The sequence below is a fragment of the Aotus nancymaae genome, unplaced genomic scaffold (genome assembly GCF_030222135.1).
Source record: "Aotus nancymaae isolate 86718 unplaced genomic scaffold, 86718_ANA_hifiasm-v0.15.2.pri h1tg000051l, whole genome shotgun sequence".
In the NCBI taxonomy this organism is placed as follows: Eukaryota; Metazoa; Chordata; class Mammalia; order Primates; family Aotidae; genus Aotus; species Aotus nancymaae.
Window position 1 is genome coordinate 8,718,101 of NW_026988465.1, and position 121,896 is coordinate 8,839,996.

The 121,896-nt window shown below is 43.2% G+C and overlaps 1 protein-coding gene, 1 long non-coding RNA gene and 1 other non-coding gene across 4 annotated transcripts; 2 read left to right on the forward strand and 1 right to left on the reverse strand.

Moving 5' to 3' along the window:
* The first annotated feature begins 21,302 nt into the window (after nt 1-21,302).
* LOC135269344 (small nucleolar RNA SNORA67) lies at nt 21,303-21,444 on the forward strand. The gene has a single exon (XR_010337646.1). It is a non-coding gene; the product is annotated as a small nucleolar RNA SNORA67 (small nucleolar RNA).
* A 3,540-nt stretch (nt 21,445-24,984) lies between these two features.
* Nucleotides 24,985-84,559, reverse strand: ADTRP (androgen dependent TFPI regulating protein). Its single transcript, XM_012440360.2, has 6 exons — nt 84,010-84,559; nt 73,623-73,757; nt 71,609-71,710; nt 44,697-44,812; nt 34,786-34,937; nt 24,985-25,839 (listed from the first exon to the last, which is right to left on the reverse strand). The coding sequence occupies exons 1-6, from the start codon at nt 84,160-84,162 to the stop codon at nt 25,805-25,807; spliced, it is 693 nt and encodes a 230-aa protein (XP_012295783.1). The 5' UTR covers nt 84,163-84,559; the 3' UTR covers nt 24,985-25,804.
* LOC135269222 (uncharacterized) lies at nt 81,373-100,675 on the forward strand. Of its 2 annotated transcripts, none has more exons than XR_010337540.1 (2): nt 81,373-82,135; nt 100,421-100,675. It is a non-coding gene; the product is annotated as an uncharacterized LOC135269222 (long non-coding RNA). The 2 variants fall into 2 exon arrangements; XR_010337541.1 differs by lacking the exon at nt 81,373-82,135 and adding an exon at nt 93,990-94,189.
* The last annotated feature ends 21,221 nt before the right edge of the window (nt 100,676-121,896 follow it).

Sequence of the window (121,896 nt, forward strand, 5' to 3'; positions counted from 1 at the left end):
GCTGGGCTAGGATTGGAAAACAATGGTTTGCCAGTAACTTTACTGCTGCTTGTTACATGTGATATACATATAAATAGACGAGAGAAAATATATTATGTATGCATAATGTAATATGTAATATGTAAATAAATTCAGATATATTTGACTATGACTTTAAAAAAATCTGCTCTTTGACCCATTAAGCTTTAATTCATACATTCTTAGATAAAAAAAATTTGTTATTTGTCGAATATCAAACTATATCCTTGATAACTTCATTCCTTTTATCTTTCTGTATTCTGCCTTTCAAAAGCTTCTATGAGAACTTTTCAGGATAATGATGAAGGAAGTAATGAGGTTAGCTTGACACATGCTTTAGTTCTCTTTGGTAACCCTGTCTAAGGAAAGGTTCCTCGGGAGACAGAATGGTCTCTGAACTAGGAAGAGAAGAACAGGAAACAAAAGATACACAGACAGGGGGAGAGGTAACATGAGAAAACCGCAGGACCTGGGTGATGATCTCTAAGCTCCTGCTTGGTCTCTTTTGGAGACCTTTGCTACTTTGCATATTCACGTTTGAAACTTTCTCCGGGTTGCTTCATTTAAAAAGAGTCGTCTTTTTTTTAAAAGAAGACATACAGACCAACCACCAACAATCATATGAAGAAAAGCTCAAGATCACTGATAATTAGACAAATGCAAATCAAAAACCACAATGAGATATACCATCCCACATGAATCAGAATGGTCATGATGAAAAAGTAAAAAGATAATAATGCTGGCAAGGTTCTGGAGAAAAGAGAACGTTTATACACTGCTGGTGGGAGTATAATTGCTTCAACCATTGTGGAAGACAGTGTGGCGATTCCTCAAAGACCTAAAAATCAGAAATTCCACTGGACCCAGCAATCCCATTACTGGGTATATACCCAAAGAAATAGAAATCATTCTACTATAAAGACACATGCACATGTATGTTCACTGCACTGCTATTCACAATAGCAAAGACATGGAATTAGTCTAAGTGCTCATCAGTGATAGACTGGAAGGAAAACGAGGTACACATGCACCATGGAATACTATGCAGCCATAAACAAGAACAAGATAATGTCCTTTGTGGGACATGGATGGAGTTGGAAGCCATTATCCTCAGCAAACTAACTCAGGAATAGAAAATCAAATACTGCATCTTTTCACTTATCAGTGGGAACTAAATGATGAGAACACATGGATGCAAAATGGGGAACAGCAGACACTGAGGCCTATTGGAGGGTGGAGGGCGAGAGAAGGGAGAAGATCAAGAAAAATAACTAATGGGTATTAGGCTTAATACCTGGGTGATGAAAAAGTATGTACAACAAACCCCCATAACACAAGTTTACCTATGTAACCTGCACATGTACCCCCGAACTTAAAAGTTAAATAAATAAATAAATAAAAACAGCAATTGTGTTGTAGATGCAGGTAGCTCTCGCTGACCTCACACAGCTCCTGTGCTTTGTTGGTGTTGATTGTATTGATTTCCATAACCCAAGAACAGCCTTCAGTAGCCTGCATAGGCTCGTTAGCCATCATTTCCTATCCTGACTCTTCCTTTCTCGTTTTCCATCAGAATCGATGCCGTAAATTGTCAAGTCATTTACTTTAACGAATGTTTACGTATTTACCTTTGAAAAGAGCACTATCAAAAATCTTAATTTCAAGTTCCCACTCAGTCACTTAACTGTATGGCTACAAGCAAATCACCCAACTTCTCAGCGCCTACTTTTTTCTCTATAAAACTGGAAAATTTATACTGGATCTGCTACTCTGATGAGATAAAGGGGGAGGTGCTTGTTAGTTTTTGGTAAGTGTGGTAGGCAAAATTCAAAGATGGGCCCTGAGATTCCCAACCCCTGCTATAAGCCCTGTGTAATCTTTTCCCTTTGAGTTTGGGTGAGACCTTAAGTGAATATAATGGAATCTCACTCCTATGATTTGGTGAGTGATCAGTCAGCTGACTATGACTTAAGCAAGAGGGAGAAAATCCCAGGTGGGCCTGACCTAATGAAGGTAACACTTAGAAAGGAACTGGACCTTACTTGACAAGAGATGTGAAAAAAAGCAGGGACATACTCTTGTATCTCTGAAGAAGGAAACAGCCTTCTTGTGAATTACCTACAGAGGGGTGCACCTGTGAATGAGGGACGAGTTCAATTGTGGAGCTTAGAGTAGTCTCTAGCTGAGAGCTAGCAAGAAAGTGGGGACCTCAGATATGCAGCTGAGCATGAATAAATTCTACTACCACCTTATAGAGCTTGGAAATAGACTTCCCCAGATGAGAATATAGCTCCAGATGAGAATATAGCCCTGCCGAGGCTGTGCTGGAATTCTGACTCACAGGAATTGGGAGATAATAAATTTGTGTTGTTGTAAGCTGCTAAGTTTGTGGTAATTTATTATGCAGTGATATAAACCTATTATGCTGGGTGCAGTGGTGGGTGTCTATAGTCTCAGCTACTTAGGAGGCTGAAGCTGGTGGATCAGTTGAGGCCAGGAGTTGGAGGCCAGCCGGGGAGATATAGCAAGACCCCATGTCAGATAAATAAATTAATACAACTTGAAATATGCACAGTAACCTAAAAATAAACAAACAACTACTAGTTATCCAGTACTGCACACCAAGAGGTGAGGGGTAAAGAAAGTGTATATTCTCTCTTCCCACCTCCCAGTACCAAGAGGACAGAATTGTCCAATCAGAGGTGCCCACCTAGAACTATGAATCTGGAAGGAGGAACATCCAGACCCTGAGACCAGTGGCAGCGGCAGCAGTGGCCATGTTAGTGGTGAGATAGCTTTCAGGCCAGATGTGACTATGGCATAACTTTGTGCCACACAGGACCAGGTTTCCTTAGTTCCTGAGTGTTCTCTATGCTCTTGGGTTCACCTAAATTCTGTGATCTAGTCATCATTTTCCCAACACATTGATTTCTGCTGCAATTAATCAGACTTGGCTTCTCTTGTTTGACTCTAAGAACTTGAATTAGTGTGGACCATATATGTAGGAGGGCCTCGTAAACTGTGACAAATACTATACTATAATTGTAATGCATTATTTTAATTGTTTCTCTCATTTTCCTTTACGCTCTTATATATGACCTTAGGCCCTCTCTCTCTGAGCTGTTATAATGCTTGGTGTTATCCTGCATGCTGATATTTCTGTAAATAAATGTACCTTTACTCCAATATATACATAAAAATAACATGTGAATCTATGTAAAAATAAAAAGCTATTGACAGATCGGATAAATTAGAACATTTAAGGACTCAAAATAGAGACCATTTCCTGAAAGCCTTGTTTAGGTTTAACATGCTTGATTTCAGTTGAACTCAAAGGTCAAACAAAGCAACCCCCGTTTTTGTCTTAAACCATTAAGAAAGCAAATATCTGCTACTGTGAGTGTCTCCAGGAAAGAGGTATCCTTGACCATTCTTCAGAATGAACTGGGGGTCTCAGGAGCATATATTCTGATGGGTTCAGATTCACATCTTCACTTGCCAGGAACCAGAACAGAGGTCTGTATGTATCTTTCCAGACCTCTTACAAATCCTATTATGAAAGATGCAGAATAGCGAATAAATGCAATGAAAAGTATCATCTTTGAAGCTTAATTGCAAAGCACAGTTAAAAGCAAGACAAAACAAAAACCACTGTGTTCATCAGAGCCATCTCATGAGCCTTGCAGGTAGGGAGAGAAAGAAGGGGTGAAGCTTTGGCAAGTAACCACACTCAATCCTTGCAGCTATGCTCTTAGATTTGCATGTTGAGGTTTTGAGGCTCTAAAAACTTTGAGAGCATCTGCTAGCAGATCTATTTGTTTTGATTATCTAAAGCCAGAGCCATTGGGTAAATTTACATATGGCCACTGTGGCTCTCTGTCTTAAGGGAAAAGACTGTAATGATGACTTTCTCCAGTCACAACATTTGCATCTAGTCTCCAGCAAGGGGAAATAAGTTTTTTGCCTCTGATCCCTGGGAGGAGAGCTCCAGAGAAGCAGAAGGCTGAGGGCACTCAGAGAACATCCATTTTCTGAAGCACAGGGAAGGAGGTAGGAAAAAGAGGAATTAGAATGGTGTGTGGCGCTTTGCTGAATAGCTTCCCCAGGATAATAATATGAGGACTTCATTTAAGTTCCTAAATAGAGAAAATGCTGCCAACACCACCTCTGTAGAGAAAGCTGCAAAAGCAAATAAATACAGCAACCTCAGCTAGCAGTTTACTTGTAGTACTTGGAACAGAAACGATGAATGCACCAGAAAGTCAGCTGCCACGTGGCAGTGGGAGGTGCAGACTGCATTAGTAGTAAAAGCTGCTGTTGCAGAAGAGGCAGAGCAAGGCCAACTGACCTCACAGGTATCAGAGCCAGACTGGAGAGGACTCTCCTGGGAGCTGTCCCTGGCTTGCCTATGTCATGGAGGAATCTGCTGCTCTGAGGTTCCCTAAGCTGATTTAACTTTACTGGTATATCCTTTACCACAGAGGGCAGAGTGTGGCCAGGGGACTTGGTAGTGTTGGAGTCCTGTGTCATCTATGTTGTCTGATATGGTTTGCCTCTTTGTCCCACCCAAATCTCATGTCGAATGTAATCCACACGTGTTGGAGGAGTGGCCTCGTGGGAGGTGATTGAGTCAGGGGGCAGACTTCCCTCTTGCTGTTTTCTTGATAGAGTTCTCATGAGATCTGGTTGTTTGATAAGTGTCTGGCACTTCCCTCTTCTCTCTCTCTCTCTCTCTCTGTCTCTCCTGCCGCAATGTAAGACGTGCTTTCTCCCCTTTGCCTTCCACCATGATCATATGTTTCCTGAGGCTTCCTACCCATGCTTCCTGTTAAGCCTGTGGAACTGTGAGTCAATTAAGCCTCTTCTCTTTATAAATTACCCAGTCTCAGGTAGTTATAGCAGTGTGAAAAGGCATTTGAGCCTTTTATTTCAGAGGCACAGACTTGACTGGAAATAAGGATTGCGCACCAATCAATGCAGCAGAATCCACCTGGCAATCAGCTCCTTTTGGTTGATATGAGGCCAGAAAATCTGTGCCTGCATCCCTTCAGTTTGCGTTTATGAACCTGGGTTGTGATTTAGTGAGACCTTGTAACTTTTAAATTCCTTGTAGACATGGTGCCTCCGGTGAAGGACAGTATAATTTCAGGATTTCAAGGCTCAAAAGATAATAAAGCAAAGCTAAACAAAGCTTAAATTACATCTCCTGGTTCATATAAAAATGAATATGGCTATGAGTGAGGCACTCGATGTTTAGAAAAATTGATCACCAATTTATACACATTGTTCACTTTATTCACATTACTGGAAAATCAGAGCTGCAACTTTTAAACTAAAAGGCGTAAAGTTATATGAGGGAACAAGGGACATTGATATTTGGAATTTCTTTAACTTATGCTGCTGGAACCCAGTGTAATTGATGCCATGGACTTCTTTAATGGGCATTCTAATTGGTAGCTTTGGTCGAAGTTTTGGTGTGACTGAGAGAAGGAGAATGATGAAGCCTAGTTAGGCGCTCCCCTACCTACCAGGGAGTGACAACTTGTCCTGGAGTGAAAATATGAACAAGAACGATGATATAACAGACCAAGGTCAATAGCAGTGGCAGCTCTGTATTGAGGATTTATTCAAGGTCAACTACTTTGCTGGGTTGTTACCATTATCATTTTACAAATTAACAGTGACCTACCTAAGCCCATACAGTTAGTAAGTGGTCGAATGATGATGATGATGATGATGACAATCATCATGAGAATTGGCATTGTGCTTTTCTGTTTACAGAATGAATTTAAATATATAATTGCATTTGATCCTTACAGTATGTTGGTGATGTTGGCATTGCTATTATCATTTTCATTCTTTGTGTGGAAAAACTTGGACTGAAAATTGCTTTCAAAAATAACACATATTAAAATAATAAGTCAAAATTCTTTCTTTATATCCATTGCAAGAATACCAACTTTCAGCAGTGTGACATTAAGCAAGCTATTTAACTTATTTAAGCCTTGTTACCTTGGATTGACTTCTCAAGAGTACAAGGAATGAATGCAATGATTATCTTAAATTGTTTGCTCTTGTTGGGGTTCAAGAAATATTAGCCATTTTAATATTATTATTAGAGTTTCAGATTTTTCTTGAGAAATTTCCATGGGACTTATTTTACAAAACCATCAAAAGAACTTTTTAGTAAGGTGCTCATATCTTTGAAACAGTATTCTAGTGTAACCAAGGACAACTGGATTGAAGATGTACTGTTTACTTATGTCTTTTTCTTACAGAATATTTTCTCCTGAATATATTGACTCAAGAAATGCATAGTTAATGCCTCCTGTGTGCCCTTTATTGCACAAGACATTGAAGATAAGACAATAAACCAAACCTGGTCCCTGTTTTAAAAGAGCTTTCATTTCAACGAAGCAGCCATATTTCTGGCTAATACCAACACACCATGGTGAGTGCTTTGTGTTGCATGTGTTTCACTTCTAAATATTTCCTCAAGAGGAGAGAAAACATATATCCACTAAAGGCCTTGCATAGGGATATTCATAAAAGCTTTATTAATGACTCAAACTGAAATTGACCCAAATGTCTAAAAAGAAGAAAATGGATTAACAGATTGTGATATATTCATACATACTAAAAGCAATAAAAATGATGAAACATGGATGCAAAGATATGAATGAATCTTTAAAACATCATGCCTGTACCAAGGTAAAGAAGCCGGACAATGTTCATCCTATACAACTTATATGAAATTCTATAATGACATTAATGTACAGTGAAAGGAATCAGAACAGAAGTTGCCAGGAGTTAAAAGGTGAAACAGGGATTTACTGGAAAGGGGCTTGGGAGCTTTCTGGAGTGATGAAAGTGTTTTATATCTTGACGAGGAGAAAGGGACGTGGTACAGGATACGCATGTATATTCATTTATCAAAAATCATCAGACTGAGCACACGAGATCTGTGTATTTCATTGTATGCAAATGCTACCTTAATTAAAAAATTCCCAAGTATTTTGTGTTTTTATACTATTGTAAAGTATATTTTTGAACATTTTATTTTATCTTTACTACTAATATAAAGCATTGAAGCTGATTTTTGTATTGCATCTTCAGACACTGATAAATTCAGTAATTATTTCTAGTAATCAGTTTTTAAAAATATAACTTTCTTTGGACTCCACATGGTAGACCTTCTCCTTCAATCTTTCATTTCTCTTAGCTAGTCCCTTATGTTTCCCATCTTCTGTCTCTCTGTGCTATACTTTGTTGTTGTTGTTTTTCTCCTTTATTTAGCACTAAGACACTGCTATCTTAGGACTTTTCTTAGGAAGAGGAATGGGTACTTTTTAATTCCTGAAGGTTTTACCTTTGGGATTCTAGGTTAACGTACATGGGGGTCTAATATTAACATTCTAATTTGAGTGGGCTCTGGGCTTTTGACTTCTGCCCCTCTTTGTGAGGTCTTCAAAACTGGATCACAGTTCTCCATATGTTCTTAGGACAAAAGGCTTTGGTTGCTGATATTGTTTGGCTGTGTCCCTACCCAAATCTCATCTTGAATTCCCACGTGTTGTGGGAGGGACCCAGTGGGAAGTAACTGAATCATGGGGTCAGGTCTTTCCTGTGCTGTTCACGTGATAGTGAATAAGTCTCACAAGATGTGATGATTATATAAGAAGTTTCTCTGCATAAGCTCTCTTCTCTTGTCTGCCGCCACATGAGACATACTTTTCACCTTATACCATGATTGTGAGGCGTCCCCAGCCACATGTAACTGTAAGTCCATGAGAACTTTTATTCTTCCCAGTCTCAAGTATGTCTTTATCAGCAGTGTGAAAACAAACTAATACAGTTTCTCTTCTTCCTTCCTGGACTCTTACATCTTGGTCTGGCAATTCTTTATTATCTTGTCAGTTTCTTGATGCTTTAAAGGATACTAGAAAATAATCGTGGCCAGGTAGTGGCTCACACTTGTAATCTCAGCACTTTGGGAGGTGGAGGTGGGTGATCACCTGAGGTCAGGAGTTCAAGACCAGCCTGGCAAATATGCTTAAACGCCATCTCTACTAAAAATACAAAAGATTAGCCAGCATGGTGGCAGATACCTGTAATCCCAGCTACTCAGGAGACTGAGGCAGGAGAATCACTTGAACCCTGGAGGCAGAGGTTGCAGTGAGCTGAAATCAGGCCACTGTGCTCCAGTCTGAGCAACAAGGTGAGACTTCATCTCAAAAAAAAAAAAAAAGTATCGTATTCATTATTTTTAGTGGATTTTTAGCAGAAAGGTTGACCAAAGTGACCTAGCTCTTTATTATTAGAAATGGAGGAAAACAAAATTTGGATTTTTTTTATAATCTCTTTTTCGTCATTTGTAAGTATAACAGTAATCCCCTAAGTTGATAAGTTTCACTATGTAAGTTTTTAAAAAATCCGCATGGCAAAAAAGAAAATAAAGAAAAAAGAAAGAAAATAAATCACAGCAAGGACTAATAGACATTCAACAAGCAAGAAAAAGTTTTTAAAATTCTAGTCAAGAAACTCAAGCTCAAGAGAAGGAAACCAATTTTCTTTCTTTTGAAAAAATTTACCATTTTATTTATTTATTTATTTAATTTTTAGAGATGAAGTCTCACTATGTTGCCCAGGCTGGACTCAACCTCCTGGGCTCAAGTGATCCTTCTGCCTCAGCCTTCCAAGTAGATAGTACTACAGGCACACATCACTGCACTTGACCTGGTTTCCTTAATATACCAAAAGCTCTATATTATTATCAAACTCTATTATTTTCAACTCTATATTATTATCAATCTACACTGTCTTATCAAGTGTAAAATATTGCCTCATAACAGCATCTTAAGGCAGCAAACATTTATAATCTCAAAGTTCCCGTGGGTCAGGAATCTGGGAACAGATTAACTGGGTGGTTCCAGCTCAGGGTCTCTCAGGATGTGGCAGTAGAGACATCAGTCAGGGCTGTGGTCCTTCTAAGGCTTGTTCAAGGCTGAAGGACCCTGGCTAAGGTCATTCATGAGACTCTCAGAAGAGCCTCTGCTTCTCACCACGTGGTCTTCTTTATATGGGGCTGCTCAAGACCTGGCTACTGGTGTACCCCAGAGCAAGTGATCTTCAGAAAGTCACCAAGACAGAAGCTGAATATCTTTTATGAGCTAATCTTGGGAATGACTTACCATCTCTTCTGCCATATTTTATTGGTTACACAGAGAAACCATGGTGCAATGTGGGAGGGGGACTATAGCAGGGCGTGAATACCAGGAGGTGGAGTCATCTGGGGCCATCTTAGAAGCTGCCTGCCACAAGCTCCTACAGTTCAATAAGACAAAAAACAAAGCTCAAGCAGAAAAATGAGCAAGAACTATAGGGAGACACATATAAATAAATAAATGTATAGTAAAGATAAAGGTGTATCTTTATGTTAAAATACATCTTAAACATAAAAAGATGCTCCACCTCGCTCAAATTAAGAATAATGTAACTTAAAACTGTATTGGGACACCATTTCTACCCATAAGATTGGTAAAGATAAAACACAAAGTTCTAACTCACTGTATAGTTGAGAATTTTGGGGGAAACAGAATCTCATATTTTGTCAGCGAGCGTAGACTTTGGTAAAACCTCTATGAAGAGTAATTTGGCAATAACTCTCAAAAGTAAAAATATACATATCCTTTGATCCAATAATTTCCCTTCTAGGAATTTTTTCTAAGTATACTCTGGCACATGTGCAAAAATGATGTCTGTAGGAAGACATTTATTGCAGCATTGACTTGTAACAGCAAAAGATTGGAAACCATCTGAATTTCTATCAACAGATAACTGATTAAATAAATTATGGTAATACACATATAATAGAATTCTATGCATCTCTTGAAAAGAATGAAGCAGGCCTCTTTACACTGATTTAGAATTTTCTCCAACACATACTGAAGGATATAAAAGCAAGGCACTGAACTGCATGTCATCATTTGTGAGAAAAATACATATATGCTTGTACGTTAACAGAATATCTCTACAAGTATATCCAAAGGGTTGAGACTTGTAGCTGTTTTTGTAGAAGGGAACCAGGTGGTTAGGGTGTAAGAGTGTGAGGGAGACTTACCTGGTATACATTTGCTATTGTATATGTTGAAATCTATCCTATGCATATGTATTAACCACTCAAAAATAACTTAAAAATACATTTTTAAAAAGCACACTGTAAGCCTGGGAAGTATAGGGAGAACCCCCTCTACAATAAAAAATTAGCCAGGCATGGTGCATGTGCCTGTAGTCCCAGCTACTGAGGAGGCTGAGGTGGGAGGATTGTTTGAGCCTGGGAGGTCGAGGATGCAGTGAGCTGTGATTGTGCCACTACACTCCAGCCTGCGAGATAGAGAGAGACCCTGTCTCAAAACAAAAACAAAAGTACAAATAAAAACAAAAACAGAGGATATTGTAATTGTAAGGCCGGTCGCCTCACCGGGAGCTTGGACACACCCCCTCCCTCTCCGGGAGCTCAGACACGCCCACCCCCTCACACAGCCTAGCCCTTCCTTAAAGAACCCCGCCAAAATGCAGAAGAAGTCTTGTAAATCTACTCAATAGCATTCGAGTCTTAGCTACCCAATAGCACTCCAGTCTTGTAAATCTATCCCATAGCAGTCAAGTCTTGTAAATCTACCCCATAGCAGTCAAGTCTTGTAAATCTACCCAATGGCATTCAAACCCTGCCTACCTGCCAATAGCAAGCTTGCCTGCTCCCTATAAAACCCCACGTCTGAGAGGAGTCCGTGCGACTTCTCCAGCCCCTCCTGTCAGACCACAGAACCTTGCCCGGGAGCGGAATAAATTCACATTGGATCTTCTTGTGCTGGCCTCAGTTTCTTCATTTTAAACTCGGCAAGAACCCAAGAACCCTTACAGTAATGACCTGAAATTAAGGTGCCCTAATCTAAGTTGGCATCAATAGAAATAAAGAGAAGTAGTGTTGGCAGGACACGGTGAATCATTGGATTAGAGAGTGGGAGTTCAATTTGATGATCCGATTCCTGCTGCAGGCACCCGAGCAGATGGAAGATAGGGGGCCTAGGAGAATATCTCTGATAAGAACATTTATGCATTTGATAAAATGATAAAGTATATAGACAAAAACACATTTTTGAAAAATCAAGGCTATTCTTTTTTGTACTCTGCTATAAGCTTCTTGCAATTAGATATTATATTGTACATTTTCTTATAGGTCTTACAGTACCTAGAATGGTGTCTTACTTGTTATAGATGCCCAGTAAGTATTTTTTAGATGAGTATCTGAAAATCAAATTTCTAAAACACTGTTTTATCTTTTCAGAAGGTGGATTAAATATTTGCCTAAATGCAGAGTATGAGCATCAAAGAGGTTGAAAATAGAATATCTCATTATCTCTTTACTCAAGGATGACGGGGCACAATTGGAGAAAATATGAAATTTATGCAGCAAATTGCTTACTGGAACAAGGCATAGGATTTTCAAAACACATTTCACTATCTCTAAAAAAGAGTCTATTTAGCCACCAGAGGGCTCTCATCTTCCCATTTAATAGCAGGCCCAGACCCAGGCATGAGATAATGTAAAAATGCCGTTGAAGACCAGAATAGAATATATATATATTCAACTGCATTTTTTTCATTTTATATTTTGTATATATAAAATACATGCATATATATATATATATATGTATTTCCTTTTCTCCCCATGAAAAGTATACTGCAATTGTAAAATCATCCTGCCAACTCTTCTTATTACAATATAAGAAGATAGAAATTCATCAAATGTGTTTCAAATACTCTATCTCCAAATATCAAGGAGGGCCTCTTTGTCTTTTGTTAATTGCAAAATGAGGCCAGGCGCGGTGGCTCACACCTGTAATCCCAGCACTTTGGGAGGCCAAGGAGGGTGGATCACCTGAGGTCAGGAGTTCGAAACCAGCCTGGCCAACATGGCAAAACCCTGTTTCTACTAAAAACACAAAAATTAGCCAGGTGTGGTGGCATGTGCCTGTAATCCCAGCTACTTGGGAGGCTGAGGCATGAGAATTGCTTGAACCCAGGAGGTGGAAGTTGCAGTGAACTGAGATCACATCACTGCACTCCAGCCAGGGTGACAGAGCAATACTCCATCTCAATAAGTAAATAAATACATAAATAAATAATGTTAAAAAGCAAAATGAATTTGTCTCTAGGGCTCTGTAAGGCCAGAACTGCTTGGGAGGTGTTCCCATACACTGGTGGGAAGAAAGAGGGTGCTACAGTGGACTGCGTTCCCTTTACATAAGCCTCCCGAAACTGGGTTATGTGTTGAAATGTTAATGCTTTGCACAGGCTTAGAGGATTCTAAAATCTAGGATTTCTAGACTCTGGGACATTTACAGTATTTCATTGTCTTCCTTTATCTTTATTCTGTTTGAACTTCAAGTTGGGGAATGGGTGCTGGGACATACGATTTGGGATCCTCTTGCTGATTCTGTGAAGTCATGCAGACAGTAAAGGGATCTTCTCTTCCATGAACGCCTTCTGCATCCTCGTGCTGCTATCAGCTCCTCTATACTGTGATTTCACACTACATCTACCAGGCTTTCAAATTATAACCTTTAAGTAGCCGTCATTGGATTAGTAGAGGCTTTTGGTCAAGAGAACAGAGAAGGAAATGGGTGTTTATTGGATGCTGACTCTGGGCTAAATGTCCTCAGTCTATCATCATCATCTTCATCATCATCATCACCATCGTCCTTCTTCTCAGTAGCACTAACACAAAGCAAGCATTGTGTTCCTCCTCTATATATGAGAAAACCAGGCTCTGAAAGGTTGAATGAGTCACCCAAGATAGTAAATGCTGTATAAATGGGACTAACTGAATTTAGAGTACCTGTAAAGCTTGTGTTCTTTCACTCTGATGCTTTAGTATCCCCGTGATGTGAGTATACACTTTGGGCCCTGGGATACCACCCCGCCTATGGCATTCAGGGATCTCTGGGGTCGTAGCTTGTAGATGGAGCTTTGAGGCAGCATGTCCCATGGCTCTGCAATGTCCACTGAGAGTGTGGCTTCATGGTGGTTGCGGCAACACTACAGTGGCCCCCTACATGTGTGGTAGGATGGGAGGATGGTGCCTCCTCAACCCTTCATCCTTCACTGCGTGGGAGCAGTGATGAGGCCCTCACAGGTCTTTTTCAGTGACTGCCGTAGTTTGGTCATGGCCATGCTTCTCATTCCAGCTCCTAATGGCCTCTGCACCTGGAATGCCTGCAGGTGAACACAGGTGGGGTGTATAGGCCACAGGATCAGTGATCCTGCTCCTTGCTGTGGGCTTCAGGTATTGACCCTCATGTTGAGCTTGTGTAATAGCCGACTTTGCTCCCAGGAGGAAGACATGGTGGCCCCACAGCTGAAAGAACGCATGCCCAGGGATTTCCCTGACTGCTCCATGCCTTAAGCAAGGTCATATAAACAGGGTGGTGGCATAGGGTTGGTTGTGAAATCTGTAGCCATCAGGACGGTGGCCTTCAGTAGCTTGTTCAGGAAGCCATGCCCCAGACCACCATCTTGCAGGCATCACTAGCCCCATGAGACTATGCACCAAATGCAGACCTGTGCAGAGCAGACAGAGCCCCTGCAGCCTGGCCTCGGAGACAGAGCCTGTGGAACACCAAGTCCCCTTACTGTCATGCATGGAACAGTCTCCAACATGAATTTTCAAAGAAACACTCACACAGTGAGTTTTCTTTCTGAAATCTGCTCCACTGAATGGCTTCATCCTAGGGAGGAAAGACTGTTGCTTCCCTGATGGGATGATGTGGGATTTGGGGAGACTCTTGAATGAAGAGACGAGAGTTTGGCAAGCAGAAGCGGAAGGATTATTATAGGCCTATGAGTCATAGACACTGCAGGCAAACGATGCGGAGAGTGGAGGGTGGGTGAATCCAGAGAAAGGAGGTGAGGCCAGGGGAGCCAAGGAATAGGAGTGTAGCCGCCAGGGATCTCCAGAGAAGCTGCAGCAATGGGATGTGTACGTACCTAGAAAAAGATTTATTTTAAGGCCTTGGTTCACGTGATGATGGACGCTGGCAAGTCCCAAATTATCAGGGCAGGCCAGCAGGCTAGAGACCCAGGGGACAGTCCAGGCCACAGTTCAAGTCCAAAGGCCATTTGTTGGCAGAATTCCCACAAGATGCCCTCCTGGCTCCAGTAGTCTATGCTCTTGTGACCTACTGAGGTCACAGGGAGACAGGAGGCAGCCGCATCAGAAAGCTTTGCAGAGGCCTCTGAGCCATTTGAGAGCCTGGCCCCACACTCCACCTCAGTCACCTCTGCTGTTGCACCCAAAGGGACCAGGCACAAAATCTGCTGAGCACTTGCATGGCTGGGCAGTGGCTCTGGAAGGAAGCTAGAAACAAAGGCAGTGGCTTGCTCAGATGATGTTCAAAACAACCTGAAGACCTCAGCTGCTGCCATAGGCAGGGAAAATGGAAGGAGAATTCCCGTATGGCAGGAATCTAGGCAGCTTCCAACCTTGGCTGGCCGAGGCCAGCAGATCACGAGGTCAGGAGTTTGAGGCCACCCTGGCCAATATGGTGAAACGGTGTCTCCACCAAAAAATACAAAAATCAGCCAGGTGTGGTGGCACGTGCCTGTAGTCCCAGCTACTCAGGAGGCTGAGGCAGGAGAATCACTGGAACCCAGGAGGCAGAGGCTGCAGTAAGCCGAGATCACACCACTGCACTCTAGCCTGGGTGACAGAGTGAGACTCCATCTCAAAAAGAACAAAAAGTTCCCAGTGCCCAATCTGTAGCCCAGACCAATTCAGAATCTCTGGAGGAGAGATCTGGGCATTAGTACTTTTAGAAGATCCCCAGAAGGCGACTCCAAATATGCAGGCAAGGCTGCCTGGGCTCTGCCATATACTCTTAGCAGCAATTTGTATTTCCCCTTTCCCTTTGAAGCCCTCTTCTGTCCATTTACTCACTTGCCTGTCTGTCAAGTCTCAGGCTTAGGAAAGAGGGCGTTTCCACAATGACACCTGTGTCCTGAACCGGCACCCTTCCCACAGTGCCTCAGAAGATTTGAATGGAAATGTTTAATATTTTGATCTTGAGGAAACAGAAGGAAGGGCTGATGTTCCAGACATTGTGAAGCAAACAGAAGCAGGGTTTAGTAGAAGTTGCGTGGTTTAAAGGAAAAGGGGGTAGGTGTCAGAGCCAGCCAAAATGAGCTCTGTGCTGTTATTGGGTGATTCTTTGTTGGGAAAATCTGTCAACTTTGCTGAGCTTCGTTTCTTTATCCTTAATGTTGAGAGAATGATGCCTGTCTCTCTGAGCTTGGTCAGGCCTAGAGATAATGAATTACAAATGCCTGTCCTGTGATGGGCACTCAATAGATGGTATAAATTACTGGTAACTCCTTGAGCCAGGAAAGAGACGTGAGAAGAGTTAAAAGCTGAAATTTAGCATCTCAATCCCTTCATTTGTCAAATAGGGATAATGCATTGGGTTGAATATGGTCTCACTCCTTTCACCCCCAATATGTATGTCCACCTTAAAACCTCAGAATGTTACCTTATTTGGAAATAAGATCTTTGCAGACGTGATGAGTTTAGGATACTGAAATAAATTCTCCTAGACGTTCAGTAGACTCTAAATCCATGACTAGCGTCCTTACACCAGAAAGGACAGGGAGATCTGAACACAGATTCCAGATTCTCTGTAAGGTAAGAGGTGCAGAGACACAGAAGGAAGAATGCTGTGTGTGGAAAGAGGCAGATATTGGAGTAATGTGGCCACAAGCCAAGGATTAGTGGGCGCCACCAGCAAGAAAGAGTCTTCCTCAGAGGCTTCAAAGGAAGCAGAGTACTGCTGACGCCTTGATTTCAGACTGCCAGCCAGTAGAACTGTGAGAGAATACATTTCTATTATTTTTAAGTCACCTAGTTTGTGATACATGGCAATAGTAGCTCCAGGAAACTAAAACAGATTATAATAGTAACTATACTACTTTTAGGTTATTGTAACTAAAATAAATTTATATTGCAAATATAATTAAATTTAGTAATAATGAAGTTTTAGCTAAATGAGAATTGGGAATAACTTGATCAAGACAGTTGCAGGTGGGCAGTTAAAAAAAAAGAGAGAGAATTGGGATTATTTAGATGCTAGGTAAGCAGTCTAGTGTGATGATCTCTGTGCTAGGAGCAAAGGCCACTGGCCCTTGGAGGGTCTTTCAAGAGTGACTGTGTGAGGGATACAGTGAAATGACAGGGGTTGAGTTTAGGAAGGAACAAGGTGAGACGCAGTGAGTTAACACCAAAGAGTGCCCTCTTGGGTACCTCCGCTTACCAACCAGGGAAGAGTGGCTGTCTACCCTTTGATCTCTATCTCACAAGCACCTCGTGCACAAATAGCTTAGCATCTTCTTGGCTCTCATCTTGGGGATCCCCCTTGAAGGTACGCTTTCAATCCCATCCCCAATAAGCAACCACATAACCACGATTCATGCAGCTGTGGCATTTTCGTTAAGCCCACTAGAATGAACAGGTAAGTTTCCCTTTGTCATTGTGTATATAGTCATGCAAATAGTCCCTGTCCTCCATGCTTGGGGTCTAAAACGGTTCCCAAGTGGACTTAGAGATGTTTGTCTGTGAATTGGAAGGACATTTTGGAAAGGTTCTTTCCTTTCCCTTGATTTGAGGATCACAAAGAATCCACACTGCAGAGTGGGGAAACTATGAATTGGTGTCCAGCAGTTCTTCCGGCCTCTTCCTCTTAGTTTGGTGATATGTGAGGGTAATAAAACGTCGTGATTTTTTATCAGGATGAGTCTGGAAGGGAAAAAATACTGGCAGTGATGCTGCAATCTATTTTCCAAGATAGAGAATTTTATTTAACCAGATGATTTTAAAAAATTTGCAAAGTTGCCAGGCGCGGTAGCTCACGCCTGTAATCCCAACACTTTGGGAGGCTGAGGTGGGTGGATCATCTGAGATCAGTTCAAGACCAGCCTGATCAACATGATAAAACCCCATCTCTGCTAAAAATACAAAATTAGCTGGGCATGGTAGCACATGCCTGTAATCCCAGCTACTCAGAAGGCTGAGACAGGAGAATCACTTGAACCCGGGAGGCAGAGGTTGCAGTGAACTGAGATTGCGCCATTGCACTCCAGCCTGGGCATCAAGAGCAACACTCCGTCTCAAAAAAAAAAAAGTTGGCAAAGTTGAATTAATGCATACATATAAAATGACAACATGAGTGCATTTTAGAATGTAGTTAGAAAAATTTTCATAAGGAATAAAACATGTCTAGATTGGGAGTCTTCAGAATCATGTACCAGATTCCTGGCAAGGTATTGTAAAAGTCATACAGTACATATTTCCCTAACTCTACGTCATCTAACTTCATTACTAGAATCTTAATAAAATTTAGTGTTGAGTGAAAACAAATCCCTAAAGTGTAACCAAATATATTTGCTCAGGCCAGACTTAAGCCTCAGCGGAAGGTTTCTAAGCTCTTATGGTGGAAGGGATCTTGTTCTTCTTCCTGTTAGCATCTCAGAGGAGCTGAGTCTAGCAGAGCAGCTGCTAACAGAGGAAGCTGGGAAAGCCGGGCTTGGCTTTCCAAAGGTGTGGCAAGATGAAAGCAGGCAAGCCTCCAACACAAGCCTGCCAATGCCAGGGAGATGACCACCATTTCCCTACCCTCAGGCCACAGCATGTATATGGCCAGGGACATACACTTAGTAGGCACTTTATAATGATTTGTATCATGAATGAACAAATCCTACAGTGTGGTGGAGTGGAGTGATATCCAACTTACTGAACTAAGTTGAACCGTATTATTATTATTGAATTAAGAAATTCATTATTTTTAAAAACACTATTATTGGATAAAGAAATCAACTTCATGGTTATGACATATTTTAAATAATGGAATAGGAAAGATTATCATAGAAAATAAAGGAGCATGTCACTCATATTAAGAGCAAGTATGAGTTCATGAAACTTTTCACGGGAGTGTGTGTATTGTGTTTCTACTGGGTTATGATGTAAAATGTGTTTCTGAGGGTATCAGTCAAGAAAGTTTGAGTACTGTTGGTGGACTGGAAACTTTTCTGGGCATTTGGGTCAGATGGGTCTTTATTTGAATTCCTATGCCACTGTCATACACTGAGCATGTTACTTAAACCCATCTGAGCATCACATACGCATTTAAAGTCGACCATATAGTACGTACTGTGCTCGGCGTGGGGGATGCAGTGGTGAATAGGACATACTCTTGCCCTCAAAGAAACACAAAATATGCCCTTAATAAGTATCCACCTCTCTTCAACACTTCAGGATCTCTGTGACTGGTTGGAAAGACAGATGTCTGGATAAAAAGAGATCTTGGAGGAGCTCAACACTGCTTGAGGTTCTTCAGGAGCCAAAGGAATCCTCATTTTTTCTTTGTCTTCTTTCTTCTTAAGCATGGCAACAGCTCATAGGTAGTAAAAGCTGTGATACTCATGCATTTTGAAGGAAATTTGATAAATGCCACTACCCAAGGCTTCTCCCATGGAGCCATCCATGTTATACCATCCATGTTATCCGTCTGTTTCCAGAATCATTGTAGGACCCTGATGACAGTGGCACCAACTCTCAAATATAAATTCAAGAAAATTAAAAAGTGGCATTGAATATCTACATGGAATTTCAGAAACACACACACACACACACACACACACACACACACTCTCATGAGCAGTCACAGTAGTTTGAACAACAATAAAAAAACGATGATGCTGAAATTTGAAGGATGCAGAACCTAAGAGTCTAAGAAAGATTAATTTATGCTACCAACAAACACACATTTAAATTATAGGAAAAAAACATTGTGGCAACCCAACACCACTCTCTCAAGACAGAAAACAGGCCAGACGTGGTGGCTTATGCCTGTAATCCCACCACTTTGGCAGGCCGAGGTGGGCAGATTGCTTGAGGCCAGAAGTTCAAGACCAGTCTGGCCAACATGGTGAAACCCTGTCTCTACTAAAAATACAAAAATTATCTAGGCATGGTGGCACATGCCTGTAATTCCAGTCTCTTGGGAGGCTGAAGCATGAGAATTGCTTGAACCTGGGAGGCAGAGGTTGCAGTGAGCCAAGATCATACCACTGCACTCTAGCTTGGGTGACAGAGTGAGACTCTAGCTAAAAAAAAACAAAAACAAAAAAAGCTGGGCGCAGTGGCTCGTGCCTGTAATCCCAGCACTTTGGGAGGCCAAGGCAGGCAGATCTCGAGGTTAGAAGTTCAAGACCACCAGCCTGGCCAACATGGTGAAACTCTGTCTCTACTAAAGACACAAAAAATTAGCTAGTCGTGGTGTGCACTTGTAATCCCAGCTACTTGGGTGAGGCAGGAGAATCACCTGAACCTGGGAGATGGAGGTTGCAGTGAGCCGAGATCACATCATTGCACTCCAGCCTGGGTGACAGGATGAGACTCTGTCTCAAAAAAAAAAAAAAAAAAGGAAGTTTAAATTCCTGTAGTGCCAGCCAGATAATCAAGGCTGGAAAGAGAGTGGCACATCACAGCTATGTCCCCTCTGTCCACCCCTCCAAGGACATGCAGAATTTAGTTGTCCTATCAGCTGCCAAAATCATGAACCAGCTTCATTTGGGGGTGCTCTACCCATCAAGTAGCTCTCTCAGGGAGGGGTGCAGAACACTCATAACCTGCATCTCTTGGCAAATCACATGGTGAAAAATTATGAACTAGGCAAAGTTGGTCCTTGGAGTCTACAGTTGACCCTTCTGCACCTGTTTCTTTACTAACAATATCCTCATTTTCACTCTGCCAAGCACGTCCTCCCTCTATTAAGACATGCTTTCAAATCATCAAATATCCTTCACTGAGAATTAAACATGCATGAGTTTCATAGGTCACTGCTCTCAGAAGTATTTATATGTTAAATCTGGCTCTCCATATGAAAAGGGAGGCTTTATTAGTGAAAGGTTTTTTTTTTTTGTACATTAGCAAGATATTTAGGGTGGCAGTGAGAACAGAGGCCCTTTTCATGGCCCTGAAGAACTACACCATGCAAGAGGCTGATGACATCATGGTGATAATGATGTAATAGTTAGACTAGACCAGGTCTTCATGATAAGCACTTGCCATCTGTCAGGAAGGGGTGAGAAGCTCCTAACATACAATGAATTCTGATGTAAGCAAGGTTTGTCTTCAACATCCCCCACCTCCTGTTTAAGGATCAGTCTTCCTGACTCAGACCCTAGTAGCACATAGGCTCTCCTTCGAGTTATCAGGGCATCTAATCGTCCATTCTAGAGTTCCCCTGCATGCAAGCCATTTATCCTCCAAGCCATTCCTCATCTCCTTCTTCTTTTCATCAAATATATCTGCTATGTGTCCTATTCTATCAATATTCATTCCACTAGTAGGTCACATGAAACTATAATTTGCTCGTCACTGTAAATAGGATTGTGGTGTGTAAGACGGAGAGAGTATCTGAAATGAAACAATGACTCTAATGCTGAGGGAAGCCTAGGGTGGAAGATAACTGGTGATGATACCTGTAAGATTAAGAAGCTATAAGGAATTCTCAAGCCCTTCTGTATTTTGAGTACTTTCTAATGGTGCAGAGGCTTTGTTGGAGATATAAAGAAATGGGCATAGCCCCTAGTCCCAGGAGTTTGCAATCAAGCAGGTGGGATGGTGAATTAGGTCGTTCTTGCATTGCTATAAAGAAGTACCTGAAGCTGGGTAATTTATATATATATAGAGAGAGAGAGAGGTTTGATTGGCTTACAGTTCTGCAGGCTTTACAGGAAGAATGGTGCTGGCATCTCCTGGGCTTCTGGGGACGCTTCAGAAGCTTACAATCATGGGAGAAGGTGAAGGGGGAGCAGGCACGTTACATAGTGAGAACGGAATAAGAGAGATATGGGGAGGAGGTCCACACACTTTTAGACAACCAGATCTCGCCAGAACTCACTATGGCGAGGCCAGCCCCAAGAAGATGGCATAAAACCATTCATGAGAAATCCACTCCCATGACCCAAACACCTCCCATCAGGCCCCACCTCCAACACTGGGGATCATGATTCAACATGAGATTTCAAGGAGAAAACACCCAAACTATACCAGATGGAGATCTTGGGTGCCAGGCACTTGCCTCCACTACTTGCAATAATCTTAATTGTGGTGGTATCATCCTCTAACTTTTCAGACAAGGGACCAAGGCTCAGAGAAGTAAACTATTTTCGTCCAGGGTGAGTCCCTCTCCAAGGGGCTGACTAGTGCCCCTGTTAGGACAGTAGCAACTTGGAATAAAATCTGGCATGTCTAAGGTCTTAAAGGAACCAGGGATGCTTACTTCCTTTGTGTTCCTTTGGCGGGCTGCAGGGCATACTTAAGTTCCTGCTGGATAGATTGTGTCCTCTTACTCACATGCTGAAGTTGCTACACATTTTTAAACAAAGAAATGAATAATAATTTTCTCTAAAAAGTAACTGATTTTCTCTAGGTTCAATACAGATAGCCAGCCATGGAGTCAGAATCTGAACTCAGATCTAGTCGGGTTCTGAAGCCTCTGTTCTTTCCAGTTGTGAGACAAAGGAGCGAATGTGAGAAGCCCCTTTTGCTCACTTCTGCTTGCCAGCTGAATTTCACAAAAGTCCCCAACTGTGGATATGTGCAGCTCTTTGGAAAGATGCTTTGAAGACGAAACCTTGAACTGAAGGGTTAGTGTTTATGCCTCCATAATCTACAACCAGATGCATTCTTACACCCAAGGCTTGATGGGATTCTGCTGTGATGTAACTTCTGAGCAAGTTTGATGTGACTGTGCAGGTGCTGAACCTCCACTTCCTCTATATAAGCAGTGGGCTGAAGGCTTGGGCTGGAGCAGTCTCATAGGATCTCTCTGAAAGGCTGTTCCCGGCTGTAGGCCTTGGTGTGTAGTCCTCAGTAAGACTTTTGAATACAACTTTAATTATTTCCATACCATTCCAGAAACAGAAGCCAAGGGGGATAGGTGAAGGAGAGAGCGATGGCATCGTGTGCAGAGCTGATGTGAACTGCTGTTGCAGAGCTAAGAGTAGGCAGCAGGCCCAGTGCCCTGGACGGGCAAGGAAAAGCTTTTTCGGAGAGCTGGGAAGTGGCACTCCAGCGAGGTCTGAAGCCATGGAGGATGACTTATTTATTCCACAGTAGCTAGAAGAAGAGGGGTCTTTCCAGGGAGTGTGAACGGTTTAAGCAAAGGCTTGGGAGGAGGAATAAAAATGTGCTGGATGTGGGAAGGGGAGCTGGCTAAGGGACTGGAATTTATTCCTTGTGGACCATCTTCTCATCACGTGCTCCTTGACCTCATTGTAGTTCAAAGGAGGGAAACAGAGTCAAAAGCAGGAGGGAGGTTTCTCTCTAAGTGGACAGGGGCTCAGCAAACCCAGCCTTCCCCGCAGTCTTACCTGGAGCCACTGCTTGGGGAAGAGGGTGTTCAGGCCACAGTGTCCCAAGGCTGGGGCACCTTTTCTTAGAAGCCCCCTGCGGTCCTGCTGCTCGCGAGCCTCCTGGGAGGAAGGGCCAGGGAGCCAGGTGGTTCCTCCTTCCCCTTCTGGAATCCTGGCCAGTTTCCATGTACATAACCCAGCTTAATCCACAGAAACAGGAGCTGCGAGGCAGGTTCTTTCTCTTTTTTTCCTTTCCAAGACACGGAAACCTTTATTTTCTCCCTACACCACAAACCGGTACTGTTAAATAATATTGGATAATTGCACCTGTCGTATTCCCCATATTGTGCTGAGGAAAAATAATTGCTGGTTTTCTGCTTTGCCGTTTAGCTGTGACTCCGTCATTTGACTCGGAGCATGTCATTTTCTCCCATTTTAGACTGTGTACAGTCAAACCCTGTGAAAGGACTCACAGATAGCGGCCCTGCGTGTGTGAGTGGGCGCGGGCCTCATTCAGCAACGATTTCTAATTTATACAGCATTGAAAATCCACAGCTATAAATAAACAGTTCTGACTGGCTTTGCTGCCTACTCAAATGCTTTATTAAAAAAAAAAAAAAAAAGTCACCAGCAACTGCTTGAGAAAGGAAAATAAGAATGCCTGGATGTGGATTCTGGTTCCTGGATCCTGGGCTTGGGAGGGGGACGCCCCACCTTGGGACCGGCTCAGTGCTCAGCCCCTCCGGTTTCCGGAAGGCCTGGCCTCCTCGCTCCTCACTCAGCCCCTCACACTCCCCACGTGTGGGTGCAATGTGTTTGGGGATTACAGTATATGAAACTGGCTTCCTGTTATGACAAGTATTGCAAGTGAGTAGGTGCAGAGGAGCTGAAAATAGCTTAAGAAATGTAGAAGCCTTCTGGGGAGAGGATGGGGTTAAGGAATTGTTTAGGCAACAAGTCTTCTACCCAAATTCAAAATTGGTTTCAAATGTGAGACAGCAACACCGGAACAGAAGCTTGAGTATAGGCCAGTCTCTGGGGTAGTGGTGGAGGTGTCCTTCCTCCTCCTGCCATGGGGATAGTTTCCACCAATTTGGGGTCTCCTGACCACCTTCTTTTGTCCAGCTCTGCAAGATGTGGACACATTTTTTGTTTTGTTTTTTAAATAAAGGTTTTTGGATGACCCAGTACTGCTTTGCTCTATAAAAAAGAGGAAGGAAAGTGGGCTCAGGACTCAGCTATCTGTGTGACCTTGGACTTGGCATTTCCCCGCTCTGAACGCAGAGGTGTGCTGGAGCCAGTTTGCACAGGCTCTCGAGGACTTGACAAAGGCCAGGGGGAGAGTGTTTACACGGTGGACATGGGCACACATTATCAATCAGAGCTTCACATCTTTTCCCCCAGAGAGTGTTTGCTAAATATTTCCCAGCATGCCGCCATCAGAAACTCAGTTTGCTCATTTATAAAATGAGAACGTAACTCATCTCCTACTTACAAAGTTTCCGTGGGCCAAAATAAGTGAGAGTGATGATAAATTACTTGACACTATACAAATATTGCTGGTATCATCATGTGGTTTCTATAGTTGTCATTTTCTATTAAGGGCCTACCATAGCGCTATGTAATCTGCAAATACCATATACCTTTTAATAAATGTTTAATCAGTGTGTTAGTGTTTTGTTGCTCTAGTGTTGGGAGAGAGATTGCACGATGGCCAGGCATGCTGCAATCAGGGTTTAATTTGGTCTTAGGGCCAGTAAAGCCACAAATAGAAACCTGCAGGCTCATCCCCACCAAGAGCTTACTATGACTGGGAGTTATGCAGCCCGAGTCACCTTTGAGGGGTGGAAAATTTGGGTGATCCCCTGAGGGCTTCGCATTTGGGGAATTTCCACTGTGGCAACTGCTTCTGGCCTTCTGCTGAGACCAGGTGCTTGGAGCCGTGAAAAGGCAGCAGTAGGTGTGGGGAAAGAGGTGGTATTCCCAGCTCTATACGGAAAAGACTTGAGGCTTATATTAACAGAGCAGTAGAAAAAGGAGTGGAGATGAAGCAGGTTTCTTGGTACCTGTCCTGGTCTTCCCTTCGGCCGCCTTCCTCCCTGAGATATTCTTCCCTCTTCCGTAACCCTTCAAGACCGCTCTTGCTCCTTTTTGCCACGTTTCTCCTATAAAATGTTAGCTTAGGAAGTCCAAGTACAGTTTACTTTCGTGTCCACACCCCAACCCATATGAGCCTGGTGACATACTAGTAGACTCAAATATGTTTACCTACCAATAGACATTTGCCATTTGTGTTCTTTAAAAAATGTACCCACAAATAAAAGCCAGGAAAATACCACTAGGAGAATCACAGCAGGGATTATGAATCCTTGTTAAGCATCTGAAAATCAGCTTTGTCAAACCACACACTAATTCAGAAAAGTGCTTTGTAGCAAAGCAGTCTCAACAGCCCTCATAATTATATCACTTCCCATCCAGATTCTTCTGCAAGTAGAATGTATTAATACACAATTTATTTGATGAATTAATCAATGTTCAAATGGAAGAGGTTTTGTCAATGTCACTATGTTGGATGTTTATACCTGCCCTGAATGCTTGCTCAGAAGAGAAACACATTTCCCAGTATTTTTTATAACTCACTTTCTCATTGACTCCAATTAATTTGCTATTATCTCAAGTAGACAGACAGCTTCAGTACCAGCCACCTCCCTTCATTTTTAGATTATTGAAAAAAAATAGATGAGCAATCCATGAAAATAATCAGCTTACTGAAATGCCTATTTTTTAAAGAGAAGTTGGAATTATTAAAAAAAAAAAATGGCCCAGGACTGGTAGCTAGGAGGTCTGGGAGATAGAAGTCATTGTCCTGGTTCTGACGCTAAGTAACCCTTTTGCCTTGTACAGGTAACTTCTTATCTACATCCTCAGCATCCTCCTCTGTAAACTGAAGGGCTTAAATGACTCTAAGTTCTTCTTTCTCTCTCTCTAGACGTTCTCTAACACGAAGTTTATGTGGGTTTTTTTCGGCCTTTGCCCAGATTTTAACCAGAGACCATCCTCCATGAAAGCCAGACAAAGGTAATTAATTCTGAGACGGCAGGAGTTGTTTTTGGCATGTGTAGTCAACTTTTCATAAAACCAAGAGTTCTCAAGTTAAGCTACATTCACGACCCTCATATTAAATTTAATTATCACTCCCTGTCACTCCTACCTTCCTATGTTGCTCCACCACCTCTCCCCGCCAGAAAAAAAAAAAAAAGATGAGAAAGATCTCTTGTGTTTTCTTCCTTCTTGGTTCTTGGAAAATGGTGTGCAATCACTTCCTCTTCTTCCATGGCTGCATCATGTCACCTGTACAAACAAGAACAGAGAGAGGCCTCAGGCTTCAGCTTTCCCTAGTGGGTATTTTTGTTGTGGGTAGAGATTCACCCTGACTTGGGGCTGTGGAAAGTCGAACACGCTTTTCCCAAGGTGACAAGATACAGTTGAAGGAGTTGTGACAAACAGCTGCCACGACTACAAGGGCAGAGAACATCTCTGCCCTCCTCCCTCGGTGCTGGGCTCACAGTTAGCCAGGCACCCATGACGCCATTAGCCTTCAGGTGCTCTGCGTAGCTAAGAGGAGGCGTATCGCCATGGCTTTGAGTGAGTGTTTGCAGGCTACACACAATCCATCAGCAAACTTTGAGACTTTGCGGATGGAGATGAAGAGACCACATCAAATTAGACAAGAAATAGAAGGGTAGATGTTCACCTAATTTGGGTCGTTCTATGACCTCTTAGCAAATGAATTCATCAGTCTGGTGGAAAAGTACTGGCCTATGGATGAGGTTTTAGTAAGCTCATTAGAGGGGCATTATTCTACTGAAATTATAGCATTAGATTTGTAGGATGACTTCTATTCAGCCAACAAGTTGGTACTCCGTATTTAATGATCATAAATCTTTGTGTAAGCTCTGCAATTTATGAAATTTCATTAGCTCATTATCCTTTGTGCTTGTTGCCAAATACTACCAATCCTACTTTAAGAACTTTTCTCAATTCAGTGTCTTCTCCGTTCCAGAGCTTAGAGCCCCAGTAATTCTGATTTGGTATTCCTGTAGCAAATCCGTGCTCCTAATTCCATGGTTCACCCTTCAAACCCTGCCACCTTCGTCAATTCTATCCTTAACGGTAAACGTTAGATATTTATACTAATTCCATTCTGCTAGAACTCCACTTCTTAGAGGCTATCATGACTGGTGACTTGAAGTCCTGTTTGTGGCACCTTAATCACACTGATTTCCTAGGATGGCCACCTCTTGATCACGCAGTCCTCACAGCTGTCCTTGCATTCATCTCATGCAAAATGTTCAAGGTCAAAGTTCTCTCTTCTTCATCTACTCCTCGTCAGTCTAGACTACCCCAGTCACTTCAGCCAAGACTTACTGTTTATCAAGCTTTATGGGCTTCATGTTGTTTTCACTGGTATGTCTACTTCTTTCTCTTCTGTTTTGTTTTTGTTTTTTTCTGAGACAAGTTCTCATGCTGTTGCCCAGGCTGGTGTATGGTGGCACAATCACAGCTCACTGCGGCCTTGAACTCCTGGACTGGAGTAATTCTTCAACTTCAGTCTCCTGACTAGTTGGGACTATAGGTGTACACCACCATGCCCAGCTATTCCTTTTCTTTTTTTTTTTCCCACTTTTTTATTAGATACGGGGTCTCACTATGTTGCTCAGGATGATCTTGAACCCCTGGCCTCACCTTAAGAGATCCTCCCATCTCAGCCTCCCATAGTGCTAGGAGTACAGGCAAGAGCCACCACACTTAGCCTTATTTTCCATGTTTGATGTGAATTCTCTCCTCCCTAGTTAGGCAGTCTCTACATTAGGTCTATAAGTACGAGCACAGTGCCCTCCTGTTTCTGTAGAGTATCTGGGCCTTTAATGAATTCTTTTTCAATTAAATAACCAGCTCACATCCAAGAGGGACAATATAAACTTCTCAAATTTCTACCTCCTGCAGTCACGCTGAGGGTTCCTAAAGCTTTTATTTTTATTTTTATTATTGTTTCCTAAAACTTTCTTTCATACATGTTGTTTACCAATTTTCAGGCCCTCGAGCCTAACTGTCATCATAACCTCAGTCCTTCCACCCAGGTGTCAAGGACTGAAGACTCCTTTCTCCGTTGAAGGAACAGAACACAAAGGTTTGGAGAAAAACCACCCAGGAGCAGAAGTGGTGGTGTGAAGCTCTGCTAGGGGTGGAGAGCAGGTGGCTCCTTCCACTGGATTAGAGTCCTCTGTCCAAAACCAAGTAGCTAGGAGGAACACTAGGAAATGCCCATATACCCATCCATGTGCTAGAGAAGGCACCGTCCCCAGATGGGTCTCTGTGGTGCTCCCACATTCATTTTGTTCTGTAGGGACTCACATGGCGTGAACATCGCAAAAATCGTGTTTCCTTTTGCTTCTAGCAGGTGGGAATGCGAGTGGGGTCTTAGTCCTAAATTCTCACAGAGCTAAGCAGTTTCTAGGCTTCTTTCAGCCTTTGAAATTTATCTCTGGTCATGCTTTCTTTTTCTTTCTTTGAGACAGGGTCTTGCTCTGTTACCCAGGCTGGAATGCGGTGGTGTGATCTCAGCTCACTGCAACGTCCACCTCCCGGGTTCAAGAAATTCTTCCACCTCAGTCTCCTTAAGTATCTGGAACTATAGGTGTGCATCACCACACCCAGCTTTTTTTTTTTTTTTTTTTTTTTTTTGTATTTTTAGTAGAGATAGGGTTTCACCATGTTAGCCAGGCTGCTCTGGAACTCCTGAGCTCAAGTGATTCACCCACCTCGGCTTCCCAAAGTGCGGAGATTACAGATGTGAGCCACTGTGCCCAACCTGCTGATGACATTTCTATAGTGCATAGCTGGAAATAAGGAAACTGTTGACTTAATAATAGAGCATATATCCTACCCAAACCAAATTCGCAAAATGGATTTCAAGTTGTAACTGGAAAATTATGTTTATTATAAATCCCTTCTTGATTGAGAGGATTTTTCCCAGTTGAAAGTATCCTAGTTGGCAGCTAGGAAGTTAGATTCACCCCTGCCTTGTTTTATTCCTTTATCCTCTGTCAGATAGTACCAAGGGCTAGAAATATTTTTACAGCCCTGATATTTTTCCTGATATGCTTGGCTGGTGACTTCCAAGTGGGCCACTGGAAGCAGAGATTCCAGTTGTGTCTTAGGATTTCAGAAGCAGAGATTCCAAAGAATTCTAGCCTCCATCTTTGCAAGATCTGAACGTTTTCTGCCAGCATGGCAAAGAAATTACTGTTTCGATCAACACCACCATGGATACCATATATAATTATATACCTTATTATTCCAATAGTTAGAACTCAGGATAAATCAAAATATAGTCTTCCCACAGATTTACACCTATATACGACAACCAAAAAAAACGAATAGGAGGAATTGAAAATCTGAAGAACATTTGCCTGGTTTCAGTGGGCTGACTCAGAAAAGGGCAAGAAGGCAGATGACTGGGGATAGCGGGCATTAGGGAAATGAGGTCTGGCCGCTGATAATCCTACATCCACGCTGCAGAAGTCCAGGGAGGAGAAGGATGTGAGGGCTGGCTGGAGAAACTCCTGTGGGAAAGAGGCTGAGGAAGAGGGAGGAATGCTAACCCAGAGCGGGCCCGTTTTTGAGTTTAGGGAGATGACGTTAGGACCAGAAAGGCAAAATGGACACAAATTTCTGTTATTGACTAAACGCTACCCCAACGGGACCATGCTTTAGAAGTACCTGTGGAGTCTCGCATGATACAATTCTTTTGTTATGGAATAAGCAGAGTTAATAAGACAAACCTCATCTAATCCCTTCATGAATAAAACAAGGAGGTGAACTAGACGGTCTCTAGGCAGCTTTCATCAAGAAAATCTCCTTATAAAAAACCTGGTCTATGGCAAATAATATTAAAAGAAGACTTCAATGTCATTTTGTCCAAGACACAGTCTCAGTGCCGCTTGGCCAGACTGGAATCTTCAGCTTACGGTCTGTCCTTAGGATGAGAAGGACCTGTGGTCTTGGGGGCCCTGACAAAGGGCAGCCTGACACCTGGCATGTGTCCCTCAGGGGCATAGGGAGACGGATCACAGGTCCTGGGTAAGCTGAAGATTCATAGCAGAGGCCCTGCCATTTGGGCCTAGAGATGCTTATCCCCCTCCTGTGCCCCATATCTTTTGTGGGTTTTCTCTTCCTGAGGGGCTTGTGACCTGGTGTCAGCATCCTTGTGTCCTATCAGTCATTAAGAAACAAAAAAGAAAATTAAGCACTTAAGGGACAGAGAAGGGAGCCTTTAATGATGCCCTGATCACCTCTGGCCCCCAGTCAATGTGGAGGAGAACCTGCCTGGGCATGCTGGATGTTTGGTCATGGTCATGGTGAGCCAAGCCCTCAATGTCCTGCCAGAGACGGCATCCCTCGCCTGCTTCTACCATGGTTTGAAGTCAACGTTCCATCTAACTCCTCCAAAAAAGTAGAAATGGAATCTTTCAGGGTGGATGACTGGTCCCAGTAACTGTGTGCTTGCCCAACCCTCTGCCCCATGACACAGAAAGTCTAGCACAGGGCAGGGAGCGAAATGGTGACACGTCAGGCTGGGTGGCCCTGTGGCCTCATGAGAGTTTTCTGAGGCTCAGTGAGTTATTAAAGGACCTTTCTGTGGGCCATGACAGCACTTGCCTCTCTGATGCTCAAATCTAGTTCCCTGCAACTGCGTGCCCTGGGAGGACCTCATCATACACTTTCCAAGTTAACATGTGATTCCCGGTATCATTTCTTAGTGCGGTCCTTCTTGCTCTCCTGTCCAGATTCACCCACTGATGTGGCACAGGAGGAGGGAGAAAGTGAGGAGATGTTCAGCAACTTTGACCATCACCACCAACACCCTTCTCAGTCCAGCACCACACTCAGGAGAGCACCACACTGCACAACAATGCATGTAGACAGAATTATCCACACTAGGAGAAGTCCAGGGTCCTGAGATGTCCTCGTCCCAGAAGCATCAGTATGTCTGGAGTATGTGTTAGAAGAGCAGAATCTCAAACCACATCCCAGATCCACTGAACCAGAATCTACATTTTAACAAGGTCTCCAGGTTCCCCAAGATCATCTTTTTTTTTTTGAGATAGAGGTTTGCTCTTGTTTCCCAGGCTGGAGTGCAATGGTGCGATCGTGGCTCACTGCAACCTCCGCCTCTAGGTTCAAGCTATTCTCCTGCCTCAGCCTCCAGAGTAGCTGGGACTACAGGCGCATACCACCCATGCCCAGCTAATTTTTGTATTTTTAGTAGACAAGGGGTTTCACCATGTTGGCCAGGCTGGTCTCGATCTCTTGACCTTATGATCTGTCCACCTTGGCCTCCCAAAGTGCTGGGATTACAGGCGTAAGCCACCGCCTGTGGGCTGGCCTCGCCTAGTATTCTTGACCACTTGGTGCTTGACTGGTGACTTCTAATCGGGTCCCTGGAAGAAGAGATTCCTATTATGTCTCAGGATTTCAGAATCAGAGATTCCAACAAATTGTAGCCCCCATTAGCCTGATCTCCTTTTCACTGTAAGTTCCTGAGGATGTGCATCATCTCTGTCCATCTGCTGTCAGGTAGCTGTTACTTTTAATCACTTTCAGCTGGGAAATTGGTAATTTATGCATCAACTTGAAGGGGAGAATGAGGGGAATAAGGTGAACAGCAGTGGTGACTAACTCTGTATGCCAGGCTCTGCTGTAGGCTCTAGATGCTCAGCAAGTCATCTGAGGTTCTCCGTGAGCCCCGGAAGAGGCGACCAGCATTGTCTCCACTGGGACAAGAGAAAGCTGGGGCACAGAGACCTTCAGTGTCTTGCCCAGTCTCACAGGTACAAGTGGCAGGGCCAAGATGGAAACTGAGGCAGTTTGGCACCATACTTTTCCTCTAACCTCAGTCCCCGACTGCCTCCCTGAAGCGTTCATTTGAATTTCTGCTGTTACTGAAGGGGGCTTAGGCTGTGGAAGGAGAGAAAACGTAGGCTTAGTTCTGGCAGGACAGAATACGTGACTGTAAGTTTCCAGAACCGAAGATCTGGAGAGAGGCTCACAGGTAGGGGAACCAGACAACTGAGTGCTGAAGCCTAGACAATATTAAACCTGATGAACACTGGCACAGACAGCCATAGGCAGGGATCATCTCGGGCCACCTGGGCTTGGTGGTTACTCTATTTAGAGGCTGTCTGATCACTGAGGAATCGAAGCACATCGCCATAGGATACATAGTTGGTTTGTGGCCAGATGAGGGACGTACGCCGGGTTTCTTGATTCCTATTCCAGTGCTTTCCCCTGTTTAATACTTTCTGCCCTAACGTGCATGTCTTCAACAACTTTCCAACCGGTACACCCCGTCATCACCGTCCTATGCCCCTTAAACTCCCTGCTCAATATGCTACAGCCATCAGAGTCACTTTTTATCTGCTGTCTCCAGAACACCTTTGCAAAAAGTTCTACTTTACAACCAGGAAAAAAAGTCCTTGGCTACCCTATTGTCTACCCTGATTGATGCAATAAGAAAGCTAATGGAAATAGAGGATTTTAAGATGAACAACACAGACGCCTCATCCATAAAACACCGGAGGTCTAGTGGAAAAATAAATCCCTAAAGCAGTAGTGAAAGAGCAGGCATGATGAAATGGGAAGGCTGGTGATTGGGAGATAAAGGGGGAAGCACTGGGAAGGACACGAAGTCCAACCTGGGCTGACCAGGAAAGGTTTCCTGGAAGAGGCAAGTGTTGAAATGAATGAGTATGAACCAGGCAAAGACTGGAGGACAGGAGAGACAGAATCCCACGGAGGTAAAAATGACATCAATGTGGAGGGAAAACCAGCAGTTCGGTGCCACTGGGGCACAAATATAGAAGAGCAAAAGCCAAGGCAGGGACTGGGTCACAGAGGCCCTTGTGTGTCATTCCAAGGGTGTGGACATTGTTCTGTAAATTGGGGGAAGCCCTAAAGTGTTTTCAGTAGAATAGGACATGGGGAAATGTATACACATAGATTGTTTAGCTTTCAGCAACGTAAAAGTGTTCACTGCATTGCAACTTCAATTAATTGAATTTTTCGTTTAATTTTCATTAAACTATAATTAATAAAGATCTGTTCAAGATTGAATACATTTATGATCTTATTCTGATGTTAAATAGGACCTTTTTTTTTTTTTTTTTTTTTTTTTTGAGACGGAGTTTCGCTCTTGATACCCAGGCTGGAGCGCAATGGCGCGATCTCGGCTCACCGCAATCTCCGCCTCCTGGGTTCAGGCAATTCTCCTGCCTCAGCCTCCTGAGTAGCTGGGATTACAGGCACGCGCCACCGTGCCCAGCTAATTTTTTGTATTAGTAGAGACGGGGTTTCACCATGTTGACCAGGATGATCTCGATCTCTTGACCTCGTGATCCACCCGCCTCGGCCTCCCAAAGTGCTGGGATTACAGGCTTGAGCCACCGCGCCCGGCCTAAATAGGACCTTTTATCCATTCTCTTCTTTAAAAAGTTAATCTAGAGAGAACTTGAGAGATAAGCACAGTCATTTACAATAGTCTCTTGCACTCACATGAAAATTTGCATGTGCGTGAAGTAATTGAGGGTCCGTATGTTGATGCCGGCTTATCTGTTATTGGGACCTAATTATAGTTAAAAATTGGATGTAGTACTTAAACAATGAGACTTCTTAAGAACTTTGTGTTGAGAATAGCAATTTCAATAATAATAAATATGATGATAATTTTGTTTTTTAATTCAATGGATGTTTAAAATTCACCATAGAATAACAATTTAAAAATTACATTATTGAACTCAATACAATTGATTTTAAAAGTTATTGTTCTCTAATCTTTAAGTAATCAAGTTTTTCTCTGTACTTCTTATATCTTATAGCTTTAAATATATAGATAGATAGATATAGATATAGATAGATATAGATATAGATTTGGGGAAGGTATCAGAAATCTTTATCCAGAACTTCAAGGAGCCAAAACTAGTTAGAATTATATGTCAACGCATCTGAAATGTCAACACTTTTTTTTTTGCGATAATTTTCTGTGATTTGGAATCCTGATTGGGAAGTAATTTTTAGTATTCCATTTTTTCAAGTGTTTGCTTTCAAAGAGAATTTTGCCCTTGAGAGTTTCTTAAACCAGTCAAATTCTCCAAGAGTAGAAAACATGTGATACATCCAAGTTGCATGCTTATTTCTCCAGGGTCTCAGCTTCCTCTCAGAAACACACTCTGGTACTGAACCTTCCGAAACTGTCAGGTTTTTTGCATACTTGGGCTTATGTTTTCACACCAGTTCATAGATTGGGCGGAAGATGGCACTTCTGCCATCCTCTATTTTGATAGAACAGAATGGCATGTGGGCGAGTGATGTGGGGGATTGGGTGTGACTTTTTGCCTTCCTTATATACAGAATCAGGGTAGAGTTCCTGCGCTTCTCCTAGGGTAGGGAAAAAAGTCATGGGTGTTTTGCAGCCTGACTTTCTGGTAGTTACTTTTCCAACAACAAAAAAATATTCTGGGGTGGGATGGAGAGGAAAGAAGCAGGAAGGAGAAGGAAATCTTCCATTTTAAAAGTAACTAAGTTAAGATGATTTTTCTTTTCTTATGAAGAAGCGACAGGACTCTACCCACCTATAATGAGAAAGCTTAACTTACTGACATGTTCTCATTGCCAAAGACTCTGTTTGAATGAGAATTTCAATCTCAAGTCTAGGATGTGATTTTATCTGGTAAATGCCTTATGGAAGGCTGGGGAGCAGCCTAATGATGGGGGAATGCACTGCTGAGGTGGGAGGAGGTAGAAGGAGGTGGGAGGAGCTGAGAGGACCATCTGACTCACTTCCTTCAAAATGGAACCTTGGTATTTTCACAGATTGTGTCCCCGGAGCCCTCACTTGGGTTAGAGAGAGACCCCTGATTTTATTTATTCATGCTAGAGATGGTAATACCTTGTTCTCTGGGTCCTGGGCTTTTTAAACAAGATTATTTTTAGCTTTAAAGTTAAATGACACATTGTTTGGAGGAAGAGGGGAGACCCTTAAATGGGGTCCTTTAAAGGAGTGCCCCACCCCCAATGCTCTCCTCTTCTCTGCCTTGGCAGGACTGTCTGAGTCCTTTGAACAAAGACAGTAAGCATCACTGCTTCTGTTTGAGGCTAGTTTTTCTTTCTGTTTCCAGGTGAAGTGGAGAGGCAGGTACAGAAGAAGAGCATCTGTAGCTAAGAGAGAAATACACTGACCCCATTTCCAGTGGTTGAGCTTCTCTCCGAGTAGGTAGATGCTGGCGATGAAGATGTAGCTGAGAGAGAAGAAAGCTGCTAGCCCCACAGGGCTGAGTTTGGCAAGCAGAGGATACACCCAGGTACCCGTCTCAAAGTAGATCCATAGGATCCTGCAGGAAACAAGAAGTCATGGTGATTAGAGCAGGAGGAGAAAAACAAGCCATTTTCTCATCAGGATCAGTGAGGTACTGGAACCCAGGCAGGGGAAAAGAAGTCATCAGGGATGTTTGTCAACAGCCGTAGTATTCCTACAAACCTACAGAAGTGAGGCTTTTCTGGGTAAATCAACTTGATTCAATAAGACATGCTGTTTGATGAGCTGAGCTGTGCTGTTTTACCTAATCTGTTAAAATTCGACATTGGGGAAAGCATATAAGAGAACATAGGGCAGGGCACCATGGCTCAGGCCTATAATCCCAGCACTTTGGGAGTTTGAGGCAGGTGAATCACCTGAGGTCAGGAGTTCAAGACCAGCCTGGTCAACATGGCGAAACGTCATCTCTACTAAAAATACAAAAAGTTAGCTGGACATGGTGGCTCAGGCCTGTAATCCCAGATACTCAGGAGGCTGAGGCAGGAGAATCACTTGAACCTGGGAGGCAGAGGTTGCAGTGAGCCGAATCACTCCAGTCTGGGCAACAAGAGTGGAACTTTGTCTCACAAAAAAAAAAAAAAAAAAAAAAAAGAGAACGTAGAACACATCACTCCAGCTTGGGCAAAAAGAGTGAAACTTTGTCTCAAAAAAAAAAAAAATAAAAGGGAATATAGAACACATTATTAGCTAAAAGGAGTATGTGGGAACATAAATGATCCCTTTCCCTGAGATGTATGGTCTGCTGGGACATTGAACCTGCTAATATGGCTTTCATTTTGCTGGCTGTCAGCCAGAGAAGTGGGGTTTGCTTTTTTGGATCTAAGAATCAGGTGCAGCTTTTCATTAGCTCTCCAAGTTGGCTGGGATGAGGGAGCAGAGATAGAGCGTTATTGCTCTAATACAATATGCCTAGGATTTAACTGTCAGCCCTGATTTTCACTCATGCATACAGCCATAAATAGAGTGTAAAGCAGGAATGCATGGATTTGCAGGGTGGCTCAGATCTTGCTCATGTGAGGCTAGACTGTAAGTCATTTCTGGAAGCCAAGAGAAGGAAAAGAAATGCTAGGAGAAGAAGAGCCATGATGTCTAAGCCCAAAAATGCAGTTTGCTGGAAACCAACTGCACTGGAAGGTGCCAAAGTCTGAAATAACTTTTAAAAATTAAATGTGGAGAAGATGATGCCTCAGCTATAGTTCAGCATTGGTTAGGAGCGCAGAATCTGGAACCGCACTTCTATGATTCAAATCCTGGCTCTGTCACCTAGTAGCTGTGGTACCTCCAGCAAATTCATCAACCTTTCTGTCCCCATCGCCTTGCGTGTAAAGTGAAGATCCAAACAGCATACGCCTTCTAAGGCTGTCGTAAGGATTGCAGGAGGTAACACATGTAAAAGACACAGAATGGTGCCTGGCACACTGTAATATTTGACAAGAGTTCAAAAGCTTCCATCTCCACTGAGGGATGGCACAATGGGAGTGTTCTCAGAAAGTCTTCTTTGAAGCTGCTGATCTCTTGTAACAATTAGGATAGGCCAGGTTATGCTTCAAAAACAACATTTAAATTTGGATATCCCAGGTTGTCAAAGAAATTCAGATGGAAGAATGAAATTCTGTGCTTAATTAAACTTTCAGAAACCCAAGTGTGATCTCTATCATTTCAACACTTGAAGTTTGTTAAATGTTTTGTGGAAGAGACAAGGGCTATATTCTGGGCCAGTAGTAAAGTGAGGCAAAGGAGGCCCTAGGGTGTAAAACTTAAGGGACCATCTCTGTGCATCAAAGGACACAATGAACAGTGCGAAAAGGCAGTCCATGGAATGGGAAACAATTATTTCTAATCATATCCCTAATAAGGGGTTAATATCCAAAATATGTAAAACATTCCTGCAACTCAACAACAACTCAACCCGGTTAAAAATCAACAAAGGACTTGAATAGACATTTTACAGAGAAGATACATAAAAAGCCAACAAATGCATGAAAGAATGTTTGCCATCAGTAATAACTAGAAGAAATGCAAATCAAAATGACAGTGAGATATTGCCTTATACTCAGTAGGATGGATACTATTGTTTTTTAAAGAAACAGACAAGATAACAAGTGTTAGTAAGGACCTAGAGAAATTGGAACGCTTGTACATTGTTGGTAGGAATGGAAGGTGGTCTATCTGCCTTGGAAAACTATATGGTGGTTCTCCCCAAAAATTAAAATAGAATTCATCTGATCCAGCAATTCCACCTCTGGGTATATGCACAAAAGAACTGAAAACGGGCTGGGCGCAGTGGCTCGCTCCTGTAATCCCAGCACTTTGGGAGGCCGAGGCAGGTGGATCACGAGGTCAAGAGATAGAGACCATCCTGGCCAACATGGTGAAACCCCGTCTCCACTAAAAAAATACAAAACTTAGCTGGGCATGGGTGGTGTGCACCCATAGTCGCAGCTACTCGGGAGGCTGAGGCAGGAGAATTGCTCGAACCCAGGAGGCGGAGATTGCAGTGAGCTGAGATTGCGCTACTGCACTCCAGCCTGGCGCCTGGCGACAAAGCAAGACTCTGTCTCAAAAAAATAAAAAGAATTGGAAACAGAGAATTGAAGAGCTACTTGTTCGCCCATGTTTATAGCAGCATTCTTCACATTAGCCTGAAGGTGGAAGCTACCCGAGTGCCCACTGATAGATGAACAGACAAATAAAATGTAGCCTATACATAGGTATTAAAAAGGAAGAAAATTTTGACACATGCTACCACATGAATTAAATTTGAAGACATTATGCTAAGTGAAATAAACCAGTCATAAAAGGACAAATATAATCCCTTTTCTATGAGAAAGCTAGAATGTCAAATTCATAGAGGCAGAAAGAAGAATGGTGTTTGCCATGGGGTGGGGGAGGAGGCAGTGGGGAACGCGATGGTTGGATATGGTTGGTTTGTTCCCACCAGGCCTCATGTTGAAACGTGATCCTGTGTGTGTTGGTGTTGGGAGGGGGAGCCTAGTGGGAGGTGTTTGGGTCATGGGAGGGACTTCCTAAGAATGATTTGATGCTGTACTTGTGGTAGCAAGTTCCAGGAATGGATTTTTTCCATGAATGGGTTGTTACGACTCTAGGATGCCTCTCAGGTTTTGTCCTTTTCACACTTAACCATTTCCCCTTTGACCTTCTCTGCCACATTGTGCAGCAGCAGTAAAGCCCTTGCCAGGAGCCAGGGCCATGCCCTCGAACTTCTCAGCCTGTAGAATATGACCTAAATAGACCTCCTTTCTTTATAAATTACCCAATCTCTGATTTTTTTTATAGTGACACACCGTGGACTAAGCCAGGGAGTCATTGTTTAACAAGTAGACTTTCAGTTTGGGAAGATGTAAAAGTTCTGGAGATGGATGGTGGTGACAGATGCACAAAATGTGAATGTACTAAATGCTGCAGAACTTACAAATGATCACAATGGCAAATCACTTACAATGATTACAACTGTACATGTTGTGTACCTTTTACCACAAGTTAGAAGTCTCTAAGGAGGTGTCAATCTTAGAGTCATACAAGTGTAGGGTTGGCATTTAGTTCTTCGCCTGGGCCCTGCTAGTATCACTCTGCTCTCCCAAACTTGTCTAGATGTTCCTCGCAGATTGAGAATGAGGTGACTAGAACAAACAATAATTATCATCATTATTACTAATATTAGAATTCTTTAAGATGTGCATTCCACAGATGCACATCTTAAAGATATCCTGATTTAAGGACAGGATACCTATAGTGCTTCTCATATGCCTGGCTACTTCTCATGGCGGGACAAAGAATGTATGCAGCATAGAAAATAAATATTTTCAAGTAGATAGGAGTCCGTGAGGAGATCTGAATATACTCCAAACAAGTTGCATTACTTAATTCACTTTGTTTACTTTACATACTTGAAATTAGGGCTTCTAAATTCCCATGCACATTTATGTAAGATAGTCTACAAATAAGGACATCCCCCCAGAGGTTTGGAAAGCTTCTGTTTACTTTATGTTTGCTTCCTTCAGCATAAGGCTTGTAAAGGAAAGTGCCCAAGGTAAGCTAACGAATTGTGTACTTTCGTTAAAGAGAAAGTGCAAGGGAAGTTATAGGTGCAGTACCTGACAGTGGGGAAAGAAACAGAGATACAGAGTATGAGGCACGATGATGGTAATTTACCAAGGGTACTCAGCAGAGAGGCATCGGTGAGGACACAGTCACTGTAAGTTGACATCACTTCTTTATGGCTTGCTTGAAGATGAAAGAGAGAGAGGGGAAGGAAGAAGGAAGGAAAGGAAGGGAGGGAGGGAGGGAGGGAGGGAGATATGTTTGAGCTGGATGGTCCCAGTTGAAAGTCACATTTTAGGAAAAGGTAACAGTGGCTCTGGGAGAGAGTTCACATTGCGGGGAGAAAGAATTGTTGATGCTGGAAATGGCAAGGTGGCTGGTCCTGGAACTCAGCTTCATCCACCCCTTGGCAGCTTTTAATGTATTCTCAGGGTAAGATGTGTATGTGTATTTGTAAATGGGGCATGAATTTAAAGGATTGTTACTTCTGGGAACCTAAGAAACTTTGCTGAGGGATCTTACTCTAGTCAGCATAGTATAAAAGAAAGTAATTATCTCTCTTGCCTCATAGGAAGTACTTTGGGGAAGTGACTTTTACAAACATCTGCCCCAACGCTGGGTGATAGCTGTGTATCCGTGCAGTGCTTGTACTGGGCACACAATACCTTACACACTAGCAGACACCTGCAGCATCAGCAGGTTTCTGGTCTACCAAGAGCAGCGTGAGGATGTGCTCCAGGCCAGCTGGAGTGCCTGCTGTGGCTAGTAACATTGTTAATTCTACCAACACAGGGGGATGATGGAATTGACAGTGTGGGCATCAGCACTGGGCGTGGTGTGCTAACCCTTAACACAGTGCCACATGGGGATGCTGGGCTCAGTGGGGATTATGGTTTTGCCATCTGCGTGGAAGAACAGTGCTCAGAATACTGTTGGGTTGTGCAGTGCACAACAGTGGCATGTGTGAGCACTCAGCAGATTACTGGAACTCCTGAGGGATGGAGGTTTTGGAAGATTGGGCCAAAACCTCAAGGCAGAAGGGTGCTTGGGGATATCACTGGAACTGAAATAACCATTCATAAAAAATAAGACATTGTGATCAAACTGCATAGCTTAATATGCTGGCTAATTTTTATTTTTATATTGGTCTATATTTTATTTTGTTTCCCACCTCTTGTCACTCCAGCTCATTTGAGGCACTGTTGTCAAGATTGACATTCTGAAGCATAATTTGCTGGCCAAGTTACTAATACTACTCACCCTTTCTTCCACGCCATGCAAACAAACTAAAGCAACAACAAATGCTCGCATTGCATGTACTATGTCCAGCCTCCTCTAGTCTGCCATCTGCAAGCCTCCACAAGCGAGTCGTCCCAGGGATATTTCTCATTCGTCTCTTTCACAAACAGGTCCAGCAAAGAGAATTACTGACCGCTGCTCTCACGCGTTCCGCACTCTCCTGGCCTTGGGACTTTGCTCCTGCTCTTTACTTTCTCTCATTTTTTTTTGAAGCTTCAATCCTGCTGGTCCTTCAGGGCTCAGATCCAATGCATGCCTTTCACAGTGCCCTTCCCACACCACGCAGCTGGATGCAAACTCTTCATTTCTCTGTGGCTTCTTGTGTTTTTTTATGTTTTACCACTTTCCATCTTCTGTTCTTATAATTTGTATGCATGGGTCATCTCCACTTACTAAGGATAAACCCCCTGCAGGCTGAAGCCTGGCCTTATATAACATTGCTTTTCTAAGCAGACCCAACCATGTGTTAGGGAAAATATTTATTCAATAAAAGAATGAATAAAAACCAGCAGAAGAAACTTTTCTAATTTTTTTGCTCCTCACCACTGCCTCAGGAAGAACTAGGTGAGGTGTTTTGGGGTAAGAGAGAAGGGAGGAAGGAGTGAGCTACCGTATTTGAAGGTGACAAACGCTTTCCAAAGGAAATGAAAGATTTGCAGTCATTACTATTTTGCAAAGCTTTATTTTCCTACGAAGGGCCAGCCCTTCAATTTTGCAATCTGAAAAATAACTAAAAGCAACCACCACATGTAAGGCAGTCCCCACGGTCTCAGGGACTATTTTTAGGTCATTGTAACATGGTTTCGGTGGTGAAATACTTCTCCAGCTCGGCTTCACTGCCGTTTTTCTGACTCATGTTTGTTTCTCACGCTCCCTCTGGCCTGAGCCCATGCTCTTTACCTCATTCGTGCTATGCCATTTCCCCATTTGACCATCCAAACTGGCACATCTAACAGCGGACCCACAGCCACTTCCCTAAAACATCTCCATGGGTATCTGCAGTTGGTGGAATGTGATAGCCGTCTGTGGCTGTGAGGACCCAGGGCCCCAGGAAACTGCATAAAGATGGGAATGGCAGGCACCAAAGAGACTGAGCTCCTTTAACCGGTGTGTGGACAGAAACAGAGATGCTTCCATCCATAAGACAACATCAAACACCCTCCTGTAAGTGTGGATATTTAATTGGTTCTAGCAAAAATGGGGCTTCATGGACCAAATACCAACTTAGTATTTTTCATGAAGGATGAAATCCCAAACCACCTCAGTTCCCTTCTGGGCCCTGGGCCCACCCAGTCACATTCCTGCTGCTGATGGGTCTTCATCCATTCCCTCCACTCCCTTCATTACCAGCACTTCAATGTCTAATCCAGGCATAGAGCTGGGAACAACACGTGAAAGATTTCAGAGTGCTGAACTAGGTCAAGCTTTGTGCATGCCCCCACATCCAGCATTTAGCTGAATGGTTTTGCACACACTGGGAGTTGAACAAATACCTGGCCATATAAACACAGTGGAAAGAGAACTGGATTTGGAAACAGAAGACCTGTTTCAGTTGGCTCAAGTCCCAACTTTGCGTCTCTACCCCACCTCTGCCATATGACCATGGGCATGTCATCTGCCCTACGGGAGATTTAGTTTTCCAATGCTAAGTGATCTCTAAGTCACCTCCCATTGCTCACACTCTCTGATTTTATTTGTGAATTGATTGATGTTATCATCAGTAGGCTAACATCAGCTCACCTGAATTACCAGCAATGCCACCAACTGGTCTACCTGTCTGATGTCCACACTTCAGCCAGAATCATCTTTCTAATCAGCTTTCTTACATAAACCACATCATTTCATTTCTCTGATGATAATACTTTTCTACAGAAAAGCACTGGTTTAAAAGTCCAAACTCACTGATGGGGATTTACAACCTGGCTTTACCCAGTCCTCCAATTCAGCCATACCCTCAGCTCCTCCAGCCCTTTACAGATGCTGTTTTTTCTGCCTGAAGGTCTTTTCCACATCTCCTTTGACCTATTCTTACTCATTTCTTGGGCCTCAGCTTAGACAGCGCTTCCCTTTAAAAAGCCAGTCCTGCCCATCTCTCTGTGTGCCTACAGCATCCTGGGCTTATGCCTATTAGAGTCCTATCACCCTGTCTCCCACTGTCTGTTAATGCTCCTCTTTCCCCAGCAGCCTCTAAAGGCAGCAGCCTGAACATCACTGTATCCTCCATATTTTAGCACAGTACCTGGCGCTGATGAACCATTGAATGGATAAGGGATGTACTTGTGCCTGGCTCCCATCTTGTTGCATTTCTTTCTCCAATCTCCTGATTACCTACATCATGGGAGCACCTGCCCAGGTACTGACAAGCCAATCTCCTGGCTACTACTTCTCTCTCTCTCTCTCTTTTTTTTTTTTAGACAGACTCTCACTCTGTTGCCAGGCTTGAGTGCCGTGGTACAATCTCTGCTCACTGCAAGCTCTGCTTCCCCGGTTCAAGCAATTCTCCTGCCTCAGCCACCCGAGTAGCTGGGATGGTGCATGCCACCATGCCTGGCTAATTTTTGTATTTTTAGTAGAAATGGGGTTGCACCATGTTGGCCAGGATAGTTTCGATCTCTTGACCTCGTGATCCACCTGCCTTGCCCTCCTAAAGTGCTGGGATTACAGGCAGGAGCCACTGCACTTGGCCTTACTTCTTATTTTTATAGCCACTGTAACTTTCCCCAATAATAGCAGTGGCCTTAGGTGCCCTTTATCTTCTTGGTCCCCAAAAAGGAAAAGAACAACAAAGGTCAGATATGTGAACTGATAATCAACTTTCAAGTCCTTAGGTAGAAGACATTAGTAAGTCAAAGGTGATAACTTCTATATATGAACTACACAATTTACCCTTGGCAATGAAAGGGTAAGTTAATGTCCAGCAAAAAAAAAATACAGCATACAAATTCATGTGTACAATCGGCTAGCTTCTACTTTGCTTCTCTTCAACATGTGCAAGAACAACAACAAAAAACTTTATGTGTCTACACTTTTACCCCAGTCCAGGTCCCAGATACTCTGTCTTTAGGGATATATTCCTTTGTGTTAGGCCAGGGTATGGCAAGCACATAGCATACATCCTACCACTGCCCACCGTTATGCTCTTAAAAGTCAATGCCTAATAATCACGCAACTTTTTCTTGGTAGTGCCTCAGAATCCTTCTCAACAGAGTGCTCCAGACATCAACTGTCAGTAGGTCCCAAGCTGAAGCCCTGTTCTCTGAAAGTTCCTTTGTTAAAATGTGAAGGCTCCAGAGGCTGAAGAACAATGCAGAGCACTGGAGTCTTGGGGTAGATTTATTGAGCAAGTGCTTTCTTCATGATGGGAGAAGAAAGATTGGGGTACTCAGGGAAAGAGGGACATAGAAAGGTGGGAGGGGTAGGTACCACAAAAGGGAAGGAAGGGCTAGGGAGGAAACAGAAAACGAGGTCTGGGCACCAAGTTTATTTGCCCTAAGACAGAGGCTGGTCGAGTCCATAATACAGGCACTGCCAGAGCCCAGGTTCTTTGGAATACACACTCTCTCAGCTTCCATCCCTGACAGAGCACTGAACTGAACTGAACTAAACTTCCCCCATATAGGGATAGGAGGGTTGTCCAGATTGTCACACATGAATAGCTTATGTGTTCCTTCCTAGAGAAGGAACGCTGATGAGCTTCCAATCTGCAGGTCTTGTGTTCAGCACGCCTCTTTCTTTCAGTAGGAACAAAAGCATGGTGCTATATGAGAAGGTTATAGAATGGAAGAAAAGTTTCTCGGTCACTGGGTGAAAGGCCAAGCATGTTCCCTTAATTACAGACTATTGGGCAGCGTTTCTGAGAATGAGTGTTGCCAGGTGGTTGAATGACGGAATTTAGGCCAGCTATCGAAATCATCTCCCATGCAATTGCCCAAATGCCTTCTAGGAGCTCTGATGCCAGCTGCTGATGCAAATAAGCCCATCATGAAACAGGCAACAGAAGTGGATGAACCCAGCACGCTCCGCCTACTACATGCCTTTTTAGGTAGAATGTAGTTAGATGCCTCAGATTGCTCAGCCATTCAGACATGTTCATTGAAAATGGAACCAAAAAGCAACATTTTCTGGGAAAGTGAGGTGTGTGGCTTTGCAATGATTAATTCTTCCTGAGAGAGAGACGGGGGAAGTTGTGACTTGCTGCGCGTGGTGTGTGCACACCTGCATGTTTCTGTGCATGGAGGTTTCCATGGGCATTAAAATCAAACAATAAGAATCTTTCTTACCTGGAAATGTAAAGATGGTTAAATCCTTCTTAAGCCAAGATAAAGGGATTCTGACAGAACAGTATACACTTCTGGAACTTCCCTCAGGGCCTTGAATGACAAGCCTAAGTTGACCTTCTCCACGCGATTCTTACCTGCTAACATAAGCAATGCTGCCAGCAGCCAGCAAGGTGAGTCCTGTCTTCTTTGACGGATAGGAGTGCGGCCTGAGGATGACTTCAGTCAATGTGATGGGCAATATGAAAGTGTGCTGGAGGAGAGAAGATGGCAAATCAGAATGGCAGGGTGTCCTGGCTGCCTAGAGTGCCCATAATTCTCTGTTCCCCTTTCAGTCTACCTCTTACACACTGCTAGATGGACTTTTCCAGAACTTCGTTTAGGTCACGCTCCCTAGATACCCAAGGACCCACAGTGGCTCCTCCTGCCTACCAGATTAGTCCAAACTCCTCTGTCTGGCTACCAAAGCTCTTGCAATGTGCCTCACCCTCTCTCTGGTCCTGCTTATTGCCCTCTGCCCCTCTCTCCCCCTTTTTTTTGAGGTAAGGGGAATGCAGTCTTGCTCTGTCGCTCACCCATGCTGGAGTGCATTGGGGCAATCTCAGCTCACTGCAGCCTCTGCCTACCAGGTTCAAGCGAATTTCCTGCCTCAGCCTCCCAAGTAGCTGGGATTACAGTCAAGTGCCACCACACTCAGCTAATTTTTGTATTTTTAGCAGAGACGAGGTTTCAACATGTTGGCAGGGATGGTCTTGAACTCCTGACCTCAAGGGATCTGCCCGCCTTGGCCTCCCAAATTGCTGGGTTTATAGGCCACCATGCCTGGCCCTCCTACCCTCTCCTAAAACACACACACACACACCCTTACACGCATTCACATACAAACATGCACACACACTCATGCATACATACATTTGTGCACACTCATGTACATGCACGCACATATTCACACATTTGTGCATGCACATTCACACATACACACTTAGGCATATTCTCACACACATTTGTGCCCGCACATGCACATGTACACACTCATGCATACTCTTATACACATTCACATATTTGTGCACACATACACGCCCCCATGTGTGCACACAACCCTCCTCCATTGGACCGAGGCTGTCTCCTTCACCCTCCATTGCGCTCAGCATGCTCGCTCACACTTCCAGCCTCCTGTCCCTGCTTCCTCTCCCTGTGTGGACTGTGCCTTCTCTCCCTGGGATTCAAATCCTCTATGTTCTTTGCAGCCAATGCAATCTTCCATGATGCTGTCTCTGAATTTTCCTATTGCTAATTTCTCTCACTCAGCTCGACTGCATTTATATCCTGTGCCATGTAGTCTAGCACTTATGGTGTATACTCATAAGCTCTGGGGGGCTGGAGAACACATTCTACCGATCTCTGCATTTTCCTGGTGCATTTAGCAAGGTGTAACTGAGCTCAGTCCTGCCGAGGGTGGTAGGTGTGTGGGGTATGTGTGAGCCTACCTCTGAAACCCCTGTGTCCTCCCCATCCTTCCCTGCATCACCCTCTCCTTAAAACCATCTGCTTTCTTACACCCTCCAAACCCTTAAAAATAGTTTTTTTGTTTTTTTTTTTTGTTTCTGTTTTTTTAATGACATAAGGAAATAACTTTAGGAATGGTGGCGTTTTCAGATGCAAAGACTGCTGCAGCCTGCTCCCCTCTTGGCGTAGAAGCTGACCTGGAAAGGTCACTGGAGTATGTGTGCGGTGTCTTTTCATTTACTGGTAACATTTATGAAGCCCTTCTGCAATCCTCTGAGCTTATTGGGAACATGTAGTAGTGTTAGTATTTTATGTTTTTTTATAGTCCCAGCTATCGTTCCTCCTTCACTCCTGCTCGTCAATTTCCTCAGCTCATGGCTGCCTCTTTCACCCACAGTCTCCACCTTCAAGCTCCCACCCCACCCTCTTCCTCAGCCCCAAGGCAGCTGTGCCAGCCCCTCAGTTAGGTCAGTCTCTGGAGCTTGGGAATGTCACTGCATTCTCATGCCCGGCAGTGCAGCTGGAACTCTGGGGGTCAGCTCTGGGCAGTCTTTGCTGTCATTCATACAAGTCTTGTGCTCAGGAGGCATCCCCAGGCGGCAGTAGCTTCCTCCCACCCGAGCTGAGCTGGTGAGAGCAGGCAGAGATCACAATGACCTGCAGATGACCAGAAATGGGTCAAGTTTTGGTGGGGCAGGAGCAGGGAGAGAAGGACCAAGCTGTAAGTACAGGGCAGCACTGGGTGAAGAGGACCTCTCACAGTGCCCCGGTCAAGGCCACAGTGGGGTGGCCCAGAGCACCTGGGTGTCTCAAGGGCCCTGTGCACCCTGAATTTCAGCAACAACGCCTAGAGGAACAGCACTGCAGACAAACCATGGCTTTTACATAATTTGCTCCAGGTTGGTCCTGAACATACTGACTGGTTGGAGAGAGAAATGGAACGACACCCGCCCTGTCACACCTTGCATCTTTCTTCAGCCTGACTCTAGGCTGCAGCTTCTGTGTCTCTCCCTTTAATAAAGGAACATGGCTTCTAAGGGTCTCTAACCTAACCCTGGGCTGGTGACCAAATCTCTCTGAACTTCAGCTTCCCCAGTTATGAAATGGGGACGGTAAATAGTACATAACTCCAGGGGTGCTGCTATGGGGACTGGGGTGCGTGCATGTAATAAGCTTAGTCTTTGGCCTTACAGCACTTTGGTGAGCATCTGCTGGGGTTGTCACTATTATCAGTGTGACTGCTGTCTTTCATCTCATTGGTGGGCCCAGGGTGGGGTGCGGGCAAGGGTCTGGGATAGCCATGGCTTCAGGTGCTTAGATGGACTCTGGCCTGTGGTCTGCTAGAGACTGTGGCATGCCAGCTACTCGAGTATGGTTGACCCTGGGCTCCCTTCCCAGCCAAGGCCACCTCCGAGCCCTGTGGATGCTCAGTGACTAACAGGGATGCTCTCTTCAACCAGAGGCCACCTCAGCAGGCAGGAGATGGAGCTGTCTCCCGGCACAGCCACCTGCCTCTCTCTCCCAGCCTTCCAGCTACTGCAGCCAGGACGATCCAACCTCTATTAAAAACCATTAACAGGCCCATTATACTGGTCATTGATCTGACGAATTTTATTAACCCTGCCCACAGTCAGCAGCTCCTGTCCTCTACATTAACGATCATTCGGAACAGAATTCCCGTGGAATAATGCAGTGCGTTTGCCTTAGGAGTAAATGGGTTCGCGGTGATTAATGCTTTTACAGCAAACAACTCGGGAATGCATGACTGGTCACCTCTTCCAGGAGCCTGCCCTTTGCAAGTGACATTCAATTGGATTTCCAAATGAATTCTCCCTGATGGCTTCTGGGAAATTTACTTCAGTGATGTCATTAGTGATGGGCCATATACCTTGACTTCATCCTGACTAAAAGGTCTTTGCAAGAATTACATTTTCTGGTCGGGACTGTGAGTGGGAATGAGGAAAAGAACTTTCTGAATATTGAGCTGCTGTGAAAAGCCAAACATGATGCAATAAGCCTTCTGGTGTTTCAAACGAACGAGTATTTCACCTCACTTTGACATAAATCATATGACCTTTGTCAGACAGTACATATTTCCAAAAAGAGGAAGAACAAATTCAGTAAGAGAAAAATCAAATATGCTTTTTGCTTCCAAAAAATCTAATAATTAGGCTGGGATTGACAAAATTAGAATGCTGCCAAAAATTACTGGAAACACTGACTCATTCTGTATTTCAATTAACAGTTTCTCAGTTTCCCTTATAAACAGTGAAGCTGACAAAAATTAATTATCTCAGAGGGGGTAAAATATTTCCTTCCAAAGTAAACAAAACATCAGGGGCTGAAACAATAGCATGTGTAAACAGACGGGATGTAATGGAGCTATCTTCCCTTGTTGTAAAAGTCATCATTTCGGTAGATTTTCCTTTAAATGTCTCTTTCCAAATGGAACGGTTAAAGGACAGTGTTGTTCTTCTATTCAATTATACCTTCTCCCCCCATCCTCCATATAAAGCCGACTTTCATCTGAATATCTTGGAATGAGAAGTACCAGCATGAAGTATTGATTTAAGTATTAGTGTAATAACACACTAGGTTCTCTGCTTACAAAATAGCCTTGCAGATAAGTACTAAGATTTACCAACCCAAGACAATTTTTATGAGGTTGCGTGAGTGACGACATGGAAAATGATCATGATTTGAGCACTTCTTTGTACTTGTTTGTACTCACCTCATACAGGTAGATAAGCGGCTCCATTAAACAATTTCCCTGCATATGAGGCTAAACTTACAGTAGGAGGAAGTTTGCCTGACCCTCAAGAAAGAGGCAAGCCTTAATCATGAGATAACGTATGGAGCCGATAGGTCTTTATCACTGTCATAGTGGCACCAGAGACTGAATCTATAAGCCTAGGCTGATCACACTCTTATTCTAAGGCTCTTAAGGGATCAAGAGCACTTAATTTTCTCCAGTGAAAAAAATTCAGAGAGCCTACATATTGTAAAATCAGATGATAACATAAAAAAATCTAATCTCTGCGTCTTTCCTCTATTTTATTTCCCTTCTGGACTATCTCTTGTGTTGAGATTGAGTTGACCAAGATAAATAAACTGACTTCTACCCTCTCAGATGGGTCATTGAGAGGCTTTCTCCTTCAGATGCTGTTTCTATATCACCTGCTGCATATTTGCCTTAATACTCTCTTCCTGTCCTCTATTCAGGCCACACTCCGATCTGAGAATTTGTTCCTGATATTGGCTCTTCCCAAACTGAGGGCCTTTCCTCCAAGTCTCTGTAATCATACCTTTGTTTATGTTACTAACAGATAAATATTTTTAAGTGAAGTTTTAGTGCACGAACAAGATCTCATTTCTGGGTACATTAAGGAGGATTTCTTTTGTTTACAATATATTAAATATATCATTTTTAATTGAAAAAAATGGAAGCCTTCAAAAAATCTCTTTGGGGAAAACACATGACCAAAATATCAATTAAAACTTAAATGTAAATACAATAGACATAGAAATGGAGGCAAAACAAACCTTACTCCATCATATCCAGCTTATTATTACACTGCTGGATCGCATTTCTTAAGCTTAAAAATTGCATGCAAGAAAGGCATGCAGTAATAGTTGTTTTGTAAATTCCAGTAAGGCAATCTCTGGTTTTGATAATATCATCCATTTGCCAGCTAAAAACTTTTACCTTCCTCCTCACTAACTTCCTGTGCTACAATTTCTGCCTCTAACTCCCTGCAGGTAGAGACAATGATGATGATCTGTGACATTTTTAGGAATAGTTTGTATCTGAAAGCAGAGACCATCTGTATCCTCCATGTTCCTTACATCATTAAAGATACAGTTTTGCTCTAAGTAAATCTGATCTCTAGAAACCTGGAAATGTGCACATAGGCTATAGAGCTTATATCTCTATGGTACTTAAAAAAAAAAAAAAAAACCTTACAATTATGCTATCTGTCGCCCAGGCTAGAGTGCAATGGCGCGATCTCGGCTCACCGCAACCTCCACCTCCTGAGGTTCAAGCGATTCTCCTGCCTCAGCCTCCTGAGTAGCTGGGATGACAGGCAACTGCCACCCCGCCTGGCTAATTTTTTTTTTGTATTTTTAGTAGAGACAGGGTTTCACCATCTTAGCCAGGCTGGTCTGGAACTCCTGACCTCGTGATCCACCCACCTCGGCCTCCCAAAGTGCTGGGATTATAGGCGTGAGCCACCGCGCCCGGCAAGACTAAAGTTTTTAAAGAGAATTGGGTTTGTAAAAATTCCCTTTTCTACTTTCTAGGAACTCAAGTGCACAGGCTACACACCACTGTCATTAAAGAGTCAACATTAAAATGCATGGACAGGAAGGGACTGGGGAGATAAGTCACCCACAGAAAGAGCTATTGGCGTCTCTTTGATCTACACCGTCAACCTCAGTGGCCTAACACAGGTGCCCAGCCTGCAAAGGCAAGTTATATGGCAAAGAGCGGTCATGTTTGCAATTTACTCTGAAATGCACCAAAAACAAGATGAATAAATGGATGCATAGTGGAGAGATTCACGAGAAAGCCGAAACAGTAAACTATTAACAGTGGAATCTAAGTGGTGGGTGAGCCAGCTATTCCCTGTAAAATTCTTTCAACCTTGCTTTATGTTTGAAATTTGTCATAATAAGACATTGGGGAAAATATGAATAGTCTTCAGTGATCCGGAAAGAGAAATGAATGCCCCACTGGGCCAGGGAAGAAAAGCATACTGTTGTTTATGACCTCTTATGTGACTTGAACAGATGGTTGAATGACAACTTTATGAATCTTCTGAAGAGAAGTTTTTTTTTTTTTTTGAGACGGAGTTTTTTTTTTTGAGATACAGTCTCACTCTGTCGCCCAGGCTGGAGTGCAATGGCGCAATCTTGGCTCACCACAACCTCCACCTCCTGGGTTCAGGCAATTCTCCTGCCTCAGCCTCCTGAGTAGCTGGGATTACAGGCATGCGCCACCATGCCCAGCTAATTTTTTGTATTTTTAGTAGAGACGGGGTTTCACCATGTTGACCGGGACGGTCTCAATCTCTTGACCTCGTGATCCACCCACCTCAGCCTCCCAAAGTGCTGAGATTACAGGCGTGAGCCACTGCGCCCGGCCTGAAGAGAATTTTTAAGGGATCTTTTACTTACTACATTGTTGTCCTTTGGGTTAATATGTAATTTGGCCAATATCTCAAAGCATCATTCTGTTACAAAACTAGTTGGCTTTGAAGGAATCCAGCCTGGTGAAGAAGTGGCAATTTGGATTCTAACCAGTTAAGGAAAAAAAAGACATGGGCTCTTAGGACCCTACAATCAGTAATCAGGAATATATCTGCCTCTTCGTGTCACCTTCCCCTCCCTCTCCACCCCTCTAAATATCCATATCCCTTCCTCCCCTTGAGCTCTCTCTGGCAATCATAACACCCTACACACCTGCTACCATTGCTGACTCACTCCTTGACTCCTCACATTCAAACTTCACTCACTTTTCTACCAAAATGCTTCCCATAGCCACTTATTCTTTTATCTTCCCAGGCATCACTTCCTTAGCTTTTCCCTGTATTGGTACATACAATCAGGTGCATAAACTGCTACATTGCAATCAGGCAAACCTAAAAAACAAGTTTTAGTGTTGCTACACCCCAGCTCAAAAACCTTCTATGGCTCCCTATTGCCTCTATCTATACACTTTCCCTCATCTCATCTCATTTCTCAGAGCATTTCAGCAGGCTTCCTTCCTTCTACTCGGTCTCCTCAGTATCCTTTTGTTTTAACCCATTTTTCTTCTCTAGTATTCTTCCTTTTTTTTTCCATGTTTTTAACTCTTTAATTTTTTCTCTCCCAGCCAGCCCCATACGTCTGTGAGATACCTTACCAAAAAAGCCCATTCATTAACACAAGAAGACGTAAACAAATATCAGAACTCAAAAGAACGCTGAAACACAAATACATCACCAGAAGGCTTACTGGGCTTCTATTGTTGAGATTCAAGTTTAGTAAGATGTTTCCAGACAGGGAAAGTAAAAAGAGATGAAATGTACACACTTCCTATTTTTTTTTTTTTTTTTTGGAGAAAGTAAATTTTTCCCCCTACCCATTAGGCGTGAAAGAAATTACTACCATTGCATTTCATTTTAGCGGGACTAAACCTCACGGTGACCTCAACAGTGTCCCCGCAGCAAACAGTTCAGAGGTCTAGATTCCACAAACTGTAATCTGGAGGTGAAATAACAAAGCTCAATCAAGTGAAGGAGTTGCTGCCAGTGAGGAGGTAATATTTTATAACTGTGTAGCCTTCTGTGATCTGAGCAGTAGAGGAGCTCCAGACGTACCATTTTCCCCATGGCTGTTTGTTTGTTTTTGTTCCAATGGTAAATCGGACACCAGCCAGGATTTTATTCTCTGTTTAAAGCCTGGAGTGCAGGCATTACCACTGTTGATAACACAGAGATCTAAACACTTGGAGAAATTAAAAGAGTCAATGCTAATGTTGAACCCTTTTACCGCAAATGAGAAGCCTCACGAAGGAAACCACCCCAGCCCTTCTGCCTTCGGGAGGCTGCGGCCCACCTTGCCTTCGCGTGGATGCTCACTCTTGTCTGCTGCAGCTCCTTTGGTCTGCACTCGACACTTCAGTGCTTAACATTATTTCATTTTGTTTTTTTCACCATCAATTTCATGTGTTTTTTTCCCCTTCCTTTTCTCAGAGAGATGATAAATAAACTCCTTGAGGGCAAAGCACTCATCTATTTTTTCAGGACTCCTCTCCAGCCTCTCCTTAACAAGCATTTTGACTGTGTTTCTTGTACACCTGTCTGCTGTAGGATCGAGTCCTTAATGTGATCTGCAGAGGTCCCAGGGGTCTGTCTTTCCGTGCCCACGCTCTAATTACTCCACACTCCCACCTGAAGACCAGGTTGCCTCTCTCACTGCGGATACAGCACTCACCTGTTCCTCCCTCCCTCAGCCCCCTTGGCCTTCACATCACCTTACAGGGCTCACTGGCCCTTGGCTGAATCCTGAAACTCCAGCAAGTGCCCTTTCTTAGCAGAACTGACGGCTCCTCTGTGCTCATTCCCATCATGACATGACACCCGTACATTCGTCTAATACTGACCGAAGTCTTCCAGAGATGGAAGCAACTCAAGGCTTAGGGTCACCATTTTCTCTCTAGTGCCTAGCACAGTGCTTAACCTACTCTGGCCACTTAACATCAGTGACATTAATGAACGGGTCAATGAAACAAAGTGGGACAGAAGAGGAAGGGAGGTCTTCTGCGCAGCCTGGGAATCCAGCCCAGATTGCTTCACTGGACACCTGCAGCCACATAGCAGGCTGCATTGAGGATGGCAGGGTTGCAGAATCAATCCCACTTCCAGCTGGTGACCTTAAGGCTTTCTCACAGCTGTAAATGGCACCCCAAAGCATGGAAATGGGTGTTGGAAGTCAATATGCTTTGGATATTTGTCCCCTCCAAATCTCATGTTGAAATTTGATCTCCAGTGTCGAAGATGGGGCCTAGAGGGAGGTGAGTGGGTCATTGGGATGGATTCCCTGTGAACAGCTTGGTGTGTTTGAGTAATGAGCAAGTTCTCACTCTTAGTTCCCATGAGATCTGGTTCTTAAAAAAGAGCCTGGCACCTCCTCCCCTCTCTTGCCTCCCTTCCTCTCTTGCCATGTGACATGACGTCTCCTTGCCTTCTGCTGTGAGTAAAAGCTTCCTGAGGTCCTCACCAGAAGCCAGGCAGATGCTAGCAGCATGCTTCCTGTACAGCCTGCAGAACTGTGGGCCAAATAAACCTCTTTTCTTTGTAAATCTCAAGTATCTCAAGTATCTCTTTACAGCAATGCAAAATGGACTGGCATGGGGTTATAGGAAAGCCTGTGAGCAAGTATCGCTCTTGGAAACAACAACAGGTGCCCACGCTAGAGTCACTAAATTGTAGACTCAATAAAAAGGCACCATGGAGTAGGGGCTGGCAGCCCTGCAGTAAGTCAGAAGATACGGGGCCAGCAGAGATTGTCCTTTGTTCATCTTGAGACTCACTGGTCTGTGGTTCCCCATTCTGAGTTGGGGCCAGGTGGAAAGGCCCCCGGGTTTTGCTTGGTATCTTCTCTATAACCCTCCTCTTCATCAATCTGTAATTCTCTCTCCTCCATGCTTCTTTGCCTGGCTTCACATGGTGCACATGGAGACGTGTTTTAAAGACAGAAACAGATGGGCAGCTCTCTGGAAAGCTGCTCCAAGTTGGAGGAAGGAGATTGTTCTTTTAAAGAAAGAGGAAGTTTAGAAAGCATGGGGATCTACTCTCACCTTTGGGAAACTGTGTGTCAGGACACCATCCCTTCCTTTCTGATATCTCATCATGATGCCAAGTAAGGGCTCCAAGTGTGTAAGCAGCTGGTTTCCCTGGGAGATAATAGCGGTTCTGGAAAGCACCCTGTAAGCAGAAGCTCTGGGGCACAGTTCCAAACCTTCCGCATGACTGATCCCATGACGGACGTTTCCACACTTTCTCCTTCCCACCTCTGGCCTTCCCTCCTTGCTGACCCATCAGGCTTTTCTAAAGGGATGTGCAGGCTGTTTTGTGACAATGGCCGCTACTCACTGATGATTTTTCTAAATGCATGTAATCAGTTGATTCAGGGTTAGTCTGTCTCTCTCTCTCTCTTTCTCTCTCTCTCTCTGTGTGTGTGTGTGTGTGTGTGTGTGTGTGTGTGTTTGTGTACGTCTTGCCAGTGGAGAAGGGAATGGCTAAGAGTAGGGCCTCAAGGTAAAAGACAAAAAGAAGTTTTCCTAGCAAATACCTTCATTCAATACCCATCAAATATCCCTCGAGAATCAGTTTTGCTTCAGCATCCTCGGTAACTGAAAGGTATATAAGATATGGTCTTTGAACTCAAAAAATATTAATGAATTTCAACTTACATTTGTTGTAACCCTAGGGTGTCAGTCTAGGACGAGGCTAGTGCTAAGGCGTGATGTGGAGGGGGCTCTGAAAGCATCAGGCAACAGCAGGCAGCACCGCATCAAGCCTTTGGAGTCCACAGTTAAAGACCACAAGTCCTTGTTAACTCAAAGAATGAGTTCCCTTTTGCAAGGCTCATTATGGCAACGTCTTCCAATCCTAAAAGGCTCGAGGGTTTCCCTTCAACAGCTTTTGTGACATTCCCAAGCTGTAGCTAATGATCTCAGAACGTGCCACTAAATTGTGTTTTGTTATTTCAAGATAAAAGTTAATTTTAATTCCCTATTATTAAAAACAGATAACTACATGTGAGAGGTTACTTTTTCAATTGTGAACATTTTTCTCTTCCTTTTTTTTTTTTTTGAGACTAAGAGTCTCACTGTGTCACCCAGGCTGGAGTGCAGAGGCGCAATCTCAGCTCACTGCAAACTCTGCTGCCTGGGTTCAAGCATTTCTCCTGCCTCAGCTTCCCAAGTAGCTGGGATTACCAGTGCCTGCCGCTATGCCCAGCTAAATTTTGTATTTTCAGTAGAGACGGGGTTTCACCATGTTGGCCAGGCTAGTCTCCAACTCCTTATCTCAAGTGATCCGCCGGCCTTGGCCTCCCAAAGTTCTGGGATTATAAGCATGAGCCACTGCTCCCAGCCATGAACATTTTTTTTCCTTGCTGAAAACTCAAGAGCAAAACAAAACAAAATAAAAGCAGAAGGCCATCTACAGGATGTCAAGCTAAAGACGTCCAGTAGCAAGTAGCATAGTAGATCTACGAGTTTGGAACTCAGAAGAGAAATCCAGCAGGAGACAGAGGTTTGGGAGCCATCAGAGTACTGACCTCACTGTATTCAGTGGTAGTAGATGAGATAACCCGAAGGGTGTCTGAGCTGGAGGAAGAGTAAAGCATACAGGAGAAAGCTCTGTGGAGACAACCAGCTGGGTTAGGGTTTCTAAACCTCCGGCCCGTCAATGCTTTAGAATCCTAAGTGTTTGTGCTTGGGGGAGGCGCTCCTGTGCATTCATTACAGGATGTGAAGCAGCATCCTTGGCTTCTACCCAGCGGCAGGCCTTCCCCACCCCCCAAGTTGTGACAATTAAAACTGTCTCTAGACATTGGAAATATCCCCTGCAGGGCACAATCCATCCTGGTTGAGAATCCCCAGTTTAAGAGATAGGCAAAAAAAGAGCATTTTGCAATGCTAATCAACAGGAGTGGTCAGAAAGTCTGGAGGTAAGGAAAAGAGGGAAATCCCCAGTTTAAGAGAGAGGCAAAAAAAGAATATTTGCAATGCTAATCGACAGGAGGGGTCAGAAAGTCTGGAGGTAAGGAAAAGAGGGAAATCCCCAGTTTAAGAGATAGGCAAAAAAAGAACATTTGCAATGCTAATCGACAGGAGGGGTCAGAAAGTCTGGAGGTAAGGAAAAGAGGAAAAGAACTATTTCAGGAGCGCTGTGTCCAGTGTTTTGGGAGGGAGTCAGGCGTGAGCACCAAATCTACTGGGTTTCCAGACAAGAAGGCTGTAGGTAAGCATGCAGGCCAGGCACTTGCCCCTCGTGTTTCCAATGAGCCTGTCCTTCCTTCCAGGCTAAGTCCTCCATGTCTTGTTGAGTGTCTGGGACCATTAGGGTTCAACCTCCTGCTCAGAAGATTCTTGGATATGGCCAGCAGCCTGAACACTGAGGGAAGGTCAGCATAGAAATGTTCCCCAGAGGCCACTGCCATCAGTCCCACAACCCCGAGGGTGGCTGGGAATCTTAACAAGTTTGTGAGTGTAAAATTTGGGCACCTGCACGCAGGACCAGTTGGTGACAAGCCCATGTGCTTAGAAGCCTCTATGCTCCTGAGAACACAAGCCTGGGGCATGGAGACAAACTTCCCACGGCCAAGAAACGTGGCTCGCTTCCTTATCACCATCTTCTCGGGGAAAAACTGAAACAAAATTTCTCGAAAGGTCACAAAATTCCTTCCCACCACAGAATAATAAAATGTGGCGTTTAGGAGTTCCTAGTTGTGTTGAGAGATGCCGAAAACCACACGCTTTTATTCGTAACCACTTTGTACCACGCGAGCTTTCCAGAATACCCCTCTGAAATGACTGTGCACTTTTTGGTTTCCAAACTCGGAAGGAACGCAAAGCACAAGTTCGTTTGTTTGTGTAGTGCACTTTAGCTTCCAAGCCTGAGTTTTCACGGGTAAACTCCTTTCTATTAAAAGGAAGAGAAACGCTGAAATCTCCTCTGCCTTGATGAGGCTTCTCTTTTTATGCTGCCCTCAACGTAAGCAGAAACTTGATGACTATTGGACTGTTGAAACTTCAAGTTCCGTAGCAGCCACAAAATAACTTATTCTATTTCTATTTGTGGATTTCCATAGCCATGGATTTACTTTTCACAGGCACAATGAATGGACCTCATTCCTAGGTTCTTTGCCCATCGACAAGAACCCCTGGTTGGATAGTATCAAGTATGTTACTCGGGGCCAGCAGCAGCCCAGCAAGAGTGAGGAAGGGGGAAATTGACCTATCACCTTTGTTTTTAGGAGTTTATCCCTTTCAACTTTTTAGCCCAAGTAGACATTTTAAAAATGTGAAGGGGCATTTGTGAATAGGATTTGAGCTACCAGATGGTCCATTTTCTGATGACTTGTACCTGAAGATGATTAGATTATATGCATTGTGCTGTAAAAGTCATCATCTAAAAAAATAAAGAAGCCACTAAATCTAAGTGTTATTTTCATTGGACATGCAACTCAATCTTCCAGTTGTCAAATATTCAAAGATTTCTGAAGTACCTTTTTTTTTTACCAGACTTACAATTTCTGAGATCCTGATATTTTAAAGCTTCTGACTCTGACGTTAGGTTAGTGAAGTATTATTTAAAAATATGTCAGTAAGAGTATGCATATTAATTAAAATGTTCCCATATATAAGCCTTAAACTAAACTCCCTGTGTCAAATGGAGACAAAAGACCTTTATTAAATACTACCAGAGAGGTTAAGTATTTTACTATTTCTGCCAATCACTGCTACAAAATAATATTCATTGTCAAGTATGAAATGGGTAAAAATGGAAATCTCATCTTATTATCGTCTCTTAGAGTCGCATGTCCTAAGATGATTATCAAAATCAGCATTTGCAAGCAATGGCCACTTCCTACTGCTCCTGATGGGTAGACCTGTGATCATCAGGGTTGAATTCTGTTTCAATGTCATAATTACACTGCTGGTTCTCTAAGCAGATAGAGGGAGGATGCACCAACATACCTAGAGATTTTTGTGTCAGTTGAGGTGTTCTCAAATGGCATGTGGAACTGTTTTAGTTGTCAGCCACTGTTAAAAGTTGTCAAGTACACATTCTGCACTCAACATAGAATCCCTGACATCAGTGATGTGAGTGAGATTCAACAGAATCCCAAATTTGAGCAGACCTTTCTGAAAGATACTGGCGGGTCCCCCTGCCTCTCACATAGCTTAGCATGTACGAGCTTCCTAGAGACAGAGCTCTTCTTTCTTGTCCTCATTTCTGCACCACTCTTCAGCTTTACTCCAGTGTAAAGTTTTAGAGGAAATGATAAATCCAGCAGATGCATGAAAGTAAGAGAAAGGGGATGAAGCTGGAGTAAGTAAGGCTGATGGTAAGTTGAAAGAGTTGGTGAGACTGAGGAGGGAGATTGCAAAACAAGGACCTTCTATATAAACGGACTTGGATCTTGGATTGAGAGAAAGATAAAGGGCAGAGCTGAAAATTCAGAAACTCAACATGAGAAACATCTAACAGTTAAGAATCCATGTGATGGATGTGTAATACATGGGCAAGTGTAATTACACCATCAAGAGGACTACCAGGTAATGTCCTGCAGAATTATTCCACTGGCTGGTAATCCAAGGACCTGGAGGTGGGAGGAAGATAGAGGAATTGGACAAATTTAAATTTCCAATTAGGTGCAAGGGGCTTCTTAGTAGGCAGAGAAGATGATGAGACCAGGAACAAGGTGTGGAGGCTGGCTTCTCAGCCTGTCAGCAGCTCCCTATTCAAGGCAAGGATGGAACTCCACAGCCTACAGTGTGTCTGCCTCTGGGGTTATTAAGCAACCAGAAGCATGACAGGGCCTTTTCTGTGCTGGCTACCTAATCAGGAAGAGGAGTGTCAGTTCTAAGCTGGCAGAGAAGGCGCTCTCATCCACCCAACAGGCTGCTCTTGGGCATGTTTTACGTCTGTCTTGAGATCATGGGAGTTGGCTCTTTCTTTCCACTTAGATTTTTATTTTTTGCTCTTAGTGTCTCAGCGAGATTTAGGATCTTCTGTTACGAGTTTCTCCAGCCTGGTTATTCTCCAGCATCAAGTCATTCTTCCCGTTGGGGTGTTACACATGGTTGCCATGGAAGTGAGCACTGCTTGATTCACACAGGAGGAGGATCACTAGCAGGCCCTCAATGGCACTGAATAACTTTACTAAAATTCCTAGTAACTTCTCAGAAGACATCTATACTTTTTTGATCACTGAAAACCTTAGACCTTGATTGAGATATTAGAATTTTTTTTTATTGGTTGTCTTCTGTTTAAAAAGCAGCCTGTTGATAATAGGAAATCACTGAATAAGAATTTTTAAAATATGCTATTCTCGAGCATACATTGGAAGTTCTCGGAACTGGGATTAAAAGGTGGCGGGGGGAAGCATGTTTTCCTCATCCTGGTCCCTGCTCTCCAGAGAGGAAGAAAGCAGGCACAATGTGTGCCTGGTTCTAGCTATGGAAAACCTCCACAGTGGACTGGTTGTCCTCTGGAAGTGTTCACTCTTAGACTCTCCTCTGTTTAGCTTAAGGTTTCTTGAGAGGCAAGATGGCTTTATTGTGGTTGTTCGGGTAACTCTGCTTCCTAAGCCCAGTTTAGCTTCTGATTTCACTGTGGCATTTAAGGCATTCAATTTCTCAGTGTTTCCCAGGTGAATGCCAGAAAAGATTCTAACCTGCTCTGGGTTAGGAAGTGAATGGAATGAATTTTTTTAAAAAAAAGATGGCTAGAAAGTTGTTTCAAAATAAGGAACCACCCATCGATAACACTGTAGTGCTAAAACCTGAAATGATATCCAAGTAAATATCTGGGTGTGGTGAATGATTCCACTTCATTTCTGCTCGGGAGCTTTGGTACATGTTCAGCAATGCTAGGAACAAGGGCCTTTCCTTCAGGATGCCATGGAGACATTCGTACATTGGCTTAATTTATGTGTCTCTACTCTCCTTAGACTCACATGAGAAGTTATTTCCCAATACTAATTGCTGGTCATTGTTGCCAGTCATGTTTTCTCTTTCTCATGTAGACCTGGTCTAGAATATGGCCAGAGCTTCTTTTAGAATTGAATGATGTAAGGGGGCTGGACACAGTGTCTCCCGCCTACAATCCTAACACTTTGGGAGGCTGAGGTGGGTGGATCACTTGAGCTCAGGAGTTCAAGACCAGCCTAGCCAACATGGTGAAACCCTGTCTCTACTAAAAATACAAAAAATTAGCTAGGCGTGGTATGTGCCCATGTATAAGTCCAGCTATTCAGGAGGCTGAGGCTACAGTGAGCGGAGATCATGCCACTACACTCCAGCCTAGGTTACAAAGTGAGACTCTGTCTCAAAAATAGTCATAATAATTTAATGGTACAGGGATGAGGAAATCACAGTTGGGTGACTTGATGTGAAACTGTTGCTTTTGAGATTGTGATTTTAAAGACATCTCATATGCGCTACCTTGGAAAAGTGTCATTTAAAAAATGCATTGAGATGTTACCATTGGGGGAAACTGGGCAAAAAGTACACAGGACCTCTATGATTTCTTATACTTACATGTAAATCCACAAGGATCTCCAAAAAGCTTTAATTATCAGTGAGTTAAGGAATAAAGGAAAACTATGCAGATAGTAGACGCTGGATATGTGTTTATACAAAGATTACGGAGGAAGAAATTTCTTTTTTTCTGACTATGGGACTGGGCTTGCTTTGAGTGATGAATGTATTAAGTACATGAGTATTAGAGTAAACACAGGTTTATGAATTTGGATCATATTCTCGACCCAGCTCTATCACTAATCAGTTCTGTGGTCTTGGGAAAGTTGAATAAACTACTCAAACCTCAGTTTCCTCTTCTGCAAGGTAAGTGGTTTGTAGAGACTGAGGCATTTCAGCTCTATGATTCTGGGTCAACATTTATGTCTCCAGGAAGCGACACAAGGGAAGATGAATTAGGACTCACTATTTGATAGCAACTAACACTAATTCAGATCATTACCAACACAGATTATAAGCAGTTTACGAAGACAATGAATGTTGTATTAAGCAACAGAACCAAAATGGGCATTTTAAGTATGTATCAGAAATATATTTTACTCTCTTCTTCTTTTGCCTGGAAAATGGAAGTTAATAAAGAAAAAATAACATACTGTATATTTCCAGTATTTCCCTACAAAAGAAATGTAGAGTCTGAAATTCAGGAAGAGCTTCTGATGTTTTTAGCAAGTCATAGAAGTGATTCTAATGCTAACCTACCCTATATAATGGCAACATCCCTTTAATCCCACTGTCTTTTACTCTCTAGTCTAATTATGGGGACTTAAAGGTAGAGGCTATTCCAGGTTCAAAAACTTTCTCCTTTGCCTTTGCCTACAGAATAGAAACAAAATCCTTAGCATTCATGCCCTTTAACATCTGACCCCATGTCTTTTTCCACACCTATCTCCTGCTTTTCCCCTCTTTGATACCTTTGTTCTTGCTAAACTAACTGTACTAGGTTAAATAGTATCCTCCTCAAAATTAATGTCTTTCCTGGAATCTCAGAATGTTACCTTATTTGGAAACAGATGCAAATGTAATTAATTAAGATGAGGTCATACTGGACTAGGAGGCCTTAAACCAATCTGGCTGGTATCCTTATAAAAGAGAAGAGGCACAGAGGCACTTATCTGCAAGGAGGAAGCGGTAAAGACAGACACACGAACAGGGGAAACATCATGTGATGACAGGGCAGGAACAGTAGTGATGTGTCCACAAGCCAAGGACTGCCGGCAATACCAGAAGCTGAGAAAGGCATGGAGCAGATTCTCCTCTGGAGCCTTCTGAGAGAGTATGGCTCTGCCAGCACCTTGGTTTCAGACATCTAGCCTCCAGAACTGTGTGAGAATACATTTCTGTTCATTTAAGCCACCCTGCTAGTGGCGCTTTGTTATGGCAGCCTAGGAAATGAATACGCTGATCTACTTACTCATGGTGCTCTGAGCCTGCCTTGGGCTCAGACATTTCCCTCCTTTGGCTTATTATTCCTCATAATTGGACATCAATTGCTGTCTTTTCTCTCTATCTTTTTTTTTTTTTTTTTTGAGACGGAGTTTCGCTCTTGATACCCAGGCTGGAGCGCAATGGCGCGATCTCGGCTCACCGCAATCTCCGCTTCCTGGGTTCAGGCAATTCTCCTGCCTCAGCCTCCTGAGTAGCTGGGATTACAGGCACGCACCACTGTGCCCAGCTAATTTTTTGTATTAGTAGAGACGGGGTTTCACCATGTTGACCAGTATGGTCTCGATCTCTTGACCTCGTGATCCACCCGCCTCGGCCTCCCAAAGTGCTGGGATTACAGGCTTGAGCCACCGCGCCCGGCCCCTTTTCTCTCTATCTTTTGCACGCCAGCTTAAATCTCCATCTCATTCATCACCTGTTCTAATCTGTGCAGTGGGAAGTTGGCTTTCCCTCTAAAAGTATGCCCATGGCATTCATTGGACCTTATCCTGCACTCTCTGATGGCACCTTGTGGCTTCTTGACTTTTTTACTATTGTCATGATGGGAATATTGTCTTTTATCCCCCGTTAGCCCAAATGGTGCCCATTCTGTGCCCAGCACATGATGATATTTTAATGAATACTGGTTGTTGGGTTAATGCTTTGGTAGTGGAAATGCAGCATCACTCTTCAAAAGGGGAATCCCATATGTGTAGCTACCTGAAACACACAGCCTCCAGGTTTCTCTGTGGTCTCTAAATCAAGTAGCTCTTTTTTTTTTTTTTTTTGAGACAGAGTCTCACTCCGTCACCAGGCGCCAGGCTGGACTGCAGTGGCACAATCTCGGCTCACTGCAACCGCTGCCTCCTGGGTTCAAGCAATTCTCCTGCCTCAGCCTCCTGAGTAGCTGGGACTACAGGCGCATGCCACCATGCCCCAGCTAATTTTTGTATTTTTTTAGTAGAGACGGGGTTTCACCATGTTGGCCAGGATGGTCTCGATCTCTTGACTTTGTGATCTGCCCGCCTCAGTCTCCCAAAGTGCTGGGATTATAGGCGTGAGCCACCGCTCCTGGTCGTAAAGTAGGTTTTTAATACCCTACATGAAGCACTTGGGGGTGGTGGTAGTATGCTGAGGAAGTGCAGCGAGGTGGGGTGTCGATTCTGGCTGCAAAGAGTAACATCTGGTCACAATCCATTAGTCTGCTCTATGATAGTTCAGAAAGCATGCACTCTACATCTTCGGGTAAATAAAGCCTTTACTCTCTTGCTTCACTTCTTCTGATCAACTTGCCGTGCTCTTGTTCCAGGCCAGTGTTGCAGAGAATGCAATTGAGACCAATATTCCTTTAGACAGTATGGAAGAAGGGCAGTCGGGCTCACCCAGCAAGGAGTGAGATGGGGCTGTGTAGTAACTCATGTTAAGTGACATTTGCAAAGGGAGGCCTACTGTTCACTAGCGAGATGCCAAGCAGAATCTCTTTGTTGGGAGTGACACTTAACCAGCAATTCTCTTTGAGGGAACAGGGGCAGAGACTGAAAGTGAAAGGAAAGAGGAAGAGTAGAACCTTTTCAAAAAACCTGAAGTTGACATTGTTAATATTTGGGAATGTGCTGTCACCTTTATCAATATCTTACTGATTACTACTCATCAATATCCTTTGAGATCTGATATCTCCTTCTCTGATCAGCCATTCTGAGCTTTATCTTTTCAACTTTTACCACGCTTTTTATCTGTATCATACAATCTCTATCAAATTACATATGTAGTGCCTTACTATTGATAGGTATCTGCAAAACTTTTTTTTTTTTAAAGAAAATACTTAGAATAGAGGTTATTACGTGAGCTTAAATAACTTATTGCTACTTTTACGAAACAGAACAAACAGAATTTTTTGCTATACGCAGTGTAAGACAGACTTTTCAAAACTGGGGTGGAAGCGGTTACAATGCAAAGACCTAGGTTTGCGTTCAATAGTGTTGCCTTACAGCAGAGGAGGCTGAATAATGGTCCCTAAAGATGTATATGTCCCAATCCCTGGAGCCTGCAAATATGTTGATATGCTACCTTGCATGGCAAAAGAGACTTTGTAGATGTCATTAAGTTAAGGATTTTAAGATGAACAGGCTATCTTGAGTTATCTGAATGGGTCCATTGTAATCACAGTGGTGCTTATAAGAGGGAGAGCGGAACAGCAGAGGCAGAAAGAAAGGTGTTGTGAGGATGGTGGAAGCAGAGGCTGGAGTGATGTGCTTTGAAGGAGGAGGAAAGGGCCATGAGCCAAGGAAGGTGGGCGGACTGCAGATGGAAGAAGTAAGGAAACAGAGCCTCTTCCAGAGACTCCTGAACAAATGCGACTCTGCTAGTACCTGGATTTTCTCCCATACAACCCATTTTGAACTTCTGACCTCTGAACAGTAAGATGACACATCTGTACTGTGTTCAGCTATGAAATTTGCATTAATTTGTAATACCAATAAGAAGCTGATGCACAGAACAGAACTAAGGCTCTATCTTCCCCCCACACACCCTCAAAACTGTCCTTTAAGAGTTCACCAGTGAGTACCAAATTGCCAAGTCCAATGGAAAGGCCTGACTCAAGTCCCGTCCCCCCTTTTTTTTTGAGACGGAGTCTCACTCTGTCACCAGAGTGCAGTGGCGCAATCTCAGCTCTCTGCAACCAAGTAGCTGGGACTACCGGTACCTGCCACTATACCTGGTTGGTTTTTGTATTTTTTTTCTTTAGTAAACGGGGTTTCACCATGTTGGCCAGGATGGTCTCGATCTCTTGACCTTGTTATCCACTGACCTCGGCCTCCGAAAGTGCTGGGATTACAGGTGTGAGCCACCACACCCGGCCTGGCCTGAGTCCTCTTACAAGGTTATCACATTCACCTCTCAGCAGCTTTGGACATAAAATACTTCCTCCTTCTTGAAACATTTTGACACTGAGCTCCAAGAGACTATACTGCACTGCTTTCCTCCTAGCTCATGGCACCTCCTTCTCAGTCTCCTTTGTTGAATCCCCCTCCTCTTCCTTCCAACCACTGAAGGCTGCCATATTCCAAGACTTAATCTCCTGGAATATCTTACCTAACCATAACTACTCCCTAGGTGATTTTATTCAATGTAACTTTAAAAACAATCTGCGTAATGAAGACAACCAGATGTATGTCACCATCCCAGAAAGCTACCCTACACACGTCCAAGCTAGAGCAGTATGTCCAGCTGTCTGTTGCCCATCTTGACATCATTATGTAATAGGCGTCTCAAACTCACATGTCTAAATAGAACAATTGATCTCCTCATTCATAATCCTTGCACTTCCCTAGCCTCTGTATCCATACCTCTTCCCTGTGGCTTAGGCTAAAACTCTTTTCTATGCCATATGTATTATACATATATATACATGCCACGTTAGGGAGGGACAAAGAAGGTGTCCCTGAAGAGGTGACTTTTTCTATCTTACTCAGAATAAAATGCAAACTTCTTGCAAGTCACACAAGGAATAATCTGATTCCTGGCTCCAGCCTCTCATCTCCTCCCTACTCATTCTGAACCAGCCATGCTGGCCTTCTTTTTGGTTTTTAGAGATGCCAGCATTTCCTTGGAGGCTTTTTAAATTTGCTGTTCTGTCTGCCTGAGCCTTTCTTCTGCCAGAATGTCCTGTGGCTGTTTCCCTCACCCTATCCAAATTTTTATTAAAATATCAGCTCACCATGGAGGCATCCCTTGACCACCATAAATTCCCTGTACCCTATTAAACCTGCCTTTTACACACACACACACACACACACACACACACACACACACACACACCCCACTCTGTTCTGTCACCCTGTTTATTTATCGTGTGTTTACTGCTTATCTTCCCCACTGGAATGTGTGTATACGCCATAAGGACAGATGTTTTCGATGGTCTTGTTGTTCATTGCTGCATCTTCAGCTCTCAGAAGAGGGCCTGGTACATAGTAGGTATCCGAGAAATACTTTTTAGCACTTCCTTATGTTAAAATCAAATGTCTTGCTTATGATTATACATCTTAGCTATATTATATATTAGATTAGGTATGTAATATTTCTTTTAAATTTCTTAAGATTAGGGATCATATTTCATGTTTTTCTTGTCACTTACTTAAGGACACAATAGCACAAAGCACATATGAGTGATTTTCTTCAAATGAATGGTTCTTCATTTTGCCTTTTTGATTTGAACTTGGCAATGGAAATCATCTATAGGGCCTTCTTTTCAAGTGTATGTTCAGTTACGTCAGGTGTTCTAGGTAAGAGGCCCATAAATGGAATTTGGAGGGCTCATGAGCCTCCTCAAATTGTACACAAAATTTTATGGGCATCTGTGTTTTCCTGGGGAAACAGTCTAAGAGTTTTTCAGGTTCACAGAGGAGTCTTCCCTAAAGGTGGAAAACCACTGAATTATCCCAAGATATGCAGACTGTGGGTGACCTATGCCCAGAGCCGGGGCTGAGTTGAGCGTGAGGAATCAGGAAGGGGTGGGAGGAGTTTGCAATGCTTGGGATGAAGAGTGGCTGACCTTACTCACCCCTACTTAGCAGCCCAACAATTTCACACCATGCTTATGGGTGGCAGAGAAAAATCTGGGATTGGGTCCCAATGCTAATGATAACAACATCGTGCATGCTATGACTGAGGAAGAAACTGGAAGATTTCAAGTTTTACTTCCCGGGCATTTTGACTTCCCAGCACATCCCTGGGAGAGGGTTCAAAGGCCATCCAGGTCAACCAGCCATGGCTTGCTCATGAGTTACAGCCAGGCCGGGACACGTGAGGCACAGAAGCCCTCCTGTGTGCGTTCCTCCTTCAGCAATAACTGTGTCCCTCTGCATAACACCACCTATGCCACTGCCTTGTATTAGCATTAACTCATTATTTCAACTTTGTGTGTGTGCATTAGACTCAACCAGATTTAAGGTTGCTAGATGTCAAGACCCTCATTAAAGATCAATCATGGTGTCACACACATAGTGGTGCTTAACTACTCTTTTTCAAGTGAATAAATGACAATATATTAAGTAACTAGGTAGCTGGCTGTATTTGGGACTTTCTCCAATTTAGAGAGCAGGGAAAGTCCTGTCTCTCAATAGCAGATTGTGTTGAAACCCCCATTAACATCAATGAAACTTTTTTTAGTTCTAAGACTGTGATCATGGATTGAGAGTAAGCCAATGGATCCTGGCTGGGAACTCACACGTTTTACCTGAGAATACCTTATATTCGTGCAGTCCTTGACAGTTGTTAAAGTTTGCACACATATTCTCAATAATCAGGTACTATTTTCAAAGATAGAAGGGGCTCTGAGGAGTTCTCTGATCTATTTCACCTCTCCTTTGGGGCAACCTGAACAATTCAGGTTGATTTCCAGAGAAATAAGTCCCCCAGCTCCCCTCGGGTTCAGATCTGATAATTTTCTCAGTTACTGAGAGTCCTCTTACTGCTATTTAAATCTGTCTGCTCTGATTCTATCTTTAGTAGGTATTTAGATAAGACCTGAGGAGTTAATGTTTTCCTGGCAAAACCTGAAGGAACACTTTGCTGTTCTTTCCCTTCTTCTATTAAGACTGGAGAACTGCTTAGCACTAAAACAGTCAGATTGATCTACTTTAATGAAGGCACCCAGTCCACGGTGGATGCAAATATCTCACTGATATTTCTATTTAGTCTGAATACATAACAAGAGCAGGAAAATGTCTGTTAGAGACACAATCCGCTTAAAATAGTCCTGCTGCAGTGACAAGTTTCCAATGAGCTACAAGGGTTGAGCTGGGAGCAGTCCAAAGACTTGATTAGTCATGAAGGTCTTACAACCACACTGTGTCCAAGGGGAGGGTGGTATTTCTTCCTTTGACAGATACTACTCATAACAACTGGGGCAGCATCATAAATGGTAATGGGGAAAATATTCCAAAGCTAAGGCTAAAATAGCAAACATAGGGAGTGTTGGGAAATGAAAGAACCTTTCGGGACAGCATGGCGCTGGCAGTGGAAGGCAATCGTTCTTCTACTGTGGAAAGGAAAAAGGAGCTGTATAGGGAACAGGGCCAGCCCCACGCAGAGGCACATAGTACCAAATGTCCAGCCGGACTGCCCATCATCACTCTGTCTGCCAAAGTGGTGATTTCCCAGAATTGTATTCCTTCCTTTGGACTGTCATGGACAGGCACTGGTAAGATGTGGGACGTGTTAACAAACTGACACAGCAGCAGCCATTTCCACCATTAGTTCACACTAGAATTTAAGAAGCTGGTTTCTGGGCGCAGTGGCTCATGGATGTAATCCCAGCACTTTGGGAGGCCGAGGCGGGTGGATCACAAGGTCAGGAGATTGAGACCATCCTGGCTAACGTAGTGAAACTCCGTCTCTACTGAAAATACAAAAATTAGCTGGACGTGGTGGTGCATGCCTGTAATCCTAGCTGCTCAGGAGGCTGAGGCAAGAGAATGGCTTGAACCAGAGAGTCAGAGGTTGTAGTGAGCCAAGATCACGCCACTGCACTCCAGCCTGGCGACAGAGCAAGACTCTGTCACAAAAAAAAAAAAAAAAAAAAAGGAAGTTGGCAGAGAACATTCCTTGAAGCAATAGGCCAAGAGGATTTAATAATAGGGACAGAAAATGTCTGGAACAAGGAACACAGTCTAGAAGACAGAGGTGAGTATTAGGACACTTCATTTGGAGCAGACACCAAAAGGAGGCAGAAGTTTGGGGATGGCTGCGTTAGGGACACACAAGGCCAGTTTTGCTGATACCAACAGTTTTCTTAGAGATGGATCTGTTGAGAGTTTCTTCAATCAAATTAAGAGAAACATAGAAATGTCTGTATATGACCTAGGATAGGTGACCTCCTCCTCTTCTCTCCTTATCTCCATTGTTCCACTTCCTTTGACCCTTGCTCCTTTTCTCTGAGAGAGTCACGTTACTTGAATGACCAAAGGGCAAAGGACAAGGTCCACAGCACCCCTCAGCTTGTGAGGCACAAAAATATTTAAGGATCCCCATTGCACAGTATCTGCCTTGCTAATTAAATTAGCTCATGGACGTGATGTATGTTATCCAGCTCTCTGCTTCCAAAATTATCAAAAAGCCATATGGCTGTTTATTTAGCAAGGTCACAAATATTGGGCACCGTCGTCATAACTATTTGAAAGAAATCCAACTTTATATCAACCCCAAAGTGGTGGGGAGCTGGTAGTCACTGTGAAAAAAACTACGAGATGAGCTCACAAACCTTGAGAAGGTGTTTGATGGGTACGTTTGGCCCCAAATAAAAGACAGTTACAAGACTCTGCCTTTTTACTATTTTAGTAACATCTAGCTCAGCCAGTAGTTTCAAATCTCTTCATTTTCTTCAAATTTTGGCTTAGTAGCATACAGATGAGAATTTGGGATTTTTTTTTTAAAGTAAGAATTCTCACTTTGCTATATTGATCAAGCAAAGTGAGGTCCTTTTGATTGCCGGATGAATTATGAAACAAAACCAGATCGAATCACAAGCTCTGGACTTACCGTAGCAAAAGGCAATGAAAGGCTCACTCGCCTCAGATTTCCATCCTAGCTGTGCTTCCTGTGAGTTCGGTGGTCTCAGGCACATCACTTATCCTCTCTGAGCTTTTATATATTTTTTTATTTGTAAAAATCAGCATTATAGTAGTTATCTAAAGAAGGCTGTGTGAATTAAATGAGCCCATACCTGAGAAACATGCTTTGTACAATATGAAGTACCATTTCTTTAAAAAAAAAAAAAAATAGAAATATTCACTACATCAGTGTCTCAGATTAACATTCATGGGATAGGCCAGGTGTGGTGGCTCACGCCTGTAATCCAAGCACTTTGGAGGCCAAGGTGGGCAGATCACCTGAGGTTGGGAGTTCAAGACCAGCCTGACCAACATGGTGAAACCCCGTCTTTATTTAAAATAATAATAATAAATAAATAAAAACATTCATGGGACATTGAGAAGGTGAAGAGTTTGACAAGAAAAAGTTCAGAGGAGGAAGGTTCCTGAGAGGTCAGACTTATTTAATGTAGTTCTGGTCCTGAACTCTAAATGAGTTCAGAGCTGTGGTCTGTAAGTCAGTCAGTCATCAGTATTTTACTGAGCAAAAATTTAAGCTGAAATTAGTTCTTTTTTCTGGAGATTGGGGCTTGTGGCAGAGGCAGCATTCGTGGACTGAGTTGTTTTTCTGCATTGGTCATCTTGTGAGTTTTAAGACAATGGAAAAGTGGGCAAGAGTAGGGAGAGGAGAAAGTCTGCGAGGGGACTTTTGAGGAATCTTGATATACTACTTCCTTGTGCCTTTCCCCAGTTTTTTTTTTTTTTTTGAGGTGACATTTCACTCCTGTTGCCCAGGCTGAATTGCAATGGCACGATCTCAGCTCACTGCAACCTCTGCCTCCCAGGTTCAAGTGATTCTCCTGTCTTAGCCTCCCAAGTAGCTGGGATTACAGGTGCATGCCACCACCCCTAGCTATCCCCTTGGTTTTTAATGTCATTAGCTTCACAGAATCTGAGACCTTTTTATAATCTCCTGACTGATGTGGAAATACATTTGTAAGTACGGAGAGGCTGAGTCTGGTCTTTGAACAATTACTTTGTGCACATCGCACCAATGTCTCAGTTATCCTCTTCCAACCGAGACCTGGACAACCTCACGTCAGCCCTGCTTGTCTGGGTCCCTGTTATTGGTATTCAGATTCCAGCGACCTACAAATCTCAGAACAGGCTCTGTTTACTATTTAGCCTCTCCAAAACACAAACCGGAATAAAAAGCCAAATGGAAATATATTCCTAGAAATATGTAAATGCTAATCCCATTTGTGATTTAGAATCCTGACGAAGTATGTTACTTACATAGCTGCTACTCAGCTATGAGATATTCTCTGGATGTTGGGGTAGGCTTTTTTATAAAGCTGGCTTGATTCCATCCATAGATCAGAGTTTCTGACATATTTGCAGAAGTTGCTTCTCTTTCAGGCCTGCCCTCTCAGATCCCTGTGTCTTTTCAATGACTTCCTAAGCAACGTGGCACACTCTCGCCCGGACATCTCGTGTGTTCTCAGTAGACTCACTGCAATTATAGCACTGGCTTGTGTTCATTTTATACCTTCAATATGCCCTTTAAATAAACAGTGATGGAGTGAGGAGAGGGGAGTGGATTGGATGCTGTGGACTGAGACACTTGGAAACATAAATAAGGCACTTTGGAGTTTTCAGTACAGAGGCTATTGGTGTTCTGTGTTCACTGAATTTTCCCCTCACTCACCATTGCATGATTCAGCCACGCTGGGAAAACAGTATCTAGGGCCTTGGGGTAAACAAGATCTCGATTGTAGAGAAAAAGGATCCAGAATGCCAAAAATACAAACTGGAAAATAAAACACAAAATAACATCATTAGACTTGTTTTTACTGAGAGCTTTCTAAGATAACCGAGGAAACACGGCTAAGTAAAAACAGATAGCCATTTTAAAGCCTCACATATACATTACAGGAATGCAATACATACACATTATAGCAATTCTACAGTAAGCATTTTCCCTTCATTTCATCGCTATATCTGCTCTCTCTGGGGACTCCTCAATGTGCCAGAGAGTTAGGGATCAATTATTTGTCATTGTGGCAGGCAGAGAAGATATGAATAAACAGGATTCCCAGACCATTAGTCATTTATTTTAACCAATAACTTCTTTCTCTAAACTTTCACCAGGAATGCCAAAAGTGGGCACATGCAGTGCCTTGAGTCATACATGTACCTTGTCCACCCTCTAAATAGGCATGGCTAGGGGAAGCAGGAAGGCTGAAAACCACGAGAGGTGCCAAACTCCCAGGAAAACGCACAAGCTAGTCAACTGAGGGCTGGATCTCCCCGGTGCTCAGAACTTTGAATTGATCTCCTCTTGTACTCCTTAGCTTTTTTGTTAAAGCATCTATCCTCTATGCTACAAAGTCAATGCAAAGATAAGGAAGTTATAAACTATTAAACTTCTGATCTTCCCATCTTCTGACATTTCACAGGTTCCATTTCTAAGCCTTAAAAAAATAAACAGACTTCATTGTCGATTTTAAAAACTTGGCTATAGCCAGACTTGGTGGCTCATGCCGGCAATCCCAGCATTTTAGGAGGCCTAGGCAGGCAGATCATTTCAGCTCAGGAGTTCAAGATCAGTCTGGACGACATGGTGAAACCATGTCTCTACCAAAAGTACAAAAAAGTAGCCAGGCATGGTAGCATGTACCTGTAATCCCAGCTACTTGGAAAGCTGAGACAGGAGGATCGATTGAGCCTGCGTGAGGCCGCATGTGAATCAAGATCGCACCACTGCACTCCCACTTGGGCAACAGAGTGAGACCCTGTCTCAAAAGAAAAACAACAACAAAAAATGCAAAACACAAAAAGCTTGGTCGTTAGAAGATTGTATGTGGATGGAGGTAGAGGTATCCTGCAAAGTAATAGGTACCTTGCTTTGTTGTCAGAGAACTCATTAGCGTTTGGAGAGTTGCATTTTGCAGTGAAGTTTGAAGTCTCAGTGCTATAGGAAGCAGGACAATGGCAGGTAGAAGAAGGTAGTCATTTCTAATTACAGCCCTTGCGTGGCAGCCAGCATGCCTGATCTCTGTTTGTTTCCATTCAGGCTAATGAATAGAAACACGAACAATATTATAGAAACGTGGCTGGCATCAGCATACAAGCTTTCCATCCCTGGCATATGTCTCACTTCTGATGTCCATCCATTCTGCAATGTGAAGGAGGCACCCACTGTGTACCCACACCAGGCTGTCTTTCTCTCCTCGGTGTCTTTTCTATGTGCCACCTTTGAAGGTCTCATGTCTTTTTTTTAAAAAAAAATTTTATTTGATGGTTTTCCACTTGCAGAAGCAACACATGCTAATTGTAGCAAGTGAAACAAGATGCATAAAAGGAGAAAATTAGTCATCTCTCTCCCCAGGGCTCCCCATTACCATCACCCTCATGGAACCAAGGTTGTCTCAGTTGTATTTTGATTAAGAAAGGTCCTTCATACTTCCCCATTAGACAGCGAGAAGGACCTGGTAACAAGCCTTCGCAAAGGTACAAAAGCCAGTGATAAAGCTGATCACTAATGTGCCCTGTTTCCTAAAGACACTGGGCAATGTGGTGCAGTCCTCAGACAGGACATTGTTGCAGATACAGTGGCTGTGGTTTCCAATTATGAGCTCCCAAACAGCTTGGCTGCCCAGGAGAAGCATTTGTCCATATGCACATGTCTGTTATGTTATGTACACATCTTTGTAACTTACTGTGGATACAGGAAAAGCTAGTGTGGTGAAAAGCAGGTCTCTGAAGGCAGTTAGGAATGTCATGTCTTTTCTCCCTCTGATTCTTTTCAGCACATCATCCAGGCAGGCGACCCCGTAGAAAATGGTCTGCAAAAGCTAAATCCATTACAACAAATGAGGGCATTTTCATTTGCTTTAATTAACACCTTCTTCACTGATGGAAAACTCCAGCCCTCTGGGAGTAATGTTGCTTCAAGAGGGAGGGGGCTGTTGGGCTGTTTTGGCGGAGATCCAATTCAAGGGCTGGGCTTCCAGCTCATTGGGTCCTGACCCTGCTCACTAAGACTGATTGAGTAAATTTGTTTAGGGGATAATAATGTGTACAGTATTTAGTGTAATGGACTTGAGATAAAATGGAAACAAAGAGTCGGCTTTAAAGGGGAATGTGAGGAGATAGATATCTTGGCGGCACAGAGGTGGGAAGAACCAAATAAATAGCTCAAAGGCAAAGAGGCAGACACAGGGTGGACAGAGTCAGGAGTCTTCCTGGGAAGGAAAATTAGGAAAAATGTCTGGTGCTGAAATCTCACTAGAGAAGCTGGAATCAGGTCAAGAGCACCACAATGAATCTCTGTGCTCTCCCAAGAAAGACGCACAAAATGGTGCCTTGCTTAGCCGAAGGAGAGCCGGTGCATTTCCTTCTTTAAATAGGGCAACTGCAGGACTCACTGAGAAAATCTGGCAGTGGCGGCAATTTAAATCCAAGGGGGTAGAGCAAGCCATGGGCTCTGGTGGGTTACTAAGAGCTATGAGGTCCCTAAAGCCAGGAGAAAGAGAAGCAGAATCTTTTTCAAGAAAGTAATCGAGCCGAGCACGGCGGCTCACGCCTGTAATCCCAGCACTTTGGGAGGTTGAGGCGGGCGGATCACGAGGTTAAGAGATCGAGACCATCCTGGCCAACATGGTGAAACCTCATCTCTAAAAAAAGAAAGTAATTGATATGGAAGGCAAACTTTGCATTCTTACCACTCTGTGTAATTCTGTGGTTTCTCATCTAAGGACTGATGGATCACGAAGATACAGAGTTTCGGGGGCTAGGGGTTTAAATTAGGCTTGCAACAGAATCCATCCAAATCCTTGAAAGCCCTGACTGGTACAAAAAGGGGTAGTTTGGACTCTGCTTTTAGGGTATAAGTCAAGAAGATTCTAGAAGCTGGGGAGTTGGGCTGGTGATTGATCCAGTTGGCTGTTGGGGATCAATCTCTGAGCTCTGGACTCTAGGGAAGACCTAGCAGAGTCGGCCTCATGCTGCTCCTGGGCTGAGGGGGTAGGCAGGAGAGGATACAGAGGTGGGTCAGACCAGCTGCACCCATCACCCAGGAGCTTGTTAGAAATGCAGGCCCTCCATCCCATCCCAGACTATGGAATCAGGATCTCTAGAAATGAGGTCCAAGAGTTTGTTTTTTAATAAGCTTCTCCAGAGCTTGTTACAGATTGTTTAATCTGGGTGGGATGAGGGCAGAAATTGAAAATCTCCCTGTTGGGTACTAAGCTTATTACCTGGGTCACAAAGTAGTCTGTACACCAAACCCTCATGACATGCAAGTTCCTTATATAAAAAAACCTGCACATGTACCCCGAATCTAAAATAAAAGTTAAAAAATAGAATTTTTTATCCAACCTTATTAAGATATACTTTACAGAACATAAAATACAGATATTAAATATAGAAAAAAGATTTAATCTTTCCGTAGGCTAAAGTTCTAGAACTACTGAACTAGACACAAGTTTAGCCCTCAAAAATCTTACTACACAGGCTATAAAGCAGACTTTTATTCATGGCTTGTATGTGCCAGGCACTGAACTACGGGTTTAATTCTCAAATTCTCATAACCACCTTAGGAGCTAAGTCCTATCATTAGTCCCACCCACCACCATTTTACAAACGAGGAAACAAACCTGCCTAAAGCTTCCAGGCTGGTAGATGCCAAAGCCAGCATTTAAAACCCAGAGTCCTGTTCTTGAGCTAGACTTTTAAGAAATAAAAAATATATATCAGGTTCCTGGGAATAGTTCAGCTAAAGCATTGTGGGAGGTCAGAAGAGAGACAATTATCTCCAGGTGGGTGAATTAAAGACCACTTCAAAACACACCGATGCCCAATCCCCACACCCAGAGATGCTAATTTAATCAGTCTGGGGCTAGGTCCTAGGCTTTGCGATTTTTTAAAATCCTCCCAGGCTGTTGAACCCTCATGCGGAACGAGATTTCAGGAAAGGGAGAGAGGAGAGAGGGGAGAACAGAAAAGTAGGCAGCAAACAGCAGGGCAAGGCCCTCATCTAAGGGATAGGAGGGGAGGGGGACCAGGGGGTGGAAGTGACCAGGGGGTAGAAGAGCAAGAAGACAGGAAACCATGGGCCCTGGGGTGGAGGGCGTTTCCAACCGGAAGGGGGTGTCTCTGGGAGGGGTCGGGCAACAGCTTTAAGTGCCATGAAGAGGTTGCCACCCTAAGACTTCTCATTATTGCTTGTGATTTGGACATTCGCACCCTCAGGGCTGCAGAATCTGGATGTGCAGTCATTTGCACAGGGTGTTGGAAGAAGTTCCCTCCTCTCTCCCTCCCCCATCAGTGGCCTCGCCTCACCCTGGTTTCACTTCCAGCCGCTCAGGCTGCAGCAGGCCAGGCCGCTGCTGTAGTTAGGAAGAGCAGGCATGGGCTGGGGAAGGCCCCCCAGGGGAAGGGGCCTGCACTGTTCTATCAGCAGGGCAATTAAGCCCGTCCTGAGCCTGGGCCAGGCCTTCCCTCTCTGGGGAGAGGCCGCCTCCGCCCGGTGTGTGAAATCCATGTGACCCGCTTTCCTCAGGCTGGAGCTTCCTGGAGTCATCCTGAGTCAAGCTCCTCCTGACTTTTTCCTGCCTCTCCCAGTTGCACGATGTGGAACTCGGACTGGGGAAAAGAACACATTACTCAGCTCCTCCGGGGGGCTTCTCCATCAATAAAAACTAGCTTCACACCTCCAACCTGCCAATCTCCTCCCCATCTCCACCCGAGCTCACGGTGACTTCTCAGACACATGGCACACAGGCATTTCTAGATACCCACGGTGTGTGCGAGGCAGCCCTGTCGCCATCGAGCTTACTCAACATGGAGGTGTCATCATTCGAATCCACGAGGAGCACGTGGAACCCCCGCGTGGGGACTCAGGAAGGAGGTGCTAGGGAGCTGCCACAGAAAAGAAACCTGCAAGGGCTGGGGGCAAAGGGGCTGCGAGGAGCAGCTGGAGCGCACGGGACAGTGAGGGGCCAGGAGCTCCATGGGGAGGATTCCAGGAGGGAGGCAGGGACAGGTGTGGATCGGCCTATCCCACTGGAAAGGTCTGCTCATTCTCCAAGGACGATGCAATGTTTATAAAACTCAGGATGAGGCTGGGTGCGGTGGCACACGCCTGTTATCCCAGCACTTTGGGAGGCCGAGGATGACCTGAGGTAAGGAGTTTGAGACCATCCTGGCCAACATGGTGAAACCCCGTCTCTACTGAAAATACAAAAGTATTAGCTGGACGTGTTGGCGTGTGCCTGTAATCCCAGCTACTCGGGAGGCTGTGGCTAGAGAATCTCCTGAACCTGAGAGGCGGAGGTTACAGTGAGCTGAGATCAGACCACTGCACTCCAGCCCGGGGGACAGAAAAAATAAAAATTAAAAAAAGCTCAGGATGAGCTTGACTCACGATGACAGAAGGAGCAATCAGGGAGGCAATGTTAGCTGTTACAGGCTGAGTTCTATCCCCCACCAACCACCACCAAATTCATAGGTCGAAATCCTAACCTTCAGGACCTCAGAATGTGACTGCATGAAAGAGGTGACGAAGTTGAAGTAGACTTGAAGGTAAAAAAAAAGAAAAGAAAAGAAAAGAAAAGGTTAAAAAAAAAGAAAAAAAAAAAAGAGGTGACGAAGTTAAAGCGAGGTCATGACCTTGCACCCTAATTCACTATGACTGGTGTCCTTATCAGAAAAGGAGATGAGGGCTGCAGACACACACACAGGGAAGACCACGTGAGGACACAGGGAGAAGGCAGCCATCAGCAAGACAAGGACAGTGGCCTCAGGAGAAACCGACCCTGCCCACATCTTCGGACTTCCAGCCTCCAGAACTATGAAAAAATCAATTTCTGTTGTTTAAGTCCAGTCCGTGGTACTTTGTTACGGCAGCCTAGCAAACTATACAGTAGCATTAAAATATGATCGCAACAACTGGTCTTCTTTTAAGAATCTTACAACAAAATTACTATCATTTACATTTCACAACTATTTTGGCTGCCTGGGAAGCAGACGTAATGGCATCTACTTATTCCAAGTTTATTTCAGAGCTACTGCTCCCTGATTTATCCTTTCTCCTGGTTCTTCCCTAATTCTGTTCCCACTGTGTATTCCGTGCCTTTTTCTGAAATGCTGCTGCTCTGGGTTCGTTAGCTGTCTTTTGTTTCTGTTGCTGGCTGACAAACTTAACACCTGCAACAAAGCTGAATTGACGTTTTTAAATAACTAATGCAATTCAAAAAACTGCAGCTAAAGGATATTTAGTTTTTACATTCATGTGTCTTCACAAACCCACAAAAATCTTCAAATCGTGGAAACTTACCCTTTCTAAGTCATCAAGCTTATTCTCTTGCCTTTAAGCCAGACCTCTCTCTCTTTAAACTACCTTAGGAAATGAGAATTTCTCCTATTTAAAAAGTAATTCCAGGGAGGGAGATTCCACAACTTTCCTGAGCAAGACATTACAAGTCTTATTGGATGAGTCAAGTAATCCAACACCGAACTCAGGACTGTGCCTGACTCAGCCAGGCGGGACTTTCTTATTTCTCTCCTTCAAAATGATGCAATAATTTGCAGTGGAAGACTACACCAGAAGAAAACAGCAAATGGGGACCGTGATGAGTCCTTTATATAACGGTGGTGGTTGTGTTTAGGGCAGGTACTCTGCCAAGTGTATCTGTATTGGTATAGAATATGTGATTTCCATCATCATTCATGCACATTTAACTTAAGAAACTGAGATGAAAGAATGAAATAAAGAACACAGGAGGAGAAATAATGTGCAGAACACAATTTGGAATAATGAAGAGAAAAAGGAGACCGAGAGCATCGAGGGACGGGCCAGAAAGAAGTACCAGAATGCTTGGCCAGTGTTGCATAGCTGAGGACAACGAGCTTCAGTACAGCAGTAGGGTGGCTGTGGATGGAAGACCTTCTTGACGGGATGGCTTCCCTAGAAAGGGACTCATGCCTGTTAGAACCACGTTCTGGTCATTGATTCCTTTAACCAACATTCACAGAATGTCAGTTAGGTACCAGAAATTGTGTTGAACATAATACAGGTCAGGGAAGGTTCTGTGTTAATGTCTTTATCTGGAATTAGGAAAAGAAGTGGAAGATGAAGAGGAGAAGGTAAAGGAGGAGGAAGAGGACGGAGAGAAACCTTTTCTTTATGTTTGGTATTTCACATGATGCCGTTCAGGTTCCTTGGGAAACAGAATCTGAGATTCTGAGATGTGCCTGCAGGATATTCACTGGGGAACACTCTTGGACATCTACGAGAGGGAGAAAGGGAGCCGGATGGGAGCCGGATTGAACCCGGGAGGCCAAGTGCTGTGCAGTTGCATGGAATCAGCTGATCCCTTGAGGAGCTCTGAGCTAAGCTGCTCCTTCAGAGCCATCCTGGAGTGCAGCCTTTGCCCTCGTATTGGTTGCCAGTTATTGCAGCAACCCCAGGGAGGGGCCTAAACCGTGGTGGAGGCAGCTACCTTCTGCCGAGTGCAATTCTGGGAGGGAGCTCAGCTTTGCACCATCAGCAGCCAACACTCTTTCTGATTGCTGAGGACTGAGTACTTCAGAGCTGGGGAGATATGAGGACCTGGGTGCTTTATCACAGTATCCACTACGCATGAGAAAACTGAGGCACAGAGAAGGCAGGCAACTCACTCAAAATCACACAGCAAGTCAGCACAGCCAGTGTTCTGGCTTCAGAAGCCAGGCCTTCAATCACTCATCTCTACACTGCATCCAAAGAACCTACCAAAATGCTGACATAGTTGCTCAATAACTTATAGCCGCTTTATTTTGGGTGCTGGTGGTGACTGTCACCTAGTTCTATCAGTCCTTACCCTTTCAGCTATCAAAGCACGTCTTTGTGAGACAGAAATAGTCAAGTGTATTTCTGACTTCATTGAGCTTAAGAGTGCTATAGATTACTTAAGGTTTGTCCCCTAAGTGTTGAAGTGGGTGCCATGCTATACATTCAACCCCATCTTCTCACTGTTCACAGGCTGCCTTGGAGTTTAGACCCATCGAAGCCTCCCAGGTCCCCTGTTCCCCCAGTCCTGGGCCAGCAGCCCCGAAGACCTATGTGGTATTGCCGCTGTTGTCATGAGAAATTTAGGGCGGTGACAATGGAGCTGCCTGGGGCTCGGGCACCTAATGAAAAGGGAGGGAAAGGTCACGCTTCTGTTGTTGAAGGGAGTGTCAGGGATGCGGGGAGGGAGGGGCCCGCTCAGAATCTCCCCTGGAGATCCCAGTTCTGCAGCCCCACCCCAACAATGTTTCAGAAGGAAGTTCATCTTTAAAAAGCGGAAACCCTAATAAACTCAATGAATTCTGCAAGCCAACTTGTGGCTGCTGAGCCGTGCCCTAACCCCCACCAGCTCATATTCCCTGGGATCAGGGACAGTCCCTAGATGGAACTGGAGTGGACAGAGAGCAAGGGACGCAGCATTTGTGGAGGACTCAGGCACTGGATGGTCTGAGCCAACCTCAGCAGCCTGAGGACACGCACGGCACTGCCTTGTCTCCATGGCCAGCCTCTGGGGTTCCTCACTCTGCACGGCTGGCTGCTCTCTGCTGGAGCCTGCAGACTCTACCACCAGGACTGCCTGGTGCCTGCGGGCAGCTACAGCAGGGAGAGCAGTGGCTCGACAGTGGTTCTTTCCAGCTGGGAAGATGGGACATGCAGCTCGGGGAGGGAGAAACAGCAGCCATGAAAGGTAAGGGGGTGAACGACTCCTGCTGGCCTCCATCTACCACCAACCTAGGTGCTCAGTGAGGAGACTGATGTTCTACTAAATCACCCTTCTGCATCACCATCTCTACCCAGAGAAGTCACCTCCCCATCTTCTCTCCCCACCGTCCACCGCCTAACACCATGCTGATGCCTTTCTGAGCGCTTCCACCTGTCGGATCATTTATTCCTCACGGTGGCCCTATGGTTAAGTACTATTTTTATTTCTATTTGACAAATGTGGAAATGGAAGACGCAAAGAAGTGCCTAGCCCAGGATCTCAGGGCCAGTAAGCAGTGGGACTGAGGTACCATCCCAGAGAGCCAGGCCCGAAGATGGCAGTTATAACCGTTGTGAGACACTGCCTCTCCCTCCCAGCAGGGAATCAGTGGCCCTGTCTCTGAGGCCAGTTTATTCTCTTATTAGGCAGAGTCTCCTATCTGTCCTTTCCTACCTTCATTCTCCTTAGTCAGAAATGATGGGTCACCCCGACCAATTCTCAGTGGCACCTTCGCCACTACCACCAATCCCGGGAGTAACTCAGTGCATCTCCTGTCTGCCTCCCCTTCGAGTCCCCTGGGATAGCTTCAAGGGGAACTGGGGCAATGCTCACGATGCCGACTAGTACCAACGCGGGCTTTGCTCTTACCAAGGGGGCACAATTGATACTCAGCCAATTAGAAATTCAAGCTGTTTACAAGGAGGCGTGTAAATTTTCTGGTAAGCAGGATTGGATACAACTTCCCCAAACTGAGGTAAAACAAATATAAGAATGTGACAGCAAGTTGTGAAACTTTTATGACTTAATAAACACAACCATCAATTAGTCATGAATAAACACGAATCATTAGGAAACACAACCATTAATCAACCTATGAGATCTCAAGAGCTAGACATTTTCAGGTCCAATTTCACCTTAAGCCTCATATTTGAAATCTATCATTAAATTGATCCTCTGAAATACACTCAACCCATCTTTACCAGTTGGGAAGCATTTCGTTAAGTTACACTTTCAAGATGACTCCTAATAGAGCTCAGAAAGAAGAAAAATCACCACAGGTAGCACCTGTCAGCTTATTGATGAGGGCCAGAAGATACCAGAAGGGGCGGACTGCTCGAGGGTACAGAAAGGCTGAGGTCAAGTCAACATACCAAGTGGCAGCTTTTTATTATGTGGGTATCCTGTGCCAGCCACTGTGCTGAATTCAAGGTAGAAATATAGACAGTTAGGGTTGGCAAGGACCTAGGAGGAAAAAACTCTTGTTTTGGAGCCAAAGTTTGATTGGAATGTTAAGACTCACGTGGCAGGGAGAGAGGAGGGAGTGAGAAAACAATACTGTACATAAATCAGCAGAGACTGAAAGATGCTGGCAAAATCAGAGAAAGGAAAAGGAAATTTGGGCTGCAGTTTATCAGCAAAGATTCGGGGGGAGTATATGTGATTCCCAGTGTTCTATGAAGGAAGCAACGTGGAGAGCGGTAAGTAGGCCTTTCTTCTAAGGATAGAGAGAATACTGGGCGGAGAAGTGACAGCAGGAAGCCCAGGGACCAATACTGGTAAGATGCAGAAGAGGCCAGCCTTCTGGGGAGAGGGAACATGAAAGGCTGGTTGGGCAGGTGAGCTCCTTGACATTGGGTCCATGAGGCAGGAGGTTGCTGGCCACTGTGGTTTCCTGAGCAGCAGACCACACTTTTAGATAAAGGACCTGGTATGAAAAAACAAACCAAAACCAGTGCTTTGAGAAGATGAATTTGGAACCTGAGTGGCTGGATTGGACCGTGAAAGGACAGTAAACAGTTCTTGTGGTCATTCAGGTATGTCAAACAAGAGCCTGGAATGGGAGAGACGGTAAGGTTGAAGAAGAAGGGATGAAGTTAGGAAAAGGAAAAACTAACAGGATTTGGTAGCTGATCATTCAGGGAAGCAAAATTAGGATTAACACTAAGAAATGATAGTATCATTGGCAAGATAAGAGACTTTTCTCACTCTTGGAAAATGAGGGCTCTTGGAAATGTAAGTGAGCTAGAATTTTTAAAAAAAGTCAGGATCAGTTTTGTGTGTGTGTGTACGAAGAAGTAAGGAGCTGGTTAATGCGTGTGGTGACAAATCTATTTTTAGCCATACATAGAGTGAGGCAGGACATTCATACTGGAATTGGATTTGATTAGAAAATCAGTCCTGACTACAGGCACACCTCCCTTTTAGTTGACTGTTTTTCATAGAAAGCCAATAGAGACTCAAATCTTAGGGGTGTGTGAGAGTGTGTGTGTGTGTGTGTGTGTGTTGCTGTTATTGCTGTGGTTTACTGTGGTACTCTTAGTTCTACAAAAAGCATTTTTTGTTTTGTTTCTGTTTTTTTTTTTAATAAAATTCCATGATTGAAACAAGCAGTCACCTTGAAATTTTCAAACATACTAGAGCTGTGTTCAGGGTTCCAGGTCCCTTCAGGCCTCTTTGATTTGAACTATCACTTCCACCTCCTTAGCATTTCAGAGCGTCACAATTTCTAACCACATACATTAATTATCTGCTTGTCAAATAAGAATTATGATTCTGAAATCAGATGTTTATGTGGCACCCAAGATTTTAGTCAAAAACCTCAAACATTAATTCACATTCCCAAATGATTCCCCATTCTTAGCTTTTAACTTGAAAAGTTTTTTTTTTAACCTATCCTTCAAATATTTTTTGTAATCTACTTTCCTCCCATTGATTCACACTTCATCAGAATGCAGTCAGCCGAGTTAGGAAGACAGGAAAGGATTAAGTCATAAGATTGGTTTTTAAATAGTTGAAAAATGTGTATTTGCCATTCAGTTGGGTGATCTGTCCTTTAAGATGGAGACTGAACCTATAAAAAATTGAGGTGGGAGCTGAACATGGCAAATGTGTTTGCTTTTCTTAGATAAATCTGTTAGTCTGTGTGTGCTGTAAAATGGCATTATTCCTTCATTGGAAATTACACTTCCTACACAACATACGCCACTCTGCCTTCTCCTCACAGACTTCCCCAAGCAAAGTTCAAAATGCCTCCTGCATTTGTAGTTAATCCCACGGTGAAACCATTAGCATGGTCCCCTCTTTGAACTCATCTGAAAAGCGCGCCGAGATTTTTTTTTTTCCAAGAGAGCATTTAGCAGTGAGCCAGCACAGAAATCTAACTATAGATAATTTCCAAATTGTGTTTATCAGAGCAAATTGCTAAGTAAATGAAAAACCCAAAACTCACAAACAGTGAAGAAGGAAGACAAACAATGAAATTCTGTATTTAATAAAATCCAAGGTGATATGTGTAGCAGCACTGATATTCTAGAGAAATGGATCGGTTCCTGGTACGGCCATATGGACTTACCATATTAAGCAGCGTCATGTATTTCCACTTGCCACCATTTGCAAAGATTTTGGATTTCACTTCGTCTGTTTCATCCTGTGCGATGTAATAATTGAGGAAAATATACCAGCTCAGGACAAGGAAGTGGTATATGCATGTAAAAGTCTTCGTCATGGCTAGTGCTGACCGGGGCACTGTGGATGTCTTGAGTGACTTCTGGCGTCCTTCCGTGGGTCACAGCTGAAGTCCTACAGCAGGCCGGAGAGCTGTAAACCACACCCCTCTGGGACTGAGAGTTCCAATGAAGGCTGAATTTTGCTCTTTTAAACTCCTTTCCTGATAAACTTCGGAGGCAGGATTACTGCTGGTTTTCAGATGACTGCATTTGTAGATAATCTGTAGATTTGCATAACATACACCGTGTAGAGTTGAGAAGGGCAGGTAGCAATTCAAGAGCTGCACATGAAACTGACTAGGGCACTGGGGCAGGGGCATGGTTAAATGAAATACCGGGAACATCTAAGGAAATACTGCCGTGGCCGTATTCTCTTTTCTTTTCGTTTAGGCATAACAAAGAAGTTGCAACCTTATCTTTTGAGAATAGGAGGGGCAGGTTGATAAACCAGATTATGGGTGTGCTTAGGGCATCAACAGTATAAAATCTACAACAACCTTTGATCCTCCAGGGAGCAGCTCCAACGGTTTCTTTTTTGTTTTGTTTTGTTTTTTTAAAGTTTTGTATCTATACCCTAGAGAAGCAAAGTAACCTGGGGCTGTCCCAGACACTCCATTTGCATAGGTGTTTCTGTGCCCTGGGAGGGAAGAAGCAGCATAGGAGGAGATCTGTGGCTACGACCCCAACATACCTGACTTCAGACATTGCTGGGAGAGGGTAAGGGTCCCTGCTCTGCCTTGAATAAGATGAGCCATGGCTGGGCTAGGCAGAGCGCAGGACTGGGCTCTGACTCAGGCTCCACAGAAGGGAACTGAGGAGTAACTGGAAGTGGATGCCTTGTGACATTGCCAGCTTGTTTCCCTGGGCAACTGACTCTGAGGGGTGAGCAAATCCCTCGCAGAAAGGCTCCTGACACAGTTATGTAAATCTGTAATTGGTGCTTTTCAGTGACTTAACCAGGGCTTAAAAGTACTAGGAGAAAGAACTGTAGGCTGGACAAGGAGGACAAAAGAAAAACAAACCCACCTCCTAAGAGTCAACAGACTCCCAACATCAGGAATGGGAGATGGGAGGAGAGCAAACCTGAGCTCGCCATGGAGGTCTGCATCGTAACCATGTTTTCATATGTTGGGGCTGCTATAACAACATCTCGTAAACTGGGAGGCTTGGAAACAACAGAAATTTGTTTCTCAGTTCTGGAGGCTGGAAGTCCAAGATCAAGGTGCTGACAGAGTGCCTGGTGTTTAATGAGGGTCAGTTTCCTGGTTCCTAAATAGTGCCTTCTGGCTGAGTCCTTGTGTGTTAGAAGGGGCAGACAAGCTCCCTGGGGCCTCTTTTATAAGGACCTAATTACCTCCCAGAGCTCCCCACTCCTAATACCATCACCTCAGGAGTTAGGATTTCAACACAGGAATATGCAGGGAACACAAACATAGCAGACCATAGCAAACCATTCCCAAAGGACGGGGGATCTGGGAAATGGGTACAGAAAACTCTGTACAAAACTCCACAGCCTGAGCTAAGTTACAAATAATAACAGAAAAGCTAATACTTTTATAGTACTTACTGTTTGCTAAGCATTGTTCCAGTTGCTTTACACATATTAGCTGATTAACACTCTAAGTAACATTATTGAGGTAAGTATTATTATGTATTAAGTACATTAAGTGCTATCATGTATTAAGTACCTTTTCAGATGAGGAAATTGAAGTCTGGTCTGCTGAAAGGATGTGTTCAACACTTCGTAAGAGGCAGAGCTGACATCTGAACTCAACCAGTGTGATGGTTAACATTGAGTCTCAACTTGATTGAAGGATGCAAAGTATTATTCCTGGGTGTGTCTATGAGGGTATTGCTAAAGGAGATTAACATTGAGTCAGTGGATTGGGAGAAGAAAACTCACCCTTAGTCCGGGTTGGCACCTTCTAATCAGCTGCCAGCAGGGATAAGATAAAGCAGGCAGAGGAATGTGGAAGGACGAGCCTTGCTGAGTCTTCCGGCCTCCATCTTTCTCCTGTGCTCTTGGGATGCTTCCTGCCCTTGAACATCGGACTCCAAGTTCTTCAGCTTTTGGACTCCTAGACGTACACCAGTGGTTGGCCAGGGGCTTTCGGGCCTCTGGCCACAAACTGAAGGCTGCACTGTTGGCTTCCCTAATTTTGAGGTTTTGAGGACTGATTCACCACTGGCTTCCTTGCTCCTCAACTCGCAGACAGCCTATTGTTGTGACTGTGTGTCAATTCTCCTTAATAAATTCCCTTTCATAGATACATACATCCTATTAGTTCTGCCCCTCTAGAGAACCCTAATACAACCAGTGTACCCACCTACAAAGGAACAATGTTGCTCTTCACACTCTGGGACTCCTGCTTTGATATCTCCCCTCTCCCTGCTGAGTCCCTTTTATTCTTCTCTCTTCCCATCAGAAAATTTTCTCAGAAAAGGATATGTTTTGAAACTTGGTGCACATATGAATGATTGTGCTATGTCTCCTAGACTGTTTTCACTTTGGACAACATTGTAGATTTAGTGGTTTTGTTTCCTTTATACAAAAAATCTCAAGCCTAAGTCTGCAGATGGGTAAGGATAGAGGCAAAGGTGGGAAAGAAGGGGAAGACAAAGACCCGAATCTCTGGAATGTGTATGTCCAAACCTGGATACTGGCCTTTCACCACCTACATGGTTTTTTTCTCTGCATCATCCTCAATGCCCACAGATGAGGCCTCTCATAAATATTGATAAAATTATTTAAATTTTTTTGTAAGAGTTTTAGTGTTTTACATTAGGATCCAATGAATTGTTAGCATTTTAATAAATAATAACATGTAATATATGTATTTAAGGATTTTATAAATAACATGTAATAATATTTTAATAAATATTAAATATTTAAATAAATATTATTAATAGTAATTCAATAAAATGATATTATTTTAACAAATAACATGTATATAAGGATTTAATAATTATGTGTAATAGATGTATATAAGAATTACATTATGAATTAAGGATTATGAGATAATTTTATTTCTTAATTCAATATCTGCATTTTCTTATAAAACTTTTCACAAAATTGTTGCCAGTAAAAATCTACATTGCAACAATATTCACATCATAATTTGTGTTCCTGGTCGAATAACCAGATACATTTTCATGAAGCAGCCTGACCACCTGTCCCCCACCACGAGACCAGGCAGAGCTTTGGAGAGCAATAAATGTCACCTCTTAGCTACATGTTACAAACTAATACACACTAAGCATGCTGTTTTCCTGCCTTTCTCCACCCTCCAAGTATCTGGAGGCTTCACATCATCTCCAGGAGAAGTAGGAAATAATTATTCAAAAACTTTATAAAAATCTATTTTACACAGGAAATTTTAAACATTTAACAATTAAGCATATTTCATACTTTGATTTGGATACTACATAGGCCACTTGGTTACCAAGAGTGACTCTCTTTGAAACTCTCTGCCCCCTGGGAGTCTGCAACATGATTCTTTAATTTCACAGATACTTATTAAGCAACGACTATTTGCCAGGCACCTGCTAGGCCCTGGGGATTTCCCGAGGAAGAGGAGAGATGCAATCCCGCCCTCATGGAGGTTATGTTCTAGTAGGAAAAATAGACAGTAAGCAACAACAAAAACAGATGTTAATTTATAATTAAGGCAACTTCTGTAAAGGACAAACACAGCAGACTTATTAGAGGGGATGGCAGTATCAGACCTGGTGTGGGTAGGCCGTCAGGGAAGCTGGTCCTGAGGAAGCCACATGTGAGCAAGGCTTATTCTCCCAACATGCCCTTGCTGTTCTCACTTGGTTTCATGAGCTCTTCTTCCTCCGTCAGCTCCTTCTGTGCTGGCATTCCCCAGAGAGCTAGTCCGGCTCACTGTCTGTCTCCCACCACATACTCACCCTAGGGATTTTATCCATGATCATAATTTCTACCACTGCCTCCTAGTTTATGACCACAAATTTTATTTTATTTGTTTATTTGTTTATTTATTGAGACAGAGTCTTGCTCTGTTGCCAGGCTGGAGCACAGTGGCACAGTCTCGGCTCACTGCAATCTCTGCCTCCTGGGTTCAAGCAATTCTTCCGCCTCAGCCTCCCAAGTAACTGGGACTACAGGCGCGTGCCAAATGCCTGGCTAATTTTTTTTATTTTTAGTAGAGAAGGAGTTTCACCATGTTGACCAGGATGGTCTCGATCTCTTGACCTCATGATCCACCCGCCTCAGCCTCCCAAACTGCTGGGATTACAGGCATGAGCACCGCGCCCGGCCGACCACAAATTTTATACCTCTAGTCCAGGCCCTCTCCCCATTCCCACCAAGCTTCAAACACATCTTTGACTACCTGTTGGAATCTCCTGAAGGAGACAGACACACGTGAAACTCCATGAGTCTAAAACGAGCTCACTGCCTTCTGCCAAGCCCGGCTTTTCTTCTATAGTTTCTGTCTTGTGACCATGGCCTCCCCATCCACCTGGGAGCTTCCTGTGTCTCCCTCTTTCTTACTCCTCAAATCCAATTGCCCACCAAATCCTGCCAAGTTCATTTCCCACATCAGGGTCGAATCAGTCCCTTTCTTTCTATCCCCTCAACAACTGCCCTCGTTCGAGTGGTCTCCATCTCTTGCCACCACCATAGCAACTGTCTCCTCGCTGGTTTTCCTGAATCTAGTTTGATGCCCCAGCTCTGTTCTTCACAAGGTCAGCGAGTGATTCTCTCTGAAATGCCACATCCCCCACCAGCTCACGTCCCTTTACTGCATCGGCATCACCCACAGCATTACATCCAAGTTTCATAACGTTTAATAACCTGCCCACTCCCCGCTGGCTCTCTCCAGCCTCCTGTGGCACCCCACATTGGATGTCATTCCAACAACACTGCACTGACAGAGCTTCTCACCCACACCTGGCAATGTCACATGTTGGCGCCTTTACTCCTACTTCTCCTCTCTCTGATGTCTCCTCTTAACATATCTTTGACTGGTTCTGTTATAACCTGTGGGTCAAGATGGCCAGGGGGAGACCTATGTCAATTCGATCTAAATAATTATAAGCTTGCTTGGCTCAGAGTACACTGAAGTTTATACACTGAACTAAACTATATTATTGGTGCAGTTAATTAGAAATCAAGTGGCAACAGGCCTAAGGTAAAGACCATCTGAGAGCACAGTAACACGGGGGAACACCGCGGGGTGGTTGCAGAGCCAGCAGTACTGCTCTCGTCCCACAAATGCCTTCTCAACATGGACTCTGCAAGAGGGCCTCGAAAAGAGGGCTTATGCAAAGATCTCTGAGAAGGGAGGCGACCTCTGCTCACAAGATCCGGGAGGGTCTTTGCAGGTGGGAGCTGGCAAGGAGGAGAAAAGCCTTGCAGGGCAAAGATCACGGAATGCCTCAGGCTCTACCTAGGTTCTCGGAATATGGAGTGATTTTAATTGCTCTATGTCCTCAGTGCTGGGGAGATAAAAGCCCCTTATGCATTGGGTGTGGTCAGACCGGGTGGCTCCTCATCCGCTATACTTCTGATGCCGCCGCACCCTAATAACAAAGGTAAACTCAGAGTACTAGCTTAGCGTGTCTCAGAAGAATCTCAAGTGCAGTTAAATGCTCAGAGCACTGTTTAGCGTGTCTTAGAAGGATCTCAAGGGCTCTCCACCGCGCTATCTTACCTACTCCTTTGCCATCCCTTTCCAGGCCCATAAGATCAATGAGATTGTGCACATAATAAAAGTGTTTGGAGCCCAGAGCTCACGGCCAACGCGGTTCCCATGCTTGCGTTGTCCCTGGACCTGTGCTGTAACTTCTGCTTTTGTGTCTCTGTCTTTATTTCCTTTTCTCAATCCCTCGTCACCACTGGGACTAAGGACACCTATGTATGGGGTTGGGCTGGCTCCCGACAGTAATCCTCATTTAAAATGCAGCTCAACAGCATTCCTTCTCCAGGAACCCTTCCTTGACAGCCACCTCAACCTGGCCATCTTAAACAGCCCCCTCCTGTCTTCTCTAACCTGCTGTGCATCCCTGAATACTGCATCACCATTAGGAATTAGTCTTTTTTATACGTCATTATCTTCTAGAGTTCGCAGATGATGTGTTTGAATTCCTAGAGCTTAGCATAGTGCTGGACACACAGTAAGTACATAATAAATATCTGCTGAATAAGAAAACAAATGACCCAATTTTTAAAAAATGAGCAAAAGACCCACATAGACATCAAAAGAAGACATACAAATGGCCAACACATACATAAAAAATATTTGACATCACTAAACATCAGGGAAATGCAAATTAAAACCACAATGAGATATCGCCTTACATTTGTCAGAATGGCTGTTATCAAAAAAAAAAAGAGAGAGAGAGAAAACAAGTGTTGGCAAAGATGTGGAGAAAAGGAAATTCTGATATACTGATGGTGGGAAATAAATTAGCACAGATATTATGAAAAACGGTATGAAAGTTCCTCAGTAAATGAAAAATAGAACTATAATATCATCCAGCAATTCCCCACTGGGTATATATCCAAAGGAAAATGAATCAGTATGTCAAAGAGACACCTGCACTCCCACAGCCATTCCAACACTCTTATTTATAACAGCCATGACAGGGACTCACCTTAAGTGTTTATTGATGGATGAATGAATGAAGAAAATATGGTACAGATACACAGTGGCATAATACTTAGTCTTCAGACAGAAGGAAATTCTATTTGTGATAACATAGATGAACCTGGAGGGTATTATGTTAAGTGAAATAGGCCAGACACAGAAAGACAAACACTCCTTGAGCTCACTTACATATGCAATCTAAAGAAGCAGAGAGTAGAGTAGAGGTCACCAGGGGCCTGCGGCGGAGGTGGGAGTGAGGGTTGGGAAAAGTTGGTCAAAGGATATAAAATGTCAGTTAGCTAAGAAGACTAAGTGGAAGAGATTTATTGTACAACATGGTGACTATAATAACAGTGTATTGTATGCTTGAAAATTGCTAACAGAGTAGATTTTAAGTATTCTCGGCCAGGCATGGTGGCTCAACACCTATAATCTTAGCACTTAGAGAGGCCAAGGTGGGCGGATCACTTGAACCAAGGAGTTCGAGACCAGCCTGGGCAACATGGCAAGACCCAGTCTCTACTAAAAACACAAAAATTAGTTGGGTGTGGTGATGTGCACCTGTAGTCCCAGCTACTTGCGAGGCTGAGGTGGGAGGATTGCTTCAACATGGGAGGTAGAGGTTGCAGTGAGCTGACATCATGCCACTGCACTCCAGCCTGGACAATAGAGCCAGACTTTGTCTTAAAAACAAAAAGTATCTTCACTACAAAAAGAGGATAAGTACGCGAGGTGATACATATGTTAATTAGCTTGAGTTAGCCATTCCACAATGCATACAGATTTCAACATATCATGTTGTACATCACAGATGTATACAATTTTTATTTGGCAGTTTAAAAAATAGGAACAGTTATGAAAATATCTGCTGAATAAATGAATATGCGGAAGACCAAGTGTACCAGTCTACCAAGCCTTACCCTAAAGCCGGCTCATTCATTAAAAACCTACTGTGTTCAATGTGTTTAGCTGCTGGGTTGTGGGGAAGAGGTGGAATACAGAAATAAGTAAGGCAGCCTGAGCCCTGGAGAAACTCACTGCCAAGTGGCAGAGACAGGTATGTAAACAAAAACTTACAGCACGATGTGATAAGTACTGTAATAGAGGCATGTATAAAGTACTAATGGAGCCTAAATTATCCTGCACATTATTCTGTCATTCTAAATATATGAAGATTGAGCTAATGATGAATGCATTGAGTAAGTCATGGGAAACTCCAGACACCATGCAGGAGAAGAGAAGGATGAAAGGAGTCCCACAGTAAAGTAGTCATGGCCACTGGCATAAATAACGGCTTTTTCCTGGTAGAGATATAGCCCATTTCTTGGCCAGTCACCAAGGGATGAGGTACAAAATGCAGGGGGTCAGGGCACGAGGGCTTGAGTCCAAGCCTGTACATGCTTCATGTCGTAGAGCTGGTCAGCCATCAGCTTTACTGGGGTGTTAATTTCCTTAGGTATGAAATGGGGTTCAGGGAACCTGCAACAGTGACTATCTCACTTCCCAAAGCTGGACTAAAGAGGCAACTGACCAGGGCTGGCCTCTGAAGAGATGCCCCAACCCCACACAGATTCACACACACCCACACCTATCATGGCTCCAGCTGCAGTGGGAGGGGTTGGATGACACTCCTAGGTGATGTCTGCAATTGAGCAGCGATGAGGAGGAAATAGGGACACAGGGCACAGAGTCCTTGAGGTGACGTTGAACAAGTCTGCCTGGGTTTGGTTTCATTTTGACACAAGAGAGGGGTTCTCCAGCTGCTGTTGTTGCTAAACCAACAGCTAACCAGTGCAGCTCTCAAATGTGAAGCTTGAAGACAAGGCAAGTTGGCGGGCCTTGTACTTGTTCCACCCACCTTCATAATCTAATCAGCACGGTGCCCTTCTGAGATGGCGCACTCCCTTTACAGCAGATCTGTACTTCCACAGTCCTTACAGAACTGTCTTACCTTTGCCCATCCTTGGGCTAATAGTCCTATCATTAAACTCTCAGCTGAGGGGACTGCCTTTTCCTGTTGGAACCCTCATTGATGCAGCCAATCACTGTGAGCTCTTCCAGGGGTGTCTGATACATCTCTGTGTCCCCAGCACTATTCATGGTAGCAGGTAAATTCTAGATGCTAATAGAGATTTGTTGTTTGTATGGGTTAATTCCAGTATCCCTGAAATTTACCTAGGGGGTCTCTTACCCTTGGGTTTCCTGATTATTACAACCTTCATCACCCAGTGCTGTTTGCATTTCCCTATAACTTCTGTTGCCTCTGAACCAATACCACCTTCATTGCCTCGCCAGAAAAACGGTGAACGGTTCTGGAAATCATTAAATGTGTGTGTGATGCCCAGTTGAAGCCAAGGTGCAAGGGAGACTAGGACCTTCCTTCAGGTGGACTTTGCATCCCTAGGAGCTCATGCTGTACATGTAGTTGAGAATTGAGCTGGAGTGAAGGGTTTTACCCATTGGGTTAGTTTTATCACATCTGTGACAACTTGTTTTACCCAAAAGCTGCTGTGATTACCTGCTTTTCAAAAATTAAAGCTTTCGGGAAGCGCCCTGTCTGAAGTCTGTTTGATAAGAATGTATGTGTTTCTAGCTACCAAACCAATTCAATACTGAAGGGTACTAGGACCGGGTTTTGTTTTTCTTTTTCTTTTTCAGTTTACATAAACTCTTCTGGCCCACCACTTAGCCTGCTGCATGGGGAATCCAGATTCAGATCTGCCATCCTCCTGGAGCGCCTGTTGACTTTCTTAGTGGAATGCAATGTTTTGCTGTGCTCTCCTCAAACTCACTCAGAGGAACAGAGTTCTTTGTCGGTAGTTTTGAAGGTGCATTTTCAGTTGGGAGGCCAAGGAACTCTTCCTGTTTACAAGCATGAAATTGACTCTCACTGTTTAGTTTAGAATAGGAAAGAACCGTTTGAGGTCAATTAATTCAACCTCTTCATCTTTCAGACTAGAAAAGTAAAACCAGAGAGGTTAAGGGACTTGCCCCAACTCATTCAGCTATTAACAAGGGAGCAATGACCAGAACGTGGGTCTCTTAACAGCCCTTCCAACGAGTTTTCACTCTTTCTTTCTTTTTTTTTGAGACGGAGTTTCGAGTGCAATGGCGCGATCTCGGCTCACCGCAACCTCCGGTTCAGGCAATTCTCTGGGTTCAGGCAATTCTCCTGCCTCAGCCTCCTGAGTAGCTGGGATTACAGGCACTCGCCACCATGCCCAGCTAATGTTTTGTATTTTTAGTAGAGACGGGGTTTCACCATGTTGACCGGGATGGTCTCTATCTCTTGACCTCGTGATCCACCCGCCTCGGCCTCCCAAAGTGCTGCGATTACAGGCGTGAGCCACCGCGCCCGGCCACTCTTTCTTGAATTGTACTTTTTTGTACCAAGTTCTAGCATTTTCAGGTGAGTTTCTCTTGCATGAATTAGCATGTGTGTCACTTAATTATGTGAGGTCTAATGAACTCACTAGAGAAAAACCATCTGCTTAGGAATGCCTATTTTAGATTCTGTCAGATCTGATGCATTTCACATATACACTGGTAATCAGAAATGCATAAGTTTTCTCATAAGAGAACTCAGGTATTTTATGTAGATTTTTTTATATCCTGATTTAATCAGAATTAAGAAACATATTCAATGCTAGCCAATCAGCACATTCCAGCTTCAAGCTTTTGAAACTCTCATGTGAATTCCTGCTGTCCTGGGAAATTTATAACAGGAAGAAGAGCAGTTAGGCTCTGGTTATTTTGTTTTAGCAGTCTTTATAAAAATATATACACATCATGTACACTAGTATACATGAACTATACTTTGTAGAATTTTTTAAATAATTTTATGGTTTCCTGAGAGGGGGGGTTAAAGTCACTAATAATAGTTATTGATGAGTTTATTTCTCCTTTCAGCTCTATCAGTTTTTGCTTTATGTATTTTGAGACTCTATTGATCGGTACATATACCTTCAGCGTTGCTATGTCTTCTTGGTGGGTTGATTCTTTTATTATGTAATATTGCTCTTTGTCTCTAGAAGTCTCTTTGCTTAGATAAAATCTACTTCACCTGATAGTAATATAGCTATTCCTTTTTTTAAAAAAAATTAATGCTTACACAGTGTTTTTTAGTCCTTTTACTGTCAATCTACCTATTTCATTGAAATTAAAATGAGTTACTTGTATATAGCATATAGTTGAGTCATAGTTTGTTTGGGTTTGTTTTGTTTTTTATCTACTGTGCCAATATTTGCCCTATAATTGGTGTATTTAAACCATTTACATTTAAGGCATTTGTTGTTAGGACTCAAGTCTTCTTTTTAATTATTCATTCTCTCTTTGTTTCCTCTGCTTCTTGATCCTCTGATCCTTTCTTCTTCCTGTGTGTTACATGAACACTTTTTAGGATTCCATCTTGATTTACTTACAGTGTTTTTGAAAGTACCTTTTTATGTAGTTTTCTTAGCAGTTGATCTGCATATGCCAATATAAAACGTGACTTATTACAGTCTACTGGATTTATGTTTTACCACTTCAAACTAAGTATGGACTCCCTCTGTTTTAATCCCCACTTTTAAATATCATGATCTTGACTCTCAGATGCTGTTCTAATTTTTTGTTCTAATCATTAAATATGATTTTTAATATTCCTGAGAAAAGTTAGTCTACTGTATGTACTGTATTTCTGACTTTTACATTGTTCTTTCATCTTTCCCAATGCTTCAGGTTTCCTTCTTTTATCATTGTCATTCAGTTTGAGTCACTTCTTTTCTACCTCCTTTAGGTAGATCTGCTTGCAACAAGACCTTTCGTCAGAGAATGTCTTTATTTCCCTTGCATTCCTGAAGAATAGTTTTATAAGATAGAGTTCACTGTTGACAGCTCTTCTTGCAGCACTTAAGAGATGTTGTGCCACTTATTGTGGCCTCTGTGGTTTCAGATGAGAAATGTGCTATTATTTGAATTTGTGTTCCCCATGGTAATGTGTCATGATGCTCTGGCTGCTTTCAAGATTTTATCTTTAGTTTCCAGAAGTTTAATTATGGTGTGTCAAGGCATGGATTCCTTCAGGCTTTCCTATTTAAGATTGTTCAACTTCTTAAATCTAGAGGTCTATGTCTTTTACCAAATTTGGAGAGTTTTTAGCTTTCCTTTTTCAAATACCCCTTCAATATCACTATTTTTCTGCTCTCCTTCTGGGACTCCAAGGATATGAATTTTTGTTATTGTCCTACAGCTCCTTGAAGATGTATTCTTTTTTTTTTTTTTTCAGGCTTTTTTCTCTTTGCTTTTTGGATTGGGTAAATTCTATTCATCTATTTGGAAGCTTTTTGATTCTATCCTCTGTCATCTTCACTCTATTATTGAGCTCATCCAGTGAGTTTTTATTTCTGTTATTATATTTTTCAGCTCCATAATTTCCATTGGTTCTTTTTAAATAGCCTCTATTTCTTTGCTGATATTTTCTATTTTTGTTTCAAGAATTTTGTAATTGTTCATTAAGGCATTTTTATAGTAACTGCCTTAAAATCTTTATCAGATAATTCTAGTATCTGATTCATCTCTGTGACAGTGATTACCTTGTTTTCATTAAAGTTGTGATTTTCCTGATTCTTGGTATAACTATTACTTTTCAGTTGTATCCAGAATAATTCCTTTTAACCAAATGAGTGTGAACAACTCTGCAGTGAGTAATCTGCCAGCTTTATTATTTGTTCTGTTTTTAACCTAGACATTTTGCATTTTGACCGTTAGGAGACTCAGCCACCCTGCTTAGTTTTGTTACATGGATCCTGGCCTGACTTTTGTGCACTATGATTCTGATGACAATTTAATTTTCTGGGCCATTGTAATGCTAGATTGATCTGCTTGGTTGGTCTGCTTGCTTTATCTACCATGGGGGCTCCCAATGTGATAACAAAAAATATCTCTAGACATTACTAAAAGTCTCCTGGGGAAGAAAATCACCTCCAGTTGAGGACCATTGCTCTCAAAACCAGAAAACTCAGTGTCCCCAGTGTGGGACATGACATGATCCCCTGAGGCAAGGCAGATGGAAACTCTTCCAAAGCCTTACAGAAGCACATTAGGACCTTATCCAGTGTTTATATGAACCAACTCCTTTCCCTGGGAAGAGGAAAAGGCTTTATTTGATTCTTTTTCTATCGGCCCACACTTGCACTCACGGAAGATGTCACTAATGGCTTCTATAATAGAGCAGGATTTGATTTCCTCTATAACACAGCTCAAAGATTAATCTAGCCGTTAACAAACAACTGGCCTTTATTAAGGCATTACAGTGATCAAATTTCAAAGTGAAATCCTTTTAGAATTACACATGTATGTGTATATACTTATATTCTGCTTTAAAACATTCTGTCAAAGATCATTATCAGATACATTCTTTTTTGCTTGTTTTTTTTTTTTTTATTTCTACATTGCTGAAATGACATCACATGACCTTTCAAAAGTTTTTGTTTTTCTGCGTGGAAACAGGGTAGTGTTTCATAAATTCAAGAAAAAGGTTGGTGTGCTTTTTAAAATCCCCTTATCTTGAAAAAAAAAAAAAAAAAAAGCTGCCAGATTGCTCACCGCAGTGTTGCTCACACTCATTTGGTTAACAGGAACTGTAAATGAGTAAACAAGTTAATCATTTACTGCCCTGTGGATAGAAAGCCATCCTCAAACTATGAAAATAAAAGGAAACCTCATGGAACATTGTTTACAAAACAACTGAAGTTGAAGGTCACACCCATTGGCCTCCTGGCATTTTCTCCTTGCCAAACAAGTCTGCATTATTGCATATTAATAAATCATCTGGGACTGCTTCACATTATCTAGTTGGTTGAGGTGCATAGACACTAAACATTTTCCAACAACCTCCTCTAGAATGTTCATGGTGTTTTAGGCTACTCAGCATGAGTCCAGTTTGTTTTGTGAGTGCCCAAAATAAATCACACACCAATGTAAAATAAAATTAGCTTCTTGACCAGGCACAGTGGCTCATGCCTGTAATCCCAGTACTTTGGGAGGCTGAAGCGGGTAGATCACTTGGGGTCAGGAGTTCGAGACCTGCCTGGCTAACATGGTGAAACCCTGTATCTACCAAAAATATAAAAAATTAGCCAGGTGCAATGGCATGCACCTGTAATCCCAGCAACTTGGGAGACTGAGGCAGGACAATCGCTTCAACCTAGGAGGCAGAGGTTGCAGTGAGCTGGGATTGTGCCACTGCACTCCAGCCTAGACAACAGAGCGAACTCCCTCTCAAAAAAGAAAAATTAGCTTCTCTCTCTTACTTTCAAAGAAAAGATTTCTTAGAACGCTGGCCTGCTGAGGATAAAACTGTTTTATAGATGTGAGCTCTGGGGACAGAAGTACAGCTGATTATCGTCTGGTTGGAGCAACTGTCTCCTGACCCTTGTCTTCAGTACCTATTCCCTTGTTATACTCTGGCTTGAACGATGTCAAAATTTCTTTCCACTATGTTTTGTCCTTTTGCCTCCTGTGTTTGCCTTCTAAGACTCAGAGGGAGTGATGTCAAAATGATTTGGAAAAGGCCTACATAGGTCGTAGATGGAATGTAGCCGTTTATCTTCAAGGCTATCCTCAAACCATGAGGCTGCTTTCTCAATGAACTTGCTTAAAGTGCTGGAGTGGTAACTTTTTTTTCCTGTTCTGGAAAGCAATAATGACTGCAGTGCATCCAGTAACCTCATTTCAGGGATTCATTGCATAACAATACCCTCCCCACCACTGTGGTAACATCAAACAGTTTTTATGTAGTCCTTGGCCCTTGAATGGAGCAAATGTGACAATCCCTGTTTTCATCTATCTGGCTGTAACTTTAGAGTGAGCACTGGATCAAGAGCAAAAAGAGGACACAGAGTCCAGAAGCCACCAGGCTACGCGGCCAAGTAGAGAAGTCTGACCTGCAGCCTGGGCTCTGTTGCTGTTCCAGGGTCTGTTACCTCCCACTAGTGATGCCATCCCTAGGATGCCATGAATGAGAGGAAAGGACGCCTGAGGAAACATCTGGCAGCTACCAGTTGACTTGAGGGGCTCTCAAATCACTTTCTGTTATTTTCTTTCTTTCTTTTTGACAGAGTCTTGCCCTGTTGCTCAGGCTGGAGTACAATGGCATGATCTCGGCTCACTGCAACCTCCGCCCCCCAGGTTCAAGCGATTCTCCTGTCTCAGCCTCCCAAGTAGCTGGGATTACAGGTGCCCAACACCACACCCAGCTAATTTTTTGTACTTTTAGTAGAGACGGGGTTTCACTATGTTGGCCAGGCTGATCTGGAACTCCTGATTTCATGATCTACCCGCCTCAGCCTCCCAACATGCTGGAATTACAGGCGTGAGCCACTGTGCCCAGCCACTTTCTGTTATTTTCATGAGGCTGCTGGCCTGCAGTGAAAGCCTGGCTTCTGAAGAAGTGTGAACTCCAGAGTTAATCAAGCCAAAAGATTTTCACGTGGTGGCCGAGTGTGTGAGTCATAAGTCCTAAGTTACCTGCCTCAAATCCTGGCTTTACTACTTCCCACCTGTGTGGCTGTGGGCATGTTTATGAAACTCTGTGTCTCAGTTTCCTCAACTGTGAAATGGGGATGATGATAATAATACCCAATTTATAGCATTGCTGTGTGGATTGGAGGAGACAATCCTTGTGGAGTGCTAAGGACAGAGCCTCTGAGGTCATAAGTGCTCAGTAAGCATTAGGTTTTAGGATCCAAAACACTTGGAGAACGTCTGTTTTTACAGCCACAACCTGGCCAGAATGCCCACAACAAGTACCCCATTGCTAGAAAATGTGTTTGCCGGAACAACTCTCGCAGTGTTTCTTCAGCATGGCCGAGGTGCTAAATCTAGCACTAGGCTTTCAATTCCTGGCAGCCGGAATTCTTTCCAGAAAACATTTGGTGGGAACAATTTCCAAACATACTTCACAGTTGTCTTAAGGCCAACATTAGCTTTTAAACTGAAGAAAAGTCTTCTCTTGACCTGGGGCTTTCCATTAAGACTGTAACAACTCAGAATTTCCCACTGGCCCCTGCAATTTCTTAGGAATTGAAAAGAGCAACTGCAATTGACCTAAAGTTGCAAGTTGGTGAATTATCATTACTTCTCTCTTTGAGGCAGGGTGGTGGGGAGAAGAGGAATGTGTGTGTAACAAATAGACATCAGCCAATTTAAAATTATTGTAACATATTATTTTCTATATTTTTTAATAAAAAATATACCATCTATATAAATAAAAAGAAGTACTGGCCGGGCGCAGTGGCTCATGCCTGTAATCCCAACACTTTGGGAGGCCAAGGCAGGCAGATCACGAGGTCAAGAGATTGAGACCATACTGACCAACATGGTGAAACCCTGTCTCTACTAAAAATATAAAAATTAGCTGGGTATGGTGGCGTACACCTGTAATCCCAGCTACTCGGGAGGCTGAGGCAGGAGACTCACTTGAACCCAGGAGGTGGAAGTTTCAGTGAGCCAAGATTGTGCCACTGCACTCCAGTCTGGCGACAGAGCGAGTCTCCATCTCAAAAAATTAAAAATAAGTACTAATGTTTATTAGGCATGTCAGTGGCTTAAGCATGTGCAAGCACTTTACACACAGCCTCTCATTTTTTCTTTCCTACAGCCCTCTAAAGCAACCGTTATTGTGCCATATTACAGTCAAGGAAGCCACATCTGAGGATATGAATGTTTAAATAATTGGTCCAAGGACACACAGTGGATGAAGAGCAGAACTGGGACGTAAGGCCATGGCCATCTGACTCAAAAATCCATTATCATATGGGGACTCTCCGTACTATCTTTGCAACTGTTCTATAAGTCTAAAATTATTCCAAAATAAAAAGGTCACTTAAAAAATAAAATTCATTGCCAAAATGGCTCTACTATTGCTATTTCTCTAAATGACTTATAAAAGGACTTTGCTTTGTTTATATACTACATTTCTGAGAAATCTTGAAAAATAGAAGGCTCTACTTTTACCTGACCATTCTTTTAGCATCTACATTCCCAAAGTATTGTCTTGTACTCCTTCATGTAAAGCACTTAGAATAGAGCTTGACACCTGGAAAGCTCCCAATAATTGTTACTTATCATCATCACCACCATCACCATCATCATCATTATCATTGCCACCTTCATAAATCATTTCTTACATTAAATCTTATATTTTTAGAATCAGTAAATAACGTTAGAGTCCCCACTAGACTGTGAATGACTGAAGAGCGAGAACTGAAGTAGGTGTTCAATAACATGTTAGGAAACAGATAAACCCCCAGCTCACAATTAGATTCTTCATCACTAAATCTTTAAACAGACAAGCAGTTTGTCTCTGTCTCTGTTTCTAGTTTGCCTTTGCCCTGGAGGAGGAGAGATGCTGTCAAACACCTCCCCATGACTCTGACCACTTTGTAGCTCCCATCCAACTTTACAGCCCATTGCTTGGGGTAGGGATGCAATGGACTTAAAAGCTGCTCATTCCAAAGGTGGTTTTCCTTGTGCCTGCGCTCCTTTAGCTCCAACTCAGTTTGACCCAGCTATTCTCTCTGCTGTGCTGCATGTCAAGGAAAAAAAAAAATCTATAAATGGGAACCAAATTAGTGTGACCCTCATGCCTCATGCCCGATTTAAAAGAGCCAGATTATCTTTTCTTGCTGTCATGTTAAATGTTTCTCATGCCATGTCCCCATTTCCACTAAATGCCAGCAACTGTTTATAAATTCCTGGGCTCTAAGAAGATGAGGACATAGTCCCAGAAGCCTGATGCATCAGGATATGCAAACTCTAAAAAAAAAAAAAGTTTTCACTGTGGCTTTGCTGACCAAGCACACTGTGTGCATTCACTGAGGTGGCAAACATATCCCATGAGGTTGCTTAACACTTGACTAGGGCACTCTTTTAAAGGATGTTCATTCTAGGCGATTACGGGAAATACCCTTCTAGCTCAGCACTATCCAGTAGAGCTGTCTGCCATGATGGAAATTTCTATCTCTGCGTTGTCCCGTGGGGTACTCACATGTAGTCACAGAGCCCTTGAAATGTGGCTAATGCAACAGAGAAACTAAATTTTTAACTTTATTCTATTTTAAATTTTGGGGACTTAAACAGCCCCGTGGGGCTAGTGGTTACTTCCATCATCCTGGTTTACCCAGGACGGAGGGGTTCCTTGGAATGTGAGAGTTTTAGTACTAAAACCGGAACTGTTCTGGGCAAACTAAGACATTTGTCACCCTAAACTGGATCCCTTTTCAAGATACATTTGGTATTTTTGGAAGCATGAAATAGACATGTACCAGCTACAGTGTAGATTCAAAAAGAAATGCGGAGATAGGTAAATAACTGAACTTTCCTTCTCAAGCAAAATACTAATAAATGTTTTCTAAAAATTACTGGATTGGTGAGACCACAGAGTTGACCCTTACAGGTGAAGTAGTCTATGTAAAACCTCAATAAAAATATGAGCTGGGCCAGGCATGTAATGTGGCTCATGCCCGTAATCCCAGCACTTTGGGAGGCTGAGTTGGGTGGATCATGAGGTCAGGAGATCAAGACCAGCCTGGCCAACATGGTAAAACCCCATCTCTACTAAAAATACAAAAATTAGCCAGGCACAGTGCTAATGCCTGTAATCCCCGTGATTCGGGAGGCTGAGACAGAAGAATCACTTGAACCTAGGAGGCGAAGGTTACGGTGAGCTGATATGGGCGACAGAGCAAGACTCTGTCTCAAAAAATAATAAAATAAAATAAAAATAAAATAAAATAAAATAAATATGAGCAGGGCGCAGTGGCTCACACCTGTAATCCCAGCACTTTAGGAGGCTGAGGTGGCAGATCACCTGAGGCCAGGAGTTCCAGACAAACTTGGCCTACATAGCAAAACCCCGTCTCTACTAAAAAGAATACAAAAATTTAGCCAGGCGTAGTGGGGGGCACCTGTAATCCTAGCTACTTGGGAGGCTGTGGCAAGAGAATTGCTTGAACTTGGGAGGCGGAGGTTGCAGTGAGCCAAGATCACACCACTGCACTCCAGCCTGGGCAACAAGAGCAAAACTCTGTCTCCAAAATATATACATATATATATATATATATATATGTTTTTTCATATATTCACATATATATACATATGAATGCAAAAAAACCCCACATATCAGTGTAGAAGAATAACCCTGCTTTGTTGGATTTAGTGTTCATGCACTTGAGAACAACATTATTTCCATTTATGCAGAAAATCCTTCTGTGGGGGTTTAAGCAAGTGAATGTCAAAGGCATGTTCTACTGTGTTGCAGTTTATCCTGTGTGTGTGTGTATGTATTTTTAGTTAATACAAGTCATGTGCTCTATTCCTTATGTAATTTATAAAGTTATACAAAATATACAGAGGAGTAAAATTGTCTGAAAATTTTTGGCAAAGGAAGGTAACCTAAATGTAATAGCATCCTTTAAGTGTACGTGAAAATGGGCATTCTATAATGAACTGGATTCATTCTCCAATAATTCATTCTATAATAAACTTGTCCTCAAACTACATGCAGAACCTACCAGTAACTGACTTGACTGCATTTTGAATCCCACTGGCAAAGGAAAGGTGATAGGTGACCACTGAAAAATCAGAACTGCCTTGAATTCCTGATCACAGCCAAAGGTGTGGTTAAGAACCACTAGAAGTTTCTTACTGGATATAATTCTCCTGGTAAAAGCTACTCTGCCTCATAGCTCATCTATCTGCCAACCAGAGAGCCCAAAATTCACCACCAAAGATGGATTCCTTCAGACTAAGCCTCATCTTCTATTAAAACATTCCTTCAGACCGAGCCTCATCTTCTAAGATTGGTCATATTTGACCATATATTGGCATCATATTGTAATTAACTTCTTAATCTTTCAAATTGGCAAGGTTCTGAATACTTTTGACTATGCATCCTTGCTAGTAAAAAATTTTGAGCTGTGTCCCTAGTATATGTATATTTATTGGCAATTACTGTCAATCTATACATTAATAAGGCATATTCATTTGAAGAAGAATCCCACCGTTACTTTTTATGTTGCTTCATTTTACTGTTCTCATGGTTCATTTGACTTAAGTCAGCATCCACGTTAAACTATGTATGTATGTAAATACTGCTGGTTACCCAGAACACAATTGCTCTACAAGTAATGATGGCTTGGATGTCTTTGAGTCACTGAGGAGCGTTAAAAACCATTCCAATGTCAGCAGTCTAGCATTTGTTACTTAGATTTTTCTCTCTCCTATTCTGTTGCTTCCCATTTAATCACTTTTTGTTTTTGTCACTGGGCCATTGGATGATGGTGGTAGAGATCGCAGCCAAGGGTGTGGCTAAGAACCACAGAAGTTTCTTACTGCCTTCCACTCTATCTACAACCCAGTTGCTGAGATAAATATGAGCCTGAAGTTAAGGCCTTGGGTCCAGTTCCTTTACAAACCAATTTATTTGCAATGTTCTGGAAGTGGGTGTCAAACATTATTGTGCAGAAGAATTACTTGGGGATCTTGTTAAAAAAAAAAAAACAAAAACAGGATTCCTAACCAGGTGCAGTGGCTCACACCTGTAATCCCAGCACTTTGGAGGCCAAGGCAAGAGGATCGCTTGAGGCCAGGAGTTCAAGATCAGCCTGAGCAATACAGTGAGATCACATATTTGCAAAAAAAATTTTTGAATTTTTAAAATTAGCCGAGCATGGTGGTGCACACCTGTAGTCCCAGCTACTCAGGAGACTGAGGTGAGAAGATCGCTTGTGCCCAGGAATTTGAAGCTGCAGTAAGCTATGATCACACCACTGCACTCCAGCCTGGGTGACAGAGCAAGACTCTGTCTCAACAATAACAGCGACAGACAAACACAAAACAAGATTTCTGATCCATCCCCAAGAGATTCTGCTTTAATAGTTCTGAGAAAAGGACAATAATTGCCATTTGTAGTAAGACCCCCTCCAGCGCCACCTCCACAGGCAGTCCAGGGTCAGGCTGTGCTTACACCCCCAGAAACATTGGAGGGGTGATGGGTAGCCGCCAAAGCAACCTCGGCATTGGGTGAAATAGTCCAGGCTTTATTACATGGTGACCATGCTCAAAAGCTTGACTTTTGTCACAGAATTGGTAGGGAGAGGGCAATGGAAGGAGGGTGTGTGGGTGCGGGAGTGGGTGTGTGCAAACATGAGGCCAGGTTTCTAGCAAAGATGCTAAACAGAATTGGGTTTCCTTTTCTCTCTCTCAAAGTGGAAGCTTGTTTTGAACGTACGTATTTTAATAAACTAAATGACACTTTATAAATTACACCTTTTCAATCTTATACCTCTGAAGAATTATTTCTAAATTCATGTCTTGTTAACAAATGTGCCATTTGTGTCTCCTCAAAAAAGAATGTTTTAGATTGGACATCTTGGTTCCTGGTTCACAATGAGATTTAGGTCAAGTGTGAATTAGGATCCGAAGGGAAACTATTACTGGGCCACCGAAAGAACGTAGGTATCACATGATAGACTTCCAAGTGTACATTTTGCTACTTGCTACAGATGAATTACTTAATTTGGGTTGCAGGGAGGGGTTGGAGAATTTATTTACTAAAAAGCTCTTAAGCCTCAGCAAACAGATCCCAAATCAGTGAGCCTATTCCTCAGATCCCAAACATCCCCAGATCTGTCTGTATCGCAGTGTGAATACATGATACACCCTCTACCTAAAAGTAAGACTCTAGATTTACTCACAGATAGAGTGACAGTTATTAGTGAAGTAGAAATAAAACCATATTTCAAATACAGTTTCTTCATGAAGTTCAATGGCAATTTTTACTCTTTCTTCATTTTTCTTTGAGGCATGACCTTGAAAAATCAATAAGCATAATTGGTTAGAAAATTGAATTTCTTTCCCTTTGCTTACAGGAATTAATTTGGCAAGCCATAGTTAGTTTAGCGAGCATGTTTGCACTAACCATGTATATATATATATTTTTTAAAGACGAGGTTTCACCACGTTGGTCAGGCTGGTCTTGAACTCCTGACCTCAGGTGATCCGCCCGCCTTGGCCTCCAAAGTGCTTGGATTACAGCCGTGAGCCACCACGCCCGGCCTGTACTAACCATATTTTGTATGTCTAACACATGGTATATAGTTGTGTGCTGTGATCACTGTGAAATGCTGCCTGCAGCCTTACAGAAGTTCAGAGCTGCAGCAAAGCTTTAGGGAGACTCACACGATGTGAGAGAGGCAGGTTTCTTGCTGCTTGACTTAGGTAGGGGATAACCTCAAGCGTAAATCTATTATCTGCTGCTTGTTGAAATCTTGTTAGTTTTCAAGGAACAGTTTCTGGAGATCATTCTAAATCAAATCCATGGGATATTTAACCCAGGATCCCTGAGATTTGTCAGTTTGGTTCAATAGGAAGACCTAACAGTGAGGACATTCCAAAAAATCACGATCTAGATGGTTTACTTTCAGTGCCTCGACCTACTGCAGTGCGCCGCTCTGCCACTTTGCCCCGCTGTTTCCTTCCTTCTGGGGCTGCCACGTACCCCCAGGAAAACTCATTTCCCCTTCTTTCTTGTGTCTTGGGATGGTTGTCAGTGTTTGTCAGTGTGAAAGGAAAATAAATCTCGGGACCCCACAATCACTAAGCCAAAGGAAAGTCAAGCTGGGAACTGCCTTAGGCAAACCTGCCTCCCACTCTAAATGAGATAGCTGCCTCATGATTAGCCAACAGGGAAATTCCTTGTGGACAAAGGACAAACAGATGTCAAAGTAATCCCTCTCTCCACAAGAGACAAATGCATATCTGATGGCCTCCTCTGCCCTATTCTTTCAAGACTAAGGTAGTGACTATCCCTCTCCACTCCCCTCACCTGTAAATTATGTATTCAGTGAAAGGCTAATCAGAGACTCAAAACAATGCAACCATTTGTCTTTCATCTACCTATTCCCTGGAAGCCCTCTCCCCTGCTTCAACTTGTCCTGCCTTTCCAAACCAAACCTATGCACACCTTACACATATTGCTTGATGTCTCACGTCTCCCCAAAATGTATAAAACCAGGCGTGGGTGTTCCTGACTACCTTGGGCACACATTGTCAGGACCTCCTGAGGCTGTGTCATGGGTATGTCCTTAAACTTGGCAAAATAAACTTTCTTTTATTTATTTATTTTTTACTTTAGGGTGCATACTATATCTGGCATTTCTCCCCATGTTATCCCTCCCCAGCCCCCGCTGTCTCTCCCCTACCCCCCACAACTGCCCCCAGCGTGTGATGCTTCTCTCCCTGAGTCCATGTGTTCTCATAGTTCAACACCCACCTATGAGTGAGAACATGCGGTGTTTGGCTTTCTGTTCTTGTGTCAGTTTGCTGAGAATGATGGTTTCCAGATTCATCCAAGTCCCTAGAAAGGACACGAACTCATCGTTTTTTATGGCTGCATAGTATTCCACGGTGTATATGTACCACATTTTCTTTGTCCAGTCTATCATTGATGGGCATTTGGGTTGGTTCCAGGTCTTTGCTATTGTGCACAGGGCTGCAATGAACATACGTGTGCATGTGTCTTTATAGTAGAATGATTTATAGTTCTTTGGGTATATACCCAGTAATGGGATTGCTGGGTCAAATGGAATTTCTATTTCTAGATCCTTGAGAAATCTCACAAAATAAACTTTCTAAATTGATTGAGATCTGTCTCAGATACGTTTGGGTTCACACCAGGTGACTATGAGCTGATTTCATCCCAAGTGAGTGAGGCGGAGCTGTGGCTGGGATACCAGAGGCTTTGCTGAGTGGCAGGTGGAGCAGCCATTGATTTCCCCAACAGTAGTGTAGGGACGTGGGGGTAGGGGAGGTGTCCTCCTCTCCCCTCCTCCAGCACTCCTAGCTGGATCATGCTACCAAAAGACTAAGCATCACCGCATGTATAAATATCTGAGACACTGGGAAACCATGCAGGCTGGGCTGTACTAAAACCCTTCATTTTCAGCTGGGCTCATTGGCTCATGCCTGTAATCCCAGTACTTTGGGAGGCCAAGGCAGGCAGATCACCTGAGGTCGGGAGTTCGAGATCAGCTTGACCAACATGGAGAAACCCAGTCTCTACTAAATATACAAATATATATTTGTATAAATATACAAATATATAAAAAAAAAAACCCTTTGTTTTATTCTGTATCAGAGGATAGGGAAAACTTTTCCTGATTGTAAAGAAAAAGCTTAATTGCAATTGGACCCCTAGGCTTCTAAAGGAAAATAGGTGAGAGAGTGAAAGGGACATTTTCTTACTTCATGGCATCCAATGTTTCACAACTGTGGAATATTGCAAGTGGCTTGTGCCTGGGGCTGCCACTGCTCATCCAGATAGGTGAGTCGCGCATAGCCGGGCGTGGGTGTGTGCACCAAGGCAGCACAGGGAAGGACAGAGCCCGGCTTGCTCTCATCTGTGTCTATTAGATTTGTATTATCTGGTCTTCAGAGGGAGATCCCTCAGCCTCTGGGCCTGTAATGCTGTCTGTATCTTACCAGTGGGTAATCTACTAGTGACTTCACTGGTTGGAAACTTTGGAAAGTTTAGGCTAAGTTAGAGAGGGAGGAGTGGTTCGTAGGCAAGCCACTGGGGGGTTAAGAGATGGGAAGCACCTGCCAGTGCTTTGGAAAACACAACTTGCTGACACCTGCCTGCTTGCCAGTTTCTTTCTGCAGGTTACGAGCCCCATTTGTCATTGTCAGTGCTTAAGGGTCCCGGAAGCACCGTCTACCCTCGGAGTTTGTTAATAAATCCCCATGGTGAGTTGGGTAATGTTTGAGAGCAAAAGAAAAGGTCCTATATAGTGTTTAAGTTGCAGAAAACTAGGAATGGAAGATAAAAAGGCTTTCTGCTCTTGGATCCCAATTTACCTAGTGTGCAGGAAGCCTCCCCAGCATCCCTTCCTCATCTCTGACCAAAGCAGTTAATAGCATTAAATGTCTTCATGAGATCTCACGCTAAGACTGTATTGGAGCAGACATCTGTCAACAATTTATTGGCGCACAGGATAAATGTTCAGAAAACCGAGTTGAAGTTCTGAGAAACTTCACAAATCTACCTTCCTGCCCACCCACTTCAAAGCCCCTCACCCTCTCAGCAACTGTTCACCCTCCCACGCTGGCACCTCAGACGCTTGCAATAACCAGCGACGAACTCTCTGGGCAGCCCTGATCGCCTAACAAGGGAAACGCAGAGAGCTCAAGACAGAGATCAACACTCTGGATGGGGATTTCCAGACCCAGATCAGCAGGCTGCTGAGACATGCTCTGTCTGAAAAATCAGAAATGTGTTGTGGGAGTGTGCAGCTCGTGGTCCCTTACCTGGCCATGCAGCCGCCTCTCCATCCAAGCCAGTGGTCAGACAGGGAGGAAGGACATTTGCCTGTAATCTATTTCTCTTAAGACTTGGCCTCACCTTGTGGGGTTTCCACAGAATGGATCTTGTCCAGAATATCATCCTCATCATGACTGGCGATAATGAGGAGCTAAGATCTCCCTCTCGAGTGGGTGGGAACTCACTTTGCAAGAAAGATGGCTCTGGTTTGGAGAATCTCTGGGTTGACTGGCTGCTGTGAAGGCTGTCAAAGGTGAGCAGGCAGGAACATACCTGACTGATGAATGACAGCAGTCAGGACTGCTGGGAAGTGTGGGTGCAGTGGCTGGCAAGAGTCACTTTTTTGGGGGGGGTGAGTGGGCATTTGGGGACAACTTCCTCTAGAGCTGGCATCCTCTGTCTGGAGCAGGGAATAGGAATGCACAGGAATTGGGGAATGGAGGGAGGTTGTGTGAGTGTGTGTGTGCACATGTGTGCCTGCAGGTATGTACAAATGCAATACTACATTTCTATCTACAAGGCTTAGAACTAGTCTTCCTTCAATGAAAACTCTATTTTACAAGAGGCTACAAGAGCTTTGGGATTTTCTTCCACGAAGTAACATGATTTAGTAGTGGATTTCAGACATGTTTTAAAGAACCAGAAATCTCTCTGTTTCTTTTTTTCTCCCCAAGCATAACCATGTACGAAAGTCACAGATTAGAAAAGATATCAAAGCAGAGTTACCCTGATTAAAGTGTACACTGGCTCAGAGACCCAAACCCTCTACTTGTCCTCATCTCTATGGCCAGAAAGGCCCCAGATGAACTCATGGAGGCCCTAAGGGCCCCAGAGCAAAATATACCAAACCAATGAATGAGTAGGACAAGGTCTGGCTTTCAAGTCAGACAGACCTGAGTTTGGGTCCTGAGTCTGCTGCTTGTGAGCAGTGAGGTCTTTGTTCACTCATTAACATATCTGTTTCTCAGTTTCCTCATCTATACAATAGAAATAATAACCCTTGTGTTGCAAGGTAGCTAAAAGGACAGGAGAAAAATACATGTAAGGCATGTGTTACTAAATCCCTATGCCTATGTGCTGTGGCTGGCACATAGAGTCTTTACACAATGTATTGTTGCTATATGATATAGTTTGGACGTGTGTCCCTGCCTATGAATCCCATGTTGAAATGTAATCCACAATATTGGCTGTGGGGCCTAGTGGGAGGTGACTGGATCGTGGGGGTGGATTTCTCACAAATGGTTTGGCACCATCTTCTTGGTACTGGCGTGCAATCGTAATTGAGTTCTTGTGAGATCTGGTCATTGAAATGTGTGTGTCACCTTCCTGCTCTTGCTCCTGATTTTACCTGCTCCCGCTTCTCCTTTCACCATGATTGTAAGCTTCCAGAGGCCTCCCTGAAGCCAAGTGACACCATCACCATGCTTGTACAGCCTGGAGAACCATAAGCCAATTAAACCTCGTTTCTTTATAAATTACCCAGCCTCGTGTATTTCTTTATAGCAATGCAAGGACGACCTAATACACGATGGTTATTTCAAGGAAGCTTTGGATATAAGCTGCCTATTGATAGCCAGGAGAGAAAACAAATAACAGTGAAGAGACTTCTCTTAGCTCAAAACTTTTATGCCTGTTACTATTCTATTTAGTATTCTTTTTCCAGTGGCACCTAAGTCCTTTGTTTAGTATCTTCTCTTTAAAAACAGGACGATCAAGACAGTAAATATGTAACCCACAGAATGAGAGAAAAATTTACAAATCTTATGTCTGATAAGATTCCAGTAGCCAGAGTATACAAAGAATTATGACAACAACGACAAAAAAAATCCAGTTTAAGAATGGGCAAAGGACTTGAAAAGTCATTTCTCCAAATAAGATATACAAATGACCAAAAAGCACATGAAAAGATGCCCAGCATCCTTAGTCCTTAGGGAAATGCAAATCAAACCCACAGTGGACACCACTTCATACTCACTAGGATGGCAATAATAATTAAGAATGCAGAAAACAGCAAGTGTTGGCAAAGATGTGGTGACACTGGAATCCTCATACACTGCTGCTGACAGTGTATAATGGTACAGCCTTTATGGAAAACAGTTTGGGAGTTCATTAATGAGTTAAACGCAGAATTATCATACGACCCAGCGGTTCCACTCCTAGGTATATACTCAAAATAATTGAAAACAGACGATGAAACAAAAATCTTTACATGAATGTTTATAACAGCACTATTCACAATTTCCAAAAGGCATAAAGAACTCACCTGTCCATTTACTGATGAATGGATAAACAAAATGAGTTATCTACGTAAAAAGAAATATTATTCAAACATTAAAGGGGTGAAGTACTGTACACGCTGCATTATCTGTGAATCTTAGAAACATTATGCAAAGTGAAAGAAGTCAGACACAAAGGAATACATACTGTGTGATTCCACTTAAATGAAATATCCAAAATAGGTAAATCCATGGAGACAGAAAGTAGATTCATGTTTGCCAGGAGCTAGGGGGACGTGGGAATGGAGAGTTACTGGTAATGGATAACAAGTTCTCTTTTAGGGGAATGAAAGTGACCTGGAACTAGATGACGGTGATGCTTATACAATATTATGGGTTCACTTGATGCCACTGAACTGCACACCCTATAAATGATTAAAACATGTTTTATGTTGTATTTTATTGCAACAAATAAAAGGCAGGACAGGTATCCATCTAGCCAAACTATCTGTGCATTTTTATTTTATTATTTGTTTATTTATTTTAAAGATGGGGTTTCACCATGTTGGTCAGGCTGGTCTTGAACTCCCGACCTCAGGTGATCTGCCCACCTTGGCCTCCAAAGCGCTTGGATTAGAGGTGTGAGCCACCGCGCCCGGCCTTATCTGTACATTTTTAAAGCAATTTTAAAGGTTTGGTTTTCCTCTTTGACCATCTTTCACGGATGCAATAAAACAGTTCTGAAATGCCAGGACCTCTGTACTAAAGAAGTCTCATTCCAATTTCAAGGGCTCACCTCCCTCTGGAAGGCTAAAGAAAACTGGCCTTGAGAATACGAGTGCCTACTCCTCCCTCGACAGCTAACGTAAAAGGGAGAACTTCCAGGCACCCAGCCAAGAACCTACTGGGGCATAATCAGGCTCCCCAGCTCGTTGGCTTGGACATGACTCCTCTCAGCTTGGGAGGCTCTGCCCACCCACATTTCAGGCCTCGGCTTGCCATGTTTTCCTGTTAAGCCCAGAACCCTTCCCCTGGATCCCTTCCTCAGAGGGGACATGTCAGGAGCCATAGTCTCAGAGATACTTGGGATTTTAAACATGACCCAGCTCTAGGGCAGACTTTGGAATTCTGTGGGTTGTGCTTGGTCCAGATCCCACCTTTGGGCCACTTTTGCAGCTGCTGTTATTATTATTATTATTATTCACCTGAGAGCAGGTGGGCTAAGGTCGAAAAGGGCATTAGCCAGCTGCTATTATTTTTAATTGGTGGGGCAATCATTGTGTGCCTTTGTACAGCTTTCATCTGGGAAGCCTCAGAGCTCTTTAACTCCATTTCATTCTATCACATCCTATTTAGCAATGACCATCCTTTTGCATTACAAACTAGAAGAGCAACTCGGTACGGCTAACTAACTCCCTTCAACCAAGTAAAGGCCACTCCTTGGGGAGGGAAGCACCCGGATGACCAGGCCTTACATCTGCCGATCACATACGAATACTCGTTCTGTTCTAAGACATCCTCCTGGGTCCCAGCTTCTTCTCTTGAAGAGAGAGTTTGATTTGATTTTGTATTTCTGTCTTGAGCTACTTCCTGCTTTATCATTCAACAGCCTAAATTTAGTTCAACACTCCATCTTTACAGTACAGATTTCCAGTGCACCATCAGAAGCCGAAGTAACTGTGAGTGGGAGGCATTGGAACCAGTTGGAGGTAAGCATTCGGGCCAGGGGGGAGGAGGAGCCACCCATGTAGCAGAGCTGGATGACAACGTTCCCACGTTGCCTTCAGACACATCACAGACCCTGGTACCACAGGATCCCTCTGATTTACTTTATTTTATTTATTTATTCTTTTAAATTAAATTTTTTTTCCCCTTCCAGCATAGTCAGACCTCTGATTTAACTGAAGAGCGATACAGAGCTGCATGAAGTGAAGTAACTAATCTGTTCTTTTTTTCTCACATCCATTGAGCAGTGTGTGATGTTGGCACAATGCACGGTACTTGTTAACCACTCCAGGAAAAGAAAGAGCCACTCATTCTGATTAGCTGTCAGAACTAATTTTAAGCTATGTTATTATATGGTAAAGAAGAAAAAGGAAATACAAGGAAACTGTACTTAAGGCCGGTACCTAATCAGGTTTTTTTCCCCTTAGTCTGTTTCGTACAAAAGCTGCCTGGAATCACTGGAGTGAGCCATTTCATTCCCCTCTTCAAGTGTTAATTACATGTGATATTTTAAAATATACACTGCTCTCTCCAAGTAGACCAAACCGAGCCCTTTGTAAATTGCTCACTGCCCATTTGTTTCCCCCCCCCATCTCCACTTCATTGCCTTGTACCTCCTGTTCCCCCTTGGGGCCACACCTCCAGCAGCAGTAAGTATAGAGTAATTATTTCTGCCAGAAACATTCCCCCTAAAACGGGCTGGGCTGACTTGGTGTGTGTATGTGTGTGCTTGAAAGAAAGGCATATAATAATATCAGGTCTATTTGTTTTCCCTCTTTTAATGCCCACTGGTTCTCCAAGATGTCATTGGCAAACACAACAGCGTTTGCTTTTGTTCCCTTTACAAATATTTTCCTCTCAAGGCCTATTTCTTACAACTGCTGTGTGTCTCACTATGGAGAGCAATAGTTCTCGAGTAGTCGACTGAATGAACTCTGCCTGTGTGGTTTTGATTTAGGAAATATTTACTAAGCTTTTGGTCCAAAACTCTCCAGAATCTGGAGCAGCCGATAGTCTCTTGGGTAAGTGAAGGCAACTCAAATGGTAGGTATTTGCGTGTAAGGTGGGAGTGGGGGCAGATGAGGGGCCTTGGGAAGTCCAGTTAATCTATCTATCATTTCTTTTCCAATCATGTCATTACCCATTCAACACATAATTGCTGAAGGCCTAATATGTGCTTGCTGCTCTTGGGTGAGGTGGGATCACCAAGCGTGACCATTCAATCCAAGGAGAATTCTTACTACAATGAACTCTTGCAAAAGCAGAGCTGGGCATTCTGTAACAATCTAGAGATTTTACTGAGTAAGGGACAATCATATGATTTGTCTTTTGGCATAATACAAGTTATATTCTTTTTTTTTTAATTAAAAAAGCTTTTACTTAACATTTTTATCTTATGGTAAGTATTTCTTCCAATACAGGGAAATGCTAACTGTCTCCAGATTTCTGCATAGGGCTTACATGTTGCAGAGATTTGTGACAATCTTGAGATTTGCTTCCTTGAATGGAGTCTCTAATACAAACTTTCTACTTGGATTGAATGGTCAGTCTTGATGGTCCCAACTTGCCCAGGAACAGCAAGCACATAGTAGGCATTTGGAGAGAACCCATCTTTATATCAACATAGATTTGGACTAGAAGGTGTCAGTGGAAGACCCTGAGATTTACAATGGAGAATCCAAGAGGTAGAATGAGTTATGAATAGTGGAATAGGAGGATTCACTAGATTAAGATTCTTTTTTTTTTTTGAGACAGAGTCTTGCTCTGTCGCCCAGGCTGGAGTGCAGTGGTGTGATCTCAGCTCACTGCAAACTCCACCTACCGGGTTCAAGCAATTCTCTTGCCTCAGCCTCCCAAGTAGCTGGGACTACAGTCGTGTGCCACCATGCCCGGCTAACTTTTTGTATTTTTAGTAGAGAAGGGGTTTCACTATGTTGGCCAGGATGTTGACCTCGTGATCCGCCCGCCTCGGCCTCCCAAAGTGCTGGGATTACAGGCCTGAGCCACCACGCCCAGCCAGATTTAGATTCTTAAAGAGGCCAAGTTGGACCACATTCTAGAAGGACTGTGGTTAGAGGTACTATTTTTGTTCAAGACAGAAAAAAGTGAAGTAACACATACTTGTGTACAATTGATCAAATTAAACACCTACGATATAAGAAATGATGTAGGGCCAGGCGCAGTGGCTCACGCCTGTAATCCCAGCACTTTGGGAGGCCGAGGTGGGCGGATCACAAGGTTAAGAGATCAAGACCATCCTGGCCAACATGGTGAAACCCCATCTCTACTAAAAATACAAAACTTAGCCGGGCATGGTGGCACTTGCCTGTGGTCCCAGCTACTTGGGAGGCTGAGGCAGGAGAATCGCTTGAACCCAGGAGGCAGAGATTGCAGTGAGCTGAGATTACGCCACTGTACTCCAGCCTGGTGACAGAGCAACACTCCGTCTCAAAAAAAAAAATTGATATGAAAAATAATCACACAATTCTATTAATAGAGTTATCTAAGTGGCCTGAATCATGCTTGTGAGTCCCCCATGTGGTACCCTGCACAGAAGAGAAAATCACATCTGTGCACTGGGCCACATTTCACTTAGGTTCAGGGCACTCCCAATAGGAGATAGAAACAGCTCCCCCCAGAGTCATTTTGTCATGAAGAGTCTGGATTTCAGAGTCCCAATGCCCAAATTAAACAGCTTAAGCTTGGGGGGGGCAAACATTTTTTCACAAAGTATCACCTATGTGCAACAGCACCTGTGGCACTTAATCAGCCACCTGAGGTTTCCAGAGTGTCAGTGAATATTCCTTCAGCAGAAACATGAATCTAATGGAATTCCTGGCATGGAATGGCAGGGTGTGGGTGCATTCTGGATTACTGGACTTTCCCAATCATTGAAATTGTGCCCTTCGGTTTCCTGCCAACTCCTATGGAAAGTTGGGAAAGACAGAAGGTGAAAAGAATCCAGACATATTTTTCTCTAAATAATGACATCTTGAAGACAGGCACTGAGTGGCCCATGCAGCCCTCACTGGTAGAGGATGTACAGAGAACAGGGGAATGAAGTCTGAGGCAGCTTTTGTTCCTGTTCCCCTTGGGGACTTTACAGCTGTCTCCTCTCCAGCCCTTCCCTGTCCCCTACAACTACCAATTATCTCGAAAATCAAAAGCAGCTTTTGTTCAAGCAAAAAAATCGATATGTTCTTATATATGAATACCTCCAAGAGTATTCAAGCTAAATGGGTTTTCTCAAAAGCCACATCAGCCAGGACTCTAGAATTAACAGAAGTGATGAGCCTGTGTTTATTAGGGAGCTTCAAAAAGATTAACATGAAAACAATGTCCCTTTCCCCGTCAAGAGATATTGGACAGATATACAGATATCCATCTTCCATAGAGATTGAGATTTTGTTTCACTCAACTTGGAAGAGTTCGGGGGACTTAAATCTTGAAACGAACTTCAGATGAATAACACAAAATTAAAGCTTGCCTTGATGTTCCCACCAGGGACACATCCATCTCATTAGGTCACTCTGTGTTTGGCGCCTCAACTGAACTTCCCCTTGGCTGGAGATAGTTACATTGTACAGCAGTATTTCTCACGCTTTGGTGTGCACACAAATCACTTGGGATCTGATTAAAATGCAGATTCAGTAGATCTGAGGCGCACCCAAGGTTCACAGGTAATGCTGATGGCCAACTGAGCACACTTTGAATAGCAAAGATGTTGTAAATGTACTCTATTGTAAATGAGCCAAAAGATATGAGTTCAATCCAAGTAACTTGCATGAAGTCAGGTTACTTAATCTCACTAAAATTCTGATTTTTTTTCTCTACAAAATGACAAATAAAGACATTTGCATCACTGAGATAATCAGTAAAGCACTTTATAACTCTACATTGGTTGGTGATCTTGAAGCTTTCTAAGGGGAAATAAGTGCTTTCTTGGATTGTCCACCAAGCATGTATTGGGCAGCTGGTATCCTATGGACTTTTCCCAGCAGAACTGAGAAGAGGAAGGTGGGGGAGCCCAGTTCCTCAGTGACTGACAGTCTCCGTGGCTGCTGTTTTGGGGAGTGGAAGGGTGAGCAAAGGTTAATTTGATTATGGTGCTGCCATCAGGAGTGGGTTGAGAGGCCCCTGGAGAATGCAATAGCTAGCTGTGTTCCCTCTTCATTTCTGAAAGAAAGCCAAGGATACGTATTTCTCTTTGATTCTGTTTCTTATTAAAGAGAAAGGATGGAAAATAGAAAAAGTTGCTTTAACTGAGATGTTAGAATGAATGAATTTTAGAGACAGATGGAGGGATTCTCTCCTAAGATTAAAAGTGATAACTCATGGAAAAGGCCCTATTATTGTGGATGCTCATTGTTGAAAAAGACCTCCTAGGTGACACGCTGATCATGTTGGATTGGCAAAAGGCTTATAATTCATCCAAATGAAAGTGGCTTGCCTGGGTCTTGGCTGGTTATGCTGGGTTAGAGTTAGTGTAAGAGCTATGAGAAATGGCTTGGGTAAAGGTCAAACAATAAAACACATTCCCTTGAATAATCATTAAACTTCTGAAGCGAATGCATATGAAGCCCCTGTGATCTATAATGTTTCTCTAAATCCCTTTTTGCTTTGGTTTTCTGCCAGAAATGGATGCAGATGCATCAGCTACCTCACAAGGAAAACCTGTTCTCACAAGTTTTATCGCACCACTTGGCAGAGAAAAAGGCTTGGGTAGAGGCTGAGAACTTTCACATATAACCAGAAAGCTCGGGAATTCAGCCATCTTGATTTACCACCCACAGCTGAAAAGAAACTTAGGCAAACTCTCAGAGCCAGGATCTAAGAGTCTCCTTCTAATCAGAAAAGGAGAAAACTCTGCAAGGTCTAACTTTCTCTTCAGAGGAAATTCTATAGATGGCTACAAAGCCAGGCCACTTTAGAATTTCTCAGGGTAATGAGGAGCTCAAAGACGAGTTGGTGTGGTTCTCTCACCTCTATCCCTCTCGTCTCTTTCCTCCCAGTCTCCTTTGGCCCAAGGCAAGTTCCCTCAGAAGACTGCAATCCCAAGAAAATGCCAAGCTGAGGCTGGGAGGGATGAGGGCTGGTACAAAAAAAGGAGCAGGAAGGGCAATTCTTTTTATTTGGGCCATTCTATGTATTTGGGAGTCCACGAGAAATATAAGAAGGGCTCACTCTAAAGAGTAAACAATGTAGATGACAGGATATGTGACTGGGAATCTACTGAGAATGTCTTCACATTACTCACAAGTTAATAATTTCCCTAAGAGTGGGAGTTTCTTGAGGATGTTTAGGATTTATTTTTAAGCCTTTTAGAGCTTTGGAATAACACTCACAGTTTCTCTTTTACTATTTTCATAGTGTTCAGAGATTTCAAACCCACATTTTAGAACCCACCCACCTTCAACAGATGTAGACAAATTAGAAATACACAGGGACCTCTCAAACTCATTACAGAGCTTATTTGGAACATACGAATTATATATGCATCCTCTACCTCATTATCTTCATGGGATGCTATATGTTGATTTCCTTGTAAATTTTCAATGGTAGCATTTCACTGTATATAACCTGCAACTATGTCCCCAAGCTATTATCATTTATGCTAATGACAATGCTACATCCTTTTCACAATTAGTGCTATGGAATATATAAGTCAAGGGGCATTTGCTGCGAATCTACTAGGTAGATACCACTGCACTAGGGACTGGGAGGGAGATAGGCTGTCAGAAGATTTGCCCCGCCTTGCCTGGTAGAATAGGCTTCTGAAAAATTATAATGGGAGGAAAAAAACCAGTGAGGAATCTGCATTTCAATCAGATCTGCCCATGTTTCCAGGTTATCCGATGGGAAAAAAATCCATCGAACTTGCTTACCATTTGTTGATTTCACAGATAATTTTATTCCAAGTACGAGTAGACCTAAAAGACATGCAAGGATCAATGCAATATGATTAAACGAGTCTGGATCGATAAATTCCAAAAAGTATGGCACACAGTAAGGGTATAATAAATATTGGCTCCTATTATTATCATCATCATACTTATCATTATTTATGTCATCAAAGACCTCTAAAGCTAGTAGAATACATGACATGTATTTGTAATACAATGAAGAAAATATACAGAATACATTGTTGACCCAGATAAGATTCTGTAAGAATTCAGAAAAAGAGAAAATGATTTCAGACTGAGGGTAATAATTGAAAACATATAATAATAGAGAAGTCCAATACCCTTATTCCCTCAGTATGATGTGTCTGAGAAGTATGGTAATTTGCCCTTCATACAAGCATTCCAAGTGTTCCTGATTTCCTTAATAATGTACTGTGGCTCTATGAACCATTAATTGATTCCAGTCCTTTTAAGATCTGTTTATATCTTCAGTCATTTGATCATTAAATAAGGGGGTTTCCAAGCCTGTTGTTTGCCAAGTGTCTTGTTTTCTTTTTTTTTTTTTTCGAGGCGGAGTCTCACTTTGTTGCTGGGCTGGAGTGCAATGGCTCAATCTCAGCTCACTGCAACCTCTGCCTCCCGGGCTCAAGCGATTCTCCTGCCTCAGCCTCCCAAGTAGCTGGGACTTCAGGCACTTGCCACCATACCTGGCTAATTTTTTGTATTTTTGGTAGAGATGGGGTTTCTCCGTGTTAGCCAGGATGGTCTCAATCTCCTGACCTTAGGATCCGCCTGCCTCGGCCTCCCAAAGTGCTGGGATTACAGGCGTGAACCCACTGTGCCCAACCTGCCAAGTGTCTTGAGATGGTAGAATTATAGTACTCGCTTGGTAATTCTGTGGTCACTGTATTTTTATCTTCATGATTTTATAAACTTTGTATGTCTTATCAGCCTTTCAGTAGTTTAAGTAAGGAATTTTGATATGTCAATTAATTGTCCCCAAATAATTCATCCAATAACTTTACTCTTTGAAATGCTTCCTGGCAGGTCTCTCAAGCTCTCAGTTATCATTTTAAGGTATGATAAGAGAATGATACACAGAAATTCTCGTGTAGATGTACCTTCGTTAGGTTCAAGATGGTGATGATGTTTCGATCCGATTGTTAAAAACCCCAGTGAAGGGACCAGCTTCAGGTTGCCAGGAAACTGTTCATGTCATGGGCCTTGGCACATTGCTTGTTGTCTAGGTTACAAAATAATAATAATAATTATAATACTCAGTTATAAATTGGTGATAGCATTTTATAAAGTTGCCTAAAAGGAAGTTGACGTAATATGAATAATGTCTCACATACTCTTTTTATTCTTTGTGCTTGTGACTATATGAATCAGATTACTCATTCTTTTTTTCTTTTTTTAAAAGACTGGTTTTCATCATGTTGGCCAGGATGGTCGCAAACTTCTGATCTCTTGATCCGCCCACCTCGGCCTCCCAAAGCGCTGGGATTACAGGCGTCAGCCACTGTGCCCGGCAATCAGATGACTTATTGAACACCATTTATTTACTCTGCTTTTCACTGGGCCCCACAGAGATTACTAAAAGTGTGTATGGCAGGTCCCCTGTCCTTGAGAAGTTTTAAGTCTACCAGAAATGACATGAAATATAAGAAGACAGCACATGATCTCATATGATATCTATAATGAATGTTCTGCGGTAAGTTTCAGCCAAAAAGAGCTTTGATGATTTCAGAGAGGAGAAAGATCCACGTTGACCAGAGTATTTAGGGTAGGGGGCTACTTGGGGGGCTGAGGAGAGCTTTTTTGGTCTATACTGTGGAGCAGAAATGGCCTCTTGTCACAGCCCTTAGTACTCAAGAGCCTTTAGAAGTAAAAATCCCAAGTGGGCTTCTCATCTAATGAAGAGTATCCTGTGAGTTCTCACATGTTTTCAAAGGAGGCAGCTATAAAGAACGGAGTTCTGTGAGCTCGTTTATACACTCCACGTTATTCTCCAGCAGAACCCAATGATCAATCACCTTTCCCCGAGGAAAATGTCTGAGTTATCTTGTCAGGAAAGATGAAAGTTGGCTGTAATCCTCCTACTTGCCACAGAGGAGAGGGGATTGTTTCTCAGCTGAAAGGGAGCAGGTCTGGTCATATCCTCAACGTTATCAGATGTCAAAAAAGAAATTACATCTGCCCCCTTTTGAGAACATACCTCGATGTGATGGTGTGGAGCGATTCACAGTGGAAACACCTGTTTCCCATAATGGGCAAGTGTGTGTTTTCTCTTTTACACAGCTTAGCCTACACTCCAGGGAAAATTAGTCGGAATAACAGAGCCAGGGTGAATTTGGGTCAGCCCGATCCAAGGGCCAGCATCTTGGATTTAAATTCGATCTGCCAGGGTCTTTTCTGGTCACAGTCACACCCTCCCAGCTTACTGCTGCCTATGGAAGAGGTTTAATGACTGAAAAAGGCATGACCTGTGCACTGAGAATTCCTGGAAAGTCTTTCCTTTGTTTGCAGTGGTGGACAGTGGGCAATGGGACTGCCTTAACCAGCACGAACACCCAGATAAAGAAGCCTAGATCAAAGCCTCTCAAAGCCAAGCATAAGCCTTTCTGCGACTCACTCCACAGGCTCATTCATCCAACCACCATTAGCTCAATACCTGTGACTCTCTGGGCATCTCTCTAAGAACCACCCATGCCAAGATGAGCTCCAAGATGGGGAGAGATAGGCTGTTTCTCCCAAGGAGAAGAGTTAATGACAGAAGAGGGCATAGCTCTCAAAAGTCTAAAGGCCTGCATAGTGCTTCTCCTATTGAGGCTTTTGGAGACTCCATCTCAGAGGGCATCTCAGACACTCCATCCGTCATCTGGTCTGGTAGACCTAAGTGTCCAAGTTG

What these genes read in the sequence shown, in the direction of transcription:
- ADTRP (XM_012440360.2), bottom strand. Translation starts at nt 84,162, where the DNA reads ATGACGAAGACTTTTACATGCATATACCACTTCCTTGTCCTGAGCTGG. An exon ending in ACATGACGCTGCTTAATATG is followed by an intron (nt 73,758 to 84,009) that starts GTAAGTCCATAT and finishes TAATGGATTTAG; the next exon opens with CTTTTGCAGACCATTTTCTA. An exon ending in AGCATTGCTTATGTTAGCAG is followed by an intron (nt 34,938 to 44,696) that starts GTAAGAATCGCG and finishes TGTTTCCTGCAG; the next exon opens with GATCCTATGGATCTACTTTG.